General features: G+C 37.4%; 2 protein-coding genes across 25 annotated transcripts; one reads left to right on the top strand and one right to left on the bottom strand.

The window, feature by feature from the left end:
• Nucleotides 1–4,284: 4,284 nt before the first annotated feature.
• Nucleotides 4,285–34,206, top strand: LOC18424827 (uncharacterized). Of its 2 annotated transcripts, XM_088852265.1 has the most exons (13): nt 4,285–4,522; nt 5,141–7,941; nt 8,072–8,179; nt 8,260–8,360; nt 8,465–8,555; nt 8,873–8,983; nt 9,078–9,143; nt 25,002–25,061; nt 25,161–25,721; nt 32,455–32,574; nt 32,872–32,988; nt 33,535–33,694; nt 33,953–34,206. In XM_088852265.1, the coding sequence occupies exons 2-12, from the start codon at nt 5,197–5,199 to the stop codon at nt 33,598–33,600; spliced, it is 4,146 nt and encodes a 1,381-aa protein (XP_088708391.1). In that variant the 5' UTR covers nt 4,285–4,522; nt 5,141–5,196; the 3' UTR covers nt 33,601–33,694; nt 33,953–34,206. The 2 variants fall into 2 exon arrangements, with proteins under 2 accessions (XP_088708391.1, XP_088708390.1); XM_088852264.1 differs by lacking the exon at nt 33,535–33,694.
• Nucleotides 34,207–35,141: 935 nt separating this feature from the next.
• LOC18448181 (DEAD-box ATP-dependent RNA helicase FANCM) lies at nt 35,142–104,660 on the bottom strand. Of its 23 annotated transcripts, none has more exons than XR_016044777.1 (23): nt 104,580–104,660; nt 98,933–99,281; nt 98,503–98,646; nt 95,802–95,884; nt 95,566–95,680; nt 89,033–89,124; nt 88,863–88,917; nt 88,660–88,781; nt 88,449–88,562; nt 85,099–85,292; nt 59,872–60,002; nt 58,873–58,933; nt 45,399–45,469; nt 39,850–39,917; nt 39,599–39,764; nt 39,310–39,437; nt 38,883–39,218; nt 38,614–38,674; nt 38,214–38,431; nt 37,133–38,079; nt 36,948–36,999; nt 36,695–36,844; nt 35,142–36,260 (listed from the first exon to the last, which is right to left on the bottom strand). XR_016044777.1 is itself a non-coding variant. In XM_088852249.1 (23 exons), the coding sequence occupies exons 3-23, from the start codon at nt 99,168–99,170 to the stop codon at nt 35,696–35,698; spliced, it is 4,245 nt and encodes a 1,414-aa protein (XP_088708375.1). In that variant the 5' UTR covers nt 99,171–99,275; nt 100,491–100,581; nt 104,580–104,660; the 3' UTR covers nt 35,142–35,695. The 23 variants fall into 23 exon arrangements, 19 of the variants coding, with proteins under 19 accessions (XP_088708375.1, XP_088708376.1, XP_088708370.1 ...); XR_016044778.1 differs by having other exon boundaries at nt 39,850–39,899; XR_016044779.1 differs by having other exon boundaries at nt 39,850–39,899; nt 98,933–99,275.
• Between the last annotated feature and the right edge of the window lie 17,029 nt (nt 104,661–121,689).

Genomic DNA, 121,689 nt, shown 5'->3' with positions numbered 1-121,689 from the left:
TAAGACCTCGCCACTGTAAATTTGTCTTATCAATAGATGTATATATGTTTTGTCTGTCACATCTCAAGAATAACAGTACTGTAAATTCTTGGAGTGTGACAGTGGCCTACTGAGTCGGTGGCCAAAACCTCTCATCCATGTTTCATCACACAGTATGCATATTGATAGATCATTCAGGAAAACCAGATATTCACCTTTGGGTGAAGCGTACGCATGTGCGAGAGATAGCCCTATGCGTCATAGAGCTGTGATCGCATCAGGTCACTGTGACCTTGACTCGTCTCTAGGGGAGGACCTGTAATCCACTGACTGAGATTGCGACCCCTTGATTTATCGACTTAACTTTGGTGACCCACTAATGAACCCCTGCTTGGACTGTCGGTCATGGGAAACACTGTGTTGGTTCGATAAAGCTAGTGTGGTCTGTAGTCCACAGTTGAAAGTGGAGTACCCCTTTATTACAGATTGAATTTTTAAAACCATATGGATCATTTTCCCATCATATTAATTTAATTGTGTTCATTTTATTATTGAAATAATTTTAGTTTCATTATTTGAATTTTTATGAATCTTTCAATATTTTAATTATGATTTTTGGACTTATAAAAATAAAGTTATTGATTTTACAAAGTTGTAAAAATTCAAATATATATTAATTCGTTTTATTTAATTTTAAATTTTTTTATAAAATTCTATAGGGGCTCAAACTGTACATGGGCCCACCATGTGGCATATGGGTGGGGGCCCACATGTGCCACAAATGGGTGGCACGCCCAACCCTTTGGATTCTCTTGTTGCTTTGTGTTCAAGTTTGTTAAATATAGTAACTTTGATTTGTGGCATGTGGTCAAATCTTGATAGGGGAATATTGACCTCATTTTTTTTGGTAGTATTTATTTATTTGATATATCTTTATGGAATATGTGACATGGATCATGCAATTTTATGGAATGCATAATATTTATTTTATTTAAATATATTCATAGGAAAATGGTTTAAGGAAAGGGGGATAATGGTTCAAGCACATTTTATAATGTTGATGGCCTATCTATGGAATGGATGGCTCAGATCTCTCACCCCACAAGTTACCTTGATCAACGATCTAGATTCAATTCCATGAAAGAGGCAAACTATGGGAAAATCTTAAGAAACCTTAAACCTAAATGTCCACTATAAATAGGATCCCAATCTCTACACATCTCTCTCTCCCATAAGTTCTCTCTCTCCTCCTTAGGGGCCACACCCCTCTCTCTCTACTCTATGATTTCTCTCTCTACTCTCTCTCTCTCTCCTAAAAAGACCCTAGGGGACACGCCTCAACATAGATACCCTCTTTCTCTCATGATCTAATCTAAGGGTTAGGAAAATTAGGATTTGAGCCTAATTATTTTAAAGTTAGGGGCGGTTACCTAGTTTGGTAGAAATCAGTTATCCCGATTCGAGATTGAAACTAGACCGTAGATCCCGCGCTATTGGATGTGGTGACTCGGTGTTGGGTGTAAAAAGCCCAGTTAAGGTAATCTCTGGCGTCTTTTCTATTATTTGTTTGTTCTTTTATTTTATATTCTCAAACACAGTATTAGGTTATATGAATGGTATCAAGTAGTTGAGATTTATTTTATTGATGTGTTATTTATTTTTGGAATTTCTATTGTTTGTAATAAGACCATATGTGAGTGATCTTGTTGTCAAAGTTATAATGGGTGATTATTATTAAAAAAAAAATTTGTAGGTCTTTCTTTCAAAAAATACTTTCTCTCGCTACAATTTTAAGAATACTTTCTCTATCTAAAACTTAAGATTTGATATTGTTTATCTCTCTAATTTTTTTGAGATAGTTTCTATTTCTAAAATTTTTTAGGTACTCCAAAATTTGATATAGTTTCTCTCTCTAAAAATTAAAATATGAGATTTTTTCTATCTTTAAAAATTTTGAAATAGTTTTTCTCTGTAAAAAATTGAGATGGTTTATCTCTCTAAAAATTTGCATGTACTTCCTCTCTTTAAAATATGATAGTTTCTCTCTAAAACTTAAAATTTGAGATAGTTTCTCTATCTGAAATTTTGAGATAGTTTATTTCTCTAAAACATTTTGGTATTTTCTCTCTCTAAAATTTTTACATACCTTCTCTCTCTAAAATTTTAACATATTTTCTCTCTCTAAAAGTTAAAATTTGAGATAATTTCTCTCTAAAAGTTAAAATTTGAGATAATTCCTCTCTCTAAAATTTTGAGATAGTCCATCTCTCTAAAAAATTGGTACTTTCTCTCTCTAAAATTTTTACATACTTTCTCTATGTAAAAGTTAAAATTTGAGATAGTTTTTATTTATAAAAATTTTGAGATAGTTTATCTCTTTAAAAAAATTTAAGTATTTTTTCTCTCTAAAATTTTCTGACCTACTAAATGTTCCTTGGCCAAGGGAGCCAATAAGTGAAATCTATGGCCATTGGAAATGCAAAAAAACAGGTTTTGGTGTGGAAATGAAATCATGAAAAAGTAAGTCTTATTTATATTATTGTGATTTTTCTTACTTTAAGTAGGGAAAATTGCAAATCCCCCCAAAATGGACTTTGTACGCACTTTACCTCTCACCCAACTTTACGAGCAACTTCCCACAAAAAATGGCTTCCTAGCAAATATCCCCTATACAAAAAGTTAATTTTTTTTTACAAAAATACCCTTCCCTTGTGTAACAAATCATTTTCATACCTCAATAAAAGGAAACGAGGGACCGCACTTGTACAATGACGGACTGCTCACTTCAAAACGCCGAACTGCTACTTCAAAACGTCGGGCTGCTACTTCAAAACGCCCCTTCAAAATGCCGGACCACCATATCAAAATGCCTGCCAGACGGACCGCTATATCAAAATGCCGGACTACCCTTTCAAAATGCCAGAACGCAATTTCAAATGCCGGACCGCCACATCAAAATGCCGGACCGCCATATCAAAATGCCGGACTACCCTTTTAAGATGCCAGAACGCAATTTCAAAAACATCGAACTGCCCATTCCAGCAACAAATAATTACCGAACTGCTACCATGAAATGGCATCATGAAACTCTTGACCCACCATTTCGGGCTATTATTGCCATTTTGGCAAAAATAATAGCACAACCGCCACCCTCTCCAACCAAATAATTTGTTATGAGAAGGAAAGACATTTTCTTCCCAAAAAAATTTGTTTTGTGACGGAAGGATATTTTCATCCCAAAAAAATGAACTTTTGTTTGGGTAGTTGCTAAGAATAGTTGGGTGGGGTAAAATGAGTAAAAGTCACTTTGGGGGGGTTTTGCAATTTTCCCTTTTAAGTATCCCAATCATTAAACCATCCAATCAGTCGATTTTGACAATAACCAAGATCTTATAAAGTCCATGCTTTAAAATCCATGTACCCTAACAATATCCAAGATATTAGAAATCTATGCTTTAAAATCCATGTACCCTAACAATATCCAAGATATTAAAAATCTATGCTTTAAAATCCATGTACCCTAATAGACCCTAGAGAAACAATCAAAATCACTTTAGATTTTGAAAATCGAAAAGTCTAGGCTTCAGATTTCTAGTATCTAAAGTTGCATTCCGATTAAAATTTTTATATAATTTCAAATATTCAAAATATGTCCAAATGAAAATCACTTTGAAGAAAAAACAAAAAATTAGTAATTGTTAATTTTCAATAAGTGAGGATAATATAAAAAAAAAAGAAAAAACATAGTATAATGAAAGAGCCAAGGTTCTAAACAATCAAGTAAAATACACCTTCAAGTAGAGTCGAGAAATGTGGTTTCCATATTGGAAGACTTTGTGATCGCATTAAAATATATTTTTATTTTTAATTATAAAATTTAAAGCTTAAAAAATAGTGTAGGTAAGTACATTTATAAAAACTTGAATTGAAAATTGATGGTTAAAAAATGTTTTATAATATGTATTATTTTTAAAACTTAAAATTCATTCTTTTTTTACGTGGATGGAACTTGATGTCGAGATGATCAATTTGAAGATATTTGAACATCAAAAACAACTTCTTCTAGTGAAATTTTGAAGATATTTGAACATAAAAAACAACTTCTTCTAGTGAAAGTTTTACAAGTGGGTTCTAATTTGATTGTTTAGGGCATCGACTCTATTTAAACTTTTAAAATTGAAAAATTAGTAATTATAATATCTAATTATCTTCATCGTAATCTCTCTCTACCGTATAGATTAATTGGAAACCTGGACAAAGAGACCTCTCCTTCCTATCTTCCTTATAAATACGCCCCCTAGTTCTTCGCAGTGTTTCTCTCTCTAGGTTCTTCGCAGTGTTTCTCTCTCTAGGTTCTTCGCCTATTCCTTTCTCTCTCTTGAAGGAGGTAACCGCATAGACCTGCTCACTGTTGCCCATTGCCTCCTCTCTCTCTCTCTCTCTCTCTCTCTCTCTCTCTCTATTCGATTCGTTTATCAAGAGAGTTCTGCTGTTAGGTTTGAGTGCCCAACTTCTTTCCTGTCTGAAAGCCTGGCTCTTTCTGGTATGTAACTTATTTTGTTGAAAACATTTGGCTTTTTTTTGTTGATTGATGTTCGCTTTCTCTTGTTGTGAGTTCGATCTGTAGTTGTGTTTTGATTGAAAATTGCTGTCTTTTTTTGTTTAATTGATACTCTTCTTTTGGTTTATGCGATACCCACTATTTATTGTAATTGGGTCTATGCTTGTTTTCTGATTGAAAGCTTTTTCGGTTTTCTCTTTGATTGATTGTTTCTATTTGTTTCTGAGGGTACCTTTCATGAAGGTAAACGTTTTGCTAGTTCTCTGCTGAAATCTGTCATTTTTTTCTTCTATTTGGACCTTCTCTTTTATTTGTCTGCTGAAATCTGTTTTATTTTTCCTTTTCTTCTTTTTCTATTGTGATTTGGTTCGTTGGTTTTACCTTCTACTATGAATTTTAGCAGATTCATATCACAGTGCTAACATGTATTTTTTTCTGAATCTTTCTCTATGTGGGTTGTGTGTTTATTTCATTTGGAGGGGTTTGGTCTTTGGGCGGCGTCCTCTCTTTCTGAGTTGTTGGTTTTTTCACCTCTTGCTTTTCCTGGATTTTGATTTCTCTCTGGGATCAATTCCATTGTTTTATGGTTTGTAATTTCAGGTTGAATAGTGTCTTAGATTTACGTAGTTAGAGGAAACCAAGTACTTTTTGATTCGATGGGTCGGAAGAAGCCTTCTGTACTTGATGAAGAGTGCGCCCTTCCCTCTGTTCAAGGGGTCTCCATGGCTACCAAGAAAAATAAGAAGAAGGGCCGCTTAATTGATGATGACGAATACTCCATTGGAGCTGTTTCTGTTGAGGATCAGATAGATCAACAGCAAGGCTTAGGCAATGGTAAGCACTCGAGTGATGCAAAAGTTGCAGAGGAGATGGATACGATGAGTCAAGAATCCATGGATTCTAAGAAGAACTCGAAGCCATCTAAGAGAGACAAAAAAGGGAAGAGGGATCTTAAGGTTGATGATGATGAGTACAATATTGAAGGTATTGTCAATGAAGCTCCACCACAAGAGACTTTAAAACAGTTGGAAGGTGGCAAGAAGAAGGGAAAGAAGTCCAACAAGCAATACGAGGCCGATGATTTTGCGGAGAGAGATGATGATACTACTGCAACTGATGTAGTTTTCGAGCAACCAAAGAACTCGAAGAAGAAATCAGGGAAAAAACTAGGATTAACTGATGCATTCTCTCTCTTGGCTTCAATGGATGATGAGCAAGAATCCACGGTAACAGATAACTTGGATTTGGATGAATCAGAAGAGATACAGTTTACTGGAAAGAAGAAGAAGGGATCTAAAGGGAGAACCTTGGATCTAGGCTTGGATATATCAGTTGAACCTTCTGATGATGTGGGGCTTTCCAAAAAGACAGAAAATGATGTAGAAGAAGAAGTTGTGCAATTTACAGGGAAGAAGAAATCAAAGAAGGGAATCAAGGCAAGCCTCTCTTTTCTTGAGGATGACCCATATTCTCCATCAACTGAATTGGACCAGGAAAAGCCTGCAGAAGAGGATAAAGACGATGCAGCTGATATGCCTGTGTTCTCTGGTAAAAAGAAGTCGAAGTCCAAAAAGAGCAACTCCTCTTTTGCTGCTGCTTTAACCGAGGAAGATCAAGAGCCTGCAACAAGCGAGGCTTTGGAGCCAATTACTGAGGCAAATAAACAAGAAAATGAAGATACACCAGATGGGGATGGTGTTACTCCGTTAGATACCTCCCTTGGTTCTAAGAAGCCGCAAAAGAAGAAGAAGAACAAGAGTGGAAGGACTGCACAAGAGGAGGATGACCTTGACAAAATACTTGCAGAGCTAGGTGCAGGCCCACCAGCACCAGCACCAGCACCAGCACCCCGACCACCTCCTACTAAATCTACTGCTCCAGCTGAAGAGAGTGTTCAAACAAAAGATGTTGCTTCTGTAGAGACAAGCATTATCATAGAGGAGCCCAAATTGGCAGAAGGGGATGGTGATGCTGAGGGTGTGGAATCAGCAGCTGCAAAGAAGAAGAAAAAGAAGAAAGAGAAAGAGAAGGAGAAGAAAGCTGCCGCTGTTGAGGAGAAGGCGAAAGAGGAGGAGGCCAAGAGCAAGGCTGCTGCTGATAAGAAGGTGCCAAAGCATGTGAGAGAAATGCAAGAGAGATTGGCAAGGCTCAAAGAAGTGGAGGAGAAGAAGAAGAAAGAGGAGGAAGAGAGGTTAAGGAAAGAGGAGGAAGAGAGGCTCAGGCTTGAAGAGCTTGAGAGGCAGAAGGAAGAGGCAAAACGGAGGAAGAAGGAAAAAGAAAAGGAGAAGCTTCAAAAGAAGAAGCAAGAAGGAAAGCTATTGACTGGTAAGCAGAAGGAGGAGGCACGCCGATTGGCATTGATGAGAGAGCAGTTCCTTTCTCAAAGTGGGATGCCCACTGATACTAGTGCTGGTGTGACAAAAAGGCCAAAGTATGAGTCCAAGAAGAAGAAGCCTGGACCCAGCACTCAGGTCCCTGTGGAAACAGGAGAGACAACAGTAGTAGATGATCAGCCAGATGTTCAGGAAATAGAGAAGGTTGAGTTGGATTCAGTGGCAGAGGATAATGGCGAGAAAATGGAAGTTGAGCATGTGGTTGAAGAGAATAACATGGAAGAAGAGGGACAAGAAGTGGAAGTAGATGAAGAAGAAGAGAATGACGAATGGGATGCCAAAAGCTGGGATGATACAGATTTGGTCTTACCTGTTAAGAGTGCATTTGCCGAAGAAGAAGAAGATGATGCTCCTCTGGTAAAGAAAGGCACCAAAAGAATGACTGCTAATTCCAAAGATGTTACCCCAGCTGCTGCTGTTTCATTGACACAAGCTCCTCAAAAACCTATTCCGAAATCAGCCATGGCTCCCAAGCCTACTAAACCAACCCAAGAGAGCGAAGAAGAAAGTGAAGGCGAAGATGATGGAAGTGAAGATGAGGGGACCAAGATGAAGAGGAGAAAAGAAGCAGCCATGAAACGAGAGGCACGGAAAGCTGAGGCTCTTTCCAAGAGGAGCGCTGATGACCTTCGCTCCCCCATTTGTTGCATTTTGGGACATGTTGATACTGGGAAGACCAAGTTGCTCGATTGCATCAGGCGCACAAATGTTCAAGTGGGGGAAGCTGGTGGCATCACACAACAAATTGGGGCTACGTATTTCCCCATGGAAAATATAAGGGAGAGGACCAAAGAGCTCAAGTCCGATGCCAATTTGAGGGTTCCTGGTTTGCTGGTTATCGACACTCCTGGACATGAGTCTTTCACAAATTTGAGGTCCCGTGGATCTGGCTTGTGTGATATTGCCATTTTGGTCATTGATATAATGCATGGCTTGGAGCCCCAAACAATTGAATCTATCAATCTTTTGAAGATGAGACATACCCCATTCATTGTTGCCTTGAATAAGGTGAGTACATTAGTTTCTCATGCATGTGAAGTTGTGAACTCATTTTTTTAGTTGCTTTTTGGTCGTCAAATTGGATGTGGATCTTTTATCCAAGTATCTCTATTAAGTGTTGGAGCTTCAAATTGTCAAGGTGGATCGATTGTATGGATGGAAAAATTGCCCAGATGCTCCTATAAGAAATGCTTTGAAGCAACAATCAAGAGAAGTGAACAATGAGTTTGAAACGAGGCTTTCCCAGGTACGTCATGTATCTGGAATTTATCATTGCTCTATTTGTAGTTGATCTTTCACATGTACTAAGGTCTTCTGGTATTTCAGATTATTACGCAATTGAAGGAGCAGGGTCTCAATTCTGAGTTGTATTATAGGAATAAAGAGATCAGGAAATATGTCAGTATTGTTCCCACAAGTGCTATCACGTAAGTCTTCAACTGATCTCTTAATATTGAAATTTGCAGTGCAGTCAAGTCAATCTACTGTTGGATTTTGTATCTCATACCTGTTGTTTGTACTATTGTTTCAGTGGTGAAGGTATTCCAGATCTTCTTATGTTGTTGGTGCAATTAACCCAGAAGATGATGGAAGAAAAACTTATGTATATCAGTGAAGTCCAGGCATGTTCTTATTGTTATTTATTTGACCTCTCATTCTGCCATTTACACATTTAAGTTTCATTACCAATCTTCTGGGTCACCCATGTATTTTCTACTGCTATGATCCTTATGGTTCTTGAGTGTGTTTCTATTACTGAGCAATTTTTTACCTTCACTATCGTGAATTTTAATCACCCTTGTATCGTACTATTTAAATTGTGATGCCTTCATCTGTTGTTTTAGAGGTATAATTATCTAATTATGGCCTTTCTCCAGCATGTGCATTCAATGCCTGCATTGAAACTTCTGATTTTGGCTTTCTTTCCTTTGTCGATCAGTGCACTGTTTTGGAAGTTAAGGTTATTGAAGGCCTGGGAACAACTATTGATGTTGTTTTGGTGAATGGTGTGCTACATGAAGGAGATCAAATAGTGGTCTGTGGTATGCAGGTGAGCAATTTGCCCTTAATTCTCTCAAGCATATTTCATCTTACATTCATGATCTTTTGTTGGTCTTACTGGCATCTGCATTTCCCTTTTTCAGGGGCCTATAGTTACCAATATCCGAGCTTTGTTGACTCCTCACCCCATGAAGGAGCTCAGAGTAAAGGTATTCCAAGTCGTTTTATTCTGCATCTGATACTATATTTTTATACATGCAGTTCTCATTTTCATTTTTGATAGTAACCTTTTACCGATGTGCTCAAATAACAAGCAAACCTGCTATTACATGGCACATTAATGAAGTAGGAATGAGAACATTGATTACTCTGGATATTGTTGTCTCTATTTGTTGGCCTTTGGCTGCATAAATTGCTTTTTTTTTTTTCTTCCCACTGAAGCAATCTTTCTTTGTGTCAAAGATTAATTCCCTGCTTCCCTCTTTCTTTCTCTCTTCCATGTTCTTAGCAATATTTGTTCATTCATGCTAAAGCTATCAATAATACATGATTGTGCAACGCTGTCATTATAATTCTGCTGGAAGGGGTAGTATTGCTAAGAAAATTCCTGGGATTTCAGTTGATTCACTGCCTACACTGATGTTTCTAGGCGTCATTGTCCTTGTCAGGTCGTATCCAAATATTTTGTACTTTTCTGCTTCCTCTATAACTTTTAGGTGTACTAAGGTGGCTGCTATGTTATGATGCGGTTGGGACTCTTACTCAGAATACAGTCTTAAGTATGTTGCATGTTAATCTATGCTTGAAATATTCTGTGTTTCCTGGCTCATAATTGTTCCTCAACTCTAATTCTTGAATAGACAGAAACACTGTTGTTTTATCAGATCAGATGTGTAAACTCGAAGTGGAAGTCATCTAATTTTGATGAGGAAATGAAATTTGAAATCTATTAGTTGGTCTCTCTCATCATAAAACTTTTTGAGTAGGATTATCCATTAACCAATTAATTGATTTCTATTTTTCTTAGGGAAACTGTGTTTCTATAATCAAGCAATGTAGATGGTGTCATCAGATGAAGATGTTGAGATGGATAAGTGGCAAGACAAGAAGGGATAGAATTCGAAATGAATACATTCGGGAGAACTTAGGTGTCGGTGTTAAGATGAGAGAAAATAGCCTTAGGTGAGCTGGCCATTTGCAACGCAGACCCAGTACAACAACTGTTCGAAGGTGCGAGTTGGTTTAGGTGGAAGGCTAAAAATGGGCAAGGGGTAGACCCAAAAGGACAGAAAAGATATGACGACTTATGGCCTGTCTGAGGGTATGGTCATTGATAGTGCACAATGTTAAAAAATGCGGATTCGGGCGCCTAGGCGTTTTGGGTGCCTGGCCGCTTAGGCGCTAGCCCAGAGACAAGGTGCCCTCACCAAAATTGAACCCCCCTGCCCCAAACAAAAAAACAGGGGAGTTCTTAGGGCATGGTTTGAAGTCTTTGGGAGTTTTAGGACAATTTTAGAGCCCCAAACTCGTGAAATATGCAAAAATGTAATAGTACAATCATGTAACAAATTTATGGATACAAGTTGCAAAGAGATTGTAACTTTTAAGACATTAAAGTGCTTGAAATCCCAAATATCATCGTTGGAAACTAAAAGTCTAGACTAGAAACGATACACAAAGTCAACAAGGCAAAATAAAAAAACATATACATCAAGTCATCAACCAAACATGTAAATATATCGTAAAAGAAAAAAAAAAGAAAAAACATATAATTCGCAACATAATATGTTGTAGCAAATAAAATTAAAACCCTCTTTCAAATATGAAATACTTTAAAACTATCAAAATCAAATCGATGTCAGTACAACTTCGTTTATTGGGTCGCTAAAAGTCCTCAAAATCAACTACTAGAAGCTCTAAATCCACCCACGAACTATTGCCTTTGTTTTGGGAAGAAATCGCAAAAATCAAAACTTTATCGATCTTTCGATAAATCACAAAAGAGTAGTTTTTTGGGGAGTTTTTCTCACCCTAAAAGCCACGGTTTTTGTTTTAGGGGTTTAGAATACCCCCCAAAACCCATTTCCCCCCTTTTTGGGGGGGGAAATGACATTTTTTTTAATCCTTGCTGGGGTTTTTTTTCGCTCGTCCGCTTATTCACTGGGCGGTGCCTAGGCGGGCGCCTGGAGACAAGCCGCATAATTCCATCGCCTAGGCGGTCGGGCGGTCGAATTTTCGAACACTGATAGTGCATAATGGCGGACCGGGATTCGTGTAACCGACACCAAATAGTTAGAAAAAGGCTTTGATGATGAAATGGCCTCGTCCATTCCTAGTATATTTCTCTTATTTGGGTGCCTAAACAGTTAACGAACATAGCATGGTCATACATTTGCATGAGCTGTTGCATCAGCGGTTCTTCTTATCCAGTACCACAGTTGAATGTTGTGGAAACCACAACCTTAGCCATTTGTCTTTATATAACAAGGAGAATAAAGGTTATGTTTAATTAGGAAAAAAAACAGATGGGGTTCACATCCAGTTGCATGGGAAATTTAAAGTGAACTACAAAACAAAGACACATGTTGGTACCTATTAACGTGGTGACACAAAAGGTGCCCAATATTTGCCTTGAAATTGAACATTTCTCAGCAATGCTACTGAGTGACTTGACGTCCTGCTAGGGGTGCGAATTTACCTGATCCAGATCCGAAACCCGAATTTCGGACCCTATTTGGATCTGGGTATGGACCCAAAAGTTGGATTCGAAATTTGGATCCAAGAACAAAAATCTAATCCGGATTGAAATTCGGATCGAATCCGGGTAACAGGTGGATCTGACCCAGATTTTTAAAATAATTCAATATATATATATATATATATATATATATATATATATATGTATATATATATATATACTTGTTAAATATGTATTATACTAATATAATTTAAAAAAACTTGTGCACTTTTATTCACCCAAAAAAAAAGCTCATGCCCCTATCCCTACCGTTCTTTCAACTTAACTACTCCTCACCTTTGATTTAAAACCAAATAACCCTTATCTCATTATTGAAAAATCTCTTTCACTCTCTCTCTAGGGGTGGGGATCATGGAGGTGTCTCTTCACTCAAATGGAAGTAGGGGGCAGGGATCATGGAGGTGCATGCGGTGTAGAGAGAGAAACGATGATCCTCTCTGAGGGAGCTGTGGGGTTTGTAGGGATCACACTCTGAGACACCCTCTGCAAAATGCCCCCCTTATGCTTATGCCTTGAGAATCGAGACACATTTTCTCTCTCTGTCTCTCCTCCCTCTCTCTCTCTCTCTAGCTTTGAGATTCGACAGACTCTCTCTCTATGTCACTTTCTGTTGCATTTGGGTGCTTTGGAATGAAGTAGAGAGCAAAGGGCAGGGGAATGGAACTCCAAGTGAGTTAAACTGTATAGAGAGAGTGAGTTGAGTGAGGTAGAGAGAGAGCGTGAGGTAGAGAGAGAGTGAGCTGAGTGGCGTACAGAGAGAGAATAGGGTTTCTAAGAATGGATGGTTGATTTTTTTGGATTTTGCCCAAGGAGTATTAATATTGTGCATTTGGGTATTAATATGGATTCGCTATTATTCTCTCGCCCTTTTGTTTGATTTGGTTTTGTTGCTCCTTGTGTCTCTGTCTCCTATTGGGTTTCATATGTTTCTCTCTCTCTCCCTTTCCCCCTTTCCTTTTGGGTTTAGTCTCTCTCTCTCTTTCCCTTGTTTTTGGGTTTAGCCTCTCTCTCTCTCCCTTGTTTTGAGACTGGTCCCTCTCTCTCTCCTCTTTAGGTTTCATTTGTCTCTAAGTTCTCACTGTTTCCTGTTGAGATTCTTATGTTTGTTGGGTTTACCTCTCTCTCCTCTTTCAAGCAGTGGTTTAAAAAGCGGATCGGTGACCCAGATCAGGCATCTCAAAAACCCATTCGGATCGGCGAATCGACGATCCGGATCGGGAATCGACTGCATCGGTCGGATTAAACCTTAAAAAAAATCCAAAAAAAAAATTAAAATTCATTATAAATATTGTTTTTTAGGAATTCAATAAGAAATGGAGGTACTCCATTAAGAATTTTCATTTCTTTGCGTGAATATCCGAATATTGATATGTTCTTTCTCTGCATGAACTACTATTTACCATTTAATTTACATCACACAAAAGGATAAACATAGAATTATTATGGATTAAGTATATCATCACACATGAACTACAATAAAGCATACAATTTGTAACATACGATCTAAAAATAAAATGATAGACGACGTCGTTCTTCATCTTGGTCACGCTGGTGCCATTGATTGAATTTGCGTGACAATTCATTGACTTGATCGAAAAACGAATCATCCAAATTAGTGGGCACCTGACTATACCCAAATCCATGAGCGTTAGTGTTTTGTTGTGGTCCTAATCCAAAATCTCCGAAGCTTGTCCATCCTTGATGCTCACCTACACTATCGTGCTCATCCTTACCCTCTTGTTGTTGGGACTCGATATGTGAATAATTTGGCTGGGATTGGGTGGCCTCAGAATCGTCTCTCATTTTCTTTTAGACCCCTTTCTCACTCTCCTTCATTAGGTGCAATATCACCGACATCTCCGACGAATTGTGGATATGTTGGCGGGCTGCTTCCTCTTTCATGCTCTTCATCACCTTCTTCAAGATCTTCCTCACCGATAGCCTTAAGGAACGCTCTCTTGTACAACATTGGCTCCTTTTCTTCTACTACCCATTGTTTTGCTGTGTTTGTGACAAATATTGTGTCTAAGTCTATCGGCCCATAGTCTTCAAGCTTCCTTCTTATTTGTCGCTCTCGGAGGTTTAAGTTGTAATGAACGTAAACTAGTTTATGAAGCTTCTCCGAAGCGAGTCGATTCCTTCTAGTAGTGTGCAACCATTGGAACGTACTCCAGTTTCGCTCACAGCAAGTAGCAGAACATGTCTGGAAGAGCACCTTGATTGCTATCCTCTTTAGGTGAGGTGCATCACTACCATATATCTCCCACCATTCAGCTGGATTAAAATGCAAAAAGCATTGTAAGGGCAAGAACAATTCATAAGATTAAATATATGAATGAACAAAATATTAGTTAGTGGATAACCTGGATCTATCTTAGTTCTAGAATTCCTGGCAAGTCTAGTTCCGAAGGATCCTATAGCATCCCTATACATAGCAAGCTAAAACAAAATATTTCTTTTTAGTGCATTATTCCACACAAATATAACAACTCAATCAAGTTCATACCGAAATATTAAATAATACCTCTTGTATTGCTGCTACCTGGTTTCGATGGCTTCTCTCCAACCTGGCAATAATGTATCTGACCCCTTCCATAATCTTGTGGGGATGTTCAGGTGTCAAATAGAAAAATTTTGGGTTGAAGTAGTAACCTGGAAAATATATAGATAGAGAAATGTCATTTAAAATTTCATAAAAAAATAATTTACAATGAAACATTCTAATGATATAAATATATATTTACTTGTATAATGAATTGGACGTTTAAATTTGGTGTTCCACCTTCTTTTTATAAGCTCGATCACTTTACTAGCAAAACTACACTTCTCCCCAATAGCTGATTTAGCCCTCTCGATACCTTCATAAAGGATGCCCACGGTAGCTTTCTTGTCAGCATCCACCATTCTTAACACCATGACCAAAGGGGCAATGGTCTCTACGATATTGGAACATCAAGACTAAAACCTCCTATTTGAGACTATGTCGTCCACTTTTAGCCCGGTACTGGACTTCGAGAGGCGGTTATTTAACCACTCTTCACTGGTAAACAATCTCTTTATTGCACCTTTAGATTTTCGAATGGAGTCTACAGCCCAGTAATCTGTTGCAAAGCGGGTTATGGCAGGCTTGATTATCTCTTTTTTCTTAGACTGTTCTCTGAACAGAAATAAAATCTTAGAATGGTTATATATAAATCTCGGCACCAACCTCGCTTCCTGTAGAGTCTCCTTCACAATTTTGATCTCACCGATCTCCTCTAACATAAGATTGATGCTGTGTGCAGCACACGGGTCCATACTAGATGCTTCCTCTTATCCATCAATTTGCTGCCCGTAGGAACACATGCACGCGCATTGTCCGTAATAAACTGGACTACGTGCTTATCGCCCACCTCCTCCACTATCTGATCATATAGTCGTACGTAGAAGTTTGCATCCTTCTTCGTCCTTGATACGTCCCTGCTAGATAAAAAAGCTGTACCTTTTGGAGAATAGGCCAAGAAGTTTACAAACTCTTTTTTGCTAACTTTATTCAACTAACCATCACTCAGGAGAGTAATGCTTGTTCTTGGCCAATTCTGTTTATATTCTTCAATCCACTTTCTAACTTCCTCCACCTCTTCATCCAATATTGGCCCACTGAGCTCATATGCCGTCTGGGGTTTTACCCCAGGCTCGGCTCTCTGGATTGCGTTTACCATAGGTGGAAAATATGGGCTATTGGCTGCATTTAAGGGGATCCCTTTATCGTAGAACCATTTTCCTATATATCGGCCCAACATGTTTCTTGTACCTTTCACTATGCCTTTGAGGGTCATCTGTTCTGACTTAAGCTTTGAGAGAAATGGGTCTATACGATCATGACCTGCAATACTGACACTCCTAGATAAGCTAGAAACAATTTCTTCAACGTCTGATTCCTCTTGATACATATTGCCACCAACTCCTCCATACATATTTGAGCTGGGCCCGTCATACATGCTCGAGCTGGGCCCGCTATGCATGTCTTAGCTAGGCCCGCCATGCATGCCCATGTCATTACCACCAGGCATTCTAAATCCGCATTCCCTCTGGTATGTTTCATGTAAACTTATTCTTGTGGCCATCTCCCAGTCATTATTATACTACTCTTCTGGATCATTCCCGCTTGATGGCGTATATAAACTAGCTATCTCCTCATCCATCCTCTGCTTTGCAATTTTTTTACCTTTGGTAGCCTTGAGAAATGCCGCCATCTGTTTTCTTACATTATTAGGGACACTATTGCACGTAGAAACATCTCCCTTAACCCCTGCCAAGTGTTGCTTGAGCCTATGTACCCCACTACTTATCATTCTTTGGCAGTAATTAATTTTGTCTTTTTTGTTGGGATCAAGTCTGACCCCATGTTGCCATGCAGGGTCTTCTGCAGATCTTCCCATGGTTCAACTTTAAAATGTAAAATGTTAAAAATTAACCTGACAGTTCAACATGAAAAATAATCACCATGTGTAGTTGTAATATATAGGGATAGTTCATGAAGTTATATTTGTTGTTAATGCAAAATACTTCTATTGACAAAAATATTTTAATTCCTACTGGGAAAAATAATTTATTTATGCAACATTATAGATAAAAATAGCCTATATCAACCACTACATATAGAACAATAAATTTACATTGATATAGTATCAATAAAAAATATATTTACAATGGTATAGTAATTCACCATGGCAATACATATGGACTTGTCACAAATCTTCATTTTGACAAACATGAATTAGTTCCTACTGAGAAAAAAAATATATTTATGCAACATTATAGATAAAAAAAATTCTGTATAAGTCACACTTAGAATCAAGAAAAAAATTACATTAATATAGTCATCTATAATGCCACTACACGTATATTTGACACAAAAAACATTTACAATGATATAGGCATTCACAATGCCACAAATAAAATTTATAATGATATAGTCGGCACAATCCCAACTCGATTGAAATGATCACAAATAGTCGTACATCTCAATTACAAATATGCAAGATAATATAGTAAAAAATGCAAGCTCCAAACATGGCTACAACTCAATTATCAAGAACATACATTTTTTGCATTAAAAATTTAATAATAAAATTGAAAATTGCAAGATAATATAATTATCATACATGCCACGATTTTTTTACAATGATATTCACTTTAATTCCTCATGATAATACAGTTTAACAACATGTATTTTTTGCATTAAAAATTTTAAAAATTAAAAATACATTTTTAATGCAAAACTGCATTAAAAATATAATTCAGTTTAACAACATGTATTTGTTAATGTCTTTTTTTGCATTAACAACAAATTAAAAAATACAGTTTTGCATTAAAAATATAATAATATGCCACGATTTTTTTACAATGATATTCACTTTAATTCCTCATGATAATACAATTTAACAACATGTATTTTTTGCATTAAAAATTTTAAAAATTAAAAATACATTTTTAATGCAAAACTGCATTAAAAATATAATACAGTTTAACAACATGTATTTGTTAATGTATTTTTTTGCATTAACAACAAATTAAAACATACAGTTTTGCATTAAAAATATAATAACATGCCACGATTTTTTTACAATGATATTCACTTTAATTCCTTATGATAATACAGTTTAACAACATGTATTTTTTGCATTAAAAATTTAAAAAATTAAAAATACTTTTTTAATGCAAAACTGCATTAAAAATATAATACAGTTTAATGTATTGTTTTGCATTAACAACAAATTAAAAATACAGTTTGGCATTAAAAATATAATAACATGCCACGATGTTTTTGCAATGATATTCATTTTAATTCCTCATGATAATACATTTTAACAACATTTATTTTTTGCATTAAAAATTTAAAAAATTAAAAATACTTTTTTAATGCAAAACTGCATTAATAATATAATACAGTTTAACAACATTTATTTGTTAATGTAATTTTTTGCATTAACAACAAATTAAAAAATATAGTTTTGCATTAAAAATATAATAACATCTATTTTTTTCCATAAATAATCTATCAACATGAATTTTTTGAACTAGAAATTTAACAATAAAAATTAAAAATATTGTTTAATTCCTCATGATAATCAAAAACAACTTTTCGGAAAATCATGATCAAAAAAATTGATCATGAATAAAAAAAAAAAAAAACCCAGTTCTTCACAAACCAACTTAACATCAGTCATTCCAACTAAAAAATCTACCTCAAATCGAATAAATTACATCAAATTGAATACATGTTTTGATAAACAACACTATAAGGAATCAAAAGCCCTATAATATTAACACATTATTATCAACCCTATAATATTAACACATTATTATCAAAATATTAAATAAAATCGATTGAATTGAGGGGAAAAAAAAAAAAGCGCAGTTCTTCATAGACATCAGTCATTCAATCTCAAAAATCAAGCTCAAATTGAATAAATCAGATAAAATTGAATACGTGTGCTGATAAACCACATTATAACGAATCAAAACCATATAAATTCAACACATTATTTGCAAAATATTTACTGAAATTGAGAGAATAATGGAAAAAAAAAAAAACTCAGTCCATTTTTTTCTAACAGACATCAGTCTTTTTTTCTCAAAAATCCAACTCAAATTGAATAAATATAATCAAATTGAGTACATGTGATGATAAACAATACTACAACGAATCAAAACCGTATAAATTTAATAAATTTAATATGATTTGCAAAATATTGACTGAATTTGATCGCATGGCAGAAAAAAAAAAAAAAACACAGTTCTTACCTGTTCTTCGTGCACCCGTGCCTTTAGACTCAAAATTGATTTGTATTCATAATCACAAATTATGAACAAAAAATTCTGACCAACACTCTTACGATCACTCACCTTGAAATTTTACAAAAAATGATGCGTTCTTTCGCTTGAAATCAGTGAAATGGCGGAAACCCTAAAACTCACTCTTCGATCCAAATTTGTTCATAAAAAACAGTGCTTTTTAATTCGTTTTATTGACTGAAATGGATGAGAAATTTGAATTAAAGCCTGCAAGATTCGTTCATAAGGCTGAAAAAGTTGAAAATTGATAACAAATTGACAAAAAAAATTGAAATCCCGTGAAGAACACTGTGCAGCCCGTGTTCTTGCGGGTGACTCGGTCTGACTCGCGATTCACTATTGGTAATCGCTCGGTTCTCTCTGGACAAGGGCGATTCCCGGTTTATTCGTGGATCCCGCTCGGTATTAGGCGATTCCCGAGTCGAACCGGGCGAATCTGGCTCGACTCGACGATTTTTTAAACTTTGGTTTCAAGAGTTAAGTTTTTTGGGTTTGGATTTCCTTTGTTTCGAGATTGAAGGTTGAAGGATATGCTAGCAGAGTATCAGAGGACTTCAGGGAAAAAGTTATGGATTGAAAGGCTGTTTGCGAGTAATCGGTGGTGGTGTATCAGTTGGGTAATCCAGATCTGGATCCTATACATAATTTTGGGTTCGGATCCGGATCTGAATATTTTGGATCCGATTGGATCCCGAACCAGAGCCAATGTATACTATTCGGATCCAGATCTGGATCCAGGTGGATCCGGACCTGATCTGACCCATTCTCCCCCTTATGTCCTGTGTGTTAGAGTATATGGTGTGTGAATCTTAGAGACACTTGTCTAAACTTTGCGCAAATTCAAAATCTGTGTATTTTGTCCAGATCTTTGACACCACACATGTTCAAAATTTTAAGACACTATGTAAATTATTGTTATTTGCATCTGATTGTATTATTAAAAATTACCTTAAATATAAATACATAAGTGGTTCACATGATGACAAGTGGACATTCCTGTTATACATGCACATTCATGGCTGAGATGACATTTTTTTGTAATGTTATTGGAAACAATTCATCCTTGTAACAAGGAATTGAAACGATAAAGGGGAGGGAGAGGGAGAGGGGTGGTGGTGGTGTTTGGTGGTAATCTCCCGGGATTGGAAGTAATTCCTGATCAAAACCATCCCCACCCCTCCCCCAAATCCGAGAAAAACCTGCTGAAGTCCTTTCCAAGTACCAGCATTGGGTTCTCTAAGCACATGGAGATGGGGAACACCTTGTGATCTTAGTTACCAGGAACTCCTTGGATACAAAACATATTGGAAAATGTCTTAGAACTTAGGATACAATAGAGGCAGCAGTTGAATGTGATATTTTTGTCCAGTTTAGGTCGACTACACTTTGCCATGAATGAATTTTTAGGGGCAACAATGGGGCTGCCATCAAGTGCAAGCCGCTTTCTGTCGAATCGGGACTTGGAAGCGGAATTACCGCCTTGGGTGAGAGATTCCGGAACCTATGGTTCAACCAACACAAAGATGTCCATTTTTTATCATGGTACATAGTGAGTAAACCTAATAGATTGCAGTGGCAACAGCCTAATTCCCAAAACCAGTAGCTCACATAAGGTTGTCTCACAATATATGTGGCCTACCTTGCTTGGGGCCTCACATAAGGTTGTCTCACAATATATGTTGTCTCACAAGTGCCAACCTCGATCTGACACCCATCTCTGACAAAAAAGAAGAAATATGAAAATATGTAGTGATCTGCATATGTCCAGTTGTCCTTTTCCCATTCTTCTTGGTTGTGATCCAGTGCCCATGACAACTTCTCTTTGGTGGCGGTGATTGGGCTTAGAGGCCTCCCTCCTCTTTTCATTTTATATGCAAATGGGCCCTTTGAACATATAAAATCTTCTTGTCCTTATTTTTCTCTTCTAGAAGTGTTCCCAATTAGTCCATACCTTTCTGTTTGAATGGAAATTTAAAGAAACAAAAATGAAACTCCAAGTGCCCAGCAACATTGCCCAGTGAACTGAATTTGGCAGCTAGTCCAGAATTGTTGATCTATAAGTTTCCCTAGACACTCCCAAGATGTATGGGAAGTTAGCTCATCTTTAAAATGCGACTCAAGTATATGTGAAGTGTTGGGGTGGCATTAATGAGCGAGGATTTGAGGATGTAGTTCAGCTAGAAAATGTGGAAAAGTTTTTGCCAAACAATTATTAAATTTTAGCTATAATAGGTTTCGGTTATAAAAAAAAAGCGTGATGTATTCTAGTTCTAAATCAAGTGCTCTTCATTGTGGAGAGCAGGTGCTTGAGCCAGGAAATGTCGGTTCCTGAAAGGTCTAATGTTTTGGAATGCCTAGGATCAGTCCTCGATAGCGCACCCCTAATCTGTCGTGCAGCCATAGACTTTTTTAGCTCCCTGTTCTCAGCCCCCACAGGTCCTCGACTCGTCATGGGCGATCTATCTTTCAATTCAATCCCCCTCGAAGCTGCTGCCAAGCTGGAACAGCCATTTCAAGAGGAAGAAACTCTTGCCGCTATCAATGCTCTACCTTTGGATAGGGCTCCGGGACCCGATGGGTTCCCTGTAGTGTTATTCAAATATATTTGGGAGATCCTCAAACCTGATATTCTAGCTTTTTTAGAAGAATTCCACAATAGGGGCATTATCCATAGGGGCATTATCCATAAGGGCATGAATGCCACTTTCATTGCCTTGATCCCCAAGATTGAGGGGACTGAAGAACTCAATGATTTTCGCCCTATTAGCCTCAGAAATAGATCCTATAAAATCCTATCCAATGTTCTTGTCACCCGCCTCCACAAAGTCTTGGGATGGGTCATCTCACAAAATCAAGGGGCTTTTGTGAAAGACCGTCAGATTCTTGATGGGGCTCTTATTGGCCATCAATTTATCCCACTCAAGACACTTATCCAAAACCCAGGGCCTAGTAGTCAAACTCGACTGGGAGAAGGCCTATGACCATGTCGATTGGGCCTTCCTTGACGAGACCCTCAATCAAATGGGCTTTGGGATTAAGTGGAGGACTTGGTTTCAAGATTGCTCCCATGTTCTTGGTCTTGATTAATGGATCACCGACAGGCTACTTCAAATCCTCCAATGGACTACGACAACGCGACCCCCTCTCTCTCTCTTTCTTTTTGCTATAGTGGCCTAAGTTTTTAGCAGATCAGTAGCCAGACTTTATGATAGAGGATGGCTGGTGGGCTTCAAATCTAGTAGTCGCCGGCCTGAAGTGTCTCATCTCCAGTATGCCGACAATACTCTCATGTTCTGTGAAGCTAGCACCCCTCACTCAGATACCCTGCTCCTGTTTCTCAAACTTTTTGAATTGGCGACTGGCTTCCACATCAATGTGTCCAAGACCAAGATGATGGGGATCTGTACCGACGACCTAACCATCGACTACCTGGCTGAGAGATGGGGCTGTTAGGTCGAAGAACTCCCCTCCACTTACCTTGGTCTTCCTCTATGCCTGGGTAAGCCTAAAAAATGCCAATGGAGCCACATCGTAGACAAATTCGATAGGAGGTTGACTGGGTGGAAAGGTAGGTGCTTCTCACTTGGCAGAAAAGTTACCCTGATCAAAGTCATGCTATCCAATGTCCCAATATTTCAAATGCCTATGTTCCACATGCCAGCCTTGGAAGCATCACGGCTTGATCAACTGATGAAGAACTTTCTGTGGTCAGGTGAGGGTGGGACAAGCAAGTTTCACCTGGTCTCATGGGAAAGAATATGCCGACCACAAAGTTAAGGGGGACTTGGTATTCGCATCCTCAGACTCAATAATCTCGCCCTCCTAGGCAAGTGGTGGTGGAGACTACCCACCCTTGAGAACCACCTGTGGCAGTTCATTCTTCGCCTTAAGTGCCATTGCCTTCCCCATCTCTAATTCCCCCTCGGGTTTTTGGCAATCAGTCATCAGGTGTCACTCTAATTTCTGTGTCAACATTCGATTCTACCCAAGGGAAGGGAATCAAATTCAGTTCTGGGTTGACTGTTGGATTGGCCACTCACCTTTAAAAACACTCTTCCCTAGGCTATTCCTCTTAGCCAGTAATCCTCGGGCTCTTGTATCAGACCATTTCGAAACCAAGGGCTCCTCCAGAACCTGGAGTCTAATTTTCAGAAATCTTTTGATGGAGGAAGAAATTGCTGAGTTCTCATCCCTCTTGACCCTTATTCACTCCTCTCCCTTACCCTCCTCAGGCAATGACTGTATGCTGTGGTGCCCTACAGCTAGTGGCCAATTTTCAGTAGCCTCACACTACAAGACCCTTTTGGCGTTGAAGCCCGTTCCTGCTAGGGCCCAACCTGCTTGCTCCAAAGCTTGGCTCTCATTCATTCCCCCCAAGACTTGAGTCTTCTCATGGCTGGCCATCGTCCTCAGGGCTCTCACTGTTGACCAACTCCAGCAAAGAGGCATCCCTCTCCCCAATAGATGCATTACGTGCCGGGAGGACGAGGAGACCAATGATCACCTCTTCCTCCACTGCGCTGTACAGCATACGATCTGTGGGGATCCATTCTCAGGCTCCCTTGGTACCCCAGATCTTCACCTCCCTCCATCCCCATCCTTGGTCCACCACTGGGATCCTCCTATGGAAAGTGTCAGTGGCCGCTACCCTCTGGGTCATCTGGATAGAGAAAAATCACTGTATTTTCTGTGGGACCAGATCCAGCCTGAATGACGTGAGAAGCCGCATTCTCTCCCTTGTCGTTTTCTGGGCTTCAAATGACGGCCCTTTCAAGCCTTTCAGCTCCTCCAATTTTCTTCACAACTGGAATGAGATTCTTCAACTGAGGCCATCTAGCATTTCTAGGGGATCTCTATGGAGGCCGCCCGAGATAGGGCAATCCAAATTAAACTTTGATAGCAGTTCACTCTGCAACCCAGGCCTGGCGGGCATAGACGGAATTTTTAGGAATTATTTAGGCAAATCCGTCTCCTATTCCTTCCTAATTGGCTTAGCCGACTCCACCACGGCTGAATCTCTTGCTCTCCTAGAGGGCCTCAATCTGTTCAACATCAACTGGGGGCCAAATTTGATCATCGAAGGAGACTCAAGGGATGTTATCTCGTACAGCTTGTCTGTGGAGTCTCCTTCACATCTTTGATTAAATCCACCATCTCTGCAGCAATCTCAATGTTCTTGGAATCACATATGGAGGGAAGTAAACTCTGAAGCCGACTATCTTGCGAGATCAGGAGCCGCTCTTAACCCTTGAAGGACCCCCAATCGGGCGAATGTCCCCCGCTGCAGTTTTTTGGATGCAGTCCTTTTTTTGTAAATTTTTGTGCACACACATGGCCTTTAACGTCACCAGCCCGTATTTTTTGCTTGGCGGGCTACTTTGACTTGTTGTTCTGTGCACTCCCCTGGGAGCAATACAAGTTAACTTTCTTCTTCTTCAAAAAAAAAAATCATCAAAACAACGTTTTTTTGATGGATTTTTGTGGTGCACCTGAATTCTACATTTTAAGGTTGCATCTTCCATATATATATATATATATATATATATATATATATATATATATATATATCAAACTGTGTAAACTTTTAGTTTTGTTAAAAATTTCCTATATTTTATGTATCTTTATTGAAAGAGCACTCCTATTGCACTCCCCAACTTAGGAGCTTCTTGCTGTTGATGATCACTATCATGTAGACCATAGTGTTCAGAATATTTCAGAAAGACTCACTCGGAACAGGACTTGACATAGCCTTGATCTGACAACTCGGTCAAACTCTGCTGATTCTGAAGAGAATAGGCTATGTTTCATTTAACCTTGTCCTTCCAGGGTTCAAGGGAAGTCCTAGTTGAATCACCATATTTTTTAAACTGTGGTGTTTGGTGTACTACTAATAATTTGATAATTCTAATAATTTCCAAACAGTGAAATGTTGGATGAATATCATTGGCCAATGATTCTTAAGAATCATGCACCAATGGCATTGATGGATGAAGTTCGTTGATTTCATCCATAAATGAAGTTTGTTAACTTCATCCAAGAAAACATTCATGAATGAAGTTTTTCTCATCTTCTTTTGTAGTTATCTGATTCTATTTATTTTTATATTTGTACTATTGCTTCATTAGATACTATTAGAATAATAGATATCTGGTTTGCAGTCTTCCAAAAAAAAAAAAAACAGAACATCTGGGTTATGACCCAAAAAAAGAAAAAAAAGAAAAAAAATGATAGATATATCTGGGTTACTATATCAATGGGAAATTAGTTATTTATTGTAAACAGTTTTGTTTATATCATGTTAGAAATAGTGTAGCATGCATATAGTACCCATGCTAACAATGTAGTTCAGTGTTAACTGTATAGGATATATATGAGACGGTGAACATATTACTTCTGGGTACCTAGCACTATGTACCTGTCTTCAATGTAATTGCTAATGCTGATGGAGTTTGTGGTTCTCTTGCTTCAGGGGACTTACCAACATCATAAAGAGCTCAAGGCTGCACAGGGGATTAAGATTACTGCACAGGTGAGGTGTCATGCACAAAGTGTATTGAGATTTTCATATTGATCTTTTCTGTATATTAGTTTTGAAATATGTAGTTCTTTGGTTTGTTTTCATTTGTAGGGCCTTGAGCATGCTATTGCTGGGACCCAGCTTTATGTGGTGGGGCCTGATGATGATTTGGAAGACATCAAGGATGAAGCAATGCAGGATATGAAGACAGTTATGAACAAGATAGATAAGAGTGGAGAGGGTGTTTGTGTGCAAGCATCGACTTTGGGTTCATTGGAGGCATTGTTGGAGTTCTTGAAAAGCCCAGCTGTGAACATTCCCGTGAGCGGTATAAGCATAGGCCCTGTGCATAAGAAGGATGTCATGAGAGCCAGTGTTATGCTTGAGAGAAAAAAGAAGGAATATGCTACCATTTTGGCATTTGATGTCAAAGTAACTCCTGAGGCTCAGGAGCTTGCAGAAGAGACTGGTGTGACCATTTTTACAGCAGATATTATTTATCACCTATTTGATCAATTTAAGGCTTACATTGATAACCTTAAGGAAGATAAAAAGAAGGAATCTGCAGATGAGGCGATATTCCCATGTGTTCTCAAGATAATGCCAAATTGTGTCTTCAACAAGAAGGATCCAATTATAGTCGGTGTTGAGATACTTGAAGGCATTGCAAAGGTATTTTTACACTGATCCTCACGTAGATCAACTTTTGAGTAGTTTACCTTACTGAACCCAGATTCTAAGCCCAAGATTTGAACATTAAATGTGAATGTTTTTCATTGATGTCATCTGAAAAGCGGCCCTTTTTTTTTTTAACCTTTTTGTGTTCTAAAATGCGGTTATTTCAAGGTTCTTAGGACACATTCTGGTGACTAAGAACATATTGACACAGGCAGAGACATTCTTCCCAATGCTTCATGTGTGTGCTTGCATGCATGTGGAAATACACTCATGCAGCTAGATAGATAGATGAATGTAGACGATCAGAAAAAAAAGAGATTAGTAGATGGACATATGTAATTTATTCTTGTTGGGGGAGAGTAATCATGCATGCTTGTGACATGCCTTATCCTATGGGTTATAGCATACTACTCTGACATATCTTAAAATATGACATGCCAGCTAATGACTAAAACCCTGGTCCTTTAGATGAAATGAGCAATTCGTTCCAAATTTTTCGTGTTGTACAAGGAATGGCCCTGCTAACAATATATTTCTGATGGTGAAACAATGCAGCCTCCAATCTCAAAAAGAACGATTTTTTTTTTTATCTTGATCATCAAGAGAAATTCATAATTGACTTTTTTGTTCTTGTTTCTTGTACGATGGCCGTGCTGTTTATTTTTTTGATCAAATTAATCACATAATTTGTTAAACAGTTTTTAGATCATTGAGCATTATTAGGCCTTTTTGGGAAGGCTGCACGAGGTACTAGCATTAGCTGCAGAACTCCCATTGGAGCCATACAATGGTGTTGGAAAGGGGTGGGGAACCCTTTCCAACTAGAATGGAAAATGATTATTATTTGCAGCATTTTTGCGTGTTAGCATAGATGCATTTGGGGTGGAAAATCATAGCCCATTGATTGCCAAGGCTGTATCGTTGAAGCTGTCTTTTAATCCCCCATCCCCCTTGTCCCCCCAACACCCCCAATTGAATAAAAAATGGATTTACATGTAAAAATCACATCCTTAAATGGTCAATACAGATCTCTCTATTTCTAAATAGCTCCTTATGATGTTCAGTTTGTGGACTCCTCGTGCAGAGGAATCAGCAATTTCATTGGTATTTCCTCAAACACCTGGTGGAGCCTTCATGGGACCCCTTTTCCTGGCTAACCCACCCAGCTACTTTGATTGAATTCCCCTGTATGACTACGTCTGTTCATCTAGTACCAATGCATTTTAAACCCATGATCAAGGCTCCAGCCTCTGCTTCAGTGGAGTTGCCTCTTTATTGAGGCCCCAGATGGGCCATGTGTATTCTTCCCTACTGTTCTCTAAGTACCCCACCAGCACATGCAGTCCTGGGTTATTCTTTTGGTTACCAACAAATTTTAATTTCATACGAAATTTGGGTGGAGATACCAGCCTGTACTTATTATTATTATTATTATTATTTTATGTTGACTGTATTAAACTTAAAAGGAGTACAGAAAGTATGAAGAGCGGGGGCAGGATACCCACAGACAGGTTCCACCAAAAAAATAGGCAACCCACAAACGGGTTGCCTGTACAGAACCATGGGTATGCCAAAAAAGCTTTACATGAATCGAGTTAATATATCGATTCCAATCTATGATAGCAGACCGAGCTAAGGTTCCCTAGAGGTGTCTCAGGTTGGCATTAGACAAGGTAGCGGCTGCCTTTGCTAGAGAATCAGCCTCACCATTTGCTTCTCTACAAACGTGATTTCACGAGATGTGTACATTCCTTGTGAGATGACAGATTTCTTCGAAAGTACTTTCCAGCCTCCAAGGCCAAGGGGCAGTGCATAAGGCCCAAGCTATAACACTGTAAGAGTCGCTTTCAATGGTAACATACTACCCGCAGCTAGTATGTAACACACTGAGGCCTTCCCGGAGGGCAGAGGCCTCTGCAGTAGTTGAGTCAGAGACACCAATGGGAATAGAAAAGAAGCAAAGGGTATTGGTGTTGTGGTCGCTGAACAAGCCACCTATGCCTGCAAGGCCTGGATTTCCGAGAGAGCACCCGTCAAAGTTGAGTTTGATGTGGCCTCCTTTAGGTGGTCTCCACAGGGAAGAGCAGGGGGGCCTTTGAGGTTTGAAGGAGAGGATGGGAGTCCAGCTGTGTGGGAAATCAGAGTGGCAAAGATTTCTGAAGTGTTTGTGGTGGGTGGCGCATAAGATGATAGCCTCTCTGATATTTTCTACTACTGCATTCAAAGAGGATGACTGACTTTGAAATATTCTTGCCTTTCTCTCAGTACAGACAGTCCAAAGAGTGGCAGCCACTGAACCCTGCCACAGCATTGTGCCGGCCTTAGGCCATGGGGTTGAGAAAGTAGAGCTGATGAGATGCGGCACGTCAGGTGGTGTGGTCCACTGCCGTTGGAATAGCTGAAGGATGTTAGCCCAAATAGCTGAGGCGAACTTGCAATGGATGAAGAGGTGGGCATTGGTCTCCTCATCTTCACCGCACATGATGCATTTGTTTGGGATTTGTAGACCCCTTCTATGTAATTGATCCACGGTAACGGCTCTCTCGGACCCAGGTATCCAATTGAAAAATTGTATCCTGGGGGGGGCGGGGACCAAAGGGATCCAAACTTCGTTTACGATAGAAGTGGGGCAGACAGGGGGGCTTCTGGGATGAGCTAGAGAAGAGTAGAAGGAGGCCACCGAGAAGGAATCCGAGTGGTTGCGGTCCAAATGAGGCTGCTTTGGCCCTGGAGGGGCAAGAAGACATAATTTAGAGTATTGGAGAGGGCTGTGAAATCCTGAAATTCTGGGTCCGAGAGTGGTCCTCTGAGGATGGGGCACAACACCCTCCTATTACCCATCAGCTGAAACTGGGATTCCACTGTTGTGTTTAAGTCACAGGCCAGCAAGAAAAGTCTAGGGTAGAGATCTTTAAGGGGTGCATTCTCCAGCCAAGTATCGATCCAGAAGAGAGTTTTGTCGCCCTGCCTAGGCCTGTACCTGATCTTGGACAGAAAGTGTGGGTAAGAATGCCGTAAAGATTTCCATATCCCCGAGGAGTTTCTATGGGCTTGTCGGGAGGGGACCCATGAAGGGTCGGAACTGCGGTATTTTGAATTGATCACCTCCTGCCACAGGTGGTTGCTTTGGGTAGCTAAGCTCCACCAAGGAAGGTTATTCTCTTTGAGGGTTCTAATGCCTAGCCCCCTTAGAGATTTAGGTTTGCATACATTCTGCCAAGATATTAAATGGATCTTCCTATCCCCATTGGTGGACCACAAAAACTTTCTAATTAGCTGCTCCAGATGGGGCCACCGAGGCTAGCATATGGAATCGCGACATCTGAAAAATGGGGGTACTCGAGAGGGTGGCTTTTATTAAAGTAAGGCAGCCAGCAGGAGAAAGGAATCTGCCTTTCCACCCTGCGAATCTACAGTCATATCCATCAATGATATGGCTCCATATATTCAGTCTAGGCTTTGGTATGCAAAGGGGCAGTCCCAGATATGAGGATGGCAGATGCTCCGAGGAGCAACCCCAGATTGAAGCAAAGTTCCTCACGATTGAGGGGTCCAAGGCCTCACCACTCATCTTAGATTTGACCTTATTGACCTTAAGGCCTGTGGTCATCTCAAAAATCTTGAGGAAAACATGAAGTGTTGAGTTGTGCTTGTGACGCCTCACAAAACAAAAAGGTATCATCGGCGTATTGTAAGTGAGTAATCAGCGGTCTTGAATGGCTGATTTTGAATCCTGTGAGCAAGCCGTCCTGGTAAACACGAGAGATAGACCTACTGAAGATTTCAGCCACAATTGCAAACAAAAAGGGGGAAAGAGATCCGGATGTCCTTGGCGGAGTCTCCTAGAGGATGGGAAGAAGTCTTTGGGAGAGCCGTTGATAAGAATGGAGAAGTTTGGGCCTGAAATGCAACCTTTGATCCAAGCTCTCCATTGACTACCGAAGGCCACGCGAGGGAGATTCTCGTCAAGGATGGACCAATCAACATGGTCATAGGCTTTCTCCCAATCAAGTTTAATGATTAAACCAGGTAGCTTGGCACGATGCCGAGAGTGGATAGCCTCTTGGGCAACGAATGCTCCATCGAGAATTTGACGCTCTTTAGCAAAAGCTCCATGAGTTGGCGAGATCACCGAGCTGAGAACCTCTCTCAATCTCAAAGCGAGCACTTTGGCGAGAATCTTAAATGAGCTATTGATCAAGCTAATAGGTCTAAAATCTTTTAGTTCTTCCGCACCCTCGACTTTAGGAATGAGTACAATGAAAATAGCATTCATTGCACGATGAATGATTCCTCTAGAATGGAATTCATGGAAGAAAGCAAGGATATCCTCTTTTATGGATTCCCAAAAAATCTTAAAAATAGCGATTGGGAATCCGTCAGGGCCCGGGGCTCGATCTTGGCCAAGATCTGATATTTCCTTTAAGATCTCAGACTCTCCAAATGGCCTCTCAAGCCAGCCAGCAGAAGTGGGAGAGATGGTTAGGAAAGAAAGATCTTCCAATAGGGTCTAGGGCCTCGGGATGCCTCAAAAAGTTTCTGGAAATGATAAGTGATTATAGCTTCGATCAAAGGAGGTTGATCAATCACAGTATCTCCCACTCTAATTTGAGTGATGGTATTATCCCTTCTTCTACAATTGGCTATTTTGTGAAAAATGCCGGTATTGAGGTCACCATGCTTAAGCCATTTCACTCTAGACCGCTGGACCCAAAAAATTTCCTCTTTCTTTAAGAGAAGTTGGAGTTGAACTTGGCGTTGGATCGGAGAAATCTCTCGCTTTAAGCAAGAGGACGGCGCTCCTCTGTAGAGTCCCACAATTGGATTGAATGGAGAAGAGAAGCCTTTTGGGACTGGAAGTTTCTTGGCAGAAGGCCACTCCAAGTTTTAAGACAACCTTTAAGGCATTGAAGCTTCTTTTGGAGCCGAAACCCTACCCATCTGTGGACTTGGATAGAGAAAGAGGTCCACCAAATGCAAAAAAGGTTACAGAAGTTATCCTCCTCTAACCAAGCCAGCTCAAACCTGAAGGGCTTGGACAATCGAGGGCTGGAATGATGTCTAACAAGATAGGGCAATGATCTGAAGTGGGCTTAGGGAGGGCTAGGGAATGTGAATCAGGAAATTCGGCATCCCAATCCAAAGAGATAAGAAAACGATCAAGTTTTGAAAGAGTGGGGTTGATAGAGTGGTCTGACCAGGTGAAAGAGGCTCCCTGGAGGGCGAGGTTAATCAGTTCTAACCTAGAGAGCAGATCATAGAAATCTGACATAGATTGCGAGACTGTCTAGTTAGAATTTTTCTCGAATGACCATCTTGTAGTATTGAAATCTCTGCCAATGCACCAACAGTGTGGAGGGGCCAGGGCCTCAAGGTTAAGTTCTTCCCAGAAACGGGGTCTAGTCAATGAAGAGTTGGGACCGTATACTGCAGTGAATTTCCAGGGAAAAGAGTGGGAAATTCTTGAGAGGGAAATGGAAACTGAAAATTCGCCAACTCTAGAAGATAACAAGTTGTGAAGGGTTGGATCCCAGATGACTCAGATGCCACGTGATGCCCCTTGAGCATCTAAGGCCACCCATTGGCAGGGTCTAGACCCCCATACCTGCCGAATGAGGGAGAGGGAAGGCCCAGGGAGTTTAGTTTCAACCAGGTCTAAAACGGAGGGGGAATGAAAGGAAGCAAAATTGTGGACGTGCCTGCACTTACGGGGGTCCCCCAATCCCTGTACTTGTTAAATTGCTTCTCATAATGGCCTCCCACTGATTCTCAAAATCTGTGTGCAGTATTCCCAAAACTTTCTTGCGTGTTGCCTAATAGTCTTGTAACGACCCTATTATGTTAGTTTTATCCTTGAGGGGCTTGCTAATTCATTCACTCCAAAAATCCCACTTGACTGTAGAAGCTTAGAATTGCCAACCTCCACATGATGTGTCTTTCTTTAAGGTGTTGGGTGGAATGCCATTGACCAAGGAACACCTTGTTACACACATAGCAGTATAGCACCTGATGGCAATGTCCAGTCCTACTCTTTAAATGGTCTATTGGGAGCACATTGTTAAGGCACACTAGCCAGGTGAGGGTGTACGCTGTTTGGGGGCCTAGGAACAACCTAAAGCTTTTGAGTCACATCGTCCTATTCTGTCGTCATGTCAAGATTTCTACAGAGATTTTACTGAAAGAGCACCATGCACTATAGGTTGTCAAGTTTTTACGGCAGATAGAAGAATCCATAGAAGAATCCATCCACCTCCTGCAACATTTCGGTTAGTGGTTCTATTTCATATTTGACATGTCTCCTTACTGCTTAGAGTTGGCATTCGTACTACAACAATGCCCACATCCCTCTGCTGATTGTTATACAGTCGCATCTTGGTCTGTGCAATCATACTGTACAGGGTGCCTAGGCTACACCTAGGCCAGCTTGGCAGGCGCCTAATGGGCCCTTTCCCAAGGGAGGGTGCTTAGGGCCTCAACTTCAAAAACATATCCAATGTTTTCTAGTTTTTATTATTACAATATGGACCATCTCTCTTTTCTGTACAGTGTGTACACATCACTCATATGTTTGCTACCCAAACGTGAAGTTTGTAATCTTGAACACTGAAGCTTACCTCGACTGCTACCTTGGCCCCAATATGCTATTGTTATGAAAGCATTTCCTCATTTTAGTTATCCTTCACGTAAGAATATTGAGCAACTTGTTAATGTTTTTACCCATTTTCAGGTTGGTACTCCAATCTGTATTCCTTCAAGGGATTTCGTTGGCATTGGGAAAATTGCATCCCTAGAGGCAAATCATAAAGAACTTCAGATTGCTAAGAAGGGCGAAAAGGTGGCTGTAAAGGTATGTATAGTATGTCCAAGCAGTGGTTTTAATGATAGTTATAATCTTTTTTTTTTTTTGGGTGGGCAAGTTATAGTTCTTTAGCCAATACAAAAAAGAGTATGTCAGCATGGTTTGTTTTTGGGACAAATTGGAAGCTTGAAATCCACGCAAACTGGATGTGATTGAACACTTCTTGTATCTCTGGAGGAAAATGATGAACAATAATAGAGTTTTGTATTTTATATATGTTAAGGCATGGTTAGTAGTACTTGTAATTTTCTTTTATGAATAAATCAATGACTTTTCTTTGCCTAGATTGTTGGGAATCCTGAGGAAAGCCAGAAGATGTTTGGGCGGCACTTTGACATGGAGGATGAGTTTGTTAGCCACATCTCAAGGAGATCCATCGACATACTGAAAGAGAACTACAGGGTAAGTTATGATGTTATTTCCCTTTTCTAAAAAAAAGGCTTCCATTGCTATGTTTTGCAAGAACATGAGTAGGTATAAGTATTTTCTCTGGAGGCTTGTACCTGTCCTCATATAACATGGATGAATATGTCAGACTCATGATGTAAACTAAAATGTGATTATTAGGGGTGTTTGTGTTTTTGCTGGTTGGAAATTGGACTCTTGTCATGCAATCATATGCTTTAAAGAGATGTTAATCCATGCATTTTCTTATTGGATTTTTATAGTTTGGTCTTCCATTGTTATTCTTATCATCAGCACACAATCAATCATCATCTTGATTCAATGCAGTGGTCCTTTACAGAAAACAGTTGATGTCAATTGCTTGATGTTATAATTGAAAAGCAAATAGCTTAGATCTTTGAAATTTGCTATGAGATGATAATTGCATTTATTCCTCTAAGAAAAGTTATGAAAAGCAGCATTCATTAATGAGTTCATGTTTATTGCTTGTTCACTGGGATTTCTATGTCCCATTTTAAAACTTCATTCCTTTATGCTTTGCAGGAGGATTTGTCCCTTGATGAGTGGAAGCTGGTTGTAAAGCTGAAAACTCTTTTCAAGATACAGTAACATGATAATGAGAGATACAATCTAGCTTGCAGCTGCAACAAGGATGGCCTCTGTTTAACCCACACTCAGATGGAGTTTGTCTGAGAAATTTTGCGTATGACCCTTATGGATCACACTTATGCATGTGAGAGAGAGAGAGAGAGAGAGAGAGAGAGAGAGATGTACGCTATATAATACACAATTACGATACAAATAAAATGATGAGATAAGAAGACATTAAATTGTTTCTTGCAACTTAGCCACAGTTCAACTTTGAAATTGCTGTTAGTAACATTTTATTTTCAGAGCATTAACTTTCAGTGAGTGGTTATAATCTATTTATTTATTTACTTATTTTTGTTTTTATTCTCAGGATTGGAGGACTTACCGCTCATACTTCTTGGGTTCATCAGTTACCATCCTAAGGGTGTCTTTTGTTTATTACATTTTTTTGCTGCTTTTATGAGTACCTTTTTGTAATTTTTATGAAATGGAGGGAGCCTCAATTTTGTAATTTCTTTTTTGCCCTTTTGTTTTAAGTTTTAACAAATAAAGGCGATAGTGTTTGTAACATGGCCGTTTTGGTGCGGCTTTATTTGTTGATGAAAGATTTTTCTCTTGCCGCTATTTTATTTTACCTGTTCAGTTGATTATTTAGTGTGGGAACTTGTAAGAGATATCGAGTAAAGTTACCTTGTTTCCAGAGTGTAATCGTTGATATTGGACAGAAAGCATGTTCTTTTTTTAATTAAGGTAGCCTTTTTTGCATTATTAGGGAAAAACTTTTTGTTTGTGATCAGTGAAACCATAAAAAATAACCAAATCCGATTATCAAAGTTGTAAATTAAGACAGCCAGAAGACTTTGAATCTACTTCAATAAAATTGGACGCTTAAAGAAGTCTTGTATCGGAGCTCCTTTCAACAACTGTCACAATTCGGATTCCTTATTCCTTGCTATCTGCATTATGGAGCCTCAATGTGAGGCTTCTTGCAAAGCTTTTCAACAGGCACCGAGTCGTTGAGGATAGGGCTTGCAAAGGGGCAGGCCAGCTAAAATGGGTAGGGCCTAGCTTGGCCTGACCAAGGTCCTAGGTTTTGAGGGCCGGGGACGGGCCACCCATCCCATTGCCACCCCTAGTCAAGGATCGATGCTGATTCAACCTAATGATCCAGGGTGACTATATTTTAACAAAGAAACTAAAAACAAGAGCTAAAAATTGAGGCTATTTTGGGGCGTGCACACACCCCCCACCATACACATGGCTGCATGCATCCACAAAAAAAGATTATATAACTATCATTCAGTGAAGATATACTACTGTTAGAGGCGCACCGTGTGCATGTTCGCACAAAAGATGAGATGCTGACCATATTAGATGATCTGCATCACTAAAATTCTGGGCCATTAATCCACATATTAGTTCTGTAGGAAATCGCTTGTTGATTAGGTATAACATTAAGCTTAATTGTCAAGTGCCTGTGTGCATGTGCCCACACAAGTGCGGACACATGGATAGAGGATTTGTAGCATATTGCGTACTCAAAACACATTGCACCATTGTTTACCAGAACTTCAGGAATATAGATTACTTTGCAGAGCAATACTACATAGGCTCCTGGGGGACTGATACATAATTAGATCTCTGAAGCAAATGCTATATACAATATGGTATCACCTCCACCCTCTCATATATACAAAGCCAGTCTCATATATACAAAGCCACAGTTTCCTCAACGAGGAGGCAAACTACAGTACCTGCCTAAGGCAAATATGGCATCAGAAATTGCAGCATGACATGTTCTGTTCACCAAATTCAAGATTCCTTCAATCCATTACATACAATAGAAAGTATTCTGCATCCTCTTCAACTAATAACTTACAATCGTTTCTTTCCTACACAAAAACCACCAATCATATTCTGAGCAACAGAAAGTAAATTCTCTTAAATACGTACCACTTCTGCAAAATAACGATTCATAGTAGCCTCCGATCAAAGCCAACATGGTTTGAGAGCCTAGATTGTTGAAAGTTGGCAATCCCTTGAATGCTGACCGTAACAACCCATGTTGCCAATACAACTGAGCGCCCCGAAGAGACTCAAGGATGATAAGAGATCAGCTCCATCTATCAAACCCAAGATCAAATGAAGGAGAACAAATACCTAAATCTTCATTTTTCAAAAGCGGGTCTTTACTTGCTTCACGCTGTTGCTGCATCGATGACCTTAACTTAGATTGCAACATTTTGGTAGCCTGTGCCTCCATTGCATCGAGATCAATACCCTCATAAAAACTATCATCATCAAAGGGGTCACAATTACTTTCATGGAGCTCATTTGGCTGAGACTCTGACTTATCTTCTTCACCATTGGGACATGGAAGATCATAGCCAAATTGCTGGAGATTCAGTTTCCTTTTTCTAGTCTCCAAACTCAGATCCTGTTCTTCCATGAAAGTTTCACCAGCAGCAGCTTTCTCTTTTGTACCCGAGACTGGATTTTTACATATAGATCGATCTATAGATGTTGAATCACTCTGATGAGGTGTTTTGGTACAAGCTTCAGTTTCTGTGAAAGAAACCTCTTTTCTTTGGGTAGGTGTTGGGGACAGGTATGCACAGTGAAACTTGGCCAGTAGGTCTAGTTGTCTCTCCCTAGGCGATTGACTGAGCAATGAGCGTCTGTATTGAAGTCTGGTTAGTTACAAGTAAAGAACAGGAAAAATGCGGGCCAAGTGGCAAACATATATATATATATATATATATATATATATATATATATATATATATATATATATATATATATATATATATATGGCAAGGAGCTGTACGTTTTGATTGACAAGTTCTTAGGTTTCATTCCCAATCAACAAGAAAAAACAGAAAACCCTTCCAGAGTACAAGCTGAAAGACAAGTGCACTGACAGAATTGTAGAATGCCACTAGCAAAAAACAGCTTTGAAGCTTCAAAGCAGGTGCACATATTGATGGGTTACGATCCTTAGAAAATGCAATGCAAGTATACGTGTTTATGCCCATGAATGTGCAAAAGAAGAGAAGTATGAATAAGAATGAAAAAAGCAAATTCAATTAATTAATTCTGTTGCTATCCTCACCTGTAAATGGCCATCATGTCTCTTTCACCAGTTTCTCCCAGTAAATATGCTGCTGAAGGCTCTACACTGTCATCAATGAAACTATTGCTTTCCCCGTAATTCTCATTCTCATCTTCATTGTCTTCCGATACCTCTGTATCAGAAGACACCCTGGAACATACATTCACAAAGAAGAATGGTTCAAATGACACCCTTCGAGGAAATCATAACACTTGAAGAGCTTCTACAGAATGCTTCGGAAAAATTAACTTACTCTGCTTCCTCATCAATGAAGTCCTTAGGGTGCGCTTTTGAACTCCATTGATCTGAAAAGCATCAAGAATAAATGCAATATATTCCAAAAACATCGGAGCATCAATAGTGCATAGGAAGGCTCTTTTTACACACCCCAATGATTTGTTCCTTATCAAAAGATGAAAGAAAAAGAATCAAACTCACCTATATGAGTCATTTCAGGGACATCTGCTTGAGTAAATGCATTGTAGAGGTTCGCCCTGATGCCATCATGCTTCTTCCTGGAAGCCTGAGAATGTCGCCGCTCATTGACATCAGCACACTTACGCAACCTTTTTAATTTGCATGGTTTCTGAACAGAATTGGATGCTGCTCCGCTGCTCAGCTGCCAGTCTTTGCTACAGCTATTGCTGGACTGATTAACCACAGGCTCACAATTTTCCTTATTCGTAGAAGAGGTCGAAATTCTTAGGTTTTGGAAATGAAGTACATCCGCCTCTGCATCCTTCCCTGGACTTAAATTTCGAGAATTTTTAGTAGTTGATTTATGCATATCTAACAATAATCGAGCTGGATCAGGTAGCTGATTTATTGCTGAGCTATCAGGTGGTTTTGCAACACAATGAGTAGAACTCATAGGCATCTTCATCTCTTGTAAACACTCAAGAGGTGGTTCAGAATGGAATTGATGTCTGTTAAGCTCCACAGGCACCTTTACATCGACCATGTTTTGTGCTACGGAAGAAAGATGCACTGCTTCAAGCAAAGGGGACTCGGGAACGACCCCCTTCTCAATGAAACTTGTTAACCTCGGACTGAGATCCATACTATTAGATTCACCAATTGGTGAAATTAGTATATCCTCTTCCATAGATGCAGGTGTGTTGGCAACATCAGTTTCACAATTTGTCAATATTTTCCCTTCAGAAATTGGCGTTTGGGGAACAATTTCATCAGAAATGGGAGACTTGGGAGAAAATAATGTCTTCCTGATGTGATGCACTTGTTCATTTACATTAGGCAAACCTAAATCCTCCTCTTTAGTTTTTGAATGCACCCCTACTCCATTATATTCTTTAGGAGATGCCCCACAAGAAGGAACACCTTGCTCTGCGGACTTAGTTAACAGAATGCCACCTTCCATTGGTAAACTTTCAGAGACAGAAACGTTTTTGGGCAAAGGGAGACAGGGAACAGATGAAATCAGAATCCCACCAACCTCACTCACAGTTATAATACCAGTCCCAAAAAGAAAGTGGTGCAAGAGATCGTTTCTACTACATACTTTCACTGGTAGGTTGTCACTTCCACTGGGCAGTGCTTTAATATGTGTGAGGTTATCAGCTGATGAAGACACGGAGCTCTGATGATCAAGTATGCCTTCAACCTTCAATGATGCTAGCGGTGCTATGACTTCAACCTTCAATGATGCTAGCGGTGCTATAGCATCTGGTATTTCATGCTCTGATAACGCTTCAGGTTCTTCATGGTTACTGAGTGATTCTGAAAATGCAACCAATAATTCATCCAACCTTATTGGTAGAGATAGATGCAAAACTAAGGCTAAGCAGGCTCAGTCACTTCTTATTTGATTATGCCCAGTATTAATCATCAATATAAAAGGAAAGTAATCATATGAAAATTCCTATGGAAATGTTTTACATGAAAATGCAAATCACATTTACCTTTTATTTGATCTGGTTGAACTGGTACATCTTCTGGTTGCTCACTTAAACAGATGCCAACCTGAGCCCAAAACGTTCAAACCAATGCCCATCAACATAACAATAAGAATGCATCTAAACTACAAAACATATAACTCGATGAAAGGCACAGCTGGCCCCAGTTCTGTTAATTTTTGTTCCATCATCAGGAATTACAGTGAATGATCTATAGAGTAAACTATACTGTATTCATTGGACTATAGAATCTTGACAATAAAATAGAGGCAAACCTTTCCCAAGCAATTCAGCTCTGATGGCCAAACAGAGGCTAGTTCTTGAAGATGCTGCATGGTGTCAATTAGCATCTCTGTTGTTCTGAACGAGTGTCGTACTTCATAAACCCGAGATGGACACACTTGAAAGTGGGGAAAGGCAATAAGAGAAGGTTTCCACCTGTCTTTCCTGGAAGGCCTAAAATATTTTGCTATAAAATCAGCCTCAGAGTCTGATATTTTACTAATAGATGGGGAGTAGGATCGATCATCTTTTGTTTTGTTTCCACGTGGCACAAATCTTTCAATCAACATCTCCATAAACTGAACCTCTGGTTTATAGATATGTGGAACCTAATCAAGAAAAAAAGAAAAATTCAACTTTGAGATGAAAGGCATGTGATCGAAATAATGAAATAAAAAATAAAAATGGAACAGTAGTCACCATTCTAGGACTCATATGAAAATTGAAGCTATTAAGTCCGCCATTATGCATGTGCTTCCCTACTTTTCGGTTACTATCCTGCTTTTTCAAGTATCCGTTCAACTCTGACCCCTCAGACGCTAAAACAAGTGCAGCTTGTCAAGGAATTCTTCAAAAACAATTCAGAAAACAAGAGATACAAAACAAAAAGAGAAGATGTTTTTAAGCTTAATCAGCTATGAAAGCCAAAAAGCATTGTTAAATTGGTGTTACGCTCAGCGAGTATCTCTCCAGGACCTATGAAGGATATCAACTCGTCCTTTATGTTTCCTTCCAGTCCTTCCCATGCGTTGTATCATTCTCAAAGGTGAGACATTCGCATCAAAGCAGATAACAAGATCAACTTCCATGATATCCAGGCCCTCCTCTCCTATAGAGGTTGCAACAATAACATTGTATCCACCAGCACGAAACATCTATAACAATCGACCATGTGATGGATCAGGGCTCAAATGTAGTAATAAAAGATTAGACCATCAGCTTATAGGACATAAAATGAACCTGTAAAACAGCTTGTTGAATTTTCTGGCTCTGTCCGGTTGTACCACTTCCTGTCAAGTACCAAATTACTATTTACCTCAAGGGATTAGCATCCTATGGGTTCAGCAAGTTCACAAACATTTAGAATAAATAGAAACCTTGAAGTAGGAATATAGAGATGAAATTCCTACACCCAACTCTAAATATTACTACAATCAAGTTCTTAAGGAATACCTATTTTATGATTACATCTAGTGCTTGTTGCATTTGATCTGCATCCTAGAATACCAAGCATAGAATTTTTTGCAGAGCATATGAGCTTTTTAGCAAGAATCGGCTAAAATGGTTCGGAAGCTATTGTTGGGGTTATGTGACCATTTAAAGGCTTTATGAGAGCATGTACTGAAATTATTATAGTGGCATCACAACTCCAATGGAAGTGTGGTCCACATTGGACTGTAAGGCATTGCTAATGGCAAGACTCACCTGAGCTTTGACTGACTATGGCTCAATGTGAGGTCTAAAAAGCCGTAGCCATGGGCATTGTGCGCACAACCGATAAGGGTTTCAATGTGGGGTTACCCGTTGATGAGGTCAAAGTTGTGCCCAGGGCATTTGACCAGGGGAACTAGATGAGACCTCTGTGTGTGATGGTTGGCATGAGATGACAAGGGCCTAAATCCTTATCATTATCCTTATCATTACCATCAATTTCTTAAAAAACGATTCGCCCGGCGCCTAGGCGGCCAGAAAAATTTTTCCGCATGCCTAGACCCAGGCGCTCCTACACAGGCGGTTGTACCTGGGCAGGCGCCCAGGGCAGTGGCGCTTTTTATCGTATTTAAGTTCGCCCAAAAGGGCAAAGGGAGTCATTTTGAGCCCCAAGTTTGTATAAAAAAGTTTTGGTGTATTTTTGAACCCCAAAGTGAAAAAAAAGAAGAAAGCCTCAATCTTAAACTTATTTACGTGAATCTAAAGTAATTTATGAGAATTGAAAGTACTTTATGTGGATTGAAAAAGTTTTCTTTTCTCATTGAAATTATTTTTAGGGTGCTATTGGTGGTATTAGAAGACTTTTGAGTTGATTCGTAGCTCGATTGAGGTAACCAACATCGAATGGGATGGAAATATTATGTCAACTTTGATAAGAAAGACAAATAAAATTACGTGCAATTTCTGTGGACATGTTTCTAATGCCAGTATAAATAGATTTAAAAAACATCTTGCCGGTATTAGAGGTGATGTTGCCCCATGTAAGGAAGTCCTAGATCTTGTAAAGAAAGAAATTTTGGAGTACATTGAAGGTAAAAAGAATAAAAAAAATTGCAAAAAAAGGATATAGCAGAATTAAAGTTAGGGGTCAATGTTTTTTATGATAATATTGACACTGAAGAAGAGGATGAAGAGGGAGAAGAAGAGGTAGCTATGGTTGGTACTCGGAGCTCTAAGACCAAGAGGGCTTTTGGGTCTAAGAAGTCTAGTATGAGAGGGCCAATAGATAGTTTTTTTACACCTAGCCCTGAGACAGTAATTGAGAAAGGCAAGGGAGGAAAAGGGAAAAAGACAAGTGACAATTGAAAATAGATTTAAGAAGGAAGATAGAGCCAGGGTGATTCAGTATATTGCTCGATGGTTTTATCATGCGGGCATTTCTTTTAACGCTACTCGCTTGAATAGCTTCCATACAATGTTTGAAGCAATTGGACAATTTGGGCCAGGTTTGAAAGCTCCAACTTCTTATGAGATTGGAGAGACACTACTGAAGAAAGAAGTCGAGTACATTAACGAATATCTCAAGACTCATAAGGTGGAATGGGCTTAATTTGGTATTTCTTTAATGACAGATATGTGGAGTGATAGGAGGAGTAACATGAATTTGTTAGTAAATTGTCCCATGGGTACAGTTTTTTTGCGCTCAATCGATGCTTTCAATGATATTCATGATGCACATTATAGATTTTCTTTCATTGATAAGGGCATTGAGGAGGTTGGGGTGGAACTTGTAATTCAAGTGGTCATAGATAATGCTGCTCCCAATCTAGTTGCAGGTCATTTGCTTCGACAGAAGAGGCCTCACATATTTTGGACTCCTTGCGCTGCACGTTGCATAGATCTTATGCTTGAGGAAATTGGTGAATTGCCTACTATTAAAAGATATATTTTTAAGGCTAAAGAGGTTACAATCTTCATATACAGTCGCATACTTACCCTTAACATAATGCGTAAGTTCACGAAAAAGAGAGAGCTAGTGAGGCCTGGGGTCACTAGATTTGACACTGCTTACCTTAGTCTAAGAGCATGTATAAGAGGCGGATTGCATTAAGGTCTATGTTTGCTTCAAAGGAGTGGAGTAGGTGTAAGTGGTCTAGAGATGCCAAGGAAAGAAGGCACGAGATATTGTTCTTTCGAAATATTTTTTGCGTGGGGTGAAGCATGCGATATTAGTATTTCTTCCCTTGGTGAAGGTCTTGCGCTTGGTTGATATTGATAAGCCCTCCATGGGCTATATATATGATGCAATGGAAAGGTCTAAGAATGCGATTGCAGAGAATTTGGGTAAGGATGTAGCCAAGTATGCTCCAATTTGGGAGATTATAGATGACAAATGGTATAGGCAGCTCCATAAACCATTGCATTCAGCGGGGTAATACTTGAACCCCAAATTCTTTTATGAATATGCAGATATTGAGTCCAAAGGGATAATTATGGAAGGTTTTAATGAATGCCTTGAGAAATTAGTTCCCGACCCACATATCCAAGATAAGATATCAACTCAAGAGCTAATTTTGTACAAGTGTTCTTTGATGTCATTTGGGAAAGATATGGCATTAAAACAGAGAAACAAAGACGAACCAGGTAGTATTCTTTTGACTTTTGTTGTATAAATTATAAATTTATAATTTTCTTTCAAGTTTCAACTTTCAAGTTTTGATAATGTTAAATACCTAAATTAATTATAAAGGTTGCTCACATATTGCAGCCCAATGGTGGAGACAACATGGGAGTAGCGCTCCAAATCTCTAGAAGATGGCTATACGGATCTTGAGTTTGACAATTACCTCTTCTGGTTGTGAGCGCAATTGGAGTTCGTTTGAGAAGTTATTTTACTATTTTACAATTTTATATGCTTTTTTTGTTTATACGTTCATTCTGTAATATAGATTCATAAAAGGTAAGAAGATCATCGACTCATAATAGTTACTTATGCATTATTTTTCCTTATAGGTGCATACAAAGAGAAGAAATAGGCTTGAGCAAAAGAAGCTCAATGACTTGGTTTTTGTTAGAGAGAATCAAAGGCTCAAGGAGATGAAAAACCAGCCAAAGAAGGATCCTATCTCTTCGAAAGAGATGGAGAATGCTTCAAATTGGCTAGTTAGTGACCCTGGTACTGAGGAGGTCTTCTCTGGGGAGCATTTGACATGGGAAATGGTCGAAGAGGCTTCGGGGCAAGCTTCTGATCCTAGGAGGGCCACTCGAGCAACTTCTTCTGCTGGTACTTCATGGAGGGAGATAGAGGAAGAGGAGACAGATTCAGAAGAATCTTTGAAAGAAGAGGAATATGTTGAAGAGGGTGATGATTCTGATGATGACGACCTCAATTCTGATGCAGATGAAAGCAATGAAGATGATGATTCTGATTCTTATTGATGTCTTGATTGACTTCTCTCTTCTTTTGTAGTAACTTTATTGCACCATCTTGGTTTGAGCTTTAGTCATTTGAACGATTTTTATTTTGTTATGTGGTTTGTAATTTTTTTTGCCTTTTTGGACTATTTCGTTGTGTGGTTTACTGGTTTTTTATAGTTTTGGAAGTCAGTTTGTTGAAGACTTGGAGAATTGGAGACTTGGATGTTATTATGGTTTATTTTATGAATATGGAACATGGAGAATATGAGCGTTGGAGACCTTACAATAGCCTATTAGACTTTTAAATATTTTGTATGGTTTGAAATTTTGAATAAGTTTATTCTCAACTGATTACCTGAGAGGCTGAGACATGTGATATGTTTGCATATAAAAACATATGTTGCGAACTTGCGATATTTTCAAATGGAATAAATTACAAAATTTGACACAAATATATGCATATATGTGCATTTGGATAGCAAATATGTAAAAAAATCTAAGAATTTGCACCACAGGGTGGCCGAGGTTCTGGGCGCCCGCCTAGGCGATGGGCACCAAGCAGGCCGCCTAGCGTTTTTTGAAACCTTGATTACCATCACACGACATGCACAATAGATAGCTGTCCAGGAAGCGGCCCTATTGAATAACAGTGTGCTTTGTGTATATGTGCCGAAGAAATGACTCCCTGCAATACTGGACTATGTTGGAAGGACTCATGGAGCATAGTTCTAGAATGGGCTCGGACTTGTCCTCATGGAGGGATCTGTAATCCATGGACTAAGATCGTGTCTCTTTCAATGAATTGGCTGACTTTGATAATCCAATCATGAACCCTTACAAAGAGCTGTGAGTCATGGGAACTATTAGGCCAGTTTGCGAAGGTGCAGTCATATATGGTCTCTAAAAACGATGGAGTCTTCAGTATATTTCTTGTAATCCTAATTCTATAGATCTAATTCTCATCAAATCTTCTTGGATATGTCTAAATATGTTTTAATTATTTTTCTGATAATTAAAATGATTTTTTAGACCTCTCTAGGTATTTTATTTTATTGAAAAATAATTTTAAAAGAAGAAAAAATAGTTTTCTGATTTTATTTTAATCAGAGAGTAAAATAAAATATTTGATGACATCATAAAATTTATTTTAATATCTGTAAAATATATTTAGGCCCTGGACATTTCAGCAGAGGATTAGCATGAGGGACCTAGGAGGAGGGTAGTGTGCCGGGAAGAGCATCAAAGAGAAGCCTCCATCGTGGCTTGTGACATGTCCTCTAACTGCCACGGTCGATTAATAATCCTGCTCCGATAACACTTGATGCAGTGAAAACAAAGAGAGAACACACCATGTAATAAACAAGAAAAGGAGCAGTAAGCTATGCAAACCTTCTCCAATGGAAGCAACGGACTATGTTTCCCATCTCTCTCTCTAGGTCCACCAATCTAGGAACACTCTCTCTCTCTCTAACATACTCTCTGCAAATTACTATTTTCTAGTACGCCACCTAACTTCCTCCTCAATGCACTTCTCACCCATACCCCATTAGATTAAAAACCCTACTTACTCTATTTAAATGGAAATTTAATACTATTTAAATGACAACTTTGTCCCCTTGTTAACAAAATAATGACCTCCACTCTTACAAAAAAACAACGAAGTACTTGATAATAAAAAAACAAAATAAAAGTATAACCCTTGAACTGTAAAATTTAAATCCAAAGAAAAATCCAAAACTGTTCAGCTCCTACATCACATGGAAAGCAAAAACTCTCACAGTACTTCTCATCAATTCAGATCATGTCAGATTTGTTGCAGCATAAAAACAACATCAACATAATCTGCATAAAATGCTCATATCATGCAAGGTAAGGAAGCAACATTAGCAATTGTATTCTAGAATGGTATATACGAAAGTGGAGGGCAAAGCATAGCATACCAGAACTTTGACCAATAAATTGAGTAGCTTTAATAGAACCCCCAATATCAGATATTGACTCCATTATGTCCCTGCATGCATAATAAATGGTTCATGTAAACATGGTTTATATAAAGGGAAAAAGAAGCCCCCCTACACCCCAGTGCCCCCCCGCCCAAACAAAGAAAAAAGGATTAGCGTCCCACCCTCAGGTCCACACAAAGCCCACGGACGCCCCGAGAGCATAAAAACCAGGACTTTATCCACTTGAATAACTTTTCTCCTTCCCTTTTACAAAAGTGCTCTTTTTCTTATTGTTTATACCCAATCAGTCCGAAGCCTAGAACTCCCATGTTCCCCTCTCTCTCTTTCGCTTCCGTGACCCTACTCTCTCTTCCACTTCTGTGATCCATCTCTCTCCATCTCTTTCTTTCCCTCCCTTTCTCATTTTTATGCCCCTTGTTTCTCTCTCTCTCTCTCTCTTTCTGTCTCTCTCCATCTGCCAAACTTACAACCCCCAGCTCTACAACTCCCCCCTTCTTCTTTACGCAAATCCATACCAATACCCATATTAGCAGCAGTCATATTGTCACGGTTTCTTTGTGGAATTCCGAGATTGGGGGTTTTCTACGAATGTTGCTTGGTGAGTCCAGGTCTGTTTTTTTCTTTAAGCAGCTGTCATCTCTCTCTCTCTCTCTCTCTCTCTCTCTCTCACCCCATTCCCAAACCTCCTGTAAACCCCATCTCTTTCTCAAAAACCTAGGGTGTATATGGGACCATAAATCCATAGTCGGGGGTTTCAGGTCTTTCCCTTATATAAACATGTATTTATTTGCAAACTTACAAAACATAACAAGAAATGAATCATACAATTACAAAAAACATGTAAGAGATAAAACAATAGTTAGTGGGATTGGGATTGAATTAGATCTAGGATCAAGATAAGAACCACGGGTTCGTGACAAGCAGAAAGCTCCCTATGGTAGGGGTCGCAATCCATACACCTTAAAATCTAGGGATCTCAGTCCCAATATGTGAGGGAGCTCGATACAAACTTAATTGGGATGGAATGATATTGAGCTCCATTTGGTTAAAACATGAGGTCCCCGAGAGTGCTTAACTAGTACCACAGTATAGTATATGCCACTACACAAACCACATTGTTATACAATACCATACAGCTATACTATACCACAATAATATGCTATATATTATATTCTATTACACTACACTATATGCTACTATTTTTAAGTATATTTGAATAATCATATAGTATACACTAGACTATACATTATACCACATGGCTAGACTATACCATACTGCTATACTCTACTACCATATTATACCACATTGCTATACTATATGCTGCTATGCTATTCTAGAATGCTCAGGAATCTGAATCCCGTGTAATAAATCTACAAAAGCTGCTCAGGAAGATGGCCGGTGAAGAGGGTTGCAGTGACCAGGCCTAGGCGACTATTCACCAAAAAAAGGTCTTTGCAAGTCATAAGACTATGTATGGGGGTGACACCTGCCCAATGCCAAAAGGTCAAAGACGTTGGTGACCGAAGCTATGGCGAATGGCAGCCGTAACTTCAACAATCCTAAGGTACTCCCAATTCTCAGATTCTGAAAGATAAAATACGTAGGTTAAAGCAATTTCTAGACTTGGTAATGCTACTAACAGAGTGAAGATTAGCAGCGAATCAAAGGCACAAAATCCGCTTGAAATTATTCATACTGATATATGTGAAAAATTAAAACCCATATGCATAGGTGGAAGTAATGCTTCATTACTTTTATAGATGACTCCATAACGATGGAGCATTAGACAAATTTCAAAGGTATAAATCAGAACTTGAAAACCAATTAAATACTAAAATTAAGATTCTTAGTAGAGATAGAGGAGGGGAATATAGATCAAATGAATTTAATGAGTTTTGTAATAATAATAGAATAGTTAGGCAAACGCACTTGTCTTACACACCCCAACAAAATGGAATGGCCAAGAGCCTGAGAGGAAAAATAGGACATTAATTGATAAGGTCAATTGTATGATACAAGAAACTGGTGTAGAATATCATTTTTGGGGAGAAGGTATTATGGCGACAACCTATATATTAAATAGAGTGCCTTCCATAATGTGACACCCTTTGAGCTATGGTTTAGTAGAAAACCCAACCTACATCATATCAAGGTATGAAGTTCTACGACACAAGTTCATATTCCCCATGAGAAGAGAGATAAGCCAGGACCCAAAATAACATAGGTACATATTTGTACGGTACTCAAGTGACTCCAAGGGATACAGATTTTATAATAAAGAAATTAAATAAATTTGGAAAGAAGAGAGGCTTACTTCTTAGAAGACATTGAAATATCAAAAGTAAAACAAACTAGAATTTTAGAACAAAGTGAGGAAGAAGAACCATAAAACCCCAATATAATTGATGTAGGAAGATCTTCTCAAATTGATTAGAAGTGCTAGGGGCATTAAAAGCTTATTATTCAGATGAATATGTCTATTATAACAAATAAAATGAAGTGCCATGTAAGTTTAAAGAAGCTATTAGCTCACCTAAAGCAAGGAGTTGAATGGAGGCTATGAGGGCTGAATATGAGTCCTTAATAAATAATAAATTAGCAGAAATTCCTACAAATAGAAAGGCAACTGGTTGCAAATGGGTATACTCTAAGAAGTTTAAATCTAATGGAAGTGCTAGTAGATATAAAGCAAGATTGGTGGTTAAGGGGGTTTAGTCAAAAGGAAGCCATTGACTACCAAGAAACCTTTTCACCCATAGCCAGGAAGTTTTCTATTAGTATTAGAAAGAGCTATTCATTATGATTTTCATATTCATAAAATGGATGTTAAAACAGCCTTTATAAATGCTGAATTAGAATAAGAAATTCACATGACTCAATATGAAGGTTTTGAGTGTGAGGGTCAAGAAAATAAAGTATGCAAATTAATTAAATCATTATATGATTTAAAACAATCCTCAAGGCAATATGGATTTAAGAATATACGAAAGAAGGCCATCACTCAAGAGCTCCAATAATAGAGAAGCCTGCCCTAGGGATTCATCCCAATTGTTTTAGGAGGGCAAAAGGCTTGTTAAAAGTCAGTAGTTAAGGATTGGTATGATTGTACTAATTAAGTTAAGATGGTTTGAATTCAATATATCATCTAGTCCTAATCAGAGGCTTTCAAGCTCTCAAATCAAAAAAAAGTTCCTCGACAAAGAGGCAAAGCAACCAGAATGCCCTTAAACGCTAGAAGATTTTTGTAGATAAAAATAGCACTCTCGGTATTGAGTCTTATGGAAGGAATTCTCAAAGAGAATCTAAAAAAACAAAGGATAAATTCATTGATTGACTGATTTCCGAAAGGAAAAGAAAGAATCAAAGGATAAATTCATTGATGGCTGACTTCCCAAAGGAAAAGAAAGAATCTAAAAGAAGATGATGAAAGACGACAACACTTAACTTGACCATAGAATGACAAGACTTTCAACTTTATAGAATATCCTTAACTCAGCTCAAAAGACATCGTTTTTACATTTACAAGCGGTGAATTTGATTAACACTTTTTATACGAAAGAAGACTGAAAAACTCTCGGGCTGGGCCCAGAAATCCAAGAGATTTCCTTGCCTCCATATGACCATCAAATCCATTTTGCATGGAATAAGGAGATGACAGCTCCAATATTTCCTAGTTCGGAATCAAGGAACTATACTCGAGATTAAAACGAGCTACTTCTTATTGTGAATGCACTAAAGACAGCTAGCTTATTCATTATATTTTGATCATATATGTACATGATATAATTATAACAAGAAACAATGGAAAAGCCATTGAGGTATGTAAGAGGTGGTTATCCTCTAAATTTGAGATGAAAGATATGGGACATGTTGACCATATTTTAGAAATTAAAGTTACTAGAAATAGAATTACAAGATTATTATATCTTGACCAAGAGCAAAATAATCTTTAAATACTAAAGAGATTTACTATGGAGGCTAAACCAATGGCTACCCTAATTGCCAAAAATTGCAAATTATCAAAGGAAATGTGTCTTATGACTAATAAAAAAGGAAATCATGTAAAATTGTCCTTATGCACAAGCTGTAGGGTCACTTAATTAATTGATGAATTGTGTCCAACGTTCCACAAAACGCCAGGCAGCGCCTAGGCGGCCATGGGGGTCTAGGCCACCCAGTGCCTAGGCGGCTAGCCTAGGTTTAAAAGGGAGCAAGGGGTGTCTAGTAATCATGTTTTAGGTTTTTTTATAATCTAAAAAAAAAAAGCAAAAATACTCCACGTGATGCGTATTTTTTGTACCTAGGTGAGTGTAGTCCCATGAGCACTCGCCTAGGCAGCCTAGGGTCCACCCAGGCCCTCCTAGCCCACCTAGGTTATGCAGTAGGGTTGCTAGTCGATATATGCCAACCCTGATTTACACAATTGAAAACTAGTTAAGAGAATATTTAGATATCTTAAGGGCACACATGATTAACTAAGGATCTAATCCTTGAGGGGTATAGTGATGCTAACTTCGGACAAAAAGTTGATGAGTTTAGATCAACATCTGGATGGTTATTTACTTTTGGTGGGACATGTGTCTAATACAGTAATAAGAAGCAAAAGTGCATCTCAAACTCTGCTATGAAGGCATAATATACTGCATTGTATCATGCTTCAAGAGAGGCAATCTTCTTAGGGCACTTTCTTAGTGAGATGCCACTAGCCAAGTATGGGCAAGGGCTTATGATAATATATTCTAATAATCAAGCAGCAATAGCCAATTCTAAACACCCAATGTATCATGGCAAGTCAAAGGATATTAAACAGAAGTACCGCTTTAAAAGAGAATTTGTGGAAAGTAAGGAGGTTGAAGTTAGCAATCTTCCTACTCAATTGATGGTTGCATATCCATTAATGAAAGGTATTAATACTAGCCCATTTGAAAGGAGTGTGGCTGCCATGGGACTTAGAAAGATTGATGGATCATCATGATTGATGCCTTACTGGGATATTAAAGCCTTTGTGGGCCTGTTGTTGAGTCTTTGTGACGATGAGATTTTATGTGTAGCCTCTGTGGCATTGTGATGATCATGGGCTTTGTGATATTACCCTCCTTTGTGGCACAGATGCCTATGTGGCACCAATGGTCTTTGTCCTCTCATGAGGATCTTAGTGATCCAGTGGAATCTTTGTTATGCAATGGTTTCTTAGTGATCCACATGCTTGTATGGCAGATGTTCGAGTCTCCAAGGGTAGGTAGGTTAGATCATTTGACCTTTAATGGTTCATTTATGTGATGAAAATCTCTAGAAGGGATGGAGCCACAAATTATCGTCAGCAAGCATGCATTTGCTCACATTTCCACTATCCCTAGTCAGAGGGAAGTGATGTGCTACTGGTTATCCAAGCATTTGAGAATCTCTTAGTGAGATGGATCTTTTTATGAGATTTTGTTGTGATTCACTGAATTGATAAAAATGAACTACTTGTAATAAGCACCTGCATCGCGTAAAAGTGAAGGGTGTCCATTACTATTTGTTTCTGGATACCTAGTAGAGGGATTATGTAGGTCTAGAAGCATGTGCATGAAGTCCATGAGGTGGTTGATGATCAGGCAATACGCCATGACTATGACGAGCGTGGGAAAGTGTGTGTTTGTTGCCATTAAGTGGATGGATTGTGTGAAAGAGATTGTTTACTTAAGTATGTACAACTCAAATGATTATGATAAAATTCTTTGTATTAATGGATGGATGGATTATAAAGCCAAAACCATGTTGAAAACAATGGGAGAATGTTTGGCATGGGGGTTTTCTCTATACCTTGTGAACTATTTTGGAAAAAATTCAAATTGTTTTTTATTACCATTTTACAAATGACCAAACAATCCCCATTTCTTTACATGGTCCCTCTTGGTCCATTTTTTTAAAACTTCCCCACATATTTCTTTCCAACAGTTGAAGTAAACAACGATATATACTTCGAGATAGGCTTTTGGGGAGTTTGGTATGGTGGACCTCTCATTCTCTTCTAACACCCTTGTTCCCTTGCTCTCTCACTAAGCATTTAGAGGTGCCTTTAGCCCAAGGGTGCATCCATAACAAACTAATATTAAATCGATTTCAAGACAGCTATTGATAAGGATTAATGTCAAATAACATTTGGAACAATATTTCTCTTTAAACCCTAAATGAAAATATTGTCAAATGTTTCACATACATATAATCCATCACATAACAATCATATTTGTCTTTAAACCCTACATGAAAATATTATCAAATGCTTCAAATGAATATAATCCAATCACATAACAATCTTCAACATAAACATATACCTATAACTAAGGGATCACCGAAACTGCAAATCAAAGCCCAATTTATTATCCTCCATTTCATATTTTACCCTAACATTTATCATACCAAAAATGTATAAATAAGGTGTATGGAGCAAACTCACCGAGGTGCTCCATCTAAGGTTTATTGAGAATAACACAACACCACCTTTAGAGCATCAATACCTTCTTAATATCCTACCGATTTTCTTGAATATAGAGAGATTAGTAACAATGTAGAGAGAGAGAGAGTGATTGAGAGGTGATGAGATCAAGATGCCCTCACCATAGATGATTAGGGTAGCTTTGCTGAGCTATGGATGCACCCTTGGGCTCAAGGCACCTCTAAATGCCTAGTGAGAGAGATGGAACAAGGATGTTCGAAGAGAATGACATATGCACCACACCAAACTCCCCAAACCCTACATCAGAATATATATTCCTCTTTGCTTCAATGGGTGGAAAGAAATATGTGGGAAGTTTTATAAAACGTGAACCAAAAGGGACCAAGTAAAAAAATAGTGATGGTTTGGTGATTTGTAAGATGGTAATGAAGAAAATTTTGATTTTTCAAAACAACCCACATGGTACGAAGAAAACCCCCACATCAACACTATCAATAGGATGTTTCACTCTTACTAATCTTCTTAAAGTAACTTCATCTTGCTGATAAATCTCGTATTGTTTTCTATCTTGAGGCTGTTGGAAACTTAATAAAGTTGGCTGTAAATTATGAGGTGGTTGTCCAATCCGTGACCTTCTTTGATATACAATTACATCGTAGCTAATTTATTTATTTTGCACTTCTTCATTGGTATCATAGAAGGACCAAAAATCTTCTCCTAGGTCATACAATGCCTCTTCATTTATGCTTCCATCAATCTAGCAGCCACCTTCTTGATTGGCGTCAACATCTGCCCTTTTTATTTCAGCATCTCTAATATGTGCTTCATCGTTTCTCTTCTTACTTTGTTGTTTCTCAACAAATTTTTTGAATTTTACACCGATCTTAGGATGATGATTAGCTGTGCCACCTTGAATTTTACTGTTGGCAATATGGCCTTTCAAGGCCTTAATGGCAAGAACCTCTTGCTTAGTGGGAGTGAGTGAGAGAGATAGAATCTGGGTGCTTAGCGAACTGGGGCCTAGATTCTCATACCCCGAGTACACGAGGCATTGAGAGCTTACGCTTTGATAAAACAATTTCTCAAGGACGTGTGAGGGTCACCTCCTAGTCAGGATCTTATATGAGAATGCCTCATGATTGTTGTGATTAGCCAGGGCTTGGAGAATCCAAACAAGTACAATAGAACCCAAGTGTGTAGTGAGAATTGGCCCTATATGGGATGGTCAAGACTTATAGGACATAAGTCCGTAACCTGACACGAGATCATTCCATAGCATGTGCCCTTTCATTCGCAAGGAAAGCCACTCTTCTAATGCATTATCCGACATTGAAAGAGTCAGTGCACATGTGCTATGAGAGGACCCCTGTATTTGAGTAGCAATAAGTCCAATAGGGGTACACCTGTAATCCATTGAGAACTCAATAACGCGAAGCTCTGCCTCAATGACTTTGATGTGTTTAACTATGTGTCCCTGCCATAGACTGTGGAGTATAAGTCCATTGGGTCAGTTTGAGACACGACAGAACATCATTCGAGACTAGCCCAATGGAGATCCTTAGAATCAAAGCCTTGAGATGTCACATTTCTTTGGTCTAATTTTGTTTTGATGAGAAATAATGAATAAATGTTCAAATATGTTTTAAATATTTATTAGGATTTTTTGAGAATTGTTTGAATTTTTGAAGGCACTTGGTCACTTATTTTTATTTTAAGCATTATATTATATTGTTATTCATAGTCATGACTTAAAGTTGGGATTTAGTTTTTATTCATGATTTTGAAATAAAAACAATGTTTTTAAAATTATTATCCACATGGGACATATGGCCTGTGAACATATCATGTGGATGTAACCCATTGGTGTGATCCATGTCAAGGGTATAAGGTGTATGTGAGTGGTCGAGCTAACTCTATTGGTGGTGCCATAAGCCCCTTGTACCTTTCATGTGATTGATACTTTTTACCAAAATGCCCTTGCCCTTGACCATTCTCTACATTAATTGATTTATTAAAATTCAATGGCCTTTATGCAACCCCTTTTGGATATGCTTGAAATTAATCTATGGGGCTAATGACTAAAGGGTAATGTGACATTGATTCAGGTTTACGGGGTGATAAGGTACTTAAATCTCATCCCTTCATCCTAGTGGTTGGATGGGGATGAGTGGCTAGGATAATTAGTCTCTCATGTGCCATTGATAAAGTGCATCAAGGGTCATGATCCATCCTATACTTAAACACTTTTATAAATACAACCATAAGTCCAATTAAACCCTAACTTTAAGAAACACCTTTCATTAACTAAAAAGAAAGACGAGAGATCTACCCCCTTGGCCTCCACGCACCACCCATGTTCATCATTATTCTTAGTTTCCTTGATCATCATAAGATCTTTAATGGTGCTCCCCTCTTTGATAAAGTCAAGTCCATCATGTGCAATCACTAAAGTATCATTTATTTGAGTTTTTCTACTTCATAGGTTCTCTTCCCCATGATCAAAGCTTGTTGTAAATCCACATTTAGAAAAGCTCTAACTTTCTTTTGTCATTAGTTTCATATGATCTTCATGCTAGATTCATATAATATAATCCCTCACTTTGATAGTGTGTTATATGCCTTGATTGCCATGAATCAAGTCTAGCATCTTTTAGATCCTTTTCACCCAAAATTTTTTGAGCATGTCATATTATTGATTGTCATTTTTCAGAGCAGTATCATCCATTTTAAAAGATCATTTATTGATTTAGAGTTCACCTTTTAACATTTGGGAAAAGTATTGGTAGATGGATGGACCTCCATGTGTAGAATGCTCATATTTGCCTCATCTTGAACCCGATCTCTTTCATTCTTTTTGCAAACCGATTTCCATCATATTGATCACATTAATTGGACCTAATGAAGTGCTTCTAAAAGAGTATTAATCTTCCCACTTGGATAGATCAACCACTCTTGCACTCATTTTTGGCACAAAATTAAGTCCTCAAAAGGTCCGGTTGTGACCCAGGTACAAGGGTTCGAATCCATTGGCTTCCCCACTTAAAATTGGACTCACTGTTTCAAGTCTAAAAAGGTTCTGAAATTTTTGTTTCAAGTGTTTATGTTATGTTATTTGGTTATATAAGAGCCTAAGCTCATTTGTTGTCAAAATGTCATGCTTTATGACAGTTTTGATTTGTGGGCAAAGATATGTATTGTGCCCCATAAGGGGACTATTATAGAGTCATTTGCAAGTGGCACTGAAGTCTTAATGTGTTCTCACATTGTTTTAACTGGCTGTAATTAAATAGTTGCTTGTTTAAGCAAGACCGGATATTGAAATTTCGAGTTGTATTGTCTTTTCGATTTTGCTCAGAGAACACCCTAGACTCTATACCACATCATTTACTTCCTTTAAAACCTGCATCATTTGAAAACATTTCCTTTGGGGGATAACATAAAATGTCTTTCATCATAAACAACATGCCTAGAAATTAATATCCTTTTCAATCTAGGACTATAACATCTATATCCTTTATACTCATCAGCACAATCAACAAATATGCACAATTCAGCCTTAGGGAAGAGCGTATTTCTTTGGCTACTATCTATATGCACATATGTATAGCATCCACATATAATAATCTGGATGTTTGCCAAAAAGTACTCTATAGGAGCGGATCCCATAGCACTTGATGGAAGCCTATTAATGAGGCATACAGTTGTGTGGAATGCCTCGATCCATAAGTACTTGGGCATACTACTAGAAACATAAGAGATGATGCTACCTTATTAATATGCCGATTCTTTCTCTTAGCAACTCCATTTTGGGCTGGAGTGTGTGGATAAGAGATCTGTTGTTCTATCCCATGATCATTTAAAAAGTTTTTTAAAGCATAGGACAAGTACTCTCCCCCCCTATCATTAAGAGAAAATAAATTGGTTTTCGGTAATGTTTTTTAACAAATGACTTGAACTACATGAGAACCCTGAACACTCAAATTTGTTTTTGAAAAAAAAAACCCCATGTATAACATAAGCTATTCATGAATGAGTGTAACATAATGATAAGCATGAGAAGAAAAACAAACCGGTGCACGAACCCACACATCAAAATGAATTAACTTAAACCGCGAAAGAGAAATGGGACGTTCCGAACTGTTGCCCAACTGACACCCATAACAGATAAATCGACTGGGTTCTTTGACATTTTAGGGTCTACAAAGTTAATTGAATGCCCCTTTACTGCAATGACCCAGACAATGATGACATAAATCGACATCTTTATTAACATTTAGACTGGAGACCAGCAGCATCAGATGCTTCTTCGCAAGGCAATCTATCAAATATAACTATCCACAACGAGTTCCCCTAGCGAATGTAATTCCCCATTATCGTTCCTTCGAGAAAACAAAATCGAGAGCAAATAGAAATTAAATCCCATTATCACACATTAGTTGGGAAACAGAAATTAGATTATATCTATGATTTGGTACAAGGAAAATATTACTCGAGTGAATAGGACCAAAAGAAGACTCAATTGCGACAGTACCTAAATGCGATGTCAGGGGAAACCCATCACCCCAATTATAATAAAACCATTACCAGTCAAATGATCAACAGAAGAAAACATATGAGAATCTCCAGATACATGGATGGCAGCCCCACTATCCACAATCCATACTCCATTAGTAGGGAAAGTAATTGCAAAAGATTCCACAAAATTATTTAAGGTTGCAGCTGTACTCTCAGTGCTTGCCAAGGCAATAATTTGATTTCCTCCTTCATTTATTTCGTTGTATTCTTGTATATGTCAAAACTGTTACGGACTGAATGTCCTCCTCTTCCACATATTTGATAGATGACTCTATTTCTATTTCCATTAGGAGGAAAGAGATCTTGACTGGCACTTCCAACCACACCCATTTGTGCCATCTCGACCCCCAAGACCTCTGTTATTTCACCGAAAATTATTGGAGTTCCTTGCAACATTGCTTATGTTGGTAACAAGAACATCATGGTTCTCCTTACTGGGAGACGGGTTTTGTGCCTCTGTCCGAAAGAACAATTCCTCATGCTGTAGTAACATCTAAGGTTGACAAAGGAAGGAAGATAATCCCTAGTCATCAAGGAAGTGACAAAAATTCTATAGTCTTCACCCAACCCTCGTAATTTGTATTGCAACTTGTGTTTATCTTCAACAGGCTGTTAAGTAATTGTGAGTCGATCACATATTCCCTTTATCTTGTTATAAAATTCAGATGCTGACGTCTTCCTACAATCTTAAGTTCAAATTTTAATCCCATTGAGGGTTGTCCAAGGATTATATGTTATAGGTAGGTTCACTACTTGAGCCACAATTTCTTCAAATAAGATTGAATTAATCCAGCCGACAAGATTTTAATCTATAGCAAGCCATTCTTCATTGGCTGGACTGACTACTGTAGTGGTCTCTTTCTTTCCATCTGACTCTGTGCTTTCTTGAACAATGTATTCTGGTGGTGGCCTACTGGATGCATCCAAATGGCCATTAGAGACGTTGACCTCTGATGAAGGGAACAACAATTCCTTCCCAGACAATAAAATTATCAGATTTAAGTTTGTCGAAGACATATTGAGGAAATGGGAATTAAAACTTGATGATTGTGCCATGATGAGGAAAATGGGCTCGAAATATAATCGCAACAGATCTGGAAAAAAGAGAATTTGAGGAGGTCTAGAGAAAATAAGAAAATCTAGAGATAAACTAAAAAGAATATAAAAGGAGGTTGGTGTGGACAGCAAGAAAGAGAAAAGCAGTGAAGGTTTTGAATTAGATTTCAAGAACCAAAAAGGAGAATAGCAGGATCAGTATTATAAATTTCAAACAAGATCTAGAATTTTATATTGAATGAAGAGAGAATCAGGAGTTTTGTGGTTGAAATATGAGGTTTTGAAGGAAAGAACAGTAGAATGAATAGTAATTCAAACAGTTATATGAATAGTGAGGCGAACAATAGCATAAACGGTTGAGGAAATATGAAATAGAAAGATTAGAGTTTAGGAAGGATGAGAATGATGAAAGAGGGTAAAGATGAAATAATTATTAGGGTTTAGGAGAAGAAGAGATAATGAATCTATAAAAAGAAAGAAATATAGATTACCTTGATTAGAGTTGATCATACTGAGAGCATATTCAAAGCTGCTCTAATACCATGTTAACTTATGTTGACAGGATCTTGCACCTGGAACACAAACAAGAGGAAGACAAAAGGTAGAAGACAAAAGGCACGTTGGTCTTTGGTGTGAACAACACTGGGTTGTTCTGTCATGCCCATGATAATGAATCATCATCATCATCATTATCAGAGGCTTTTCCCTACTATTTGTGGCAGCTATACGAATCTTGGTCTGCCATTCTGCTCTATAAAGGGCCATACCCTCAGCGAAGCCATATGTCCCTACATCTTTTCTCAGTACTTCTATCCATGTCCTCTTGGGCCCACCCCTTGCCTTTTTTTAGTATTTCACTTGAACCAACTCGCACCTCCTAACAGGTGTTGTACTGGGTCTGGGCTGCACATAACCAGCCCACCTAAGTCTGTTTTTTCTCATCTTATCGCCTAATGGAGCCACTCCTAAGCTCTCCCAAATGTATTAATTTCGAATTCTATCTCTTCTTGTCTTACCACTCATCCATCTTAACATCATCATCTCAGCTACACTCATCTTATTGATATGTTTCTTGACTGCCCAACATTTCGCCCCATTAAGTAAAGTTGGTTTCACAGCTGTCCTATAAAAACTCCTTTTAGCTTCATTGGTATGCTGAGGATAATGAATCCTTGTGTTAAATGAATAGTGTTATATCAGGGCAACAACTTTACAAAAATTTCCTTATACAAATACTTATTTTCAAACACATGCAAATTTAAGGAATATACATGAAACAAGTCTTCGAGCATTTTCCTCCCTCCCTCCCTCCCTCTCTCTGCAGATTTGTACAAACCCCTTTAATATTATATGTATAATAATGAGATCAAGATGTCTTACTTGACACTTCCCCTGAAATTTGAAAAGATTATCACTCTTGAGCTCTTTGGATCGTTTGATTCTGCATTCACAAAAATCACATTGAACACAATAGAACCATTAATAGAGCAAGAAGAACAAAACATAAAATGTGTTGTTTCAATAAATAAAACACCATAAACATTATGAAAATAAGTCTAATGACCAAATAATATGGATCATTAGTTAAAGAACAATTGATATAAAACAGCGTGTCAAAATCAAAAGAACAATTGATATAAAACAGTGTGTCAAAATCAATTAATGCATGGATCCAAAAGAAACACAAGTAGAAGAGGAAATAATGACACTGTAATGACTAGAGAAGTAACTAATTAATTTAACAGATTCCCGAGAAACATCTTTTGCAGACAAGTAAACATAAAATCGGCAGTGTCCCCCCACTTCGACCCCTTTCTTTGTAGTTCACAATGATCCCTTATTTGTATGCTAAAATTGTTTCAGAATCACAGATGATATAAATTCCAAATAGCAAATAATCGACAAGTAGAAAGATGAATGATCATAGCACTAAGTTACAAAAATCATATAAAGTACCCTTATGTGCCCCTAAATGGGGAACAAGAAAAATCAGGGAAAATGTATAAATAAGAAATAACTGCTTTCACATAGCTATAGCTCTCAGCCCCATGTGAACAGGCCATTTATCAACAAACAAGTCCATTAAGCCTGCTTAGGAGTTTACATGCAAATAGCTTGGTCTTCGTTACTCATGAATTTCAGCTTATTAAGAAAACATCCCAAGATTCTCACCCACCTGTTAAAAAGGAAGAAAAAAAAATCTTTTTTCACATATTTCCAAATAACTCTTTTTATTTAATGGAATTATTGGACAACCCAAACAGCCCTTAGTGAAAGATTCAGTAATTCATCCCTGAATTGACCACAATATTCTTTTTAAAGTTAGTACCATTATCTTATCTTAGAAAAGATATACAAGCAGGAAGCTAAGTCACATACTGAAATGATCAACAAGCACTTCTTTCATTTTTAGTATCTTGGGATTTGAAGAACCATGAGACACGGACTGCTGCATTAATTGTTTTGCCAGCCATATCGCTTCATTCCTATTCATGAATCTCGAAAAGGACCTGAGAGAAAGATTGCCACCTCATACAACTTAATAATGAAGTAACTGCTTATGCTACTACAATGAAAAAGAATTTATGCATACGAACCCTGAGCACAATCCAACACTAACTTTAATCAAAGACACGGCCATGAAGGTACAAGCCATGTCATTCCCTTAAATATTCACATCAGACCATAGCAAGACAAAAAAAGAAATGTGTAGAACATCGATGAAACTCCATTAGAATGAAGGTAGTTACCAAATAAATTGAGAACATGCTCATGTATACCTTATCCAATAAATCATATGATTTAAGACAAAATCTATGAGACAAAAAGGAAAATATGAAGTGAATCCTATTTAAATTATACCTAATAGCTTTCCCATAAATCCAGAAATACCATCCTACAATATTCTCCTTGCTCAAGCAATTCTTCCTCAACTTCGAAAAAGATCCAAGAACAATAAAAGAGAACAAAACAAGGAACGAACCCACAGGTTTTGGTAGGGATTAGTACGCCCATTATGCGGGCTTGACTACACAAAGAACAAATAGGAGATGGGTTCACCTCAAATGGAGAGCAAGAGAGTGAAAAACCTGTTGTGGACACAAGATAGAAAAATCTTGAGAGAGAGAGAGAGAGAGAATATGAAGAAAAGAGCAAAGGACAATAATGGTATTGTGGGTGTTTTGTGATAGTTGTTGGGATCAGGAGTGAGACCGGCAGAAAGATCGGGAATGGAGCTGAGGATTGTGAAAGACTAGACCTATGGTTGAAAGTAATGCATGCGCTCGGAATTGAGATCCCCAGATGTTAGGAATTGAGACCCAACCTTTTGGAGATCTTGATCCTGACCTTTTAGGATCTTGATCCCAACTTCATAAGGATCTTGTGTTGGTCTTTAAGGGCCATGAAAGCATGTATATAAGAACTAAAGTGGATTATATACTTCATTGGTATCAGTTGACTGACCTAGGGTTAGGCAGTCATTAGCTCTGGTCATGCCCAAAACCCTTACCTTTAAGCATATGGCACTACCGAAAACGGTTTCTAAAGGGTCATCCAATGTTGAGGTCAGAAAGATGCCCAGGGATTGTTTGTAGGCCAGGAGAATTATGTGGTCTCATGTGTGCAGATGTAGGCCTGTGAGAGCGAAGGTTAAGTCATCAACAAAATTTCGCACAACATGTACACATGACAACCGCATTACCGGGAAGCAACCCTGAAAAGGAATACATGTATAGGTGCATAGAGAAAGTCCTCCTTGCACTATACTGATATATTCGTCTTACTTGCTCTTAAGGGGGGCAACCTGTAATCCATATTCTGAGAATATGTTCCACTATTTATTAGCCAACTTTGACGAGGCAATCATGAGCTCCTACATGAGACTGTAGGTCATGTGTCTCGTTGGATTAGTTTGAGAAGATAGTTGAGGATCACGGTTATTGGGTTAAGTGGAGTACCATAACAATCACTTTTTGTAACCCATTGGAGTGCCCTGATAATCACTTTTGTGGCAGTTGTGTTGGGATTATGGCCTTTAAAGGCCTTATGAGAGCATGTAAAACTATGATTGTAGTGATGTGATAGCTCTAGTGGGAGCGTGGTCTGGATGGACTGTGTCGCATTGTCCTGAGTGGATTGTGAGGGATCGTTGATGTCATGACCCACCTGAGTCTTGACAGTCTATGTGATGCAGAGGGAAAGGTGGAAAATTGAATCCCCCCTTTTCCTGAACCTTAAGCAAGTAAAATCAGCAATAATAGAGAAAGAACATGGCAAGCCAAGAGAAGAACTTTCTTGACTCACCCAAAAAAAGGACTTTCTTCTTTCATAAAAGAAAATTTATTCCAATAACATATGCCTTCCAAAATATGACATCCAACATTTTATAAACCTATGAAACCTTAATTTAACTTGAGATCCAAGCAAACATTTAAGACTCTAAAATACTCCTAAAACAATACTATAGTTCTAAAAATACCCATGTGAACAGTAACTGTGAAGAGCCATGAATAGTATTTGTGAATAGTAAATAAAAATAGAAACCCTAGAATCCCTAAAAAAACTAAAAAACCATAGAAATAAACCCTAAGACTAAAACTACAATATACATCCTTGAAACTAAATAAAAGTAAAATTTTTTTGCTCTCAAGCACTCTCCCATGATTGGAGAAAACTCGTCCTCGAGTTTTGAAGTGTTTAAGTGTTTAAGATGAACTCAACATTAAAACCACATTCTTCAACCTTCTTTTTCTTGATCGGCTTAAATATTATTCGAGGTTAAAAGAATTCCACAAGAAATAGATCTTCATATGCATATTGAGAAATCAATGCAAATTTATCAAATATGGATATCCTTGAACTCCCATTAAAATTGTGTGGGAAACTTCAAACTTAATTTTATGTTCTCTATAGGCTTTCTCCATATCTATTTCATTACTCTTTGAAACTAGGGCCACAATTTGCAGATTTTGAGTTGACCACACTTCCACTACGCTTCTTTGATTCCAATGCCCTAAATCTTGTAAATGCTCCACCTCATTGATATTCTTAAGATTTTCATCTTTTTCTTTGTTAATGATCAGTTCACCCACGAAATCTTGATCATCATAGATTGGATCTCGTACCAAATCTTGTTCGTCATCTAAGTATGTATCAAAAATTGGTGGCAGATCTCAATCTACAACTTGCTGATTTTCAATACGACTTACAAAAAAATCAACATCATTCTCCTTCAAATCATGTAGATAAACTAAATCCTATGATTTATTATGAAAAGTGAACCATGTGATCGAGCAAGTTAATATTGATTAAAAATTTTCTACCATTTTCTTTAGTATTGCTGCCCGAATCACTCACAATTGTCCAATACAATGTGTGATACAAATAAAACACCAAAGACTCTCACTTGCTTGCCATTAAAACAAAAAGCCATTCACGATACAGATCTGGATAACAAAGATGCAATGGAATCAAAGAGCATAAAACAAGAGAATAACTTCATACCTTGCCTTAAGTCACCCCCAAGTACTTAGCACACCCCACACCGGGTCTCTTCCACCAATGGCACATGGGACCTAGGTCCAAGGACTTGTCTCACAAATTTGGGAAGCCTAGGCAGAAACCCAACAGAGAGCATAACATGGGATATGCTTGACCAAGGCTCAACAGAAGAGCATAAAGCCAAGACCTGGAGCTAGGCTAGGCTTGGGCGTGCTACCCTTTAGGGTTTATTTTCTATCCTAAACCCTAAAGCTTTGAAAGAGAAGAAGAGAGAGATTTAAAGAGTAGCATTCCACTCCTTGAGGCTTAGAGAGAGAGAGATGTCAAGTCTAGAGAATGAGCCCCACCCATAGCTGTTTATATAAAATAAATGCTAGGGTTTCTAGGGTTAGGGTTTTGCCACCTTTGTGAGACTTAATCTTGACCTTTGATCTTGGAGACATGTGAGGCGAAAAGATCTCATCCATTCATCCTTTAGATAAGCCATCATAATTAAAGGAATGAGGTGGAATCATTATCCTCAGTTTTCATAACTCCATTCCCATCAAATTAAGAAAGTAATAAATCAATTACAATTAATTTCTTACACCATCCAATTTTAGAATTAATCAATATTAATTTCTTACACCTTCTGATTTTGAAATCAATTAAAATCTCTACAAAAAAAGTTTCCTAAAATATCAAGTCAACATATGGCATAATTGCCATCTTTCAATTTAGGAAAGTTTAAAGGAGGTCGGGCACACCACCCATTGGGTGCCCATGTAGGCCCCACACCCCATTTTATGGTGGGCCCAATGTACCCTAATGGGCCCTAAACACTTTAAACATAAGTTTCGATAATAAAATAGTTTTATAAAATCTCTAAATATTTTATTTTTCTTTCGATTAAAATAAATCCAAAAATTTGATTTCTCCTTAGTTAAAAATCATTTCTGAATAAAATTAAATACTTAGAGAGGTTTAAAAATTCATTCTAATTATCAGAAAAATAATTAGAATATATTTAAATATATCTAATAAGATTTGATGGGAATTGGATCTATAGAGTTAGGATTATGACAAATATACTGAGGGCTCCATCTTCTCTAAAGACCGTATCTCACTGCACCTTCTCAAACTATCCCAACGATTCCTATGACCCATAGCCACTCACAAGGGTTCATGATTGAACTATCAAAGTTAGCCAATAGAGTGAAGAAGATACGATTCTAGACTACGAATTACAGGTCCAACCCTGAAGACAAGTCCAAGCCCAATTTCAGCGATGTGCTCCACGGGTCCTTCCAACACAATTCAGTGTTCCAGGGAGTCATCTCTTCTCTACATGTACATGTAACACACTATTATCTAAGAGGGCCACTTCTTGAATGGTTATCTAGTGTAAATGCCCTGCGACAGTAATGATGATAATTTAGGCTCTTGTCCTCTCAGGTCATTTATCACACAAGGGGGTCAAATCCATGGCCCTTGACCAACTGTCCTAAGCACATTTCCGACATCAACAAGGGATAACCCCACATCGAAAACTCTTACCGGTTGTGTTCACACAGTGCTCAGGACTACGGGTTTTTAAACATTACACTGAGCCATAGCCAGTCAAAGCTTAGGTGTGTCCAGGTATCAAAAATGCCTCAATCCAAAAGTGGACCACACTCCCACTGGAGCCAATATATCATTATATAAATTCAGTACATGCTCTCATAAGGCCTTTAAACGGCCACATAAACCCCAATATATTCTCCCGAACATGAGGCTCCTAACATGAAGGGTGTGCATAGAATGGGTGGTTGAATGCAACTTGATCTTTCTGCTTCAATTCTGAGTCAGACTCTGATTTGTGCCATTCTCCTTTAAAACCCTCACGATTTGGATCTATCGCCATAGATTCCTCTTCGTCTAGGGCACGTTGTTGCTGGCTCTGCTTCCGCAGCAGTAGCCACGTAACCCTCTCCGTCAAGTTGTTGATTTCCTTGTGCAATTGGATCAAATTAGCATTCCTACGACTAAGAAGTCCACAACCAGCCATCGCAATCTTTAACCATCCTCAAACCACGCTCTGATACCACTTGATTCAACAAGAAAAGGTAAGAAATTGAATCCACCCTTTACCTGAACCTTAAACAAGTAAAATCAGCTATAATAACGAAAGAACATAGTTGTAAATCAAGCCAAAAAAAGAAAAACTTTCTTTCATAAAATAAAATTTATACCAAGAACACATGCCTCCCAAAATATGACATCCAACCTTTTATAAGTTTATGAAGCCATAATTTAACTTGAGATCCATTTTAAACATTTAAGACTCTAACATACCCCTAAAAAAATACTATAATTTCAAAAATACCCATGTGAACAGTAACTATGAATAGTAATTGTGAAAGTACCATGAATAGTAAATAAAAAATTAAAACCCTAGAATCCCTAAAAAACTAAAAACACCTAGAAATAAACCCTAAAACTAAAACTACAATGTAGATCCTTGAAAATGAATAAAAGTGAAAAAATAAGAAGAATATTTCCCTCCATCACTATGGCTAAGGTTAATGGATAAAAATCTATAGCGTTGGCCATTTGTGCACAATCGCTAGGGGTTTCGATGTGGGGTCATCCCTTGATGAGGTCGGAATTGTGCCCAAGGTGGTTGGCAAGGGGGTTGGGTGTGATTCCTATGTGCGGTGGTTGGTTAGAAACGACAAAGACCAAATCGTCACGACATGTACACTTAAGGTTGTTAATTGATGAAAGAGAACTTGAAGAAACATAGAAAAAATCAGCAATAAGTACCTTGACACAAGCAATTTTGGAGAAACCTTAAGGCTTACTCCTACCTAGGGCTCAAGCCTCAGGCTTCTTTTACAAGACAGTCTTTATTTTCTTAAAGAGGAATATATGAATGACTCTCCAGCCCATCTATGCCCTTATTTATATTGAAAAATTATTGTTTTGGACAACATTTTGTCCATACAATTAACTTTTGACCAAAAGTTCCTAACTTAAGTATAACTTGAAACTAAACTCCTTAACTTTAATTAAAATATCTAAAAAGTTCCTAGAATTCTTAGAAACTAAAAAAACCCTAGAATTAAACACTAAAACTAAAATCAAAATATACATCCTTTAAAATTAAATAGAAATTAAAAATAAGTATAATTTTCCCTCCATCATTCTTCCCATGTTGGAGAAAACTCGTCCTCAAGTTTTGAAGTGTTCTAAGAAACCACCTTCTTTAATCTTCTTTGTCTTTGTCCGCTCAAATATTATTTGAGGTAAAAAAAATCCCCAGAAATGGGTTCTGATATGCATGTTGCTGAATCCATGCAAATTTATCAAATTCAATTATTCGTGAACTCTCATTGGAAATCATGTAAGATAGTCCAAACTCTATTTTTTGTCCCTTGGAGGTTTTCTCAACATCTATTTGATCGCTTTTTGAAATCAGGGCCATACTTTGCGATTGTGACGACCACATTTCCACTGTGCTACTCTGATTCCAATGCCCTAAATTTGTTGAACGCTCCACCTCTTCAATATTGATGAGATCTTCAAAAGGCATGATTTTGATCAGTCATCTTGCTGCCTTCTGCCCATATTCTTCCCTTGTTGCCAAAGTATCTTCACCATCATCTTGATCCTTATCATAGATCGAATCTCCAAAGAAATCTTGTTTTTTATTTGAGAATATGTCGAAAATTGGTGGTGAATTCCAATCAATAACTTGTTGACTTACCATGCAATCTCTATCAAAATAAAAAATATCATCCTTCAAATCGAAAACCCTAGACTAGTGTTCCTCATATCTAGGTCTTCTGTCACTATCTTCATCACCCAGCTCCACACGCAGAGTGCGAAAGTGAAAAGGCTTGCACTTGAGATCCTCTTGCGCTGAAAGATCACTGTCTTGCCCATTATTGAGACTCGCGAACTGCTGCGCTAGCTACTGTACTCGCCTTTCAAGTTCTTCAATTATGTCATCTATAGGATCACAGAGTAGATCTACAAAAATCCCCCTTCTAGGGCCCCTTCTCATTGCTATGTATTTGCGAAATCACAAACCTTAGGCAAATAATCAACAAAAAACTGTTGAAATCAACAAGATCTAAGTTGTTTTGGCACAAACCCTAGAACCTATAATTGCTGCAGTAACTTCTGTATAGATCGCGATCTCTAATACCATTTGACGTAGGAGAACTTGAAGAAACATAGAAAATCAACAACAAGCACCTTGACACAAGCAATATTAGAGAAACCCTAAGGTTTTCTCCCACCTAAGGCTAAAGCCTTATGCTTCTTTTACAAGACAGTCTTTCTTTTCTTAAAGAGCACTCTCCAACCCATTCATGCCCTTATTTATATTAAAACATGATTGTTTTGGACAGTGTTTATCCATACAACTAACTTTTGACAAAAAGTCCCAACTTAGATAAAATTGAAACTAAATTCCCTAAGTTTAATTAAAATATCTAAAAAGTTCCTAGAATTCCTAGAAACTAAAAAACACTACAATTAAACCTTGAAATTAAAAATTAAAATATACACCCTTTAAATTTGAATAGAAATTAAAAATAAGTATAATTTTTCCCGCCATTATTCTTACCTTGTTGGAGAAAACTCATCCTTGAGTTTTGAAGTGTTCTAAAATGAATTCAGCATCAAAACCACCTTCTTTAACCTTCTTTTTCTTTGTCAGCTCAAATATTATTCGAGGTAAAAAAAAATTCCTCTAGGAATGGGTCTTGATATGTATATTAAGGAATCCATGCAAATTTATCAAATTCATTTATTCGTGAATTCCCATTGGAACTCATGTAAGATACTCCAAACTCAATTTTCTATCCTTTGGAGATTTTCTCAACATCTATTTGATCACTTTATGAAATCAACGCCATAATTTGCGGTTGGGAAGACCACATTTTCACTATGTTACTCTGATTCCAATGCCCTAAATCTCCTAAACATTCCACCTCTTTGATATCCTTAAGATCTTTATCTTTTTCTTCGTCATATATCGGTCCACCCACATAATCTTGATCATCATCATAGATTGGATCTTTTATAAGATCTTGTTCATCATCTACATATGTATTGAAAATTGGTGGCAGATCCCAATCTACAGCCTGTTGATTTTCGATACGACCTACACCAAGATCAACATCATTCTTCTTCAAATCATGTAGATCTACGAAATCCCATGATTTATTCTCCCGAACATGAGGCTCCCGACACAGGAGTGCGTGCATAGAACGGGTGGTTGAAGGCAACTTCACATTCTGGTCCAACTCTAAGTTGGACTCTGATTCGCACCATTGTCCATAAAAACCCTCACGATTTGGATCTATCTATGTAAATTCCTCATCCTTTAGGGCAAGCTATTGCTGGCCCCACTTGCACAACGTCGCAATAACTCTGTAACCCTCTCCGTCAAGTTGTTGATTTCCTTGTGCAGTTGGATTAGATTGGTATCCCTATGGCTAAGACCTCCACAACCAGCCATTGCAATCTCTAGACATCCTCGAATCATGCACTAATACCACTTGATGTAGGAGAACTTGAAGAAACATAAAAAATCAGCAATACATACATTGACACAAGCAATTTTGAAAAATCCCTAAGGTTTTCTCCCACCTAGGGCTCAAGCCTTAGGCTTCTTTTACAAGCCAAAGTCTTTCTTTTCTTAAAGAGGAATACATGAATGACTCTGCAACCCATCCATGCCTTTATTTATATTGAAAAATTATTGTTTTGGATAATATTTGTCTATAAAACTATCTTTTTTACCAAAAGTTCCTTAAACTTTAATTAAAATATCTAAAAGTCCCTATAATTCCTAAAAACTAAAAAACCTACAATTACATCTTAAAAAGCTAAAATCAAAATATACATCCTCTAAAATTGAATAGAAAATAAAAATAAGTATAATTTTTCCTTCCATCACTAATGAACTGGGCCGGGCTTGTAAACAGGCCGCGAACGGGTTTCGGGCCACTAACGGGCAGGCTGCTTGTGGACAATGCTGTTTATCGGGTTGAAAAAAGCCCAGAAATTTTTCCCAATGGGCATGATTGGCCTCAGGCTGGGCGGCCCAGCCCATTTAGCTTTTTTTTTCTTTTGATCTTCACTCTTCAAGCTTTTCTTATCTATAGTAAGCCAAAAACAAAATTTTAATATAAGCTAAAATATGTATTAAAAAAATTTAAAACCCACTCTCTAGAAATTCAATCTCTGTCTAACACCCATTCTCTTATCTCTTTCTCTCTAAAAACCCAATCTCTCTTTAGAAACCCAATATCTCTTTCTCTCTCTTAAAACCCAATCTCTCTCTAGAAACCGAATATCTCTTTTTCTCTCTAAAAGTCCAATCTCTCTTTTTTTATCTACAAAATTCTCTCCAAAAGCCTATTCTTTTTTTCTCTCTAAAAACTCATTCTCTCTAAAAATTCAATATCTCTTTCTCTCTTTAAAATCCATTCTCTTTCTCTAAAACCCCAAACTTTCTCTCTCTAAAAATCGAATCTCTCTCTCTCAAAGCCCAATATATCCCGATCTCTATCTCTTTAAAAAACTTTTAACGTATCTCTCTCATTTACCTTCACCCAAATAAAAAAGCCTTCACCTCTCTCTCTAACTTTACCTTCACCCAAAATACCCAACGCCCTCTCTCACTCTAAACCTTAGCTTTCTCTCTCGCCTCTCTACTCTCTCTCTCGCTATATCCCTAATTTTGTTGGGATTCTGAGGCCATTTAAAGGCCTTATGAGAGCATGTACTAAAAAACATATAGTGAAATGTTTGCTCTAGTGGGAGTGCAGTCCACATTGGACTATGAGGCATTCTGATGCTTGAACACACTTGAGCTTTGACTGACTGTCACAATGTAGTATTTAAAAACCCGTAGTCCTGAGCATTGTGTGAAAACAACCAATAAGGGTTTTCGATGTGGGGCTATCCCTCGATGAGGTAAGAAATGAGACTAGGACAGTTAGCCAAGGGCAATGGATTTGACCTCTGTGTGTGATGGATAGCCGGAGAGGATAAGGGCCTAAATCCTAATCATTACTATCATTTGCCATGTATACTAGATAGTCGTCCGGGAAGCAACCTTTTTGGATAAAGGTAAGTGACGTGTACATGCGTAGAAGAGATGGCTCCCTGCAACATTGGACTGCATTGGAAGTATCCATGGAGCATACTGTTGAAATGGGGCCTGGTCTTGTCCTCCAGGAAGGACTTATAATCCATGGTCTAGAATCATATCTCCTTCAATTTATCGGCTGACTTTTATAGTCCAATCATGAACCTCGACGAGAGCTTGTAGGTTATGGAACTGTTGGGTCAGTTTCAAAAGTTGTAGTGAGATACGTTCTCTAGAGAGGATGGAGTCTTCAGTATATTTGTCGTAATCCTAACTATATAAATCCAATTCCTATCAAATCTTCTTAGTTATGTTTAAATAAGTTTTAATTATTTTTCAGATAATTAAAAGAATTTTAGACCTTTCTAGGTATTTTATTTTATTAAGAAAAGATTTTTAGCTAAGGAAAAATCAATTTTATGGATTTATTTTAGTCAAAGAGAAAACTGAAATATTTAGAGGTTTTATAAAATTATTTTATTATCTGAAATTATGTTTAAAGTATTTGGGGGCCTATTGGGGTACATTGGGCCCCCCATATTATGGGCATGGGGCCCACATAGGCACCCTATGGGTGGTGCACCCTATTGCCTCTAAATTGAAAGATGATAATTATACCATATGTTGACTTGATACTTTAAGAAACCTTTTGTGTAGAGATTTTGATTGATTTCAAAATAAGGTGTAAGAAATTAATTGTGATTGATTTATTATTTTCTCTACATAATATTTGATGGGAATAGAGTTTTAGAAATTGAGGGATAATGGCTCGACTTCATCTCTTTAATCAACATTTGATGGGAATAGAAATTGAGGGACAATGGCTCTACCTCATCTCTTTAATCATGATAACTGATCTAAGGGGTGAATAGATGAGATCTCTTCACCCTACAGGTTTTCAAGATCAAAAGTCAATATTAAGTCTCACAAAGATGGTAAAACGCTAACACTAGAAACCCTAGCCCTTATTCCATAAAAACTAGCTATGGATGGGGCTGATACTCTACACTTGACACCTCCCTCTCTCTAAGCCTCCAGGAGTGGCACGCCACTCTCTAAATATCTCTCTTCTTCTCTCTCCAAACTTTAGGGTTTAAGAAGGAAAGCTAAGCCAAGGGGTGGCACACCTAAGCCACATAGCCTAGCCCTAGGTCTTGGCCTTATGCTCATATGTTGTGCCTTGGTCAAGCATATCCCATATTATGCTTTATGCTGCTTTTTGCCAGGCTCTCCAAATTTGTGAGACAAGTTCTTGGACCTAGTTCTTGTGTATCATTGGTGAAGGAGACCCAATGTGAGGTGTGCAAAGTCCTTGGAGGTAACCTGAAGCAAGATATAAGGTATTCTCTAAGTTTATGTGCTTTTGATTCCATTGCATCTTTATTTCCAGATCAGTATCTTGAACGTATTGTCATCTTAATCACAAGCAAATGAGAGTTTTTAGCAAGTTTATTTGGTTCATATTGTACACTGACACTTGTCAGTGATTCGGGTGGCAATACAACAAGAAAAAAATAGAAAACTTTTAATTGGTATTGACTTGCCCAGTCACATAGTCCACCTTTCATTGGTATCAGAGCTAAGACTTCTTGCCGCCATTTTTATTTTATTTTTATTATTATTGTTGTAATTTGATTCAAGAGTCATGGCCACAAAGAGTTTTATGGCCAAACTCTTGAAATCAAAAAGATTTGATGAGAGCAATTACTCTTCTTGGAAGTGTAAAGTGGGATACGTCCTCTCTGAGGAAAATCTCCACGATATGCTTATTCGTAACCCCCCACTGGTTCCAAGAGGGCATGCTTATGAAAGGCAGCATGTAAAAGAAGATTATGCACAATGGGAGCGGAAGAATATGCTTGCTAAGCATACTTCTTGTTTTGATGAATGACTCCTATGCATCAGAATACAAGAACTTGAAGACTATAAAAGAAATCCATGAAAAGCTTGAGAAGGAATTTGTTGATCCTTCTTTAGTTAAACAAACCCGTGCTAAGCGCGTCCAATGTTCCGAGCCGCTATCAACATGAAGCCCATGCAAATTTGACATCTCTTAATCTCCCAACTTCTTAGGAGGCGTTTATATTAGTGTTTTAATATGAGGGATGCGGCCAAAAGCATTGGGGAGGCCGATGCGGCTCGATGCAGGTGCATTTCGACGATACGGTCAATAAATATAAAAAAATTCTAAAAAACCTAAAAAAATAGGTTAATGCATAAAAAAAATATGGAGGTGATATATGTGATAGTAGGTATTTAGCTTATTTATTAACTCCAAAAGTATTAGCTATCGGATATTCTGTATCTACTATCCCCTGATAAAAACTAAAAAATTGAAATTAGCTTCATAAAACATTCAACAATCAATAGCCATAAGCATAAATCTGCAACCAAAAACTTTGAGGTACAAATTTTATAAACTCTTTAATCTTGAAAAGGTCCATGAAGTTCATCGACTAGATTTGTATACATTTTATAAACTTTATAAATTTATAAAAATGTTGTAACTTTACAATATCATAGCATGTTGAAGATCAATAAATTTTATAAACTCATTAATTGTAACTTCACTGCATTAGTCCATGAAACAATTTAAAGTTACAAATTTTATTTGAAAAGTACTGGGAAAAGTTCTTCGATTTGTAACTTTTAATCTTCATGGACTTTTAATTTGTAATATCTTGTATCAAAATCGAAGAACTCAATAAATAAAATTTCCGTGCAAAATTTTTTTTTCATTCATTGAAAAAAATGGCAGACAGATTATGCGGCCTGATACGGTCGATGCGGGGGATGCCACTCTGATGCGGAGGGATGTGGCTCTGATGCGGGCGCATCTCTCCAAACTGCATATGCGGGAAACTGCGAGGCGCTGAGTGGCGCATAGCGCCTGATGTGGCCACATTTTAAAACACTGGTTTATATTATCTCTTTCTGCCCAAGAGACTGCTCGCTAGTTAAAAGAGCTTTCTATTCTCCTTAAAGCCGAGGAAGAGAGACAAAGTGTGCGTGATGCACCCGCACTCCATGATAAGGTGCATGTGGCTAACTTTAAGCCTAATGCGCATAATTTTAAGAAAAAAGGTAGGTAAGGGCAAAGAAAATTTCAGTCAAACAAAAAAGAAAAATACGACTAACAAAAGGGGAGAGAGGGAGCCGGAAAATAAAGAGCCAAGATAAAAGAGAAAGTGTTATGAGTGTGGTAAGGTGGGACACAACTAGATTTTGTAAAGACAAAGGGAATAATGCCGGGGGGAATAGAGAACACGCTTGTGTTGTTTTTGAGACGATGTTAGCTTATCCCAATGAAGCTACTTGGTTCTTTTACTCGGATGCTGCTGCCCATGTGTCAAACTCCAAGGAAAACTAGAGAAATACAAAGCTAGACTCGTAGCCAAGGGTCACCCAAAAGAAGGGGTAGACTACAATGAAACTTTTTCTCCAATTGCTAAATTCCCATCTATTAGGATCTTGATTGCCATAGCAGCCTCTCGAAGTGCGGCCCTTCTACACCAATTACATTTCAACTTTGAGCTCCACCAAAAGGACGTCAAAACGGCCTTTCTAAATAGGGAGCTTGAGGAGGAAATTTACATGAAACAACCTGAGGGCTTCACAAAAAAAGGTAAAGAGGACTTGATATGTAGACTTAAAAAATCCCTCTATGGCCTTAAGCAAGCTTCATGACAGTGGTACATAAAATTGCAAGAAACCTTGTCTAGAGCAGGTTTTACCTCTAACCAGGAGGATTACTACATCTATGTCAAGGCAAGTGCGAGTGAGGTGGTATTTACCTCATTGTATGTGAAAGATATATTGATAGTCAGTAGCTCGATGGCTCTTGTAAGGGAGACTAACGATTTCCTTTCGCAACACCTCAATATTAAAGACTTAAGGGGAAGCATCATATGTATTGGGCATAAAGATAAGAAGAGGCAGAATTAGACGATTCAACTTTCCTAAGCAACCTCTTGTAAGAGGGTGTTAAAAAAGTTTGAAATGGACAAACATAAGCCCATATCCACCCCTTTAGATAAAAAAGACCAAAGTATACTTGAAAATGTGCCCAACTAAATAGGATGAGAAAAAAGCTATGGAGAGAGTGCCTTATCACAATGCAGTAGGGTCACTCATGTACGCTATATCAGGTACGAGGCCCGACTTGTCATTTCCCATGAGTGTGATTAGCCGCTTCCAATGCAATCCTGGTTTGGAACATTCAAAGGTGATTAAGAGAATACTAAGATATTTGAGAGGGATAGCGAATTATGCGCTCACATATGGAGGCGGGTCGGACATATCATACAGGGGTACTCAGATGCAGATTAACAAGGAGACCTTGAAGACGCCAAATCAACATCTGCATATGTCGTCATGCTAGGTGGTGGAACAGTCTCTTGGAAGTCCAAAAAGCAAGACGTGGTGGCCCTATCAACCATGGAATCAGAGTACGTGGCATGTTAGGCAGCCAAGAAGGCTATGTGAATAAAGAAGCTTCACAACCAACTCATGTTCGAGCCCATGAGATGTTCATGTGTGGGAATCTTTTGTCACACAGTCCACCTTTCAAATTTTCTCTCGCCTCTCTCTAAAGCCTAACTTTCTCTCTTGCCCCATTCTCTCTCTCTCTCTCTCTCTCTCTCTCTCTCTCTAAACCCTAGGGAGCCATTTGGATACCTGAAAGTATATTGTTTGTGAAATATATTACTGGCGTAAACATTAACTTTAAATAGATTGTTACTGTTTGGGTAGTATTTAGATGCAACCTGGGAAATACATTGTCATTGTTTAGCTATGTTTGGAAGAAATATAGGAAATGCATTGCCAACATTTTGCCAGCACGTGCCTATAAACTATCATTTCTTTCTTTTTTGTCTAAAATTCCACTAAAATGCAAAATTATCATTTCTTTCTTTTCTGTCACAAAATTCCACTAAAAAATTGAATTAAAATCATCATCACACCATTCCAAAAAGATTTCTAGTAATAACATTATCACCATTCCAAAAGATCTTCTAATAATAACTTGTACCATTTTACAATCATGACATTATTTCCTACTTATTTTAAGTGCCTTTGGCATTTATATGAAATCACATGTTTTCTAACATGACAATGGTTTCAACATGATACGTCATTGGAACAATATGATTGGAATAACATGATTTTATTATGATAAACCTTATTTTTATTTATTTTATATAGAAGTCTTTCAAATGTCTCTCTAAATAATTTCAAATAAACAATAAATTTTATGATACTAAATTCAAAATCTGTAGGGTACGAGTTAAAAAATGGGAAGAAGTTTGATTAGTAAACTAGAAGGTTTGGTAATTGCAGTATAAAATTTTGAGGTATTGGAGAAGACTAAAAAGGTATGTTATTTCAATTGAGATTTTAGTAATCTCTTATGAGGATTATGTAGTGTGAAAATTTTTATTATGATTGTGTTGTGTAATTTATCATTGATTACTGATTTTTATTTTTATTATTTTTGTTTTTATATGACACTGATGCCTTCAGATGAGGGGATGAGCTTAAAAAGGGAGGGATCACATTATGTTGTGAGAAATTTTTTATTATGATTGTGTTGTGTAATTTATGATTGATTACTGATTTTTATTTTTATTATTTTTGTTTTTATATGACAGATGATGCCTTAATCAGAGATAGGGTAGGTAAAACGCACGCGAAAGATTTCCCAAAATTACCCGTCACTCTCGTAATAGATTTTTCACCTATCACTGCGCGTAATGGATTTCCTAATTTTCGGGGAAATCTCGCGTAATCTCTTTGTATTTTCTTACGATTAAGTGTACCCAAACAGTGGAAATGTCATATTTTCTTGTAATCTATTGTCACGTAAAAGATTTCCAAGTACCCAAACGGCCCCTAGAGCGCATGGCATCCTAAATAAAAACTCGCAAGTCGCATTTTTTTTATTTAAGAAATGGTTTTCTCTATCACACTGCGTTGAAGCTCGTGAACTATACTCGAAGATGGCGACTGATGCACACAGGAGGCTGAATCCTTTGCAGATGGGGCCTTACTTAAAAGAAACAAGGCTGAGAATACAAAAGAGATTGTTCAGTAAGATAGTCGGCACCATCTACGACTGTATTTTCACAAAAACATAGAAAATTTTCACACAAGCAGAACAGCTTCATCGGTATCATGTCTTCAACTACTCAAGGAACCTGATTACTATAAACATTATGCTCCATATAAAATAGCATGCAATATTGAGTATAACAACAATGAGTGCATTATTTGATGATCTGTGGGATAAAAAAGCAAACTTTATCCGAGCTAGGCTTCCGTGTAAATTTTTCAGTCTTACCAGGCCGAGCCTTATCAGGCTTATTTCTAGGCCAGGGCTTACCGGGCCGACCCGAAACTGCTCAGGCTTTTCCGTGCCTTGGGCCGGGCCAGGCCGAGCCGGGCCCAGTCCAGTAGTAGCCTTTTGTGCATTAGATAGTTGTCTGAGAAACAGCCCTCTGGGTGAGTATGTGTTGTGTACATGTGCCGAAGAGATGTCTCCCTACAATGGTGGACTGTGTTAGAAGGACTCATGAGGTCTTACGGCAGAATGGGGCCTAGAGGTGCCCTCAAGGAGAAACCTGCATTCCATGGGATACAATTGTGTCTCCTTCATTTATTGGTTGCGAAGGGCTGTAGATCATGAGAACAGTTGGTCGGTTTGAGAAGATGACAATAAGATGCAGTTTCTAGAAAGGATGCAGGCTGCAGTATATTTGTGATATTCCTAACTCTTTGGATCTAATTCCCATCAAATCTTCTTAAATATATTTAATTATAAAATAGATAATTAAAATGAACATTTACATCTCTCTGGATGTTTTATTTTAGTGAAAACATTTTTAAAATAAGCAAAACTCAATTTTTTGGATTTATTTAATTCCCATAGAGAAAAAGTATTTATTTGTTTTCTAAAATTCATTTTATTAATCTAAAATTCTTTTAGGGGGTGTGGGAGCCTATTAGGACTTAGGGCCCACCACATATTAGCCCACTAGGTGGGGGCGTTTGGGCCACAATGCCGACCATGTGTGGGAAGCCCCACTTAATTCGTTCTTTCCTTTTGAGTGTGGCTTGTTATGGAGGCCACCTAATTGCTTTGAAACTAAAGGAAGGTTTTATGAAATGAAGATTGATTGTTTTAAAATAGGAAGGTGTAGAGATTGATTGAAATTAAATATATAAATACATAATAGTTTCTCTACACCAATATTTGACGGGAATAGAGTTATGAAAACTGAAGGATAATGGTTCTAGCTCATTCCTTTAATCATGATGGTTGATCTAAAGAATGAAGGGCTAAGATCTCTTCACCCCACAGGTCTCCATGATTTACAGTCAAGATTAAGTCTCATAATGATGGAAAAACCTTAGCCTTCTTGCTATAAATATTCTTTATGTGGTGTGTTCTCTACACACTTGTGAATAAAGTCGGCGTGTCTCTCCCCCGTTGGGGGGTACGCCCCACTCTCTCTCTCTCTCTCTCTCTCTGATTTCTCTCTACTTAGGGTTTTGATTAAGTTTTGAGGCTTGAGTAAACCCTTAGGAGCACACCCTAGTCTCTAAGAGGTGGCATGCCCTAGGCTTAGAGATTGAGCATATGATAGTTTGTGCTTTGAGTTGTCATGCTCTCAAGAGGTTTTGCCTAGGCCTCCCAAATTATGAGACAAGGTTAAGACCAAGATCCCGAGTGCCATTGGCGAAGGAGATGCGATGTGGGGTGTACGAAGCCCTTCGGAGTAACCTGAGGCAAGGTATCTGGTATATTAATGGCTCCATGTTTCTCGATTCTTCATGCATGGTATTTTGTATCATTATAAAGAATTGTAATCGCAAGCAAGAGAAGATCCTAGATTGTATTAGGGTTTATTTATCAATATAGTTGTAATTTGGATGCCTGCAAGTGTTTTAACTGGTATAAATAAAAGAAAAAAAAAAACTGTATATACTTGGCTAGATCACGTTGCCCACCTTTTAAGTTGATTATTTGAAAATATTCTTTGTATCTTTGACCAAATCTTTTAATTTTAACTTCCTACAATTTTGTGATAGATGAAGGAAATTCTAGTAATTGGTTTACATCGCTCGTATCATAGTTTGCCTAGAAATGAAAATGAGTCAAAGATTCAGAGGATAAGGATCCTAGAATTCCTCCCTAAACCGTGATGCCTGATTCATAAGATGGATGGATCAGATTTAATCCCCACCTCACATATTTCCTAAAATCCTATTGGTCATGATGAGTCGCAACTTTGAATATGCATATCTAAAGCCCTTGAGGCATATATAAGGAGGGCACCCCTCATTCTCAACACACAATTTTCTCTAGCCTCTCTCTCCCTTCTCCATCATGGCCCACTCTCTCTCTCTTCTCTCAATGTTCTCTCTAGCTCTCTCTTCTCTCTCTAGGTGGCACCCCACCCCATAAGGCTCTAGGGGTGGCAGACACCACCCTTTAAGATAGAAAGAAAGGAGGCACGCCCAGCCCTAGTTTAGGTTAACAGGAGGTGTCATACAGTGGCATGTTCCAAAGGTTCATAAAGGGGTCCATAAACCCTAATTGTGTTATGTTCTCATAAAAAACCCTAGTTTAATAGGTATTGCCTAAGGAAGCTTTCCAGCTCAGAAAATTCAGCAAAGTCAATAGGGTTTGAGTGCGCTATCGGTCAGGAAAATGGTCGTGGGTTGTATTAAGTCCTATAGGGATGACCCTAGGCGAAGTCGAGTAGGTTTTCCTGGTTCTTTGGATTTATTTTTCAGTCATCTTTCCTGGTTTATTTGTATTTCCAAGAATATTATTTGCACTAAAATTCTGAGTCGAAGTTTGTTCTTTAAATCCTGGATTATGTCTATTCTATTTGATAGTAAAAGGAAAGATTCTAGATTGTATTTATAGTTTTATTTCTTATTTACAACATTATTTTTGTGGCACTTGTAAGTGGAATTCAAATGCATTAATAATTTAAAAAAAGAGAAATTCTTTATTTTACCCCCTTGAATTTCACATAGCCACTTCTTTCATCTTGCCCCCAACCTTAAAGAATATATATAATATAGTTACCGGGAGTTGGAATAGGAACGGTTCTAGGGTTAGGAGCGAGAGCATCGGATCGATGGCTACCCAAAGCTCCGGTTCTCAGGGAGAGAACTCCAGTGAGGGTAAAAATAGCAAAACAAGATCCCATATGAAGGCGGAGCACATTCCCAATACAACAGTCTCTAGATCCTTAATTAATGGGGACGCGGTCCATATACAATGGGATCGTGTTCCCATATGTAATAGGATCGCGCTTCCATCCGGAATAAGAACTAGATCCCATTTGAAGTTGATTGCATTCCTATTTGGAAATGATTGAGCTCCATTCAATGATGGATCGCCTTCCCTACATGATTGATCCACACTCCCATCATAGAATTCCACTTGTATCAAGAGCCCAACCCGTTACACATGGATTTGTGTTCCCACTAAGCACTGCACCACATAAATGGGATCTCGTTCTGGTTTATCCTAAAACTCATTGTCCTTTGTAGCAATGGTCCATAGAGCCAAATCCATGCACGCCAACCCTAGATGTCCATGGATTAATCAATTCCATTAATCTTGTATGAGATAAATTCTTTCAATAATTTATACAACTATATTTTTAAAATGGCTACTGCTAGTATTGTTCAAAATCTCATACATGATACGCGTATGGGCATCACGTTGGCTATTTGGGTACCTGAAAATATATTGTATGTGAAATAAATTACTAGCGTAATACATTATCAGCATAATATATTACCTAAGCATGAAATGTTGTAGTTTGGGTAGCATCTGGATGCAACCTAAGAATGTATTGCTACTGTTTGGCTACGGCTGGAAGAAATTTGGGAGATGCATTGCTGTCGTTTTAGGTTGGAAATATCGCATGAAAATTTTTCTTAAAATATAATTAATTTGTTATAAAATTTAAATTTATTTAAGAAGTTTCCTTTAGAAAGTTATAAATTAGTAAAATAGTTTTATTCAAAATTACAAAAAATTTATTGTCTTTGAAATAAAGGATCGAGTTCCATGAACACAAGGATCGCGGTCCTAAAATTCGGGGATCGATGATCTTATTTATTCTGGAGCGAGATCTACAATATTTAGGAACAGACATTGCGCCATGGTGGGATTGAGATCCTTTGTTCATAGGATCGAGTACCATATAAATGGAAGCGAGATCCCAAAATAAATAAATCAGGTTCTGGTCAAGATCCCGGTCATGGAACGCCAGAGCTAGATTTCGGAGCCGAAGCACCACCCTGTTGGGGCGCTCTCGGTAACTATGATATATAGTCAAGGTTTATATATACTCTCTAAAGTAGGGATCTACTTGTTTATAGCTAACAAACAATGTTGTTATATTAAAAGTATAGTTGCATTGCAAGTTTGGCTATAAATGTGTTAACTTAGTCGTTAAAGTCAGAATCAAGATCCCTAACAGTGGGGATCAAGATCCCTACAATTTGAAATTTGAGATCCCTTGAATGTCTCTTTCCCGGAGCGCTGGAGAGAGATTCCAAAGCGGGATTGCCACCAAGTAAGGAGATCCCAGCAACCATATTCCATGATGCTCGTAGGGCTCTCACAGTTTGGGCAGAAAATTAATTTGTTCAAACACCACTGACCTCTCACTTGATGACAGTTCAACATATCACTCGACACATTTGCTGGACTTCCAGTTGTGGACTCATAATGTCATCAACATTATACATGAAGCTACCAGCCCATGCATATTCATACTGGGTCAAGTGCCCAGAGAGACGACAAAAAAAACTGGATATTGTATAATTCTAGGAGATTGACTTATTTCAAGGAACGGCGGGATACAAACCAATGTGGTCTAACCCCATTTCTAGGGTTGAGTCTAGAATCATATCAGCAGTCTCAAGTGTGACATAAGAATCCTGAATGGTCTACGAGTTCATATTGGAAGATGCCCTACTCTCCATAGATATAATATTAAAGCCATTCAAATAGCCACTAATTCTGCTTATCCATGATCTTAATGGTCTCCCGTACATCACCCTACAGGATCATCCAAGTCATCAATTAGAAAGAAAATCACTATATTATGTGCTGAATAACTATTCTCTCATAGAATTAGCGCTCTGATTAGGGGTTGTTGCTCTTATGTGTTGGATCCATTTTGTGATTATGTTGTGCATGTCAATAAGTGCAAATAGTAAATTTGCCATTGCATACATATATACTTAGGTATCTCCATTAATGAGAACTGATTCTGTCATTCCCACAATAATAAGAAACAGATGCAGTTGTTAGCCAACTACATGAAAGATTCCCTAATACTTTCAGCAGGTTTGAGCCAGTAAAATAAAAAATAATAATTTATAACGTAAAATGAGATAGATATCATGGGAGAGAAGTGGCAGTTTTTTTTAAAAAAAAGGCTTTTAACACTTTACTATGTAAACTACGTGTAGTTTGGAAAATATGTACAATACAACATAAAAAAATAACATTCAACTGCACTTCTTAATCACATGAATCAAGCAAAAAGCTGTCGAATGACACACTCAGTTATTATTTTCCAAAACCAAATGATGCATCATATTCCCATAAGTGACAACTCAAGTTTTACCAGCATTTTCGCTCAGACTTCCAAAGCAACCTAGTTTGAAATACTCCGAACTCCAAAAATGAGTACATGCATCACATGAAGAAAACAATCCATAGTTGTTGGAAGCAGAAGCAACAGCTGGAGATTTCCCCAGGCCTAAAGGTCCTTACATCGAGAACACTTGGGTGTGCTTGTCTATGAGCACCCATATAATATAAGTATTATAAATTATAGATATATATAATATGTATATTGGAAACTTGGGCAAAATTGAAAAAATATAAGGTATGGAGGAAATTTTTTTTCCAAAAGTCCTGCTCCCAAACCACTACTGCCTTGAAAGCTTCTTCTAACCATGAACTAATCTGTGTAGACTAGATTTCAAGGACCACTAGTGCATGAAGATTTAACAATAATGAAAGTTGTGGCTATGTGGAACTCAAGGTAATAAATTCAAAAAAAAAAATCTTTTTTCTTGTATTAATATACCTGAATTCCACAAAACAGTATTGCAAATAAAAATATAGCCCTAAATACAACCTTAGACCTTTCCTTTTACTGCCAAAGCAAACAGACACAACCTAGGAACAATTTTCAATTTTCCACTATGAATTTAAGTACAATATATGTTCCTGGAAATTCACAGAAAATATAGAAATATGGCTGAAAATTAATAAAAACAGCTAGGAAGACTTACTTGATCGTGCCTAGGTTATCCCCACAAGACATGATACACCCAACACCCAATTCCCTAATCAATGGCACACTTTTGTCCTTTCGGTCTTGTTCGAATTTCAGAGATGGAAAGCTTTCTAGGCAATACCTTTTAATCAAGGGTTTTAAGAAGCATAGAAACCTATCTAGGGTTTGTAGTAACCCTAAAGGATCAAATTAGGGCTAGGCTTGAAGGTTTATTTCTCTCTTTGCTGGTTGTACCACTTTTATTCCACAAAATACAACAAAAGCCCTAATCTAGGGTTTCATGCACCACCTCTTCTTTTTCTCCTATGGCTGACATCATAAAATGAGAGGCAAGAAGAGTGGGTGGCATGCCAATAAGAGAGAGAGAACTAGGCATGGAGGAGAGAGAGATTTTTGTCATTACTTGTGGGAGAGGTTCAGGTTCAATAGGGTTTATATAAAAAGAACTCCTTCTCCCGTATGGATTATCCTAGGTATGCCTTATCCAATGATACAACTTGACCAATAGGAACTTAGGAAATCTGTGGGGTGAGAGAGATTAAATCTGAGTCATCCATCCCACAAATCAGTCATCAAGATTATGGGGAACTTCTAATAAAAATAGGATTATAACCACTTTTAGTATTATCTAGATATTCCTAATATCTTTACAAAATCTGCAGGAAATCAAAGATAATCTTTTTATTTGGTCAAAGCAAACTCGCACTTGAATAGGTAACAAATCTATTTAATTTTAAAAAACTCCCTAAGTAACAAACTAAATTAAAAGTGGCACATAAAACAAAATCAGTGGAGCATGCCAACCTATGGACTTTATGTGGGCCCCACAAGGCCACACATCCCACTCATGGGTGGCACACATATGAGGGCTTGGATCCTATGGCCCCACATATACCTTTCCTTGCTCTAAAAATTTTGAGCCTACCCTTTTTAATGAATTTACAGCAGAAATAAATTTTAAAAATTCTAAAAAAAATTCTAAAATTTGTAAAAATATTTTTAATACCAAAAATAAAATATTTAGAAGTGGACTAGTACCACTAGATCAAAATTAGCGACAATAAGAGCACTCTACTTGACTCAATAACTATGATCCACTATTGTCTTCTCAACCAACTCAAGACAAACCCATGACCTACAATCTCATACAATGCCTCATGATTGGCTCGTTAAAATTGGCCAATGACAATGGAATCATGATCTTGGAATACAGATTTCAGTTCGCCCTCTAAGAGCAAGTCTAACACTTGTCAATACAGTGCAAAGAAGGCTATCTTTGTGGACATGTACATGTGTCCCTCTTTAAGGATGCTTCCTAGTAATGCGGTTGTCATATGTACATATCGTGCGGACGTTTGTTGAGGCTTTGACCCGCGCTCTCATAAGCCTCTAACGACACACATGAGAGTACACAATTCTCCTAGTCTACAAATATCATCCCTAGGCATTTCTCCGACCTCAACAAAGGAAGATGTTTGTAAGCCCTTCTCAGTAGTGTTACATGCGCAGGGTTAAGGGTTTTGGACTTAACCATGGCCATGAACCGCTCAACCCTGAGTCAGTCTACACATACACATTCCCATTGACATGCATATTTCACTATAGATATCATTTTTAATATGCTATCTAGGCCTTTAAAGGCCACAAACAAAAAAATCACTGCCTAGATGCAAGACATCAAGGAAGAAGATAAGACAAGACCCCCATGATTGTCAGGAAATAAGAAGACAACAAAACCATTTAGGATATGTGTGCCATAAAAATGTAGCTATTTCATCAACACGGTTTATTTAGCAATAAATGATAAGACATAAGGCCTCATATAAATTAGAAATTCTCAAGTAGAGCATTTAGCTGGCATAGATCACATGCATGGTCGTCATCAAAGGCAAATGCAAGACATCAAAGAAGAAGATAATACAAAACCCCCATGATTGCCAGTAAATAGGAAGACAACAAAACCATTTAGGATATGTGTGGCATAAAAATATAACTATTTCATCAACACCATTTATTTAGCAAGAAATAACAAAACCTAAGCCTCCTATAAATTAAAACTTCTCAAGTGGAGCATTTAGCTGGCATAGATCACATGCATGGTCTTCATCAACACCACAATGATGCACTTGAGTTACAGACAATGTTGCATATATCAATTCACAACGAATGAAAGTACGCAAATTCCGAGTAAAGAGATGCCTACCTAGAGCATGCTGTTACAGACTCAAAGATATCTAGACAAAAGAATTTGAATAAATTAAAATATATATTGCTAGAAAACCACAATTTCATCATAAAAAAGGATTCTACAAATGAATGTGACCACAAAGGGATAAAACAAACTATGAGCAGGAATTATTGACATAAAAAGTGATAACACCAAAACCCAAAAAAACATTAACATACACATTATGGATGCAAGATTTTTAAAATATAAGTAGAAAACATGTACCCAAAAATAACTTCTAGGTCAAAGCAGAGTCCAAAACTCAAGCAAACAGTATGTAACTAATGAAAAAAAAACATGAATAACATAAAACAAACTAACTTATTTTTGTATTTGGTTACTTCATGTTCATGGTCAATAAAAACAAAGCTGCAAAAGAAAGGAAATGTGCAAACCCTTGCTGCAACTTTTCCTGAAGCATCTCAAATGCAGGCCTTGTGCCATGACTGGAAAGTAACTTGAGGATATGGTATATCGTAATGAGGACACCAAAATAGCCTTCTACTTCACCAAATTGTGCATGAGCAAGACTCGTGGGTGGTGCTTGACGAAATTTGTCCCTCGAGTTCAGCAGTTCATATGGGCTAAACTGGTACAATTAATATTCAAATTCAAAAATAGGATAGAAACCAGAGTAAATGCTAGTATCACAAGAGAATAACTTGATAATGAATTATAAGATGCAAGAAATTCATTATTAACTCAAATCTTAAAACCAAAACAAAGAGCTCAAGCTAAATCAAGATATTAAGATATTAGTGTTCTAAAATAATCCACATGCATACTACCCAGGTGCAATCATCATGCATATCCCCTTCCATTGTGCAGTTCATGTGTGTGTGTGTGCATGCGATTGCATGCAGGAGAAGTTTTCTATAGACCCTTGAGTCAATACTGTAAATGTTGACCCATTGGCCAACCACCATGTTAGGAACATTTGTTTGATCTTGAAACACAAAAATCATATTCACTCATCTTTAAGATCAGTCTAAAGAAAAAATAAAGATAAAAAGATTTGGAGACCAATAAATGCTCCAAACCAATTCCTTCTCTAATGACACTGGACCATTCATTTGTCGGATGACAAGATCAAGAGTTTTAAGAACTGAAAATCATTGTCCTATTTATTTTTTTATTTGGAATTAATCGAACACTAGAACATACGAAAAATTTCAGGCCCTAAAAACCCCCTGACCTCGTGTCTGGCCCATGGATGTACAGCATTGACCCATGGGTCTATAAAAATTTAACTATATATGTGTGTGTGTTTGTGTCTCTCTCTCTGTTTGTATGTGTTCATGTATGTATGTGTATCATGTATGCATGCGTATCATGTATGCATGCACGTATATGTAGATTTTGTGCCTGCATTTGTATTTATATTGTTTACAGAGATATGTGCAGGTGAACAGTCTTAGACAGATGCAAGATTTGGAAAGAGTAATAAATACGTTGTTGTGGATATTTTTCAGATGGATAAGAAATGCAAATAAATCCAAAAAGTTTACAGATAAATCCAGTGGCTTAAGCCCAATAAGCAGATAGTTCATAACAACCACACATGACCGAACCAGCAGAAAGACCACCAATTGGCTATCCAATTGATGACCTGCACTGATGAATTACCTAATGCACATATATGATATTTTAACAGTCGAGAATATCCCCAACATTGTCAGCCAATATCTAAGGACATCCATCCTTTTAGCAGACAGATTTACTACATTACAGGTTCCCTTTTCCCTACTTTGGACGTTCCCACATATACAAGCATTCGTTTGAAGCAGAGTCACTGCCGATCCCATATTCCATAGTTGAACACAGCTGATGATTATGTCCTAGAACCATTTAGAATTGAAACAAACCATCATATTTGACGAATTCAAGAGATCAAAAAATTCAGCCATGTTTTTCCCTGATTTCAAAAAATTATGATTTCATTGCAATTGATCGTTGATATTCAACGAAATTTGATCCTTCTGACTATTATTGTGTTTTTCATCCAATCATAGGCTTGATTTTAGCAAAACAACACAAAAAAATTAGGATTTATGAAATTTCATATCCTGATTTACTCATCGTTTGAATTTTTAAAGAGCTCGAATGTCCTGGAATTGAACTCCAAATCAAAATTGAGTTTGGGGGTTTCAATTGGGATTGTGTGAGGAAGCATGGCAATGATTTAAGGCTGCTATTTGCACTGAGTGCGAAAATAGACGGATCAGCACCAAAATTCATAAAAACTGATTTATTTTTTAATAATGAATTACAATTAATTTGTAATCTATTTTATACATACTTCATTTTATTGAGCTGAGCACAAGTCATCTTCACTTTACTCATCACAAGCACACATAAGAATGCAAAAGAAAACCTTTCATCAAGTTGTACCGGAACCGACTCATGTACAGCCAAACTCTGCAACTTAATGAGCGAGCGACTCTTTTTCATCCTGGAAAAGCTACAGAAAGACCTTAGTACAGGACTTCACGTTCCGCCGCACCAATATTGGTAAGAGAAACATGCTAAAGATCATTTGTAAACTAGAATAGGCAAAAGTTATGCAAGCCAATTACACACGGCAAACTTCAGGTCCAACATTTTAGGCTTTAAAGGCATTCCGATTGCTCAAGAAAATCGACCAAGTTGGTTTCCAGTTCATAGGGCCTACGGCCATCTACGACATGGGGTCATAGTAGTAATTTCAACGTCAAAGCCAAAAGTTATGCCTATTAATTATACCTACACGAAGTTGGAGTGTTATTCCAAGGTTTTTCGTAGGACAGGTTTGCCTTATATTATTTCTCCAAGGAGTTTGGGTCTAATTTTAATTAGGAGTTCTAATTACATCATAAATAGGACTAGGAGTTCTAAATAAAGTCTATAAATGAGTTAAAAAAATCTCTTATTCAAAGTTAATTATTTTTTTCAAGAACATGCCTTCTTTGGAATTCTATTGAATTAGCAAAATCATTTAAGTCAGTCTTGATATATCTTGGATCGATAATCCAGGAGAATAGAGAGATTGAAGAAGATGTCACACATAGAATTAGAGCTAGGTAAGCAAAGTGGAAATGTACATCCGGAGTTTTATGTGATCACCGCATACCAATGAAACCAAAAGGGAAGTTTTATAGGACGGCTGTAAGACCAGCCATACTTTATGGGACAGAATGTTGGGCGGTCAAGAAACAACATATTCATAGGATGTGTAGCTGAGATGAGGAATTTGAGATGGATGAGTGGCAAGACAAGAAAGGATCGAATTCAGAATGAACATATAGGAGGGAACTTAGGAGTGGTTCCAATAGGTGATAAGATGAGGGAAAGTAGACTTAGGTTTGCTGGCCATATGCAGCATAGACCTAATATGGCACCGGTTAGAAGGGACTATATGGTCCAAGTGGAAGGCTCTAAAAGGGCGAGGGAAAGGCACAATAGGATATGATTAGAGGAAGTGAGAAGAGATATGGTAACCTATGGTCTAACCAAGGGTATAGCCTTTGATAGAGCATAATAGCGACACAAGATTTAAGTGGGCTGGCCATATGCAGTGTAGATTTGCATCATAACAAAGAACTAACCCAGAAAGAACCAAATTCAAGATTTAAGTGGGCTGGCCAACCAATTTGCATCATAACAAAGAACCAACCCAGAAAAACAAAAACTCCAAAATATCTTCTTCCAATTGAAAAAAGATAAAGACATCAGGCCAAAAAATAATTCCAAATTATAGAAATCATACCATTGCAGGATCTTTATGATAAAGCACACCAAGAGTACAAAGCCTAGTCAGAAATGGCTTCACTGCCTCTAAAAGAAGTTCATGAATTCGCACAGCATCATTTCCCATTGCAACCTGGTTGTAGTGCAGAAAGGAAACATAAGAAACAACTACCAGTAATGGATAAATTTCACAGTGAAGTCAAAAGGCTTTGCAAAAACACATCACATACCTTGACTAACTCAACTTTTCTGCTCTGTATATAAAGGCTCACGTCTGCGTCACTTTCATTGCGATATTCAAGAATTGAAATATGCAAATTGTCAATGACGTTCTGAATAGTTTTTTGATTTGCTGAACAGCCAATATTCAACAAAAAAATGTCAATTAAAGTAAACTAAATTTACAAGCGATGTGGATAGTGATGCCACTTACATCCTGGTGTCGCAGTTAAAGCTAATATCCGAAACTGAACAGGCACAGCCATTAGCTGCAAAGGGGAAGACCTCCAATTAAGAGAATAGAGAGAAATGAAGAAACATTGCACAGGTGTATCTGTGAAATAGACAATGATATGCCTCACTATTACAGCAAAAGAAACTCACCTCACGAATGGCAACACAATATGAGTAGTTACCCATTGCTCTGTGCGCCTCATCAATTACCAAACAAACTAATTCCTTCACTAAGCATATCCCTGAAGTGAAACAACCAATTTATTAAACCAATTAATGGAATAATTGAAACATGAGTGCAATGCCAATGCCTTCAAGATTATCATATAAAGTATTGTTGGGCACACTTCAATTCTTAGAACTCTGTAAGCCATAATCCTAGCAGATCAGGTTCAAGAATACAACTGCATAAAAATAAAAAATATGGGAAAAGACGAAGAAGCATGTTAGTCTTCATACAACCTCTAGTTTATTTTTGCTTAAATGAAAATTTGACGTGTTTCCATCTTATAGCAACAACCAAGGGTTTTCAAAGCACACTGCAGAAACTCTTATAATGAATAAGCTAAAGAGCATCCCTGAATATTAAAAGTACACCAAATTTTACAATGGGTACACAATTAGTGCAACCAAGCGAGAAGAATTAAAATTGTTTCTAGATCAGATATTCTGGACAAGTCCAAACTATTGGACTTCTTCATGCATCATCGTCATTATCATCATCATCATCATCATCATCACCATCATCATCATCATCATCATCATAGTTGTTTCCCAACTATTTGGGGTCGGCTACACGAATCCTAGTACGTCATTCTGCTCTATTAAGGGCCATTTCAAGATTCATGGAAAGTTTTGGCAAAGTTTTACGTTGGTTGTCTACTTACGATAACCCACCTCCTTTATCCAGGCTTGGGACGGGTTAAGGAAAAGTTTAAGGTCATCACCCTTTTTAGACCTGACTTCTTGATGCATCAGAATGTTGATTTACCGTTACTAAACACAAGGATCTCTCAGTAGAACACAAAACCTTGCATCAGAATGTTGATCCTCACCCTTCTTAGGATCTCTCAATACAATTATATGTTTTAAAGCTCGCACTCACTCTAGGACTCAACCACTGCCCATGACGAGTCAACTTTGCAAGTCTCAAGTTCAATTGTGTGGTCTTGCCCAAGTCCAAGAAAAAAAAAAAAGTAAAAAATCCCAAAAAAAAGGAAAGTAGGAAAACTCAAAAAAAAGAAAAGAAAAGGAAAGCATAAAAATTCTGGAAAATTACATACAAACTGAAAAAATAAGGAAAAGTTAATTTTCAAGTGTAGATAGGGTTGCTTCGATTTGTTTGGCGTACACTTAAACTTAAATTTCGTAATGACAATTTTAGCCCTGTGAACAGTACCCGTAAACAGTATTCATGAATAGTACTACTGCATAATATGCATAAAATAAAATAAAAAACCATAAAAACCCTAGAATTCCTAAAAAATTAAAAATCCTAAAACTAAAATCAAAGTATACATCCTTTAAAATTGAATAGAAATTAAAAATCAGTATAATTTTGTCCTCCATCAAAGCACCAACTTCATGTTAAAGATTAAGTACCACATCCAACAACCTAATACACAACATATAGTAGTAGAGCCACAAAGAGTCAAAGACAAAGTTAAACTGTCGAAGAAAAATACATAACCAAGAGTCTAGACTCTAGACTCTAGAGAGTAGAGACATAGTGGGACAAAATAAATAGAGGAAGTCCAATCCAAAACAGTCTACAGCCGATATGAATGTTGTGGAGAGTCATAATCACCCTGGCTGTCTTACTAGGTGTCCCCAAACATGTGTGGGTTAGCTAGCCCCTAAACCAAATTCTTCAAGGCTTGTCCAACTCTCGTCCTCAACACCGCCACATCCCTCTCACTGGCACACTTGCTGCTCGTTACCTCGGCCCTTAGAGCTGTCATCACCATCTTCTGTAAGTTCATCAAAGGCCTCATCATCTCAAAGTTGTCCTTCTTGTGGAGACTCCTCTACGCCTCTTCTTACACTTCTTCTGAACCAGCAGCTCCTTTCAAGACCCTCTTGTTAATGAATGGTTCTTCATGCTCCACCAGTCATTCCTCTGCAGAACCTACAAATACATAATCGAGATTTAGAAGGTTCTAATCCTGCACTTCCCTCCTCAACTGCCTCGTCCTCATCTTCAATTGTAGTGAACAAATACAATTTGTTAAGCCTCTCATTTCTCAAGTTGTTCCTCCTTGGTGTGTGAATCCATTAGAATGTACTGCAGTTTCTATTACACCATATGGAGAAACATGTTTGGCTCAAGATTATAATTGTGAAAAGCGGGGGCCTGTCGCCTACATGCATCTCCCACTATTTTGCAAACAAGGGAGAAAGATAACACAAAAAATTGGATGATCACAAAGCAATAGAATAGTATAAAACTACACTGCTTCGAGTCTATGACTATATGAGTATGAGAATGCTAAAGCAAACCTGGCTCTAGCTGTGTACAACTTATTGTGAGGTTTGTCCCAAGATCTACTTGTGCATAAATGTATAGAGTAAGCTAAAAGGACAATATCACAAACCAAAGAAGGTTACAAAATGAAAGTTTACTTCTTTTAAAGCTTCAATTTTTGCCGCCTAATCTCTCCCCAATCTTCCAATAAATACTTCACCCCTTCCATAATCATCGGGTCTTGGATTTGACCCGGTCGATAGTGGTATGTCATGTTAGAGAAGAGTCCTAAATACATAGTAAAACAAAGAAACCCCCTCAGGGCACACAAATCACAAAATCACATATTAAGATACAATTATCAATTGAAACTTGAAAGTTATTTGTTGCGTGGAATGGGCAATGCAGTGTATTTGCCCCCTTGTCATCAATGATGTCCCAAACTTTCTTATAATACTTGCAATTTGTTATGTGGCCTACTTTGCATGTTGCATTGCTTTAGGAACCCCATGGCAGCTTCACATCAAAATCAACCATCTTCGGGACTATAAAAAATGGAGTTGTGGCAGCAAAACTTTGCAAAAAATTATCCTAAAACCTGGAGCTAAAGACAATTCCTTCAACTAGTCTTGCAACTGGAATCCTTAAGATGGGTGCAGTAATTTATTCCTCGTGTATCCATCTTCCTCAACTCCAATTGCGAGTTGATATTCACTCTCTAATCAAATATGAGGTCGCAAATCTAGTAATTGTTGGCCTTATGAGCTCTCTGTGCATGTATTACCTCATCAAGGACCCATGAGTGATTGTATATAAATTTTATATAAAGTTTGTCATTGTCTTCCCTTTCTCAATATAGTTCTACAATTGCTTCAATTCACTTATAGCTTCCAACATGAGGCCTATACAATGAGCTGAACACTGACTCCAAACCAAAAACTTCCTCCTCATAAGCCTCTTGCTTGCATTCACATAGTTGATTGCATTACTTGTAATCACTTGAACTTTGTTATCCTCCCCAATAGCTTCCACCACATTATCAAGCAACTTAATAAAAGCGTCCCACTCTTGAATTTGTCAGAGGCATCTACACTAGTGTGGAAGACAAAACCCACTGGACAATGTACTAAACATTTGAGAAAGGTCCCTTCTATTTTTCAATCCTTCCAGCCATTTGACATGATTGCTACCCATGTCTTCGTGGTCTCTTACTCATCTACAAATAAATTAACCTTGGCCAACTCCTCATCCAAGCAAGGCTTTGCAATTCTTGGGCGGTCAGTGCCTTGAATACAAACCCTTGGATCTATTGGTTTATAATATTCAGTATTTATTGCATTGAATGGGATTAGAGTGTCAAACTACCACTTGTTATTAATGTTGAAATACATTTCTTAATTGCCTTCCCCACATAGACTTAGGTCTTCTGCTCTGATTCAGGACTAGATAGGGAGGGCCTGATCCACAGTAGGCTCAGTAGGCAAGGAGGTTGTGAAGGCTGAAAACTAAGAGCTACTAGGAGGTCTTTGCCTTTCAATCAATCTGGAAGACCTTAGTAATCTCAGTGTGTTTCCTCGAATGCCAAGCTGGAAGACCTTAGTAATCTCAGTGTGTATCCTCGAATCCCAAGTACTAACATGACTCTCTGTTTGGGAGGTCCTGGACAATTGGTTCTAGCTCTCAAGGACCCCACACCACTATGCCTCCCCACGCTGGCCTGTTGTCTATAGTACATATCTTCTAGAGTGGCCCTCCTTGCATGTGGACCTCAAAATCTTCTTCCTCTTCCTCATGAGAAGATGCACGGTATTGTCTCCCTGTCTCCTCAACCAACTTTGGTTTATGTGCCTTCTTTATTTTTGCTGCATAGAAAGATTGCAATATTTGTTGCTTAACATGCACAAAAACACCATGACAAGGCACAACACTACCCCAGACTTTCACTAAGTGATGTTTTAGGCGACCAACACCTCCAGCCATTTCCTTACCATGCATCTCATTTTATCCTTCTCATTAGGATCCATCTTCACCCCAAACTACTATGCCACGTCCTCAATGCCACTATTCATCTCTCCAAGTGATGCAAGCATGAAGTACAAGGTCCAATGAAAAATATAAAACATCGTCCAAAACTCCAAATCTAACATCAATAAAAATATTTTAATTTTAAAAAAATGTTTGTTCACTTATATTTTCATTTCTCAAGCAAAATGTTAATATGGGAACAAAGTAAGCATGCTATAGGCATAGAAACACAACCAAAAAAACACAAAATCCGATCAAGGTCATTAAGTTACAAAGAAAATTCAACAAATACCCATGCATGCATGTCAATTTTATATACATGAAAATATAAAAAGAGGCAATTTTATTGAGTATTTTGAGAGGAAACACTATTCTCGAAACAATCAAAGCAAGCAAGAGGCACAAAAAAACCATTAAAAAGGATCTCATTAATATAATTAAATTAAAAAAATAATTCCCACATACTTTAAAAAAAACATTGTATGCATCAAATATAAAAAAAATTGATTTACGACACTTTTTTAAGAAGAAAGACCAGTTTTGAAACATTCTGAGCATGTTGGAGACATTAAAAACCATCCAAAACATCTAATTGGCAACATAAAATTAAAGAAAAATCCCAACAAATGATTACCATATGTATACATGTAAAAAAACATTATTTTTGTATGCATGACAACGCTGGTACCAATTGTTTTTGAGAGAATACAACAAAAGTATAAGACAAATGAAAATATAACTGGATCTAGTGAAATTTACACAAAAATTAGGTTACGTGAATTTCTATTGAAAAAACAAAACCCAATTTCTTCTACTCAAAGTTTTGAATCCGAGCCTCCTAAAGATAATCCAGTGTAAATCAAGGCCTCCAATCTTTGAAACTAGAACCCCAAATATCCCCAATTGAAATTTTTGACCAAACCATATCTTGATATTCCAAATCTCGCAAATCCGAGACATCGAGTAATCTTTTTTTTTTTTTCTTTCGGTAATCTTAGATATGAATTTGATGGAGGACACAAAAATAGGTCTAGGGGCAAATTATTAGGGTAGGAGCTAGGGTTGCAAAAAACAAGAAAGAAAGGGATTTTTTACCCCCTTTTATGAAAGGAAAAAGTGAATGCAAGTCCAATGGAACTTTATGGACTTACCAAAGTCAAACAAAAAACCGTCACTTTCACTGTTAAAGTTTAGTGACAAGTAAACCCACTAGTGAGTCGGGGATCCTATGCAACTGGCAAGCTGCCAGTTTCAATTGACTCACCTAAGTCCATGTTGAACCTTGGCAAGTTTTAAAATACTGGGGTTCAATTGACTCACTTGAGTACACATAAGCCCCAGGTCACTTATCACGTTACATTTGCCAGCATATATCATAAGGTTTCCCATTACTTTTATTTTCTTTTATGAATGGAGATAATTCCATTTCCACCACAACCAATAGAAGTTAAAATGACAGAAGAGTATTATGCTGCCATTGTATTTCAACCTATAAGATGAAATGTAGGTTTTGTTATAACAATTAAAAATTAAGTTCTCCATTGACAAATTATTACAAAAGAATGAAATTAGGCAGAGAGAATAAGTTGTCATATTCGCTAAATATCCAGATGTGCAGAAAGTAGAGAACGAGGTCAAGAAAATGGGATAAGGGATGCATGAGTCACATCAGAGTCGAATCCACCAGAAAATTATGCAGTTGTTTATCAACATATTTCTTTCATTAACTAGCCTACAAAGTTTAGCCTAATGTAGACTGTAGAGTTTTGGGGCTTTTAGTCTCACAGCCCAGCTTGAAGGCCCATGCTTGCCAAAATAAAAAAGGTCCTGGCTACAAGAAGCCCAATGCAAAAAGTATTTATACATTCACTAAAAATCTACAATTTTCAAGTTGCACAAGCACATGCGTTATAAACTGCAAATTGTACTAAATACTTCTGTAGCAACATAATTCACCATGAAGAACACAATGTAAATACAGGTGGCTTTAGTCAACAGCAATAAACAGAGCTTAAGCTTCTCCGTTATTGGTATCAATAACATCACTAGACAAAGTGTGAGTCCAATAGAACACCAAGCATCAAAATGACAAACCTCTTTACTTTCCAGGTGTCCCTAGGAATATCCACAAATGGAAAAAAAAAATTGTAGCACTGATCACATGAATAATAAGAAGCATAATCAAGATAATCACCAGACTGTATATCCCTCTCAAGCACTTGAGGAGTCACATAGAAGACTCTCTTTGACTTCCAAAAACTTGATCTAGCTGAAGGGCTCATCTGACCAGTCATATCAATCGTCCACTCCTGCACTCAGTAACAATTCGTTCCTTTCAGAAAATGCAAAATCTAAGCTAAAATTCCAATGGGTTTTTAGCAATAAACACAAATTCACCAATAGCCATAACTAAGGAGCAATATAACATACTTGTGGTATACCCATGATATTATGGCATGCTTCAATCTGTTGAAGGACCAGAGGGCGTGTTGGAGCAGTGAATATGATTTTCCCTGGCATAAATATGTTATAAAAGCAACAACCTGAAGCTAGTTTAAAGAGAAACACTTCTGCTCCTAAGGACGTGCAAAGAGATGGATAGTTAGGACTCTGAATGATAGAAAAGATGAATTTTGAAAATACTCAAGCCAGATAAAGCAGAGGAAGTGTACCTCTGAGGATCCAGGAGCATGCAGAACCATGAGAAAGATCAGAAAAATTTCTATGCTACATAGGGATCTATTTCAAGCCGACATACTCTGACATAGACTATTCAAAAGTACATGGAAGGAATAAGGAAGATATTCAGACAAATAATAGTGTAAAGAGCATTCTGCTAACTTCTGCATCCATAGAATGAGAGTAAATTCACTCAATTTAATGTAATCCAAAAAGGATTAGAAGCAGGTGTACAGGCAGAAAGACATTTATGCCTCTGCACGTGTCCTTATCAATGAAAATTAAAATATATCTTAAGACAATAAATACAGTTATGTACTCATATGAAACAATTGGGAAGACATTTGAAATTCATTCAGAAGTGGCTCATAGATATGTTAGAAGCTTGAGGCTACTTCAAAAGCTGGATTGCAAGAAGACTGCAAGAGGCCGGTCTCTTGAAAAGCTACTCCAATAAAGTCATTCAACCATACAAGAAACACCACTCTAGCAACAGAAAAATATTTGAAGAAAACACCAGACCATAGTAAAGGGAACTTCGTGGGTAGGGTGATGATCCTGCTCCAGAACCTCGATCTCAATGTTACTGCAAGGGATCTTGTAGGGACCCCAGTTTTTCGATTTTTGGATCTCGCTCCCGAAAAAAGGGGACCACGTTCCATCATAAGTGAAATCCAGTTCCATTTCCAAACAGATCCCCGCTCCCATCAACCATAGTCCAAGGTTTTGGTGCATTAAAATCTTGGGTTCCATATTTATGGGATCTACTTTCATTAATAGATGATACCAGGTTAGAGATCGTCATTGTCCCAAGTTCCCATTCTTTAGGAATCATAAGTCCCATGATGGTAAAATCCAATCCCTTTTTTGCATAGCACGAAGTTCCATTATTTTAGATTCTTAATTTGAACTAGGTATAGTCTAGAGTGACCCATTGTTTTATTACGTCCTATTGTGCAAGCCATCCCTCTTAGTTGTGAGAATATATATTTCATTTAAAATCTTATATTTATAATGTCCTATAATTTTAGATTTTTAAGTCACACGATGAATCCTCTTAGTTGTGAGATGAGAATATACGTTTTTATTTCAAGCTTTAAAAAGCTTCTTTTACATCTGTGAGAGAGAGAGAGAGAGAGAGAGAAAGAAAGAGTAGTTCATCTTGTCCTCTTGCTCCTTCGAAGAGCCAGCATTTGAGAAACAATAGAAGCAATGGAGACTACATTCGAAGAAGATGACCCTTGAGTGGTAGGATTCTAGGTTAATGGGGACTCCAAGAGAATGGTGCACGCCAAATTTGTGTCATGGCCTAAAGATGTTGTGGGAGGGACAAGCCTTGGTAATGGAGCACTCTGAGGTGGTCATCATTAGGATGAAAATCCCATCCTTTGTACTTCTCTGCATGGTCTGATCGCAGTCTACTCAACAACCTGTCAATGTAGTGAACATAAACCAATGACTCGAAGCGTTGAGCATTTAACTTGTTACGCTTAACACTGTGAATATAACTATGTACTCCAGCACTTCTCAGCACATAAAGAGTTGACACTCTGAGACAACACTTTAATAGCTAGTATAGATCCCACTACGAAGTAGCTGGCATTGTTCCTCTATCGGAAATGGATGCCAGGAGTAAGAAGACTCCTTTATTACTTACAAAATCACTGTGTTGTCATATTCTACCCCTCTCATTCGCATCTAGGTACTTCTCAAATGCAGCAAGATAAGACGTTGATACTTCTTTATCGTGGTGCGGCTTTAGCCTCTTCTCCCGACTAGAAGTTAGCATAGTTAACCATTCTCGAGAGTGATATTTAAGACTTAAAACATATATCAAGCATAGTTAAGAATCTCGATATTAGAACAAGAGGGACCCCGTTATATGACATACTTAAACCTCGATTCCTTAACCAAGGGAACTCGTACTAGTTGTACTTGACAACCTCATTTTTATGTATAGTGGAGCATAGATTCCTGCTAGTCCAAACATTGAACCAATTGACATGGGATATCGGATCTCGCTCCCATAAACCTAAGGATCTCGTTCCTTGTCTTGTTCATTGTACGAATGCCAATTCTAACCCCAAAAAGCTTCCACTATAGGGAGGTTCGGCAAATCCCGAACCGATCCCGCTCCCGTCTCCAACAACTATGCACCAGACATCCATAGAGACCATGACAAACCACAAATACTTATAAACAAAAAGAAAGGCATGACAAACAGCTACAATCACCTCTCAAGGGGCTGGCAAATAAATTCAAACCCCAAATGCAAAAGGAAATATGACCCTTAAGCTGCAAAGCAACACATGCAAATATTAACCAGTTCATATGCCATCAAAAAGTGTTTTTGTTCCTAATCACAATCACAAGGGCAAAAAATGAATTTGAAAAAGAAGAGTTAACGTTTCACAGGAGAAATCCTATACATAAAAGATCTAAAGATAGTTACCCTTAGGAAACCATCTGAAATAGTTGTACATGACAACAGCTGCAATAAGTGTTTTCCCAAGACCTGTCGGCAATGCAACTAGAGTGTTGGAAAATAGGGCAGTTCTAGCGATAGAAAGTTGGTAGTCCCGAAGAGGAACATTGACTGCAAAAGATGTAACCCTTGTCAGACGGGCCACCAGATTATGCAAGAAATAAAACAAAAAAACAGACAATTAAACTTTTCAGAGATGCCTAGCTTACAATATAAAGAAAATAATCATAACAAATCCCCAAAAAAAAATGAAAATTGGAGTAAGATAATTGAAACTCCAATAATAAATAATAGAAATAAGAAATGGGTAATACTAAAAACTATTGGCAATAATGTAGAAGCCAATCTAGAGAAGATCCACACGGATAATAACAGATAACCATAAGAGAACCACAACCTGGATAAATCCAAGTTTTAGCTGCCTCTGGGTCAATGGCACCAGATACAAAAAATTTCTCCATAGTATCCTCTACTTCATGACTGGAAGCCACATTTGTGCAAAAGGATTCAGAATTTCCAAGCACATTTCCATTATTCTGAACAAATCTATCAAGAGTGGACTGAAGGCCACCAACACCATTATTTGGCTCATGATATTTCCTATAAGAACATGGTACAGAGCTCGGCTTTGCCATCTTATCAATGGAAATTTGTTGATCAGAATCTTCTGTATTTGAAGCCAAGGCGACTCTCTCACACGCATCATCAATTTCTTTAACAGCAGCCTCCCAATCAAACTCCTGCAGCTATTAGCAAATATTAGAGTACACAAGGAAATGAAGAAGTGGTTCTAAGAACGATAGTCTTTGGCATCTATTTAGGCAGCAGGACATGATAAATTGATCGACCACTAAAAAAAAACTTTGACAAGTTTCTCTGTGTAAAATTACAAAACATTCATAGTGCAAAAGGAGAAATTTAATTAAATAGGAATATTTAGTGAACACTAAATAATAAAATCATGATTTATTTTTTTGTTTTCTTTTATCTTTATTTTTATACTACAGGTTTTGTACATAAAACTAACATCGACCACTATTCTGGAATATGGTAGAGAAAAAATAGGATTGGTGGAAGGAATTCCATCGAAGGATTATAATATTATGGTCAGGATGCTCAGTCTTTAGCACAAACAAACATCAGCAGGCCCAACCTCAGTTCAGCAGAAAAAGCACAGAAGTACACAAAGGAATGATAATGAAAGAGGAAACCAAGGTATAATGTCACAAAAATAGATTGCATATCTGAACCAAAGAAAAAGTAAGTACAATCAAATCCCATAAAGAAAAATGAAAAAGCAGGAAAACTACTATAAGAGAAACCAATGTTGAAGATATAAGGTGCTCTTCTGCACACAGTTGCGAGGAAGACTGTCATACTCATTTGGGTTTCTACACACTGTCATACAAGCTTTATGGGCTCTCATATAAGCAGTCTTTAGAAAACCAGCTCAGGGCACCAAACCAGTACCCCACCGGTTCCAAGCTGACTACACTGACTCATCAAGCCAGTGAAATTATTAGAAGAAATCCAAAAAAACCCACATTTTTTCCTTTCTTCCCCCTTTCTATCCCCACCCCAATTCGAAGCCACCCAATCGCCCAAAGGGCGAGTCAAAAGATTTGCCCAAAATAGCCCAAAATGGCAACCTAAAAAACATCTGCAAATCCGGTGCCCAAAAATTGTGTATCAGTTAGAGCGCATCAAAACAAAAATTATGAAACAAATTTCAAAAACAAATGGATGAGAAACAAGGGAAAAATTGAACAAGCGGCAGATTGCGGTTTGAAGCCTTAAAATGGAGAGATTTTTATCAACCCCCCGCCCACAAAAAAAAAAATACGTTTTTTATCCCAAAAAACTCTTTGCGGATCTGAAAGGGAGCTAGGAGAAGATCCATTTGTAAAAAACTGAATAAAAAACCAGTTGAATTATGCGATCCACATTTGGGGTACTTGTTGTGGTTTCCTCTCAGTTGTTGAGCCGACTCAGATGGTTCCAAGCTGGTTCGATGATTTCTTGAACAGTGCATTTAAGCATTATACGCTATAAAATAACACACAAATACTATTAGTCTTCTCCACAGATGCATAGACACAATAGATAATAAAACACATCCCATAAGAAACCATACAACTTATGCAGAAAATATAATATATAAAAAATTGAAATGAATGTGGTTGGCCTCCTTAAGAGTTACGGAGGATGACATGTGATCTACAACCACCACTTTACATACCAAAAACAAATGGTGCAATGTTGTCGATTGCTTGGTAAATCAGCCAGGCGAAATGAGGGTAGATAAATCTACTCGCAGAATGAATTTCACTTTAATAAATGAGACCACCCACCCCCAACTCTTTGCCCCCAACTCTTTGGCCCCAACACTGGCTTCAGTACACTTAGTACATAGAAAAGAGGATATGAGGCAATTCATCAAGCAGTATTATCAAGTATCAACATAGAGTTGCATATGGGAGGAGATATGGGTAACCCAAACTTCAAGCATCATAATCAAACAATGTCAACATCCTAATTTTAGAGGATGGAACAAACATGGCATCCAAAGTTGGAAGGGAAGAGATACACAATAGTCGAGTAGAAGCAAATGAATACATGGGGCAAAAAGGAGTAAGGATAATAGGGAAAATGGAGAGTACGGAAAAAGAAGACAACACAAGAAAGCTAGACTGAACTGGATCATGCAAATTGAAATATGTTTGAGAAACTACACATGTATGGATATTTGAAAATGCTCACGACATGTTGGAGTTTGTGGCCCTTGAATGCCTATCCACTAGGTTCTTTCATTAAAGCTTTGTTTTATGTTCCCCAAGAGCATGTCCTCATGCTTTTATGTTCTATGGATTACTCTCAATTTGAGTGGGAGTGTTGCCAGTTGGGTACCAAGAGCAAGGGATGAGTTGGACACTATCTGAGACATAGTGGATTCCATCAATCTCACCTTTGCGTGAAACACAGCCTTGGCTAAGAGAGTGAACCGCACCCTTGGGAGTTCAAGGTTGGTCCTATAATGTGCATTTGCTGAAGAGGGTCCAAGTGTCCCCTGTTGAGGTCAGCATGGCCAAGGTGGTACGTATTATTTGTGGATAGGAGATGAAAGAGGCTTCTATGGTGTAGAACGTATAGGGTCTTGTGAGAAGCAGTGCCTGAAAACCTCAACAATGGAATCCTACACAAGACAAGTGCTGCTAGTTCCCTTGGATTTGTGTGATACTGAAGTTTTTTTGGCCGGTGTGACCAGTTTTGTTGGATCAATGTGACCATTAGCATGCATGTGATGAGAGAGCCTCCCATAAAAGCAGAATACCTTGGAACTCTTGTACAAGTATTCCTAGTCTGTGCAGTGGAGGGGTGCACCTGGAATTTATGACTAATTGCAGATTATGGCATGCATTGCCAGCTTGATAGGAGAATCATGAGCCCCTTGCATGGGAGACTTGTGTGTCATGGGCCTGTTGTGTTGGTTTAGGGCTTAAATGAGGTCATAGAGTAGTCATGGAGTGCCCAGTAGAGGATTTGGTTTCAATACCAGAGCACTCTTCTAAGGTTTTTAAAGAGTTTTTTCATGGGGTTTTTCAAGAAGATAAGTTAGTCTTATTTTCTCTACTTAGCAACTTGTCTTTTTATGTTATTATTTGTGTATTTCATAGGAAATTTATTTGAAATAAATATTTCTATAATAAGAATCTTTTGATTTTAAAATTTGTTGTAAAGGTCAGTCTATTTAGCATAATTAGTGGCCCGCATGGGCCCATTGTGGGACACATGAAGTGTCTATATGGGCCCACAAATGGTTAATTTTTTACCCTCTTGAACCCAGTGGCCATAGGGTGCGACGTTGAGGTCAAATGGTCAGAGTGATCAAGCATGGGGCCCACTAATTCTTCATTTCTTCTAGATGGGCGTGGAGCCCATGTGGATGTGCTATTCGAATTTGAAATCCAAAATCAAATCCAAGTGGTTAGGTCATTAATATTTGGTTTGACAAATCAAACATAAGTGGTTAGAGTTGGATCCTAAGTGGGGAACATTTCCTAGTTAGAAGTTGGTTGTGAGAATCTAACTAACATATTTTGTCAAACATAGGTGGTTAGAGTTGGATCTTAAGTGGGGACCATGTCCTAGTTAGAAAATGGTTATGAGAATCTAACTAAGATATAGAATCCATATAAGACCTAATCGCATATCATCTAGAGTAGAAGAGCGGTGGGACTACAACTCCTCCTAGAGAGCAGGGTGAAATATCCACCCTTGATTCATGGTGGTTAGGCAAGGACAGAAGGCTAAGAACAGGCCTCTCACAATATCATTCTCCTAAATATAATAGAAGACTAATTCACCTATTATCTTCTCTACCCCCATGAACCTTTATATAAAGGGTAGCCCACTCTTTTCTGCACCACATCCATCTTCCAAATAGAGAGAGATTCATGTGGATGAGAGAGAGGTCTGCAAGAGAGAACGTGCCTAGAATTTATGGTTTTGGGTTGAGAGTTTCTAGAGAAGAGATGGAGGTGGTACATGATACCTAACGGGTTTTTGGTGTGTTACCTAAAGGGAATTAGTCTACTATAGAGATGTGTCGTTGATGCGGGAGTGTTGATGGGGTGCGGCAAGTCCTAGAAGGTGCTTGTCCGGTTTTTGGTTTTCTGCAAAATTCAACTATTCTGGAGGGCCTGGTTTGGAACATGTTACAGGTTGCCCCAAGGCAAGTTATATTTATCTTATTTCTTTTTAATCTAGCTTCTTACAGCAAAATCTCGAAGGAATCATGTGTAAGGCATGAGAGATATTGGGGTTTTAGTCACTATTCAAAAACTCAACCCAAGCTTAGGACTCGGGCCCTGCCGAATCCGAGTAACTCGGGCTCGCTCTCGCGCGCATAGTGTACAGAGCCAAAAAATGCCTCAAAAATAAACAAATAGAAAAACTGTTAAAGATAAAAAAAATACTAAAGTAAAAACTGAATTGAAAGATCAAATAAGATGGAAAAAAATATAAATGATGGATTTATAAAATTGATTTATAGCTGAAGAAATTTCAGAAAAATCCAAAAGACAGGACAAAAATATAAAAATAAGGTCATATGATAATAAAAAAACTCACAAATCATCAGAAAAAAAAATCAAAATTAAATTTAAAATGAATATATAATGATTTACAAATCAATATAACTTTTATGATTTTTTATTATTTTTTAATTCCTGCATGTTTTACCAGAGTACTCGACTCGGCTGTCAAAGGCAGAGTTGAAGAGGACTCGACCAAATTTGTGGTCACTTGTTTTAGTGGAAAGTCCTCTGCCTGATTTTGCAGAAACTGCAGAAAACTTTTAAAAGAAGTACCATGTATCCCCTAATCCCACCCAACATTGACAACCTCTTCCGATTTTTTACATAACCTGAAATTATACATTTACTTGTGCTCGCAATAGATACTATATGTTTATGGAGAAGCAAAAGCAAAACACAAACATTCAATAACCTTCAATATGGAACAATAAGGATGATTTTAAACAGCTTACTCTGTTGCGCATTTCCCAGACATCAAAAATTGACTTCCCATTTCTTAGTGGGATAAAAAGATCGCTTGCAAAATAATTACATGACATTGCACAATTCTACAACTTCAAATGATAGTGATCAATACACTAGAAAATTAAGGCATAAACTACGTAGTGATTCATCCATTTCAAATAATTGTTTGCAAAATAATTAGATGAAATTGCAAAATTCTGCAACTTGATAAGATAGCGAATAATGTAATTAGCAAACCATGCCATGCCTAATCATTCAAAAGATGGGCTTCAAGAAAGTGGCCATTTAATTCGTGAAGCCTCCTAACAAATGTCATATTGAAAGGTCAAGGAAAAAAACCCATCATTCTAGGTACATTAAAATTGACATTTTCACACTATTTTAAGATTGGATATGCCATTAAATCAGAACAAAACGCTTATAGATGGAATCGACAAAACATCAGGAAACTAATTAGGAGCAATAGAAGTGGAAGGTACCCACGTCATCGAGAGCGAAGCATGAGGCCATTTTAGAACATCGATGAAGGTAACAGAGCGCACTGAAACCTAAATTTGGAGCGCTGATAGGGCATCACCCATTGCTTTTCAATATAGGGCTTCTCATAGATAGCCCCCGAAGAGAGAGAGACTCCCGAGCACGGTTTAAACAATCGCGCCCCACCAAACTATGTTTTCACCCTATGTTTAAACAATGTTTAAACAATCGAGAAGCAGTTCCCATGTGAAACTATGTTTTCACCCTAAGATTTAAGGATGCACCTCGGCAATCCATCGGTAAAGGTTATTTTAATGTTGAAAAACCATTTAATTGATCATCTCGACCTCTACCGATGCACCTCGACGATCCATCGGCAAAGGTTATTTTAATGTTAGAAAAACCATTTGATTGATCATCTCAACCTCTGGAAGCATGATTATAAATAAAAAGGACTTTGGGTCGAAAAAATAGTGCATCCTACAACATATTATCTAGACCATCCATTTTCAAGATTTGATATGTTTATAGATCTACTTGAATTTAAGCATTTTTGGAGTTTAAAATTTTATAGTTAGTTATTAAAATATATTTTGCGATGATCCTAAGAATATTTGACATCAAAACTATATATTATGATAAAATTTGAAGGTGCGTCTTAATTGGATTGTTTAAGGTTGCAACCTTATGGAAACCACGACCTTTAAATATGGGGTGAGGTTTGTATAAGGGGTCAACCTTATATTATTGAAGTAAGGTACGCCTCAAAACCACGTTGAAAATGTAGTTTATGTTTCACAAAGACTTTGCAATGATATAAAAATTTATTGTTGCTCCCAATTATGAAACTTAAAGTTCCCGTAATGTTGATGATGAAAATAGATAGCCCAGACAATGTATTAAAAGATGAATTATTTTTAGGACTAGAAACCCCCTTGTCTTTATGTCAGATACCAATTGAGATGTGCAAACATGTAGATATGAACAACAACATGGAAACAGATATAGATGTGCAAACATGTAGATATGAACAACGACAAGTAAACAGCAAGATGTGAACAGCTAACAACAACCAGATAAAAGATAAAGCACACCGCACACCAAAGTTTATAAACTTATAAGGATCACACTTATAAACAAGATACAGAGTAGATGAAAAGATCTTACGGACATAAAAAGAAGAAGCAGCAAAGGAAGAAGTGAAACTTGAAAGAAGCACACACATTCAATAGTCAGTTTTTTAAGTGCACCTTACCCATACAGTATGAGGTTGAAACCTTCTATTTTTTCCTTAACTATGAAGATTCCATGGGCGTCCTTTTTACAGTTGGGCATGCATATTATGCTTCCTTGGAGGGGTGGCAACAGGTCGGGTTGAGTCCATGTCGGCCAGGACCTAGACTTGGATTTGGAATGAAATTATTTTTTCTTTTTATTATTTTATAATATTTAAATAGTTGATTTTGATTGTGTAGACAATTTTTTGGTTCTTAGTTACATGATTCAATAAAATTTATGATCCGCAAGTGATTTGAATCTTTTTAAGAGAAATTAGAAGATTTTTAATTAAACAAAAAATTTATATTACTCTTATGAAAATTACTGCTTAGAATAATGCAATGTATTATTTCTGGTAGTAATATGTACTCTGTGTTGTGTCATGGATTTAGGTGTCAGCTCTAAGTTGCTCAAGAATTATCTAGAGAAAGATAATGGTAAAATAACTATAAGAAAAATTTAAGAACAACATATGCGACTCGTATTGAATCAAAACAAATAAAACTTAGAAAATGAAATTTTCTAATTTGATTGATAAGGTGATATTATACTTATAAAGTCATAAATAGTTTATTAAGATTCAAAGTTAACATTTAATTAATAGGAACATTTTGTCACACCCCAAGTTTACTAATATTCCTGATGTGCGACAAATTATTCTTATACTATCTATGTATATAACAAATTTAAAATTTCTACTACTATATTCGCACCAAAACAAATTTTTCCATTTCTTTTAATCTGTACAAAGTCTACCCACAACCGATATTAACATGAAGGGCTAGATATTTACATCTCTTGATAGAACAAAAATTACAATGGTGCATTTGATCAAAAGTTACAAGGGGAATGTCAATCATGCCTACAAATTCTTCAAATATGGTCCTGTTGTATTCGAACTATGAGATTGCAATTACCCTGAAAAATATTTACAATAGTTAGATGAGTTTGGCTACTCAATAAGTGACCATCATGGTCCTAAAAAATAATCATGGTTGGAAGATATAAACATTATTTGAAGAATGTATGTTAAAAACCACCTGAGGAAGAATTGCGAGCAAAAGCATTTATAGATAAAAATTGCACTTTCACAAATAAATAGTTAAACATAATCCAAATAATTGAAATGCATATAAACATTTTAACAAAAATGCATAATTCAAAGGATTTCACAAAATACCCTACTGACTTCCCAAGTAGGTCACCTATATACCCATCAGCGTCCTGATGGGTCCAAACAATCCCTGCAGGTCCAAACATACCTCACCGGCATACCAGATGAGTCCAAATAGCCCTTACCGGATAGGTCTAAACAATCCCTGCAGGTCCAAACATACTTCACCCACGTCCCCAATGAGTCCAAATAGTCCCTACCGGTGTAACTGGATAGGTCCTAACAATCTTTGCAGGTCCAATCATACCTCATCGGCATCCCGGATGAGTCCAAATAATCTCTACCGACATAACCGGATAGGTCCTAACGATCACTGCAAGTCCACTTATATACTCAAATTATCTCTGAAACTCTTTAAACATCATAAAGCAATAATATCATATATGCAAAGTATCATTGAAAACATTAACATGAATTCACTTGAAGCAATTTAATAATAATCATTTCCATTGAAATATCTGTAAGTAGCAAGTCAAATATTTTGGGCAATAATTCCAGAAAGGTTGAGACATTCTTGAAATGTAACATGATAAATAATATATTATTAATAGAAGAACTCTCATAAAAATCCATAGGTAAATACATCATTCTCAACTGTTTAATATCCTTAATAATAAACAAACATATCACAAATCATGTTACATAAAAATGTAAACCTTATAACACAAAATTCCAAATTTTTAGCCAACTGTTTTTCAAGAAAAGTAAGGCCACTTGCACATAATACTTACAATATCAAAATTCATACTGATAAACAGAAATACGGAAACAACAGTTTTTAAATAACTATTTTATAGGGAAATGTGATCGCTCACACATAAAACTTATAAAATAAAGATGATGGATGAAAATAACACAATTGTATTAAAAGCAAACTACTTTTTAGGAGAATGAGATCACTTTATGTGTCACTTTGAGAAGAGGAATTGTGGAGGCCATTTTCATTTTCAGAGTCTTTGCTCCGTTTCTAAAACCATAGGTAACAATTTGCGGCCCCTTGGCATTACAGGGACTAGGCACAATGCATAACCAGGAAGAAGACAAGATGATAGATTTGCCATTAATGGAACCGTAAGAAACGATACCTTCACTCTTAAAGCTACTCTGACTATCCAATAACAAATCTTCTTGAAATTTGGAAAAGAAAAGCAAAATTGTTCTCATGGCTGAAACCCAACGGCAGCCATGAATAGTGTATTCAAAGGCTAGCTTCATTATTCTCTGTGACCCAACTATTTACAAGGTTTTCACTCCAAACCGAGAAGGCCATGAAGCTTAATGCTATGAAAGAGAAAAGGCAGGGTAGAGCAGGGATTGTGAGAGGTTTAGAGAGAGAGAGAGCATGAGGTGCTGCAGTGCAAGCAAGAGTATGATGAGAGGTATAAGAGAGAGACTTTCTAAAGTTAAAATACCTTTTTAGAGGGAGAGAGAGAGTATAGCATGAGAGAGATCTTTTAAAATGTTAACACCTTTTATAAAAGGTGTCTTACTACATGAACGTGGTTTGTTGGGTTACCACGTAAGGTGGTAAACAACTCGTTTAAAATAAAACATAGTGCAAAAGAAGTGTAGATAATAAGGTCTACACTATAAAAGTAGACTAGCACCAATTTAAACAAAAATAATACCAATTGGTTAGAAATATTGTTTTTTGTACATGATTTGAATCCTTGAAGAGAAATCAGAACATTTTTGTTAAATATGATTATTTATATTAATCTTAAGTAAACTATTGCGTAGAGCATCACAATATATTGTGTTTGTAGTGATGTTATATTGTATTGCTCTCTGAACTTGTTTTATGAGTTTAGGTGTCAACTCTAAAAACTTTGAACTTTTTAAGTCATTTATATATAATACTGATAGTAATAACAATACAAATTTAAACAAAATAAATATATTTTATTAAAAATATTTTTTATATTAATCCTACTGCTTAGAGCAGTGTAGTGTGTTATGTTTGTAGTTGTACTATGCAGTACTGATTGCTCAACTTGTGTCATAAATTTAGGTGTCAACTCTAAAAGACTTTTTGAGTCATTTACGTGTAATACTAATAGCAATAACAATACAAAGTTTAACATCTGCATGATTAAGGGGGATTTGCTTTGTATTGAAATTCTTGATTTGTTCACAATTTGATTAAATATTATACAACATTATTCCTCAATGTTCCATATCATATGCATTATTTATATTTATATTATTTATAGGTATAGGTACATGTACTCGTAAATATCAATGTCATAACTCTCAGGGCCTTCCTCAATTTTGGGGAGCAAAAGAGTAGGCGAGGTATACTCTTTTATTTTTTGGGTTGGGGAGGGGGCGGGAGGGGGGGAGGGGGCGGGAGGGAGGGAGGGAAGGGATTAAGAAATAGTTGTACTCAAAAGATTTAAATAATTATTGAGATTGCAAGTCAAGTAATTATTAGGAATGCAATTAAAAAATATGATCAAAACAATTATGGATCGATTTAATTTCTTTTCACATAAGTAAATGCTCTAAAGAAATCATCTAGAGTTGATGCGAATATTGTAGGGAAAGTATCAGAAGTATACCTTTATTTTCGTCTAATTGGAAAAAAAAAAAACCTTCAACTTTCGTAAACATCAGCCACACTTTTTTTTCCTTAATTTTGACATTTATTTTACCAAAATAGCCTTCACGGTAGTTGTATTACTGTGAAACCCTAGCATTACGGTACTTTAAGTACCGTAATGACCACCCCATTTTATATAGCATTTTAAATGACGTGATAACTAGGATCATTATTATGGTACTCGAAAGACCGTGATGCTATGATATAAGCATGACGGTACTTTAAGTACCGTAATGAAGTTCACATGTATTACGGTAAAGTACCGTAATCATATTGCATTATTTTCTCCGCGCAAAACTCTCACGCTTTTCTCTTACCTTTTCCATGATTTTCTTCATCCTAAAATCCTATCTTCCCATCCCTCTCTCTAACCTCACATCTCTCTTCCTTAGCTTCTTCTCTATTTCTCTCTCTCTCTCTCTCTCTCTCTCTCTCTCTCTAATCTCTCATCCATTTTCTATCCTCTCCTACTATTTCTCAATCTCTAAACAAGGTCTGTGAGAGCTATTTCCTAATCCGTGAGCATCAAACATACACACCAATACCATTTTACAGCAAAATCGTTAAGATTTTAATTATATTTCCTTGGATGTGTGATGACAACATTTTGTAAGAAATATTATGTTGTTTTTTTTATAGTACTTGATGTAGTTGGGTTGGCCATTGGATTGTTTTTGTTTAAAATATTGCATAAATAAGTTTTAGATCTTTATTCATATTGTGGCATCTATATTGCAATCTAAAGTCCCTCTGTAATGCAACTCCCTCATTATATATAAATATTTTGAAACCGTTATACATGCATTGCTATTTTCCAATGTGTTTATAAATATTTTGAAACCTTTACACATCCTAAAAAGTTTCATTTCATATTTGTTTCCATTTGAAATTGGAGATCTCAACAGTGATTGGCTTGCTCGCACCGATAATGGGTAACGATAGAGTGAAAATCGCTTTACGCTTTGATGGTTCTTTCAAGAGAAATTTTAGTGATGGACGTATTTTGTATGATCATGGGGTCCAGAAGGTTATATTTTTTAGGAGGATCTCATCCTTCGACCAAGTAAAGGCTCACTTGTCAAAAGTAACAAATTATACCCCAAGTACCATGACTATTAGGTATATTGACTCTGGGTTATCAAGTAACATGAATATGGTACGTATTGACGATGATGATGATGACATTGCAAACATAGTGGAAGGGTATTCTCCCATTGCTATATGCATGTCAAACAAACCTATTGAGTCAGACTTCACTTAATATTGACCACCAACAGTGCCCTATAATGGTCCATCAAGATTGGTCATGTAAGGAGTTTGCAATGAAATTCATTATTTTTTATTTGACAATATTTGTAGTGCAGATGTTATAGGTTAGGATAATTCTCACTTGTTCTTGTAATATATTTTCAACAACGGTACCCGACAAGAGTAAGTAGCTTAGAGTGAAGGTGTTGCTGACATAGGCGTAAAAGATGAACATGATTCAGAAATCGAGCGTCATATTAACGATATCGATCCAATAGAAAGCCCCATTAGGATTGACCGTTACGAAGTTGTACTTTGACAAGGTCAAGATTTTGATGACATACAAGCATGTCATAATCACCATATTGATTATGCCATATCACAAAACTTTAATATGTAGTTTAGAAAAAGCGAGGAGAGACGTATATGGGCGAGGTGTGTTGCAGATAGGTGTTCATCGTGAGTGTACTGTTGGAAGGTTAATACAACAAATTTCTTCAGGATGAAGAACTTTGTAAACGTACGCTTATGTACCTGCACAATAGGCATGGTTCATCAGCCGCTTGCTCGAAGCCACTGGGTTGCAAGCAAGATCAAAGACTGTTTGAATGATATGCTTAATCTAACACATGGAGATATTATTAATAATATACAACATGATCACGGTGTCATGTTATCTTACTGACAAGCATAGCGGGGCAAAGAGGTTGCACAAGAGATAAATGACGGTTCACATGTGAAGGCATACGAGGATCTCACCAAGTACCTTCGTAAGATCCGAATCACTAATCATGTAACCTTGATGATTACTCAGACTTATGATAAGTTTGAGCGCGTGTTTATAGGCAATCATCCATGTTTGTATGGCTTTATGTATAGTTGCATGCCATTGATGAGACTAGATGGGACTTTTTTGAAGGGAATATACAAAGGAATACTATTGGTTGCAGTTGGGGTAGATGTGAATGGAAATATATTTCTCATAGCATATGCAGTGGTTGAGAGTGAAAGTATACCAAGTTGGACTTTTTTTTTTTTTAGGGCTTCTCAATGTGTAGTTTGGCAAGAGGCTTGATTTGCCAGTATTGACTATTGTTTCGAATCATAAAAAAGGATTGTAAGCCGCAATTGAAAAAATTTTCCTAGCCAGTGAGTAAGGCTATTGTATGAATCACCTTGTCAAGAACTTAAAAATGACCTTTAGAAATTCAGTGCTCACAAGACTTTATTGGAAAGATGCACGTGCATTGTCTATATCAGACGTCGATGAGTATATGACAAAAATTAAGAGTGCAAATGCTGAGGCCTATGACTGGATCATGCTACAACATCCAAAATATTGCGCAGACGTATATTTTTGGGGGTGTAGATAAAATCATCTGATATCGACCATTTCCAAATCATTTAACATGTAGATATTAAAGGCTCGGGAAAAGCCCATCATTAAACTCTTTGAATGCCTAAGGGTTCAACTCATGGGCAAATTTTCTAAGAAGATGGCCAAGTCCTTAGAGTGGACTGGCATGCATACACCGAAGTCTCAAGAGGTAATAGATAAGAGGAGGGATATGTCCGTATTCCTTCATACAATCATATAGGTACATGATGGCATGTATGAGATCAATGTAGATAAGAAATATTATGTTAATCTGGTGACACATACATGTAGCTGTCGGTGGTAGCATGTGAGTGGGTTGTCGTACAGTCATGCGATCGCCACTATAGATCATAGGCATCAAGATGTTACTGAGTTTTGCGACGTTTATTTTATAGTGGATATGTACCATTGAGCATATTCCCTTCCCTTCAACCCTATGCTTGAAGCACTTGAGTTGCCAAAGATGGTTTTTACAACAAAGTATTGCCACCAATTGCAAGGTGAACCATGGGTTGGCCAAAGAAACAACGCAGACAAAGATAATACAAAGAGATTAGGCCTCTTAAGTGTAGCTACTGCGAGGTTATGGGCCATAACCGAAAGACATGCAAATCACGTGTATGAAACGATGTAAAGAGGTCAACAGAGCCAATTGATATTTTTTAATATGCTTTTTTGTTTCTGAATTTGTAAAGAGGCTAGTAGTTCCTGTTGATATGACTTTTTGGTTTAATTTATGAAATCTCTAAAGTTGTTGATTTGATTTTGGTTCAATGATTTTATACATTGAATTCAACTTCAGTTTATGCAAAGTTGTTGGTTCAATATACAATATATAATGTTATGTTGGTTCAAATGTCTGATACTTGTTTTAAAAGTGCACACAGTTCGATTGAAAGTCATCTCTCATTACATACCGCTCTTACTTGTTAAAGATCTGTATACTAAACAATTTTGTGACAAAACGTTACACTAAAAACAACTAATATGGCTGAACCATCAATACAAATTATACAGCCTAAAATCCCTAATTTTTTTCTAAAACTCAATGTCTTCTTGTCATTACGGTCTTTTTTTTTTTCCATAATGACCAGTCAAAGCATTATGGTACTTTAAAAATCATTATGCTAAAAAACTAATGGAAAAATTCTAGAGCTTTTGAGCAATATGGTCTTGAAAGTGCCGTAATGCATAGACTGATCATTACGGCACATTAAAGATCGTAATGATCATTATGGTAGCTTAAGTACCATAATGACCAGTATATAGACTATGGTACTTTTAGCACTGTAATGCTCAAAAACTCCAGAAGTCTTCCAGTAGTTTTTGAGCATTACGGTCTTAAAAGTATTGTAATGCTTAGACTAATCATTACGGCAAAAAAAAAGACCACAATGCGGATTACGGTCTTTGTTCTACTGAATGACTAGTCTAAGCATTACGGTACTTTAAAGACCATAATGCTAAAAAACTCCAGGAGTTTTTCCAATAGTTTTTAGCATTACAGTTTTGAAAGTACGATAATGTTTAGATTGGTCATTATGGTACAAAAAAGACCGTAATGACCAAAAGTAATTGAGTTTGTGAAAAACTTTAGGGATTTTGGGCTATGTAAATTGCATTGCTAGTTCAGTCATATTTGATGTTTTTTAGTCTAACGCTTTGCTGCAAAATTGTTAACAATTCTTTAACAAGTAACACTTTGCCACAAAAAATTCTATATTGTATATTAAACCAATTACTTTGAATCAGCTGAAGTTGAATTCGATGTATAAATTCATTGAACCAATGTATAAACTCATTGAACCAATAAAACATAAATATACAAATATCACAAAAATGCCAAAAACCAACTATAGGCATTACCGGCCTCTTATTATAGGCACTACTGACCTCTTTACATAATATAAGTACTACTAGCCTCTTATTATGGGCACTACTAGCCTCTTTACATCGTATAAGCACTATTGGCCTCTTTACAAAAACAGCTAGACCAATAAATCAACTTGAACGCTTTTGTCGAATTTTATACTGCTGACCCCATCTAAGTTCCTCCGGTTTAACTAGTGTGGGGATAGATTACTTGGCTCCTCATCTGGTCAAGAAGGGTGCCATATTGGAACGTTATCTTCCATCTCCCCATCCAACTCCATATCCTCAAAGACATCATCATCCCCTCTCATCTTCTCCCCTATAGTTTATGGGTCGTATAATTTCAGAGATTCTAATGCTTCCTTAATTAGTTCCCAATTCCTTGAAATGTAACATTGATGTACAAGTTGGGTTGCATGGTTAATATCCTTAGGCTGCATCAAGTCATATGAAATAGACCATTGAGATTTCTAAAATGAAAGAGTCGTGAATAAAGTAGTGTCAATTCTAAAATATTCTTATCATTCTATCTTCGTCACGATAACCTTGAGGTGTGAATCTGGAGGGATGTTTCCTACATGGATTATGTATTAAGGGCCTAGTATTTAGCCTATACCATTCGATGTATTCTTGTGCTAGCTTCCCATTGAATATGCAATCTATTGCCTGACACATATAATCTAGCCTGTTCGTCCACAAATCTATCTGAGGTTGAAGCTTGTCTCCCCAGTTCTCAGGCCTCTTCCCCTTTCTCTTCCTCCTCTTCTACTGCAAGGGATCACCCGGTATTCTTTGGTGAAGTCCAAACTACTGGAGCACACGATCTGACATGTATCCCTCACAAATGTGTCCACATATGAGGTATGTATGACACAAAGCAGTCTGACAAACAATAAGGCCACTTCAGTTTCTTCTCTTACACCAGGAAATCATTGTATAGGGTCCATATGACCTATAACAAAAACAGGAAAAAATTATACTAAATAACTTGCACAAAAAAATTATTAAAATATAAATAAATAAAGTTAATGAAACTATTCTATACTAACATCACTTATCTGTGCGTTATTGGTCTCCTGTCTTATGAGAGTTATCTCATTTTCTAGGAGGGCCCACCTGAGGGATCTAGGTGCCACAATTTGAAGTGCTCGTACACCCAACACTGAAATCCATGTATAAAAAATAAGTATTGCAACAAAATATCTATCAAAACTTTAGAAAAAAACTATCAAAACATTAACATAATAGCATTACCAGCAAAATAGTGGCTAATCCATTTAGGTGTTGGTGATCAATACGAACAACTTTTGACAAGGCTCGAAACAAATAAGCTAGGACAGTTGCACCCCATGCATAATAACCAACTACATCTATATCCTCAAAAAGCAAGGAATATATTATAGGCACCATACCATCTGTGGAATATGCAAAGATTGTGCAGCTGACTAGATGTATGAGGTATGCATGGGTATGTCATAACAGGGTGTTGCAGTTATAGTTATGTGACAACTGTCTAAATGTGTTCCTCAACCATGTCACCCGGATAATAGAATGGTTGGTACCTGGTGGCAACTGTCTTCATATGCGGACTATAAAATCCTCGTACTTCTCCACTCTCCTAAGACTTACAGCTATACTAATCACCCTTAATCGGAGAATTTTCCATGTATCTTCAAGATTCAGCATCATCTTCTTTGATGTCTATAATGAAGTGCCCGGTGTTCGTCTTTGCGTGCCACCTGTCGATCATAATAGGCAATGTGCCATGGTCATGGTGAGTCATCTGGTATCCTGACCAAGTCAATTTGATCATTGTTTGATAAAGGCCATAAAGTAAGTGCATTGGCCTTCTCATCAAGCCTGATGGGATTTTCTGATCCTGAAATGGAATTTATGAATTCAAATATTAAAATAAAATAAATTGCTTAACCAACATGATATGCAAATGATATAATTTGGAACACATGTACATACATCTCCGTCCCAAATCATCTATGATATATGTTGTCTTTGTCTTGTAAGCAATATAGGAATCTCAAGACCTCCAGGGTAAGGTGCACCTTTGGCCGTGATCATTGTTCACAAAGCCATTATCATCCATTTTCAATCAAACACAACTTGGAAGTAATCGTGAAGTTGGTGTGAAAGAAAATGAAAGAATACATAGCATGAGAAGGGGGGAACAAATAACAGTCTTATAAAGACCATATGAAACCATCAATCATCCATCTAAAATCCATATTTAATACCCTGTGATCAGCACTTACAACCATAATAAATAAATGACTGTTTTAGGGGGAAACATCTCATATCCCAACAAAACTCTCGATCAACACAATAGCCATGTGAAGGGATGGATCCATGAAATCTCATCACATTTTGCCAAGTTTTTCTATCCAAGTGGGCCTTGGCATTATGAATTCACTGAAACAAACATAACATTGGCAAGAGTTACTTTCATTATGAATATATGGAGCGTGTTTCCAAATTTTGAATCCAAAACCACCAATATATTCCTCAAATTTAGGCATGCTTTCTCTTATTTCAACCAAGGTTGGAATTTCATGACAATCTTCCACTATAGCAAACAAAACAACAAAAAGACAAAATGGCATATCCTTGCTCAAAGTTGACCCACCAGCCCAAAAGCTAACCCATTTTAAGTTCATTATAATTAGAATGTGTAATCCTTTTTCACTTTAATTGTGTGCAACTGTTGATATACCCCAAAAAACATATGAATTTCAAGTGAAAACCAACAAAAATTCCAAGAAATTGCCTTGAATAAACCTTCATAAAGAAATGGCGTGAAAAGGAAATACTTGACCTAAGTAAAAAATTGAAGAATTCCTTCCTTTTGAAGCAAAGGAGGAGAAGAATGCCATGCAATAAAACAGAACTGAACTTTGTTCTTGTAAAGCACAACCTTCACATTAGACCATTTTTGTCTAAAATTATGCTCACAAACTCGCAAACCACCCTTGAGGAATTCTTTGCAGACTGCTAAAACCTAACTAAAATCAAGTTCCTAAACCACTAATCCCCATCGCATAATCATCATCAACCAGATTCAAAACATCTAGCCCAAAACCAAGTTGATAACCACCATCACACCAATAGAAATCAAATAGCACTGGTAATCAAAGACATATCAACCTAAAATAGTACAGAGCACTCATTTCAACAATGGCAACATGAAAATCCAAATAAAAAATAAGCTAAAAAACAATGGAAAACTCGCCCAATTTTGTCCAAAGCAGAGAAAAAAACTAAAATTGGCAATGTTGAATCAATTTATGAGAACATATGAGCCCAAATCAGTATATGACCACATCGTACTTACCCTAACTTGGTTGAAATGATACAAAGTACTCTTGAAACTTGCTCAAAAAAAATAATTTGGGGAAAGATTTATTACCTCAAAGGAGAATATGATGAAATGAGGGCAATGAGTGAAATAGAGACCCAATGAGAGACTGAGTGCCAGATAGTAAGAGCGTCAAGAAATTTTGAAGGAGAGGAGAAGAATAGAGGCACCCTAAAAAGGCAAAAACAATATCGTAAAGAAGAAAAGGGTTTCATGCAGGGTTTATAAGATACGATAGTATTACGGTATTTCGAGTGCCGTAATAAGGCTTCAATTTGTTACGGTATTTAAAATATCGTATAAGATGCGATAGGCTTTACGGTAAAAGTACCGTAATGAGAGGCATTTTAAAATGCACTAGTCATTACGGTCTTTCGAGTACTATAATAGTACTTGAAGTTATTACGGCATATTAAGTACCGTATAAAATGTTATAATTGTTTTTTGGGTAATTCAGTGGGGAAGACATGCCCCTACTCATTTTTTTTCTATAGATTAGGGAGTTACGTTTTGAAGGTATTAATTTGGGGTGTGAGTGGTAGGAATGGATACCACAATGTGGTAACTGGGTGTGGAGATGCTTCCACCACGACCCCAGACCCTTTCTTTAAAAAACAAATGTGATAGTTATTATGGTAATACGACTACCATAAAGGCTATTTTGGTAAAAAATTTCTAAAATGAGGAAAAAGGGTGTGGACGAGGTCTATAAAAGTTGATGGTTTTTTCCATTTAAGCGAAAATTAAGGTATAATTATGATAATTTCCCAATATTGTACAATGTGCTAAAACAATATGAGGTGTACATTACATCGTAGATAACAAAATAATTCCACAAAAAGTGAAATTGCCATATTACCCAATTCAAAACCACATTATTAAAATGAACGTTCGATTTGTAGCAACAAAGCAATCAACTCATGTGTTTTTGTTTCGTAATTGTTTTGATCGCCAAAGTGTCAAGTAAATAAATGAATATGTGAGTGATCTTACGTACACTAAAATAATTTTATTTATGAATTAAAATTTATGATTTAAATTTAATTTTTTTCATTAATTATGATATTGCTCAATTATAATTTAGAGAAAATAATGTATATATCCGTTATTTTTAGCATTATTACGAAAATACCATGAAGTTTTTGTTGCATAACATTTTTTTTAAAAATAGCACAGTTGCCCTTTTAAGGTTTTGAAGTACTAAAAAGTAGTAAATTTTTTTATTTTCGAAATCCAAAATTTTATAGTTTTTGGTTCTTTAAAATCCGAAATTATATTTTGGTCATTGAATATACAAAAATTTTTGTGCTAAAACAATCCGTTTTTTAGGGTTCCCACAAAGTTTCTCTCTCTCTCCATCTGTCTCTCCTACTCGACCATTCACCCTCTCATAGTTTATCTCTTTAACACACAAACTTGAGTGTATTTGCTCTCTGTCTCATCGTGATCAATACATTTCTTACTGTTGCTCTATTTTAACTATTCATTAAATTTAATTTAATAAATGCAATTTTTTGTGCTTGTATTGATAGATGTAATTTATCTTTGAAGTAGATATTTTTCGGCTAAATATTGGATTGAATAATTGACTTAGTTTTAATATTGGATTGATCTACTAGTACATTGTATTACTTAGTCTTGCTCCATGGACCAAGCCAATTTTCCTGATCTATGTAAAACTCATATTTTACGAACCATCAATGAATGTTTCGTTATGTATTATACATATCCCATTGTTTTAATGGCTTGTTTCATTTCTTCTCTATAAATTGAATTTTGGTATTCATTTAATACAATAACATCGACAATGGTTACCGAGGGAGTACAACTGGTATTTCGATATAGTGGGTATTTCGAGACGAACCTAAATGATATACGTCTTTTTTACAAAGTAGGAAAATTGAAGGTTACAAAGTACCACAGAATTAGTTCTTTGGAGCAACTAAAAAGTCATTTTGAGAATTTGACGTCATGTGATCCAAACAAGTTGACTATTAGATATCACAACACAAGTCTATCTAGTGGCGTTAAATCGATTGACATAAGTGATGATATAGATGTATCTTATATGTTGGGAGGAAATCTTCGAGTATTGTTATTTGCATTGCATTTGTAATAGAGCCGGAGTGGAGATCGATATAATTTCAAATGATAGAACCTGTCGGTAATGGATGGACAAGGAATACGTACATGTATAATTTACACTTTCATCTCTGATTTGTTTTATTTGAATCGTCAAAGTGCACAAATATTTGTGATTTTCTCAACTCAACTTATTGTACTCTATCTTTTATTAACAGTTGGTCTAATGCACCTTTACCTGATCACTTAGAGCGCAACTAAGTGGTACCCGTCCAAATATAAATTGAGTTTGAGCTTTTACCAGAGCGTGATATGGATGATATTGAACTGATTGAGAGACCATGTAGAGGAATTGGTAAAGAAGTTGTTTTGAAAACTGCCCAATATTTTAAAAATTTTAATGAATGTTAGCATCGTCTGGTTGATTTTGTTGTCCATAATAATTTATTTTTGAAGTTTGTCAAAAGCGAGGAGGGCCGAGTTTGGGCAAGTTATAAAGCAGAGGGATGTACGTGGCAAGTGTGATGCTTAAGAGTTGCTAGTACAACAGACTTCCGAGTGAATTTCATAGTTAAGGAGGAGCACACATGTAGTGGTCCAATGGGGAGGGTTCATCAGTCGCTAGCTCGTAGTGATTGGGTGGCAAAAACATTACGGCACATGTTCATGACCAGCATAAGATTGCAACTAAAGATATTATAAACGATATTTAACGCGATCACAGTGTCAAGCTAAGCAAAGAGGTTGCTAGGGAAATGTAAGATGGGCCACATGTCCAACAATACAAGACCTCCTGTTATATATGAAGAAGCTCTGAAGAATCAACCCTAGAACCAAAGTTTGCATCCACACAAAAAATGAAGACAGGTTCAAATGACTATTTATTACTTTTCATCCATGTATTATGGGTTTTATTAATGGATGCAGGCCACTAATGGGTATTAATCGGAAATTCTTCAAAGGAAAATATTTAGGAATAGTGTTGTGCGTGATTGTCATAGATGTTCATGATGTCATCTTCCCAATAACATTTGTAGTGGTCGAGAATGAGAACTACCAAAATTCATATTGGTTGTTGAATATTCTGAGTGATGTACTTGATGAGCATGTCAATCTATTTGCCTTGACAATTGTATTAGATTGACAAAAAAACCTACCAAAAGCAATAACAAAATATTTTTCGATATGTTTTCTAGCATTTTGCATGCAACATTTACCAAAAAACTTCAAGATCTTTATGAAGAAAGCAACAAATACAACAATATTACTGATCCTATTTTGGAAGGCTGCCTGCAAAACGACCATTCTAGAGTTTGATAAAAAAATGTCGGCTTTATTGTCTGCCGACCTAGAAGCATACGAGTGGATTAGGAATATCCCACCAAAATATTGGACAAATGGCCATTTTCCAAGCGTTAGATTCAATCAGCTTACCTCGAACATGGCTGACTCAATCAACAATTGGATTTTACATGCTTAGAACAAGCCAATCATTATAATGTGTGAAGACATAAGAGTAAAGTTGATGTGCAGATTTGAAGGGAAGAGGGAATCAGCTAATAAGTGGACTGACATCCTAGTATCGAAAGCCCAAGAACTACTCTAAGATGTTTACACACAACTATATCAGCCACGGATACACAATTTGAGATCCACTATGCAGGGGAGAAATTCACTATCGATTTAACTCAATGGACATGCACTTGTAGGAAATGGCAAATTAGTGGCATACCGAGTAGTCATGCCATTGTGGCTATTAACCACATGCACGGATGTCATTGTGTTTTGCAACCTATATTTCATAGTGGAATACTTCAAAAGAGCATTCCAAATACCCTTTGGGATTGTCTTGGATAATATCGAGATGACTGATGTGTTTAACATGACAATGTTGCCACCTAGTACGACACGCCTTCCTGAGAGGCTGAAGACGCAACTAAGAAAATACAAGGCTGTACACTCCATTAAGGCATTAAAGTGCAAGCAATGCGACACAATGAGTCATAATAGAAGGTCTTGCAAAGAACATATTGTTATACATCATTTTTTATATACTTTTATCCTCGGGGTGAATAAGGAGAGGCTGGTAGTAACATGGTCTCGTCGGTGCCCAAT

The sequence above is a fragment of the Amborella trichopoda genome, chromosome 11 (assembly GCF_054954075.1).
Source record: "Amborella trichopoda isolate Santa Cruz 75 chromosome 11, AtrichopodaSantaCruz75HAP2 v2.0, whole genome shotgun sequence".
Taxonomy (NCBI): Eukaryota; Viridiplantae; Streptophyta; class Magnoliopsida; order Amborellales; family Amborellaceae; genus Amborella; species Amborella trichopoda.
This window is presented reverse-complemented; position numbering and strand designations above follow the sequence as displayed.

Coding starts and splice junctions, on each gene's coding strand:
- LOC18448181 (XM_088852244.1), bottom strand. CDS start 104,606: ATGGCCTCATGCTTCGCTCTCGATGAC. Junction 99,282..104,579: donor CATGCTTCGCTCTCGATGAC/GTGGGTACCTTC, acceptor ATTTGCTAATAG/CTGCAGGAGTTTGATTGGGA. Junction 88,563..88,659: donor GAAAAGTTGAGTTAGTCAAG/GTATGTGATGTG, acceptor CACTACAACCAG/GTTGCAATGGGAAATGATGC.
- LOC18424827 (XM_088852264.1), top strand. CDS start 5,197: ATGGGTCGGAAGAAGCCTTCTGTACTTGATGAAGAGTGCGCCCTTCCC. Junction 7,942..8,071: donor TCATTGTTGCCTTGAATAAG/GTGAGTACATTA, acceptor CAAATTGTCAAG/GTGGATCGATTGTATGGATG. Junction 9,144..25,001: donor TGAAGGAGCTCAGAGTAAAG/GTATTCCAAGTC, acceptor CTCTTGCTTCAG/GGGACTTACCAACATCATAA.